This window comes from Zosterops lateralis (assembly GCF_965231275.1).
Source record: "Zosterops lateralis genome assembly, chromosome: 3".
In the NCBI taxonomy this organism is placed as follows: domain Eukaryota; kingdom Metazoa; phylum Chordata; class Aves; order Passeriformes; family Zosteropidae; genus Zosterops; species Zosterops lateralis.
In genome coordinates, this window is record NC_139764.1 from 19356335 (window position 1) to 19500513 (window position 144179).

At 41.3% G+C, this 144179-nt stretch overlaps 2 protein-coding genes across 2 annotated transcripts; both read left to right on the forward strand.

Moving 5' to 3' along the window:
* Nucleotides 1-24456: 24456 nt before the first annotated feature.
* RRP15 (ribosomal RNA processing 15 homolog) lies at nt 24457-47900 on the forward strand. The gene is made up of 5 exons (XM_083858367.1): nt 24457-24545; nt 27719-27993; nt 29807-29904; nt 30726-30927; nt 46163-47900. Exons 1-5 carry the CDS (start codon nt 24479-24481, stop codon nt 46313-46315), a joined length of 795 nt encoding a protein of 264 aa, XP_083714493.1. The 5' UTR covers nt 24457-24478; the 3' UTR covers nt 46316-47900.
* An 11174-nt stretch (nt 47901-59074) lies between these two features.
* Nucleotides 59075-120520, forward strand: TGFB2 (transforming growth factor beta 2). Its single transcript, XM_083858386.1, has 7 exons — nt 59075-60355; nt 96455-96618; nt 110827-110959; nt 111078-111188; nt 112948-113122; nt 113688-113841; nt 115718-120520. Exons 1-7 carry the CDS (start codon nt 60013-60015, stop codon nt 115874-115876), a joined length of 1239 nt encoding a protein of 412 aa, XP_083714512.1. The 5' UTR covers nt 59075-60012; the 3' UTR covers nt 115877-120520.
* Nucleotides 120521-144179: the final 23659 nt, after the last annotated feature.

A 144179-nucleotide genomic window follows, 5' to 3' on the forward strand; every position in this document is an offset into this window, starting at 1 on the left:
TTAGCAGTAAATGTGGTTGAAATCTGCCTGACTGGGAGGGGGACATGGAAATCTGATGGGCAACAAAAAATGTTAGTTTTGGAGACAGGGATCAAAAGGAAATGTGAGTGCCTCCAGCTTCACTGAACATCACATGCAGAATCTGAATAGCACCCACAGAATTCTCTTCTCTCTCTCCAAACAAACTATCAAGACAAGGAAAATATCTTTACTGGAGTCTTAAAAGCCACCCTGCTATAGCTGAAAGCTGTCTGTGGGGCAGAGCAAGGATTTTGCCTTTTGCACTTTACCTGTAATTTCACACACGTGTGCCCATCAAGGCCTTCTCTTGTCATGGAGACAAAGCCCAGTGCTGAAGGGCTCCAACTTGAAGAGACAAGACCATCATGATTTCTGTGGGACTCACTCCTGAACACTCAACATCTTCCCTTGCTGCTCTCCAAGAGGTCAGCCTTCAGGAGAAGTCAACACAACACACAGAAGCGTTTGCACATTTGAGAGGTATTTTTTAGGTAGTAAAATAAACAAGGAAGGTGGGGGAAAGCAGAGGAAAGGCTTCCTCTCTGATCATTAGTGTAAACCTAGTTCTTGGCACACTATGGGAAATTAGTAGCTTTTAAGAAAGGGCTTTTAATTGCTTAATCTAAGTAATGTGGACAATGGCATACGTGTTTTATTTTAGGGTCTATCTAGCCCACTCAGAAAATGTAATGGACCTAATTTTCATTTAATATAGGTCTGTGCAGTTCCTAAAACATCTAAATGGCAATTAATTTAATCAGGTAATTTAACTATAGCTCTAGAAAAGGCCACCAGCTAGTTGTCACGCAATGATTATGAGGATGACATTTCTATCCCATGATGCCAGAGGCAGACTTTGATACATCATTTTCTTTTTGAAGGTTAAACTCAGATAACCTGCCTTTGGCATTTAATTAGCTACATATTAAACACTCTTTTAATAATAAAATGATTAAAAATTTTATTGCTTCTCAAATGAGGCCCTTTTAGATAGATTTAATGACTTGGTTAGAGCACTGTAGTTTGTGAACCAAACCTTAGTTAGACCAGTATATAGTATAATGATATGCTTTACAGCTTGCAAAATCTGTATTTTATTCAAATGACTGCCATAATCATTTTGGGTAAAACTTATAATGCATTCTTCTGTATTTTTAAGTCTAACTGTTAAATGTCATTGAAAAGTAACTGAGAACCAGCTGATTTCAGAATTTAAAGAAATGATCAAATTCAGGTAGTTACATTAAGCTGCAGCAGGATTAATGTACTGTATTTTATACAGAAATTGTTTATGCTTTTAAAAATCATTTTTTCACAGTTCAGTATCTGTAAAAAAATCCCCTCATGTTCACCTAGCAATGATAAAAAGCATAAAGTGGCTGACAGTCTCCACTCTTTATTTGATATAAAAATGTTAGCAATTTAATGAAAACTGACACAAAAAAGGTAATATTTTTCCCATTCCTGCATGGTAATAACAGTGTCATGACTGCAAAATAGCTGTAAAGATAATAATTCCATGGGCTGTGCCCACAGAGCAAATAGTACTATAAGGCAAAGCAAGTACATGGCATTTAAGAATATATATATATATATATATATGTTTTATGTCTGTGTGCATGTAGATTTCTCCCTATACTTAAACCAAAGAAGCACCTTATCTACAGATTAAGATAATTATTAAAGCTCAAATTTTTGTGGCCAGAAGTTTGGCCTGCCAAAATCTCATCACCTTCACAGCCAGAACTAGGTCATCTCCTCACAGGCAGTTAGTTACTGGCAGAGACGCATAATGTAGGAATCAACCTACCATCCAGTCCCCTTAAAAGTGGTCCCTCAGGGAAGAAGAACATTGTCAGGACAGCTGGATAAAGAGGGAAGTTCATCTCCAAGTCTGTCAACCTAGCACTTTTCATGGGCATAAAAATGAAGGAGAAAAAAACAAGAACAAACCCAATGAAGAACTGAAAAGTGATAGCTTTTAAGCTGCACTGCCTTGTTTCCAAGTCTTTGAAAGATTTCTCCTGGCTAAGACTCTGCTGGAAAAAACAGTCTGTCCTCAACATCTACTCAACCCAGTCGTGAGCTGGAGCCTTTTTAAATTCAGAATTAAATGCCCTTCAGAAGCAGGAAGGACAGATTATTTCCTTTGCCAAGACCTATTTGAGAAAGGAAAAGTGGAAGCCCATCAGGATTGTGGTTATGCCCTTTTAATTTTCAAACTGACTTCATCCCTATCCAGATGTAAATTAGGAAGATCTACAAGTTACTCTGCTTACAGACCCAGCTGAGATGCCAACGGGAGTAGAGATCTACTTCTCCCTGCTTTCCTCATGTCTCCTGTGCCAGAGCAGGCATGCACCAGTGTCCTTCTCACCCCTGACATCCACACAATTTAACATCTTGGACTGACACAAGACACCACAAACCTGTAGATCAGGGCAGGTGTTTGTGCCAGGGCCACGAGCACGTCACCAGTGCCTTGAGCAGCCTCTCAGGCAGTGAGTACCTGCCTTTCTGCCTTGGTAGCACATTGGCCTGGTGTGCCCTGGAATTTGTAACCACCAGCCTGCCTGGACTGTTGGTTGACCCTGGTTGATGTTGTGGGACTCAATCTTCTCCTCTTGTTCAGGTAGCGTGGGGCTGAAAATTTTCTGCCTAAGCTTTTCTCTCTCTATTACTGTTGTCATCAGCCCCTGGGAAGCAGCCTGCTCCTGCTGCCTCTGGGCAGACTGCTGGCCAGTATGGAATGTTGGGCTTTGGTTGTGTGGCTTGTTGGGGTTTTTTGGTAGATGTTGGTGATGGGTTTTGTTTTGGTTTATTTTCTTCACACCTGGCCAGTCTGACTCTTGGTAAGTGTTGAGAGTTCCTGTCAATGGTTTCATGACATGTATGATGTATGGACATTTGTATGGCGTATGCACCCTTACAGCTTTTATAGGCCAGACCTCATTTCAGTGTTTAAGATGCCTGCATGCCTAAGCACATGAATTCTGTAAAAGTGTAAGAGGTGCTCTGCACCTCACTTGATGCTTGCTTGCAGCATCTAACCCATGAGATGAGATAAAACTTCAGAAGTGTTGTCCTGATAACCCAAAAGTGGCACCACATGGTGCATTCACATTTTATAACCTAGACAAGTGTTGCCAGAGAGGACCACCACAGAAATGTTTCTGGTAGAAATTGTAGTAGATCAAAGAAAAATGACCAGATTATCTGTTCTTGGGCATCCTTAAAGAGGCAAATGGAGAACATGTAAAATACCACCACTTCACCCACAAGTTAGTAAAATGCTGTTAACCCACTGGGATGCAGAGCCATGTACCAAGAAGTAAAGGTTTTGGAAGCTGTTTCTTCTCATACCTAGCAGACATGTTGCTTCAAGAGACAGTTTATGACTGGGGAGATAACACTCATATTGTTGCCTTTGCACCACCCTTTGTGAAGGGTGGGGGAAAAACATCTTTCAGTTTGTCAAGCAGGTACAGAGTCTTACTTCAGAAGAATGACAGTGGGGAAGAAGACAGGCCAAAGATTTTCTGAAATACTAGATCTACAAGCATGTCAGGACAAAAAAACCCAACCCCCCCCCCCCCCAAAAAAAAAAAAAAACAAAAGAAAGCCAACAAAAAAAGTCTTTCTAGACTTTTTTTTCAGCATAATCCATTTTAATCATGCCTTCCAACACTGCTACTCTTTCCAAGACGACTTTAGTTTTCTTTGGTTTTGGTTGTAGAAGTTGAACCTTCCTTTTCAAACCACCTAACTCTGCAAGCTATTGTTACTTGAAAGCAGAGCAATAAAAAAACCAGCAAATCTACCTTAAAATGCAAATTCTCTCTTCCAGTCATGCATGTGCCTGTTCTGGGATCATGCTCACCTTCTGCAAAAATTCTTAGGCGCATCACCTTCCGCATTCTCATTTTTCTTTGTGAATAATGGCTGTCCCTTTTCTTATGTTACACTTCTGTGCCCAGCTATTCAGTTTCTGCTTTTTCACAGGGGAAAAAGATATAATCTTAACATCATGGGATGACACTCCAGTGTATTATTTTGCTATGCATCTATGCTGCAGGTGAACTAGTGAGTGAAGAAGGTGCAGGCAACACTCCCTCTTTTTACTCCTGTTTTGAAACTATGCAGTCCTCACTCTTTGAGTTCTCAAAAAGGACTTTCTAATGTGGTGGATTACATGGCCAAGGACTAAATCTATGCTAAAAAAAATATTTTAGCCCTTCTGTGCCTCTTGCAGTGCCCACCAACATGAAAACAGGTCAGAAGCTGTCCTCCAGCAATGCCACCAAGCAGGTACTGGGGTAAAAGCCTGAGTGCAGGAACCTGCCTCCCTAGAGTGATGGTCATATTTCACCCAATTTATTCAAATACATAATTTTTAGCTAAGCCAAAGGATTGTATCAGAGTGCCATATTAATGGTTAAGCCAAGGTAGCCACTTGTTGCACTGAAATAAATCTTTATGCTTTCTCCTGGGCGTGTGATCCCACTCTCCCCTGTGCCCTACAGAGTCAGTTCATTACACCAATAAGCATCTAACCTGGCAAGGAGGAAGTTTTCTGATTGTACAATCAGCAGAGCTGGCTCATTCCGGGATCTGACAAACCCCAGAGGTGGCCTAAGGGAACAAAAATGTGGCTGGGAAGAGGATGGTCTCCTTCAACAACAGTGAGCCTTTTGCTGTCATCAAATTATGTCCTAAATATGGAATGAAACATAAAAACACTTCCCCAGCACTCCTTCAATAGAAAGATAAAACACAGCTGTAATTTGTTGAAAAAGGGCAGTGATCCAACTTTGTAAAAATTATAGGGTAATCACATAACAAGACTATAAGCAATCCAGCATCATCACGCAATGTTTGATGACACAAAGAGATTTGTACCTGCACCTTATATTTTAACTCCAAGCTACCTGCAAAGCCATAGCAAATACAAAGTAGATCTGGAAACAAAGTATACTGCCCTCAGAAACTGGAAGAATTTCAAATATTCAAAACCACACTTCTAATTTTTATTTAAAACCACCAACAAAAACAAAATCCAAAGTTCTGCATGTGAAGTTATAAGTTCATCCCATGACTAAGAACTGGCAAATTAACTATTTGTAAGAGAAAGGACATTAATAGCACTGTGTCAGTAATGATCAGAATCACAATGCTGAAAAAAAAGATGATGAGATGCTTCCATACAAAAGCTTGATGCAAAATATTGTGGGGTAAATTAATCTTTCTTTGACTTCAGTGGCCTTTTTGTGAGGAGTAAAGTTCTGAATTTTACAAGTAGGGGTTTTTTTGCTAAGATAATTAAAAACAAAAAATAAAGCTATTACGATTCCAAGTTTACCTTCAAAAACCATACAAATTTTTTTAAAAATGTAGTCTTTGAAATCCTAGCATTGGTACCCCATCATTTGAAGAAGAGTATCTGCTATCTCATTTTCTATGGATAGAAATATCCCCTTCCTACTCTTACAACACTTACCAGATTTATATTTGCTTACGTTTTTTCTTTAGGAATTGAAAGGTGTTGAAAGCCACTATGAACTTGCTATACTTATGAAGAAGTTCAGGGAAAACATATATATAGTTTTATTCTTCATTTGAAAGCTAAATAAATAGAAAACACACAATTATAAAGAAAATTAGACAATTAGAAAAACTTTAATATTCAAAAAGATACATGGTTTGACCAATAAAAGTTTGACATAATTGTTTTTAAAATATTTACTCTCTAAAAAGTTAGTCACACTATTAGTTTAGCATCACTTTTTGTGATTTGAAATACCAGAAGTCAAGAAAATAGGTAGCAGTTTTACATTTCAATATTCTTTAGCTCTGAAACAAACAGTGAAGTTTAGTGGTGTTCAATCTTAGGTAGATTTTGGCAAGCTGTCGTGCAATTTGTATTGCTTTTCTTTTAGAGGATGGTTTTATGGTCAGAGCTAGAAAGCTGTTGACATAGTTCTGAGCTCAGAAGACAAATACTGGTTTGGATTTCCACATATTTATAGCATGTAATGCTTCTGGCAGAATGGAAACAAACCCAAGGAAGCATAAGGTTGTTAAGTTTTTGTCATGTTTTAATCCCAGCCAGCACTCAAGTGCTACACACCTGCTTGCTCACTCCCCCACCAGTGGGATCAGGGAGAAAATCAGGAGGGTAAAAGCTGGAAAATCCATGGGTTGAGATAAAGACAGTTTAAGAGGGAAAGTACACAACCAAAGAAAAAGCAAGGAATGAATTCACTGCTTCCCATGGGCAGGCAGGTGTTCAGCCACATCCAGGAAAGCAAGACACACCCCATCACACTCCAAAGTCACCTGAAAAACAGAGCATCCCTTTTATATGAAATTCTGGTTCAGCCCCTGGTGGCCATAAGAGTTTCTATGAGTTAAAGGATCACCATGAAAATAGGAATCAGGATGTGCTCTCTTGGCATGACTCTATTTAACCCAAAAATCACTTTTTCTCCTTAAACTTGGTGAATAAATTCTACTGAATACTACTTTATTTCCAAATGAAAAATAGTTTATCCATAAGGATTCATACTGAAATTCATACTACTTTTTCTACTATTCTGTATATGAACTCAGAATGACGTGTACAATTTATATCTGAACCCCAAAGCCTCATGACCAGAGACAAAGGAGCAATATACTCTTTCACCATATGTTTTGGCCTGTGCCAAAAAACACCTGACCCTTTTGTTTGATGCCTGGCTTAGTGTTCAAAATAGCAAAGAGTGATCACTTGTGTTTTAAATTATTAGGCACATTTTGGTCAGACATTTGTATCATACAGAATGATGAAAGATCAAAGTTGACTGCCTTTGCTGCAATAATGACTCAGGAGCATCAATGAAGTCATTCACTTTCTGCTGATAACCTCACTGACCAGTGTTAATAGGTCTTTACCTCCAGGAGTAACTCCAAAAAGGAAAGCTTTCCATACGGGTTACACATTCTCAGTAGGAGTCTACTGAGCTCAGCTGCTGTGCTCAGCCACACACACAAGATGCAATACTGCATTTTCTTTACTGAAAATTCTTTGCCTGTAGGAGTCCCTGTTGCAGAAGAAAAGTTTGATGTTCCCAGTGGAAGGTAGCATTTGCTCCATTGAGGAATAAATTACTGGTGCAGAAGGCCAAAACAAAAATTGCTGCATTTACATATATATATATATATATAGGTATAAACTTACCACAGATATGTACAGCTCTTCCTGTATAGAGTAACATCAAAGATTCTTGCTTTTACAAAACTAAGTAATATCCAGCTCTGCCTGACAACTACTACCTGCAAAGCACAGGAGCTTTCCTTTCCTTATGTGAGGCACATGAAATGTTACTCCCTGCCCACACAACCCCAGAACCCAAAGATGTTGTTTCTCTGCACACTTGCTGCTTTGCTGTCTCCCCTCAAGGGCAGAATCTTGGGGCTTTCATGTAATTTGTATGAAAATGTAATGCTTTCTGGCTCTTTCATTTATGTTATGCAAAGTCAGTATTCTCCTCTCCAGAATTTAAAGCATACCCAGTGAAACTTGACAGGTAAGGGAGGGTAGGTGGAGGAAGGTCTTAGAGGTCTGAGAAAGCGAATATAATTTACAACGCCTAAACCCATAAAACCTCATTAAATATGTAAAGGCAGCATACCTACCAGGAGAGGAAACTGGGTAGGGCTGGCCCCAAGCACAGAGGACGTGCTCCACAGAGACTCCCCAGTGACCTTCAGTGGGGAGAGGACTGTGTGTCAGGGAGCTTTCCTGCACCGTGGCTCAAGTCTGGTGGGATGTTCTCCAGCATTCACCCTCCCCCTGCATCAGCAGTGGATGAAGCATGGGGTCTGTGTGTGTATTTGTCCATTGTGCCACTCCTTTGCTGGCAGGGATGGCTGGGGTGAATGAGAAATCATTACCTTGTTGGACTACATTTAAAAACCATTGCTGTGAAATGTCCATGATTTTTTTTTTTTTTTTTGCAGTTTCTGCTATAGATCTGGTTATCTAGTGTTTTGAGCATAGAGGTAGGGTGTAGGAAATGCAGCTGTCCTGTGAACTATGATCCACTACAGACCAGGAAAGCCCATCATTGGGCAGAAGTCACCCTTGTCTCTTGCCAAGAGAGACCTTAAATTTTTCCCCAAGTCTTTTCAAACCAATTATAAGAAGAGCATTATTAGAATGATAAGTCTAGGAAATGCTCAATACTAACAAATAAATTTTTCAGATGAATGCTGGTTTGGGACTTTCCCAAGCATGTCACACTCAGTCTGCAGTTGGGGCCCATTTCTATGGTCTCAGTAGGAACAGAGTGTCCTTTAAGACACAGACAGGCACAGAGCCAGATCCTATAATTCATGTGTTAAATCATATGTCCATTGGTCAAAAAACAAAACCATTTCCAAAGATTTTAAAATACTCAGTGTTCTCTAAAAGGAGGTTAAACACATATATAATTTACAATGACACAAACTGAAATCCCTCCTTTTCTTTCTAGTCCCTTGCCTTTTTTTTCCCCTCTCCTTTCTGTTTCACTGAAAAAAAGAAATATTCCATCTTAAGCATGCCACTCAGCCTCTCAGCTATACTATGAATATGAAAAACAAATGCACAAAAGAAATGAACCTGGCTCTATGCAGGTCTCTAAAACACAAGATGCAGTGAAAGAGCTGTCACAAATCTTACTGCAAGTATAAAAAAAACTCCGGGGTTTTTCCTTTGTATGCTTCACATCTAATCAATTTACAGCCTGACAGTATTCCTAGAAAACCTTCTTTCTCACTGTATAAAGGCCTGGTATTCAAGCATTTTTGAGTGATAATTCAATAGGATTAAATTACACTCATGTGACAGCTCAACCTCACTAATGAGGTACATTTCAGTAAACTGTTGACAGAACTGTCTGGAAGGCTTCTTTAATTTACCAACATGTAACAACATGGGAAAAGCATTAGTCAACTAGATGAAGATGAATAAGCACTGGGGTCTGGGGGCATTTTGCATTAACGCATGACAACTTAAAAGTGTTTTTGTCATTTGCTCTTTTTAGCCCAAGGCAGTCACTGAATAACTGGTACCTGTTAGTGTGATTGACTTACCAAAGCAACAGAAGGGATTATATTTACAAATGTCTGTATGGAAAACAAGCCAGAGAAATGTCTTTCTTTTTTCTTAAAAGATAACAGTTGTTCTGTGGGAAGACGTCTTACAGCTACAGCCAGGCTGAAAGAACATTGAAATCTCCCCAGCCTGCCAGCATGCTGCATCCATTTCATTTCAGAGGTTCTTTTAAGACTAGATTTTTTTTTAAGCTTGTTTAAAATATATAATTCCATAGAGCTGCTGACTAGCAATAGTATATACAACTTTTATTAAGAAAAAGGAAGAGTAAAGGATGCAGAGACAAACTCTATGGCTTTAAGTGACACAAAACTCTTCATGTGCATCAGTTTCTGCACACATACTGCTATTAGCAGCCTTAAATAGAAGCTGGGGAGTACTTAACAAACTGATGACATCATTAAACTAAGTCACCAGGAGAGACTTAGGGAGACTAAAATGCATATGAAAGCAAAGACAAAACAATGCCAGTAATTTTAAATGTGCAGTTTCCTGTAGGTGTACATCAGTGCAGGCGATTTTAAAGGTGTGATGGAAAGTCTCTTGCCTGATGCACTCAACTAAAGTATCTGCTGCATTTTTAAAACTAGGAAGGTTAAATACTTGCAAATAGCATAAGATTTAAGCAAAACAGGTTGCACCATGACTGATGGGAGGTGGTCCACTGAAGGAAAAGTCTGCCTTTCTATTTAATCATATTGCATATTCTCTCTCTCTCTCTATGTATGTCTTTTATTCTGTTCTTCCTTGGCATCACCTGGTACAATGCTCGCAGTTCTGTGAGTTTACGTCCCCAAACAGGGACTGTCTGTTTTAGAAGAATTAAAACTTTTCTTGATGGAGGGAGAAAAAAAGACAACTGAATCAGAACACAAGTTTTCCAGTGTAGTGGAGACAAGATAAGCATCCTAAAATAAGACTGTGTTAGAGGATAGAGGGGCAGCAGGAGATTTTGTAGGCTTACCAAAAGAGAAAAGTTCAAAGCCTAAATTCAATTCACTTGAATGGGAATCAGACCCCAAAACCACATAGCTGTCTGATTATATTGAATTTGAACAATATGAAAAGAAGAGAAACAAAAGAGGCATAAATGAATCTTGCCATGAGTAAAGTTGATGAGGTTAAGTGATAGATAACCACTGGGCCTTTTAAAAGATTCATCTTTTCCCATTTGGATTTGTGCTAGTCTGCAGCGGAGGGCTCCAATTGCCTTAATTTTTTCCATCTGCACTGGCTGTACTACCTGAAGTCACCACTTCTGTCATCTGTTCCTTATTAAAACTAGACTTTATCTCACCAAGGTAACCCTATTGTCTGTGACCACAAAAAGAAAAATCCCAAGTTTTAACACCAGTGAACAGCCCTCCCCAGTCTCTTCAGCATTTCAAACTGGTAAATATGACTGATGAGAACAAAAGGGCTAAGTGGGTAACACCTGGGGAATAGCATAACTGCTGTGTTCCCATGCTGAGTGTCCCTGTCACCTCCCTGTCACTGACACACCGACACCCCAGGCTCTGTACAGCAGCAGCTACACAGAACAACTCAGGCACAATATTAAGGACAACCTTAAAAGTGTAGAGTAACCCACATTTTGGTCCATTCACACAAGTTACTCCCTACAAGAATAAAAATACTGAGGGTCTGGGGTTGGCAGGTGCTTCTGTCCTCCTCTGCCAGCAATCCTCTGCACTCCTTCCCCCTCTCTTTCCAGCTGTGGTGCTGCTGTTTTGTATGGGCTGTGCTCTCCTTCACAGCAAGTAGTGGGGAGCCGAGAACTTTTGACTGCATTTGCAAAACTGTTTTGAAAATATATGCAGAAATGTCTCAAATGACAAATATCCAGAAGAAGGAAGCGGAGAGGGGACTGGCGATTCTCATACATATAAGAACTGGCTTAAAATTGTTTCTGGAGAGCCTTGCACCTTGCAATCCCAGTGATGGCTGATTGAAAGCACTGATGCCACAAAAGAAGAGTAGAAAAACAGATGCATGCTGTGCCCATAATGTATCTTTTTTAACAGTCTGAGTCTCTGGGGCTAAAAAGGGCTGGTGCGTGACTTTATCTCTTCCTTTTTTTTCCTCAACTCAGATGCAAGTGTATTTATTATGCAGCAAGCTGGAACCTTTTTGTCACAAAAAGTTAACTTTTTTCCATTGAGTTTTACTATTTACTGGCAAGGGGAAATACTTACATGGTTTTCATGACTGCAGTGCTATAGTAGCTCACAGTCCTGGTGCATTCATCGTCACAGAATTACTTGAAGGACACTATTTCCTACTCTTTGTGTATGGCAGAGCTTGAGATCAGAACCTGGTGCATTCAAACTCAGTGGCTTCCCCAACATTACATAAACTTCTCTGCCACAATGAGGCCCTGAACTTGAGCCACCAAAGATTGTCTATATGGAAAAATCTGCAATTCAAAGAGCTTTCCTTTAAGACAAACCAGCTTCTGAAAACACCTAATTCTTTTCTTAGTTGCTTCTTAGGTCTACCAAATGTCTACAGCTACCACATGACACCTTGAATAAACCTCAGGACGATATGATCAGGCATATTAATGTCTGCTGATGGCTTTAAGTGTTTTTCCTGTTCTACTATTTTATTATTAATCATTTTTAACTATGGTGTAATCAGTAAGTAAGACTGAAAAGGCTGGTATGTAATGGTGAGCCAGGGAAAGGCTAAGAGCCCTAGCATCCAAAATACCAAGAGAAGTAATTGTCTAACTTGCTGAAAACACAGGGATTCTTTCTTTTTTTAAAGCACAAAACTTTCCTAGCTAGTCACCAGTATCCTTAGAAATAATTTCAACTGGTTTCCAGGGGAAACAGGCAGGAATCTTGTAAATTTGTTCCTGCCCATGAATACCTGACCCCATGAATACCTGACAGAAAGAGAACTACAATTGGAAGGAGAGGTGCTTATTCAGAGACCAGAGGTCATAGGTTTGCTCCCTTTTCCCTTCTAGCAAAAAGCCTTGGAATTAGTAGGACTTAAGAAACTAGTCTGATCCTCTGTAATGAAAAGCAGCTTTTTTCAAGTTGATCTCAAACATTGCCAAAAATACGTAAAAAGGAGGGGAAGTTAAAACACTCACTGCACTCCTATTTACTTCTGGATGAGAGAAGGCAGCTTCAGAGCATACATGAACCTAAACCACTACTCCTTAATGAGGCAGTATTTAGGGACATCCATGGATTATGAACTATGTATGTTGTGCTTTCTCTCACACCCCACGACTTTCTCAAGCACAACAGATGATGCTAGGGAAGTGAGTGTAGCTGAATTAGCACAAAGATCTAAATCCATGTAGGCACAGAGTATTCTGAACTGGAAGAGATCCACAAGAATCATCAAGTCCAACTCACAAGTGAATGGCCCATACTAGGATCAAACCCACAACCTCAGCATTATTAGCTCTAAGCAACCATATCACAGACATCCAGCAGAGAATTCACCACTGGGTCAAACTGACACTCCTCTGGCACATGAACAGAACGACTAAGTTTGTAGTCAATACAGGGGAAAAACCAGTCAGTGCAGAACTTGAAACAGGACACTGGGATGCCAGAAAATCTGTTTTTGAGTGCTTCTTCCCCAACAGCACTGATATGCACACAGCCTGAGCTTGCTGGCACTGCTCAGCCTCTCCAGCACCCTCACCAAACTCCACAGGGCACACAGAGCAGAGCTTGGCAGCCTCCCTTGCTCCATCCCATAAGGGAAAGACAGCAAGGCCATCACATCTCTCTGACAGTTTTATTGTGCAGTTCCAGAGCTGCATCTTGGGGCTATTTTCTCTCTGTGTTGAAACATCCAAGAGTTATTAATTTACTATATGTCCATCACTGTCTTGATTCTTTTGTTCAGTCAAGAGTGCCATAAGTCAGTGTCCTTTTTTCAGGAGTGTAACACAGCATTTGCTGATGGCAATGTCTTTGGGCAGCAATACCTGAAAATCCTGCACTTTCCAGTCCTCAGGCAGTGCAGGCAACTGTCAGAAATGGCAGTCAGCTCCATCCTGTCCTCCTTGGCTCCAGTTCCTGGAACACAAGTCCCATTCCTATCTCTGCTGACTAAGGGTAACCTCTGGGGCAGAGGTGATGGGCTGGGCTGGAGATGCAGCACCTGCACAAGAGTCAGTAGCCCAGTGTGGCTCCTGCCTGCAGGTGTGGGCCTGAACAGCAGTGGAGCAATGACCACAGGTAACTCCCACCTGGAGGCACCTCACAGATAAAAAAACAACTGAGCAAATAGCTCAGATCCCATCTTGTCCCTCAAAACATGTCTTTATTCATGTTTGTGCGGCACTACCCAACACGAGACAGAGAAGATGCACCACCCCCCAAAAATTGTAATTGTTCTAATAAGTATGGTACCTGTCCCAAAAAAAATCCACATTGCTTGTTTGCAATCCATGGCCTTTCATTGCTCCAAGAGAGGAGCTGGGTGGACAGAACGTGGATATCCTGCTCCATCTTTCAGCTCAGGGAGAAAAGCACACCCTAAGCTGCTACTGCTGCTATCACTCTGCTCCTGCAGCTCAGAGCACTGACAATTCCAGGTCTGCTGCCCTTATCTGCTACAAGATCTGCCAGCCAAAAGATGACACACACATCTTCTTATGAAAAATTGCTTAATTACAAGTTTGGCAATATGTAATAATTTGTATTTGCTGCTATCGTTAAAGCTGGAGAAAATGAAAAAAACATCCATTACCCTGAGAAAAAAAGTCTACTCTTACCATAAATTTCTGATAAAGAAATGAAGTAGGTTCAAGTTTAATCACACCAGCAGTAAATCAAATATCAAATTTAAAACAACGAATTACAAAGAGCCTCCTCACAGTCACTTAGCATTGATAAATTAGTAATGTAATATTAAATTATTCATATCTTTTTTTTTTTTCCTTAGGACTATAATGATATACTGTACACAGCACTGATAATTTACTTAGGCTGAGTCCATTCATTTAATTATGCTGCTAAACTTGGTAGGCCAATTGGTCATCATGAGAGTTTCCAGGCAAGCTAATCACAAATATATAGAACATGTCCCTTATTGTCCCCAGCGGCTAAGTGCTAAAATGCTATTTAGTGCTCAGAAGGTTAATGTCCTGCTTATGTAAATTGTCCAATTTAACATTCAGCAGCAGTATCATAAATTCTGGCTCCAGGATTTCATTAAACGTATGTTCAAACTAGTTGACCTTAAAGGTTAACAAGCACAAGTTAAACAGGACAATTATTTAACTCGCTTCTTATCAAGAGACTGAAGCGCTCTAGCCATTTAATAGTCATGCATACTTCACAATTAGAATTCTTAAAAGGTCTCTGATAAAGCGGCAGGTCATGAATTTTCATAAGGATGTCAGATAATAACTATTTATCTGCACTTGTTTTTCTTTCTTATAAACTTAAACTTTGATCTTAACATTCAATTAGAAATGATTCCACAGAGAAAGCCTAGGTGACTCAAGGAGCTTGTCTTCACATTAATTTGAATCTAAATTAAGCTTTCAAAACATTGCATCCATATTGTCTCCTACAGAAATTAATTCAGAAGTTAGTGACCTATTCTTCATGCAAAAACCACTTCAGCCTTTCAGCGTTAGGCGATCGAAAACCACTGAATGCCAAATTATTACATCGGGTTAACAACCGCATTTTAATGCAAATCATAGGAAGAAAACTCTCCCTATACATCATGAAATAATTTGTATCATACACAATCAACTTGCCTCGTATTGTGTTAAGCAAAGATGAAGCAGATTAGCCGAGATCATTCCTTTTTTACGCTGCCCTATTTCTCACACAGCCTCTTTTCTGGAGGCTTTGGTGAAATATGAACAGCAGCAGCTCCTGGAAGTGGCTGCCACAGCCACTGCTACCTATGGCAGTGGTGATGCATTGAGAGCAGCTCCTCTGCTGGCATTTCAAATCCCAAACACAACTTCTAAACGCAACAGGATCAAGTCATAGCTTCAGGGGTACATTAAAACAGTAAACATACACGAGAAATCTCTGGAGCTGACAGTAACTATATTCCAAGGAAGTCATAGGAAACCTTTTTTGTTTTTTTCCAAGCTCAAAGGTACAAAGTGATTTCAGTTTCAGAAAAAATAGTGACTACAGTTTTATATTTATAAATCATGCAATTGCCACAGTATTTTAGAAAGAAAAGAAATGCAAGAGAAATTGAATGGCTATTGGAGAGAGAGGAAGTCTTTTCCTTTTCCAATATGATTATGCTTTCACCCAGCTGATGAGGACTTTTTTAGAACAAAATTTTGTTCCTGAGGGCATCTGCTGAAAATAGGACCATAGGACATGTTAGAGCTAGGGCCTAATTTTTTTCAGTGATACATATTAAAAATGCAGGTCAGTTAGAGTAAGTCCAGGAAGACGGGATGTTGGCTACCCATTTTTCCAGTATTCTATTTTAAAAGTTTTCTATCCTAAATGAGATCAGAAAGCTACACACTTTGGCAGTCAGGAAAAATAGTCAGGAATAAAGTTATATCATTTAAGCCTTGAGGGGAAGGGACTAAGACTCTGAGAGAGTTGCTACCTGCAGTTCATTTAAACAGCCGAGGGAAGTGTGATATATTCTAATTTTGTGAAATTAGCAGATTACTTTGGCTTGCTTCACCAGAGTTTTGTTTCCTAAAAGCACTGTAATTTAATGATGGCAAAGCAGTACATGATGAATACTCATTTGTCTTTCTAAAGGTTATTGAAAACCTTGCAGAAAGAAAAGAATTTTCTAGCATCCTGAAAGTGACAGCTTTTTATGACCTCATATGTCGCTCCTTTTCCAAACTTCATCTTTTGAATTCTGGCTTCAAATTCTTCCTGAAAGAGAACATAAATAAAACTGAATGGCTAATGGACTAAAAACACTTATGATCAGGTTTTCATAACGAACATTATTAATGGCTTCCTTTGCACATGCACTGACATATAGTGCAATACTCATTTCTAAAGTAAGATTTAGAGCCCTATTTGCAATAAAAAGCTAACAGATGCAAATAAAAAATGAGAGATTTCATTACATAGCTACACACAATGGATTTCTATTAAAGATAAACAGAAACATTTTCTTCTAAAGGCAGAAAGAGCTTCATTAGAAACTCACACATGTATGTAGGATTCACATTTATCTTCTATGTTTCTTTTATTGCTATCAACAGTACTAAAACCTTGGGTCTGGTTTTGAGTAGCAATGAACACACACATCCTATTTTGGCTCCTTCTAGAGTTGTGAATCTTCACACCTGAAAAATCAGGTTGACAGAACCCAGAGTATCTCCAAACAATGCATAAAACCCCACCAAACTCAACCAAAACCCACCAAACCAACCCCCCAAAAAACCCACACAAATAACCCCAAATAAATGTATATCCTTCTGCCAGACTTCTAGTCTTTCTCCCACATCACACCACCACCACCATCTTTTCTTTTTAAAGGGAATAACGAGACAGAAATGAAATCCAGAAATGAAGACAGGCAACTTGAATAGTTACTATTATAAAAAATGCTGCAGCCAGTCCGATTATTAGTTAAGATTACCACAAATCCTCTGCTCTGGCTCTTTGCAAATCCAAGACCAAAGTAAATATTTTTGTCCCTATTTAGAAAGGCAAGTAGTTTTTCCTGCTGCCACCATGGGAGCCCAGGCAGCCCCATTCCTGCAGAACAAATGAAGATCCTGCCAGCATGGGGAGGTTCACTCAGGCAAGGAGGCTGAACAGCCCCATGAGCCTGATTTACTCCACAAGATTTACTCTCACAACAAACCCAAGAACATTTACAGAACTAAATACTTTTGAATTCAAAAGTAAAGTTTATTTCTCTGGCTTTAAGTTCTTTCAATAATTTCCATAGATCTATGCCAAACATCCAAACTCACTGCATCAAAAGAAATTAATGGATTTCACTTGCAGTAATTATTTCTGTTGGGGCTGCAGTTTAAAAAAAAAAAAAAAAAAAAAAAAAAAAAAAAAAAGCTATTTGAGTTTAGTTAATGTCAGCATTCAGATGAAGGCTGAAAGAGTACTTCTATAACAGTACTTCTTTTTGTCCATCAGCAATTCCATCATTAAGGTACATCACTAGAAGTGTATAGGCAAGAAAATGAACTTAACAAACAATGAGTAGTAATTATGGTTTTGTACAGGCAACAAAAATATGGTATGTAATTCTATTTTTCCTGAACACAGTGAAGGATCTGCTACTGAATTTGAGGGAGTCAGGAATTTATTCACTTGTCTTTTACTAAAGATGAAAGACTCCTAAGACATTCTGAAAAATAATCCCAATATCAATTGGGAGAGTGCCTGCTGTTAGAACACAGGAAAACTTGATGAAGACAGATTGGATGATGAATCTCTCCAGCAACTTTTATAACAGAATTGGCTTCTGGCTTGATAGAGCCACCTCTTCCTTTAACTTTAATTCAACATATCTGAACATACATTGACTGAAGAGATTAGGTCCCCCTAATATGTCCCAGGCCTGGTAAGACTCTTGATAGATTTCACCTCATTTAATGAGTCTTTACTACTACTGTTGGCCAAGTTCTCATTCAGCTGAAGGAGTATTAACTGAATTCACTGATTCCTAGATGATTTTCACTGTGAGGAGAAGGGAGTGGAGGAGGGGGAGGAATTGATTTTTAGGAGTAAATTACTTTGCAGCAATACATCTGAATGCAAAGTTTAGTTTCGTACATCCAAAGTGTTCCTGTGACCTTACTTCCAGGAAAGTTCAGGTTCCTAAAACCATACCATTACTTGAAAATCTGTGAGTATGACAGGAGACCAGTTGTAAACCAATTCCCATTGTGCTTCAGTTGTCAGGAGGAAAAAAAAAACTTAATGATTTTACAAAATATTTGCTGATGTGAGAATTATGGCTTTTCATCAGCAATTGGGTGCAAGTAACACACCCCAGTAACAGCTCTTGTGCCTGCAACCCCATGTAGTCAGGCTTCATCAAGGTGATTACACACAGGCTTAGTAAGCTTGTTTTAAGAACTCATGGAGAGATGTTACATTCTGAGAGTTCACAGCTATAGAAGTCTTGCTGAAAAGGGGTTTAGAAGTTTTTTTGAAGCTGGATTTTATTTCGTTGTCCAGCTAAAGCCCAGGATTTCCCTGTCTTAGGGTTAAAAAAAATCATGAAAATTTTGAGCTAGTTGAACATGATTTTTCTTTGGATCTTACACCATTTCACAAGGGTATTATCTCATCCTCCTCAATTATCCCATTATGGATTTTGCTTTGTAGTTACAATACTGGTTTTGGCTAACCCTTCTGTATCTCTATTTTATAATGACTTTTATGACTAATGTGAAATCACTACAGTGAGGCTTCAAGTAGTTTTGTGAAGGCTGTTATAATAATGAATAAAGTAGATCTGGAAAATTTTATTATTTGAGGTAATAATTAAGCATAATATAAAAATATTTAGGTGACAAATACATTAATATTTCAACTAAAAAGATATATAAGCTTCCCTGAGATTATTCTGTAGCAGGAAATGATTTCTAATTAGTCACCTTACAGAATTATCTTTCTCTGCATTTTGTTGCTTTATAACTTGTGTCCCTGCACAACCCTCAGTGCATACAAGATAAGTCACTATTCTGGCACCCTTGTCCCACTTTGAAGTTTAATTACAACTTGGGCATCAGACATTTGGGTTTTCTTCTACTACGACAGGCTCAAGCCACAATCTCTTCTGCGATTCCCAGGAAGCAGGACACAACTTTCTGAGCTTACCTAAGCTTTTCTGATTTTTCATACATGCAAGTTGATTCTTCTCTTTACAAATGATTACTGAGAAATCTTAAAAATTATCAGCTGTGATGAACATTGCTGACAATAATTTAAATGTAAGAAATTCCATCCCTAAAGCTTTAAAGACTTGGATATAATATTCATTGATCATCTTGTTCCCCCATCTCCCCTCCTTGACAAGAGCTTAAACATTTAAAATCTACTCAGGATATAAACCTACATTTTTGGGGACATGCTCTTTTTCTCAGTTGCTCATTGTAGCTCCAGCCAACTCCTGTGATGCAGGTATTGATAAAATGGAAAAAATCTGACACTAATTCCTAAAATTCCAGTTGGTTCATGTTCTGAACTTGACTATGTCAGGTAATACATCACTACCATAATTTATTCCTGTGAATTATAGGAATAATAATGACTATTGAGTGTGAATAAATGAATGAATGGAGTTAGGGAAGAAACACAGAAAAATTTAAGATTTAGGTACATATTAGGTAAATTAAGTCCTTTTATCTCTTTTTCATTTTCTCATATTGATGGGGGAGAAAACAGTAATTGCTCCTTAACATGGCACATAAACTTACATGTCTCTTAAACTAGGAAGCTATTTTCAAATGGCACCGTGGTATTGGTTGAAAGCTGATACATAGTAATCAACAACCGAATGCAGAATAAATTATGTCAAATAATAGGGATAGTTTCAAATTCAAGCACTTTAAGTTCAGAAATCACAGATTTAAGATTATCCAGCATCAGATCATGCATACACAGGGTGCAAACCTGTTGCATTCAGTGGGCAAGATGTCACAATTTCTTTTTAGAATCATTTTTCAGTCCATGATTCTGAGCTTGGGGGTTTTTTTATGTACACAAGAGGTCTTGTCTTTTCTATGTTTGTCATTGCTGAGATAGCTAACAGTTGCACAAGCATTCTGCTAAGTCCAGAAACATGTTTATGTTTAAAATTACAGGCATAAAGGTTTGCAAATGTTGTGTTTACCACTCTGTGTCTCCCTCCTAAAAACATTAAAATTTACTGCACTGGTGTTTGTGAAGCTCAGGGATCAAATGAATTCACATGGAAAGAAATAGAAAGTTTCCACCTGACCTTGCTGGGAACTGGACTAGAACTTTCATGACGTAAAACGAGGACCAGGTAGTACTTTATTATGATTTATTAAATGTCAGTTTATATGAGTTTTATTGAATATGAGATTAGACCAGTAGTTATTATATGACAGCACAGTATTCTGTGATTTACTCATGAACTGCTCTTTTTTTTTCTTCATCTGCAAATACCCTGCAGAGCTGAGGGGAAAACATGGCATCAGCTAAACCAAAGAAATGGAAATGAGAATAAACATGTTTCAGTCTTGGAGCACAGGAGAGCTTTATCATGCTCATCTCCTATCTGGTATTATTGATCTCTCTTAGTGCAGGAATCAGGCTATGAATATGACCTACAACAGTGGCAAAGATTTTAAACTTTATTATACTGGCTTGGAATTCAGTCTTCATTGGAACAGAAAGGGCAATTATTCACGGCATATGTGCGACTCAAGGCAATTTGTTCAGAAAGGGAAAAGTAAGAGAGTGGTAGCAGCCATAGGAGAGAGCTGGGAAAGAAAAAACAGCTGGAAAGATCCAAAACACCTAAGTGTTCAGCTGGGATAATATGGGCTCAGATCTTGAGAAGCTGAAGATAATGGCACATGAACATGTGAAGGTTGCTACAATTCTCCATTTTCACAGTAAGAATTTCTAGCACAGAACAAGGGGACATTTGTAATTATCATATTATTTTTTCATTTTTATTCTATTGAAATTTAAGCATGAAGAATTTGATCCAAAGGCTACTGGAGGCAGCAAGTATCTACATTTACTTCCACACCTGCCCAGTTAAGCCAAAACTGGAGTCCTATATTAAAAGCTTTTGGTGGCTGGCACCCACGGTATCGAGAGGCTCCGCTCTGGGATGAAGATCACAGCTGAGAACTACAGCATGACTGAACTTTTTTAGGAAAGGTAATCCTGTCTGCCTAGGCAAGAGTTCCTTTGCACAGTATGAGACAAGCCTGTGGAGACTTTCCCACAAGAACTAAGGGTAGTGCAAAATTTTACTGCCTTGCTTAAGCACAAGGTACGTTACTCTGGCCTTGTTCTGCTTTATATAAACCCACTGCATGTTTCCCTCTGAGTCTGTGCCTTTGTGCTGAAGAACATGCTGCAAACTTCTTTCCTAGAGACAAACTGACAACAGACCAAGAGAGCTGGGGTTACTCAGCCTGGAAAAGAGAAGGCTCTGGGGAGACCTTACAGGACCTCTCAGTACCTAAACAGCTTAGAAAAAAATTGGGGAGAGACTTTTCACATGGGTGTGTAGTGATAGGACGAGGGATAGTGGCTTCAAACTGACACAGGGCAGGTTTAGATGAGATATTAGGAAGATATTTTCTACTGTCAGGGTCATGGGGCAGTGGCACACGTTGCCCAGAGAAGTTGTGGATGCCACATCCCTGGAAGTGTTCAAGGCCAGGTTGGATGGAGCTCTCAGCAACCTGGTCAAGTGGAAGGTGTCCCTGCCCATGGCAGGGATCTGGAACTGGATGACCTGTAAGGTCTCTTCTGAACCACACAATTCTATGAATTTGCTGCTGCTGCTTTTGTAATGAGGAACATAGAGTAACTGCTTCAACTGAGCTTTATCCCTGTAGTGTTGATATTCAAACTTACAGCCAAAAAAATAAATTATCATATTTAAAATGTTTGAAAAAAAAATTAGGATTGCAAATTCCTGTGCCATTCTTTCTGCTTCTGGGTTGGATTTTTTTCCTGTTGTTGGCCTTGGTGCACCCACAGATCAAAGTTTTGTGCACTGTTTCATTAGCCAAGGTTTAACTACAGACCTATGCACACAAAATGCCAGCTTGTGTTTCGGCTGCTCTTCTGCCACAGTTCATTATGATAAATGGGGATGTAACTGCTGCTTTGTCTGGTTTGGAAAGATTCTGTAGTCTGGTTATATCTCCAGCATTCCTCAGACCACAATTTCAACACAGAAAACATTCAGACCAGAGTGATGGGAGACAATGACAGTCATTTGAAATGAGGTTTGGCATCAAATTTTCTGACAAACATTCTGGGATAATGCTCACGGAGAGAATTGTGCTCTCGGAGATGCGACTTGTTAATTCAGTCTGAGGGAAGAAGATTCAGAACCGTCATTTATTGGAACCTATTACAGGACTTAATCTGAAGATTTTGACACACTTCCAAGACAAATAGGCTACCACGAGTGAGACATGTTCAATAAGGTGTGTACTGTAGGAAATGAGGGCTGTAATTGCCATGCTGAGAGAGCTTGTTGTCTATGCAATTTAATGACCTTCTCCTCACAGTGTCCCTTCTGACACAATGTGATTCAGAGATGAATCATGCCAAGCACATGGAAAAGGGTCTTTATCATCACACAGCAGACTTGACCAAATGGTTACTGCTTATTATTGGCAGGCACGGTAGGATTTGAGCCCCACAGAGTAAAACATTAGGAATTACATCTCCTGTAATGCTTGGGCTTACTCATTAAACATCATGGGGGTGTTTATAGTTTCCTTGTTACTCTGCAAATCACAGCAAGTGGCCCAAGTTTTTCAGCACAAGTTTTCTCTTTGCTTGTAACAGTGAGTTAGACTGAAGTTTGTACCAGATAGCTCCACTCAGCAGTTTAGATTATGATAGAAACAAGCCCAATCCTGTTTGTCCTTAGCACTTGACCAAGACATACTTAGTCTTTTAAATCTTTCATTGTGAAACAGTTTTCCCAGTCATGTCAAAATATCTGTCACCATTTTCTGACCTTTCTCCAACTTCTAATTTTCCCACCTGATACTGAGGCAGGAAAAGAAATTTGCTATCCTGGCTGCAATCCACATCATTGAAGAAAAAATGTGACCTATGCCACAGACAGTTGCAGAAGTGCAAAAACAGGTCACTTATTGTGCCGGGTTGCCACAACAAAATAAATACTTATAAAAACACAGGGTGTAGAAATTAAACAACCTTTTTTAAAACCTGAAAAATACTGAAGACTACACCACATGCAAAATTTTTCCTCTGTACTACCTATATTTGAATATGTACTGGGCAATGTCCGTGGCTCTTTCTACTGCACTACTTTGGGGCTCCAAGGAATCCTGGAGCTTTTACAACCCCACCACATTTTATTGCTACAAGAACAGCAGTTCTTGATAACTAATTTTCGTTTGTGTAGTTTAGAGCACTTTTATATAAGAAGTTGCCCAAGATTTCTTATTTTACAGTTCTGGTGGTGCTGTTTTCAGGATGTGCTTCTTACAGATGCATCGAATTGAGTAATTGGATGACCGGCAGTGGTACAATCTGGCCCTAAAATCTGAGTTTAGTGGTTGTGAAGCAACAGAAAATTAATGTCACTAAGATTTCTCTCACCCAACACAGAAGAAATGCTGTTTTCCTACATGTGGTGGATGGTCTGCTCTTCCCACCAGTGCTAACAACAAATACCACCACTGTTACCCCACACCTTTAGAGGGGCAACACGTTGAGACGTGGGAGTGGACCTTGACAGAGGACAGCAGGCAGCAGCTTGGTGAATCATGGAAAGCTCTTTATTATCTGACTCCAATAGGCTTATATACATTTTGTACAGAGGGCCAAGATTGGCCCAAGGAGGTTACAACCTCCTGACTCCATTGGTCAATATGACCATCAGTCAAGTTCTCTCTCAGAGAACAAGAATGCAAAACATACAGATAAATTCTAAGAATACTATATTGTTTACATGAAGCAGCGTGAGAAGCTGCTGCAAAGACTCAAACACTTGAAAGCAAGAAATGCAGGGACGACACCACCACTAATAAGGGAAAGCAATTTCTGTACATCAACTGGAGTTTGGAAGTTTTTCCAGCCCATCCTTTCAGGCCTTAAAACAACGTTTGAAAGCCTGGCTACGTTTTCTGGGGACACCAGCACTGTGGTGGAGCCTCCAAATTCCCCTTCACACCAGGGACCCTGCATATATACAGCATTAATTTTTTTTTTTTTTTTTTTTTTTTTTTAATCGTTGCCACGTCCACCCACAGCGGCTCCCGGGGGTGGAAGCGAACAATCCGCCCGAGCTTTGCGCTGCTGGAGCCTTTCCCAGGGTATTTCCACGCTCCAGGTGGGCGCAGCTCTTCCGGCACAGGGAGGCCACAGGGATCTGGGCCTGGGTGTGGGTGACCCCAGGACGGCGAAGACTCTGCCCAGGGCTGGAGGGAGCAGCAGGGAGGGCCTGGGGGGGCAGAGGGGCCTGGCGGGCAGAGGGGCCCGGGCAGCCGTGGTTACTGTTTACTTTAATTACAGCCCCATTTCTGCCGGCCCCGCTCGCGCCCGGCCCGGAAGCGCCGCTCGCCTGCCCGGAACCTCTGGAGGCGGAACGCAGGTTGGCGGCGCGGGGGCCGGGCCGGAGCGCGGCACCGGGTGGACCGTGGGGAAGATGGCGGCGGCCGTGGCGGGCCCACGTGGGCGCGGGGCCGCGGACACGGACACGGATACGGACAGCGGTAACGGGAGCGGGAACGGGGTGGGCCGCTCACTTATTCTGAAGCATCGCCAGCCGCCGCTCTGGGCCGCCTCTGACCTTGGAGGCCTTTCCTCTCTGCGCCGCCCGAGCCCGCCGGTGGGTCCGTGGCCCTTCATCCCCCCGGCTCCGGTCGGCGTGGGGAACGGGAGCTCAGGCCCTGGCCCGGCACCTGCTGAGGCTGCTTCCCAGCGGCGTGCCCCGTGCCTGGTGCTGTGGCTGCCCCTGCCCGCCCCGCGCTGACCCTTTGGGCTTTCCCCCCTCAGCCCGGGGAGCGCCGCCAGCAGCTCCTCAGTTCCCCAGGCCCACCAAAATAGCTTTCGTTGCCCTCTTTCCTGGGAGAGGGGGAACAGCTGTGCAGAGCTGCACGAGTTCCGTGCCTGGGCGAGACCGGGATCTGCTTCTCTCCGAAGAAAACTTCTCTCTCGTTCCAGTGATTTACCCTTAACGCGGTTCTCCATTCGTTTTCCTCCTTGCGCGCTCTGAGCGTGTACCTGACTAGTTGTGATCACTTCGTAATTCTGTCCTGTAATGGGATTTCTTTTTTTCTTTACTCTGGGAGGAGTCAGGGTTGTGGCTGCGGGTCGCGTTGGTTCGAGCGTCAACATTGACCCCAAAGAGCGGCGTCGTGTGGGGGCTTCTTTCTTTCATTGCTGAATGTTTGCTGGGCTGAATATTTTAACTGTGTGCCTGCGCCTACATCACTGAGCGAGTTTTAAAGAGTTAAGTAGAAAGATGTGTATGTGAATTTCACAACACACAGAGAAACAATTAGAACTTTTTATGTTAAATCTCCACCAGAGCTAAGTCTTTTCAATTTAGAACAGGGCCCCAGGTCCTACTTCTGGTTGAGTTAATCTGGTTTAAATTTTGAAATACCTCTTCTTTATCTCATGCTGCTGACTGATACTCTGATGTATTAAAGAGTAAATTATGGCTGGTAGTAGAAATGCTGATTTTTCTGTAATTGTTCAAAACAAAATGTTGGTATTATTCTCCTGTTCTATTGGCAGAAGATGTTATGTAAAGGAAATGATACATGCTTTTGCAAATTTCCTTTTTGTAAGTCTGATCTGTTTTTTATGGCTAACTTCAAAAGTTGGTCCTAAGCAGTGTGGGGGATTCAGGTTTGGACTTTGGTGATTTTGTGTGTGTGTAAAAAAAGTCACAAGGAGGGGTTGATTCCTTGTTTAAAAGCTAAACAGCAACATCCTGGCATGGACAAGGCTCAGGGATGAAAACTTGATGTTGTTTTACATATAGGAACCAGGATGTGCTGATGCACTTAACTCTTCACAGGCAATAGTTTGAATTTATTATTTTTTTAGTATGCAACTCAGGATGTGGAGACATACTGATATAGAAAAGAATGAAAAGGATGCCTTTAAGTCATTACTGATTGTGTTGAGAAAATTTGCCATATCTAAAGTTATAATTTCTAGTAAGGACTGTTGGAAAACACCCCATAATTTATTTTGAGTGGAGCATGACCTACCACTGTGTTTGCCTTGGTGGCAGTAAAAGTCATACTGGTAGAGATAGTGACCAAGTTTTCAGTAATTATTTCTCTTCCACATTTGTTTTGTACCCACAGACTCTTCCTTCTTTCCATCAGGATAACTAAATGCTCCCCAAGCCTCTAAACATGTCTGGGCAGTAGAAGTTTTGTTTTAAATTGGTCAATGCCACTGTTTTGCTGCTATTTTGTTTGTTAGGTTTTAATCTGGTTTAAATAGGCACATGGAGAAGGCAGAATAATGAATTAGTGTGACAACAGAGTGTGTGTTTATGTTTGCTTAGTAATTAAATAGACAGTTGATTAATGGGGATATCATTAATAGCTGCCTGCATGGTTTTATGGAGAACAGACCTTGTGAAGCACTCCTGGCTTCATTCTCTTAATGGTTTGGTTGATAAAGGTACTTCATGGGATATAGGAGTGCTTACAAAGTAAAGCACTTGGCTCAGCAGTACTGTGATTTAAAATTTAAATTTTCTTTTTTCAGAAGTTTGGGAATGGTAGATGGATCAAAGTAAGTCAGGTGGGGAATTGGTCCCTTGCTGGTGGGACTGGGTGGGGTCAGAAACCAGCCTCCTTCTGTTCAGCGCTTGATTTTGTAGCTTTGAAAGTTGTCTATAAGATAATTAATTTAAAATTTAATGTGGCACAAATATTAGTGGAATAATAGTTAATGGTGGCAGGACCTTTTGTATCTCTGCTCTTGCTTACGTGGTGAAGTGAAATAACCAAGCATATTTTAGCACACCCTAAACCTGCATCCCATTTCATTCTGGTTAATTGTCTGCACTTTTCAAGGCTTCTATTTTTGCAGTTTGACCCACTGAACAGAGTAATGAGGACTGATTCTTCCATGTATTTGTTGTGCCATCAATTTGGCTGTTTTCAACCTGTCTTAATATTGCTGAATTCCAAACTTTGGTACTGCAACTTCAGTTTCTTCTTTTATTTTGAAGGGGGTAAGGAAACTTGACTTTGGGGGTGTTTTGTTTCTGTAACTTGAGCAGTTATTTATCCCAGAAGAGCTCAATGCCTCTGGTTTGTTTTGAGCTGCCTGACTGTCTTCATGCTGTACTTCACAAAGCAGCCTCCCCTGGGTTCATTATACCTAGGTAATTGTATTTTTGCTGGTCGTGTTCTCTCTGAGCAAGTTTTGCTTTCTCGTTAGAAATGCCCCCCAGCTTCAATTTCATTCCTGTGGCTGTTTGCACTCAAACACCAGATGTCACTGTTGCAGTTTCTCTCTGAGTGTGTACATATATACGCACGTATTTGTGTGGAAAGGCATCTATAAGTTACACTTTTTAAACTGGAAAATAGACAGGTTTTCCCCCCAAAATTACCAGCCCTAAACATAAAAATATTCAATAATCTAATAATAAATATCCAAGGCTACCCTTTTGCCTGGCCTCTTTCAATCACTTTAAATCATCACTGAGGTGGGCAAGCACTTACACTGCATAGTTTCTAATAAATTCAGTGTAATGGTGTGTGCCTGCTTGAGGAATTAATTGTAACAGCACATGCACGTTAATTCCTCACTCTGAACTTGAGTAACATTTACATGAGAAGCAGATGGCACTAGTGAATGATTCTTACTAGAAACAATTCCTGACACTTTTTTTTTTTATCCCTAGGTTCTGAGTTAAGCTCAGAACTTCCAGAAGACAGCTACTCTTCAGGAGGTGAAGCTGTGGATGGTGATGATGAAGATGAAGCAGCAGCCCCTGGCGACGTGGCTGAAGAGGCAACAAGCTCCAAAGATGGCCCGAGTTCAGGATGGGCAGATGCCATGGCAAAAGTGCTCAACAAAAAGATTCCACAGAATAAGTCCACCATCTTGGCCAAAAATAAAACCCTGGAGAAGGAGAGAGAGAGGAAAAAACAAGAGAGGCTAGAAAAGAAGATGAGGGTGAGAAAAAGATGGAGTATTCCATGTGCAGTGACTGTCAGATGGGCTACATGCAGGATGGTCTCAGAGCACTGTCCCAAGTCTCTGCTGAGGCTGTGTCAGTTTTGGAGTCTCTCCTTCACAGTGATCTTGAGGAGCTTAATTTTTTTTACTTTCCAGTCATGCTGTGTGAGGTTTTTTCCCTTCCCCACTGCTTCTTCTGGGTCATCAGGCAGGCTGAATTTGGCAGCAGGAGTGTTCCAGTCTGTCAGCTTAAGGTGTTTTCTTTTTTGAGGGGGTGATTTTCTAAATGGCTTTGTTAATTTGGGGTGAAATTCGCTTTGTTGGCATTACAAATTGAAATATTTCTCTACCACAGAAAGTGAGAGGGAGAAAGAGAAGAAAACTTCTTCCATTTAAATTGTGCTGTGACTTCCAAAATTAAGGCCTCTAGGTTGATATTGCAGTAATCATTGATGTGGTTGTGCATTGTTGTTTGCTCCCCTCAATCATTTTCCTGATTGGAATTTTCTATTACCATGCCAGTGCCCTAAATTGCTTCTGGTTCTGAAACTGGCATGAAGAAAACAAAGCCATATTGCCAAGTAAGTAATTTGTTTGTGCCTTCAGTGGAATTTTTAATTCCAGGCTCTGATTGATTTACCTTCAGGCTAGAAATACATTAATAGTTCCAATGTCTCATCCTACCAGTTCTGTTTCAGTGGGATAACCAGGTTATTCACCTGACAGTTTGGGACATGCTGCAGTTGGGTCATGGCTTGCCTTTTAAATACAGAGGGCTTCAGTACAGCATCTGTACAGTCGTGGTTGTCCTAAATACCTGCTCTCATCCAGTAAATATGTGAGAATACTGCAAAACAGAGATGGGCCACCGGTCCCCAGAGTGACTTGTTTACTTTAGAAAAACTTGAAAGCAATTTGCCTTTCATTGATTTCTTGCTGATGAAAGGTAGGATAGGATAGTTCTTTTGATCAAAGGCCAAAACACGGTCATAAACTCAGAAATTCATAGCACTCTGCCTGGAATTATAAAGATAAGGGTTCTGAAATTCCATTAGAGTCTTCTTGCATGAAACAGATTTAATGGAACATCAGCAGGCCTAAAACACTGTTAAATTGTTCAGAGAGGAAGAAAAAATGTCACTACCTTGCTCCTAAGGCAGAGGTCATGAAATACAGTGGTCTCCTATTGCAGCAGAAACAAAGCTGGTGGTATTGTGTCTGTTGGTAATGGAAAAGTGGATCAATTTGGTTTTGAAACAGAGAGCATCCCAAAAAAATAGACAAAAACCAATATTGTACACATGACTTCTTGTCTGGTGGACACTTGGTGCTCTTCCTGTGTTAAAGTTCTGCCTGTTGCACTCTTTGCTGAGTGTCACTTTGGTCACAAAGCCATACCGGGATCAATTCTGAGGAGGGAAGTCAGATTCCCAAGGCCCAAAGTGACACCCTGTCTTGATGGACCCAGGATTTTACTAGTATAAAGTTTTTGATGATCAGCTTGTGAAGTCTGGGATTTGAAGGCTGTCTTTGAACAATTTCCTTGCTCATGGCAGTCAGTATGAAAGCATCTTTCTCCCAGGTTTTTGTTACTGGAAGCAGATGACTCTCTGAGATTTGAGTGTGGCCCCTGTTGTGTCAATGCAAGAGACTTGCTCAGACCTTTGTCCAGCCCTATATTGGAGCTCCTTTTACTTTCAACCAAACTGAACTTCACAGATTCTTTTTTTCCTCCTGCTACATACTCTATCAGATCAGGCTGCATTCTCAGATGTCCATGTTGTTTCACATAACAATATTTATAATGCAGGTTGATAAAAAGCGGGAATGGGAAATGATGTGCCGAGTGAAGCCAGATGTTGTCAAAGACCGAGAGAAGGAAAGAAATCTTCAGAGAATTGCCACAAGGTAAAAGTTTTTCTAAATGCTTTCCTTAAATATATGTATATCAAAAAGAGGAGGAAAAGGCCTGTGCAGGTAATCTGTTTCCAATCAAATTGAACTCTTAAGAAGTGACTAGCAGGAGCCGAGAGATTTATAGACAGGTCTGCATTGTACAGTATCAAGTTCAACAAAAGATTTCAGAAGCTTTATGAAAGAGTAAAAATTTAGATGGGAATCTAATGCTTGCTTAACAGAAGTGCTTTGTTGGATCTCCTCATTTTGTTAATTTAATGCCTTAAAAATGCAGAACAGTTGTTTCTACTGTTCCGGGTTTTTGCTTCTCCGCAGAGGATTCACCAGATCCATGGCTGTGAAGTTCAGCTGCCTGTTCACATTGTGGTAGTTTGGTGTCACAGAGCTAGTTGAACATTTTGATGTGCTGCCTGTATGTGTCTCCTTACTTATTCCTCTGCCTTATCCCCCAGCTTCAGCTGCTATTAAGAAATCTGCCTGAGTAATTTAATAATTGATCTTAGGATAAATAATGTGCTCCTAAGGATGAAACAGATTCGAGATTGAAACTGATCTCAGGGCCATGTTACCAGGCTTACTTCAGAGTCTGAATAGTTATTTGTACATTTGTTTGTTACTGGTTCCTAGCAATAAGTATGAGGGAGGAGTAAAGATTGAAAGTCTTTTATGTTGCAGTAAATGTTACTTCTTGACTGAATTGAGGTTCCAGGTAACCATTTTGGGGAGCTAGAATTAGCTTTAGTAGGGGTTTCATTTCTGTAAAATCAACTTGAGTTAAAAGATTTGCTTTGTTGTCTTTTTCCTTGTCCCAGAGGTGTTGTACAATTGTTCAACGCTGTCAGGACACACCAGAAGAAGATGGAGGAGGAGGTGAAGAGAGCCGGGGGCTCCGAGAGGAAACGCGCAAAACTGATGTCTTCTGTCTCAAAGAGGGATTTCATCGACGTCTTAAGAAACATGGAGGGGGCCAAAGGAGGCAAGAATCCTGCTGGAAAGGCCACAAAAAGTAAACAGGTAAGCTTCACCTGTGAGAAAAAAATGCTTACAAGGTACCTTCTCAATGTAATGACTCTGTTAATGTGCCTGCTCTTCATAAACCTGTGACCCAAATGGCTGGGATGTTTTGACACTTCTGGAAGGGAACAAGTAGCTCTTAGCCTGTTTTCCCTGTCTTTTGGCTGTCACAGTACAAAACACTGGAAGATCTTCTGATAAGACATCAAGCCTTTTATGCAAATGACTTGGTTTAGCTATGTGTTTAAAAAAAAATTACGAAATACTGGATTTTATCTTGGATTTTGCACTAGCCATGGAACAAACTGGTAGATTATGATGGGTTGTGACATTTGGAATTTGGCTATAAATAGTTAAGTCCTTGAAATTATTGAAGACGTAGAGGCTGTTCATCTTACATCTACATCTTATTAGACTACTTGTGTGTCCCCACTGTTTGGTCGTGTTAAATTCTCTTCCTTTGGGCAGTTACGGTGTCTGAAACTGAAGGATTTGTCATACAAAATAAATACCACAACAGAAAGAAACAGAGACATATTAAACCTTTACATATAGCCTTTTCTTTCCCTGATTCTTTGTGTGCATTGGGCTGGTGTGGCTTCCTTGCTCTTGTGATGTTTTGGAAAGAAATGCATTCCACTCTTTCCAGTTGTATTTGAGACACAGTGTAGTTGGACTCATCCAACTCTTCACCAGTTCTTTCAGCTCACCAAGTAGCTCAGGGTTGAAAACAAGTTGCTCAGACTCACTCTTTCTTGTGTTTCAGGAGCTGCACGTTTTTGAAGTGTGTTTGTGCTCAGGTTTGAGCTCTGTGCTTGGTGGTGGGTGGAATACTGCAGTTGGCGCAGACACAGTGGAGTTAACTAAGTGCTTTTCCCTGCCAGGAAGAAACACTTTAATCAGTTGGGAGACAACAGTTTGTCATATGTTTTTTGTTTCTGTGCACTTGGGGAACATGCTGAAACACTGCCTGGCATGGAGTGCTCATACAAGTTTCATGCAAGTGCAATATTAAAGTATTTGTTAAATTCTTTGGATAATGAGAACAATTTAGCTTGGTGCTGACACTTTATTTCTCCTTAAATAATTCCAGCTTGCTTGTTTGGGTGGGGGGGGCATGTGCATGTGTGTGGTTCTCTTTTTTTTGGTTTGTTTGTTTTTCCTTCCTTGGAATAGCAGAATATTGGAACAATGGAAGTGCCAACTAGTGTTTTAGTCAGCATTGAATCAATAGCTGAGCAAGAACTAGGACCTTTTTTTGTGACACATTGTAACAGGGCAGTTTTTAAATGACTAGGTCAGAAAACACTGATTACAAATGTTTCTATACTTTAAAAAAAGGTTTATTTTGGCATCATCAGTAACAGTGTATTCCCATTCAGGATGGAGATGCTTCAGATGCGGGCTAGTTACTGTTGGGTTTGACTGGTAATACAGGTGCTGCTTTCACATTGCTTGTGCACAAAAGCTGGGGTGGGAATCAGGGGTTTTGGTTGGGTTTTTTAATTTCATGTCTGCCTAGACAGACCAACCTCCTTCCTCTCTCTTGTTGCCTTTGCTTCAGTGACTCTCCACTCAATTTAATACTGAACCAAACTCTTCAACAACTCCTTTTCAAGCTGTTCCTAATCTGCCTTATTTTCTCTTGAGAACATATCTTACTCATTTAGCAAGCTCCTCTCCTGGTAGTTGTTGAGGCTTGAGGTTGAGGCCAAAAGCTGCTGTTCATTCTCCTTCTCAGAATTACACAAATATTTAGCCACTGAACAGTTCTGCTGGCCTCCACTGTTGTATCTCTGCTTCTTGGTCTCTGAGGGTGTTTCAGAGGATAGAAACCCTGGATAAGGGCTTTTGGTAGTAAATTCCTTGCAGCAGGATTTCAGCAGATTGTTTGTGCCATCTGAAAGCTTTTGTTTGTTTGCTTTGTGGGTTTGTTTTTAGCAGTCAAAAATATAGAGTGTATTCATTTTTACAAAAAGTGGGGGGGGAGATACATTTATTTATCTCAGCAAAAACAATGGAAGAGATGCCAATCCCAAAATCCAGGCTCTCTGCCATCAATTAAAAGGCAGTCCAGAACAATAAAAACACTACCCCACCCACATAAAACAAGCAGTCAGCAGGAAAAATAGCAGAAAAAAGTTTTACCAGTGAAAGCAAACCTTTTTTGACTCAAGCCTTGTGCTGTGACATGAGACTTGACTTCATTTTGAGAATGGGTGAAAGCATTTTCTTGCTCTGCAGGAGTTTTTGAATGCAAAATTTGCTTTGTATTTTTGAAAGTGTGGCAATTTCTTCCAAGTGTCAGGGGTTGTTGAAGAAACCCCTTATAAAGCTCTGTTGATTGACTATTTAGTCAAGTATATTTATGTGTGAGAAAAAGAAATTAAATGCTCTGTAAAGGCCCATCTGCAGCAGTATGATTTCAAAGTAGCATGACTACTTTTTAAATTTTTTTTCTTTGTTTTCAACAGCTTCATGTGTTCTTGGGAAGGACAGGTAACCTGTGCCCCACTAGAACATTGTTCATAGTCTTGTTTACTTTAAACCATTGGCCTAAATGTTACTTGGCATATCCCTACCAACATAACTATGAAGGAAAGACTGTAAGGCTGTGTATGTTTTCCTGTGCCCTTCTTGTGAAACTGTAGCCCTTCTTGGAGTTCTGTGTGCCCAGCTGGGAGTAATTACTTTTCTGAGCTGGAGCCAAAAGCTTTGCCTTTCATATCATTTGCTGTTTATCAAGGTATTTCTTAATCCTTGCTGAGCCAGCTGACTTGTGTAATATTTTTTCCTATTTTTTTTTCCCAAGTTACTGTGCATGATGCTTGCCTCTGGGTAAGATCATCTAATTTCTCTCTCCTCACCACTTGTCTGAAGCTTTGCAGTGTGGGAGAAAAAATGTAGTGATTTAAAAAAATTAAAATCCCACTCATTTGTGGTCAGATGGGCTTTTTTTTTTAAGTTTTGGGGTGGCTATATCTAGGAATCTTTTACTGTCAGATATGAGAGCATTCAATTTTGTTCAACACAACCCTTACACACCAGCTTTTCATTTCAGGATGTGTTGGTCATATCTTCCTGTAAGGCACTACAAGAAACATTATTAAACTATAGGTTTAGAAAGGCTACTTATCAGAAATGCTGTTTTTTCAGGCCTGGAGGCTGAAGTCATTTTTATGTCTATGGAATGAATACAAAAGTAGGTAGTAGCAGTAAAAGATTCCTTGCAGGAACCTTTTGTTTTCTTTAGGTCCTTAATAAATTTCAGGCTGCTCTTAGGGAGTACCTTTGCTTCCAGGGTTGAGTGAAATTTCTGTTCTCCTAGAGTTGCACAGATATGTTGGCTAATGTAATGAACTGCATGAGGTCTTGAAATGTTAATTGTAAGAAAAGAAAGAAATTCAGAGGAAATTCAGAGTTATTCTCCTTGTTTGCTGTGTGTCAGGGACAATTTCATCTTGACTTTTCTCTTGTTATTTGTGCTGCTCCCTGTAAAGCACTTTACTGTGTGGTTAAACATTTTTTAGTGACACATAAACAACTGGCATGAAAGTTACAGATACTCTTTATGACAAGCATAACCTGCACTCATGGACCTTTCATTTTTAATTAGGATTTTGTAGAATGATTTTGCTTTAACTTGTAAGCTTTATTACACCAGATCTGTTGCAGAGCATTTCAGTGGTGAAAGTAAGAGTAGGATTTCCTGGTCTACTTCAGCAACCATGACCCAAATTCTGCAAGGTAATCTTTCTGTAAGCTAGGCTGACTGCATCACCCAGAGGTACAATTTGCTTCCTGTGTTGTGATGGCATCTGGAAAAAATTGGTGTGTTGGTCTCAAAATAGTACCTATTCTAAAATAATTTATTGATGGGAAGGAAGATGAGTGGAGAAGAACACAAGTGCTATTCCCTAGCAGCTATTGCTCATATGGGACTTAAACTGCTTTTCAGAGAAGTTCCTTCTACCTCAAGGATATTTTATAAATGCTCCAAGTATCTGGTAAGGAATTTGTAAGGACAGTGATTAGAGTGAGGCTGACTATAGATTTTTCTTCTGTTCATGTGACTTTTTTAAGCAGTAGTTTGATGATTGTTCAAGGGCAGGAGGAATACTATGCTTCTGACTTTGACCACTGTTCATGCTGAGATACAAGGAGCGGCATGAGGAGGGCTTTCATTTTTTTAAGCTAAATGGGAATATTTTTTGTGCTTTTCAGCTTAGAAGTCACATCAGTTGAAAAACTGAGAGTGACTGTCATCTTTTCCTTGCAGCTTCTTGAATACTGGCCATGGTCTGGTTCTTTCCTCTGCTTCCACAGTGTAGAAATGGGGAGGGTGGAAAAAAATTGTTTTCATTCATATACCTCTTTGGAGTAACAGTAATCTGAAGAGTTGCTTCAACTTGTGTTAGGAGATTGTTTCTGAAGTGTGGATAAAGGCAAAGATGACTTCCGGAAATTTGGTAAGGTGTATCAACACCTCTTTTAATCTTATCAGGAAACTTCCTTAGGTGATAATGACATTGCAGAGTAGCAGAAAGTTTATTACTACAGCTGTTGTGTGCTGGTTTTACAGACCTAATTGAAGGAGTAACCAGGCATGCATGTATTCCAGCAGATTTGAGGGAGCAGCCAAGTATTAATTTAGTTCAGCTGTAGCCAGAATAGATGTATTCTCCCAGTTTTAATAAATGTCTTCCCATCACATGCACAAAAACTTTTAATTTGGATTCTGCATTTGTATTTGTTTTTCCCAACTGAGTGTACATTCTCTTGAAGGTAGTCCCATATATGTTTGGAGCTGATGCTTTTAATGAAGTTTTTTTGTTTTGTACCAGAAAGTTGCTGACAACTAGTTGTATGCTGTATTCTTAGGAATATCCTTAGGGATAAATGCAGTGCAGCTGCCAAAAAACACCAGCATGGTGTTTACTATATCCTCTATTCCTTATGTTCTTTAAGGTAAAGGGTCGCTGTGCAGTATTAGAGTTTGTTTGATGGTGACATTTTTTTATTTTAAATCTGTTTAGAAGTTGTACTAACTCACAGAGTTTGGGCCATCAGCAGGATTGGGTTTTTAAGATGTGCAAGCTCAGTTCCCTGATTGTTGTGATAACAGGGGATTCACATCTGTGTTAACATGGGAATGCAGGGCTTCGTCAATATTTAAATGCCAATTTAAATTTGTCAGTGTTTCAGTATTTAAATTTGATTGATTACATGTCAAGAACTTAACAATGTAAATTTGACTCCACATAAGACACTTAAGTGTCATGTGGAGGGCAGTATTTTACTAGGTTTACCCTTTTCCCCATGGTTTTTTTTACTCAGATGTTGCTTTCTGTCTTCTTTTTCAGATATTTGATCAGAAATCAGGAAGGGAAAAGGCCGTGATTTTGCATTTTGTTCCCATCTACGTCTTTTTTTACCCTCTTCCTGCTCTATGTTCCTGACAGGTCCTTTCCCCCTGCACCTGAGGGCTGAGCAAGTATCCTGTGCCTAATGCAGGAGCAGCCCTGGCAGCTGTTCCCACAGAAAGGCCAGTTCCCTGTGTGTCATCATGAGTCACTCACAGTTCAGCTGAATGCTGCCTGCTAAGATGCAGATCGTGTGTGATCAGTGAGGACAGATATCTTAAGAGAATTTGGATGCTAAATGCTTATTGCAGCTACTGAGGTGATGACCTGAGGTCTGGGGAGGGTGATCTTCCAGATGTTTAGAGATTGTCCAGATCCAGGCAAATGTTCAGGGAGATAGCAAAAGAAATGTTGCCAGCTCCAAAAGACATCCTTAACTGATTTTTAGGTTTAAAAAGAACAAATGATGCAACTAATGGGTTCCTGTAGAAAATGTCTCTTTCTTACTTAGAGCTGAAGACAAAATATTTTAAGTTTGTCTTTCTGTGAAAAGGAATGAAGTGGTTGTATTTGAAACATTGCAAAATCCTTCAGCATGAAGCAGTTGAAGTTTGGCAAATTTTAAAGTGAATATAAACAGGGACTTGTGATTGAAATGTCAGGCAATGCTGAGACAGCTCCATCTGTCATGTTTGAAAGTAACTTGCCTTGCTATTTGTTTATTAGTGCACAGGATACTATGATGATGTTCTGTTTTCCCAGAAGATGTTGCAAGGCTTTTTTTCAGTAAAACTGTCTAAAACAACCACCTTTGAAAAACTTGTGGCATACATCTTCTTTTGATCTTCCTGTGAGTATACAAAGCACAAAGAGTCAAATCCTATTAGACTTTTATCTGGTAAATCAAGTTGGAAGCCTTATAAAAGCAGCTCTCCACTTTTGGCTTTGTTCATAACTCTTATAGGCAGGGTAGTGTACTTAGAGAAAAACACATCTAAACATTTCATAAAGTTTTATAGAAAAAAAAAATCTCTGGAAGTAAGAAGGTTTAGGTGGAGCTTGTCTATCTGAATAAGTTTGTTTCCCCCATCTGAGCAATTGCTATTGGAAATTATCATGAAAAGTAATTAATTTACTTTGAAGTTTTATTAAGGTATAAAATGTTGTGATTTCCAGAGTGTGTGTGTTATAAATGACCTCTGTGGGTACCTACTCATCTGTTTATCTTGGTAGACAGACTTCAGGAGTGGTGGGTAAAACTGCTTCCAGCTTGCAATGGTTAGAGGACTGCTGAGTTCAGTAAATTTTTTTTCAGTACTGTGGGAAATCCCAGCCAGTTTTTAATGAGTGTTTCTGAAATTTACTGAAAGATTAGAAAATGTACTTTTTATACCTGGTAGTATTACAAATTATACTAAAACTGCATCTTGGAAAGGTCTGACCTCTTTTTGGTTTGCTGCTGAACTTTAGACAGTGTACTGCAGGTGGTCTGTGTCATTTCTTCTCCACCTGCAGCTGTTGGGAAAGCCCATACAGAAACACAGAAGGAGATGGAAAGGTCAGAAATGCAGAGAAAGGCTAGCCAGATGTTAAAGATAAGGGATTGGGATCCTGAGCAGTTTACATCTTCCTCCATCAGATTTAAACTGCTTTTAGAAAGCAGACAGGGAGTATTGAAGAGTATGGCGTATTCCTTAATGACCTTGCCACTCACACATGGCAGCATGAGGGGAAATTACAGGAACATAAAATCAGAGAAATTTGGATTTGGGCACCTCTAGGATATGTCGCAAAAACCATTTAGGTAAAAGCAAGGGCAATGACTGTAGGGAGGTGAAATCAGACAAGCTGCTTAGCAGACATGAAAATGTCATTATTTCATATTTAGTAATAAAATTGCACAAAGGTTAGTTCATTGTAGGCTCTGTTTTGGTTTTTTTTTCCCCTCACCCTTCTACCTTGAAGTTTTTTGGATCCTTATACATCTTCTGGAACTCAAAAGTGGAAATCCTGAGTCAGGAAGAGGAGACTTTTTACTCGCCCCACTTCTTTCTCATCAGCTGTTCTCTGAGATGATTTCTTAAGTGCTGGAAGGGATTGGCATGGTCATTACTGTAGCCTTTATTGTTTGAGACAACCTTTTGAGACTCACTCCATTATGCCTCTTGCTGAATCATAATGAAAAAACAGTGGGTGATTTTAGCATCATTTTTTGGAAATAATTTGAATGATATTCATATTATTCCAAAATTTGCAAGCTGCTAATTTATTGTTAAAAGAAATCAGAAATACTCCATACAGCTGCAGGTCTGCGTGTTTCCTTACTGGGCCAGTAGGAAAGCTTTTATAACACTTGCAGAAAATTTTAGGTACGCAGCTGAGATAGTGCGTAAGTGTCTTTCATAAATGGGTGACATCTGAGAAAAATCTGTTGTGACAGGAAAATGTTTGTCTAAAGTAGACTGTTGAAAGATATGAGGATATGGCTTCTGAGGGATAGCACAGCAAAAGCCTTAATCTTGACTGCATGCTTTTTTACTAGTCACTCTTTTCTATATCTGTGTGTTTTCCAGGTACAGCTTGCTGGTTTAGGAACTGTGCAGCTTGTAACAATCATGTTTTGGATCTGAGGTGATGTTTAGTTCATCTTTGAACTTTGTCATGTCCTCATGACTCTGGGAAATACACAGTAGGAAATGAAGGACCAGCTGATGCAGAATATTTTTATTACTTTTGAGAAATTGTGTGGCATTTATTTCAGGGTTGAAATGCTGCACATCTAGGAAAGTTCTTTATTCCTTCTTTTTGAATCCCATACAAACAGAAGAATTCTCAGTTCATTATCGTCCTTTTAGTAATAACTATGGAAACAGGTAGGGAGTTGTCCATATAAGATTGTTCTTAGTAATTAACCAGTATAATTTTAAAATAAAATGAACAATATTTTGCCTCAGACCTGAAGCTCATGACTAGCTAGCAAAAGTTTTTTGTTTTTTTTTTTTTTCTCATGGACAGCACTGTCTTTTCCAAGTCAGAACTATGGTTGAACTAGTTTGGCTATACAGATTCTTGTGTGATAAGCAATGAAAGTGTAACACATTGCTTTAACTACAAAGGTCTTGATCATGTGTTTTTTTCAACCACAGTACTCAGGGAGTCTTGACATCAAGTATTAATTGATGCTGATGCTGTGCAGTGCCAAGTACATGAAGCAGGAAAGCTGTGTGGAGATTTACAGGTGAATAAAGGGTAGGAGTAACAGGTGAATACAGGCATAGGAATGGTCAGACTGGGAGGCAGGAGTTTCACTGTCAGTAGTATGACTGCTGATAAGCAGGCATTCAGATGTGAAGGTACACATGCAGAGGTGAGGATGATGAAGAGTTTTGTTCTTCCAGGAGACAAAACCCAGCAGGACTGAAAATGAGTAGCAATGGCACATAGAAAGAGTCTATAAACTTTTTGCTCTGATGTGTTGCATGACAGTCTCATACAAGCAATGTATGAATCTATTCTTATCTTTCCAGGTACCTTTTCTGTAATAACAATCTACTGTAATTGCAATCTACTCTGAACTAAGCTTTACTTGGTACCTACTTAAAAATGCTTATTCGTGGACCTTTTCTGTCTTCCTTATGTCAGTGGAGTGTTTTGGCCTGGCACTTGGAAAGACAATATCCTTACTTCATATTTGCAACATTGTCATTTTGTCTTGTATTTTAAAGAATGTGAGTTGCAAATTACAGACTGCATTCCACAAGGGGAGCTGCCAGTATGGGTGAAGGTAACAGTTCATGCCTGTGTTTAACTTAACTATAGGATTGTTTCATTGGGTGAGTCTTGTTTTCAGGTGAGTTTTTATTGTCTGTGGGCAGCTCCTGGTGTAGCATGCCCATGCTGTACATCATGCTCGTTAAAACCTGGGAAGGGAGTCTTGATGCCAGCATGGCCAAACACAACTTGCAGCAACATGTGGTGGAATTCCTTGTGCAACACAGGGGTTTCTGAGATGGCTGCTGTTGATGGCCAGAGTACAGCACAGGCTGAGCAGTTCCAGAGCGTCCTGTGTGCAGAAGGGCCCTGTGTTAAGATTGAATTCTTAAAATATTTTTGCTTTTCCTGACAGAAATAATAATTTATGGGGTTTCTGGTGAACCATGCCTGAGGAAATCTGTTCTCTCATAAGATTTTTCTAAGATTCTTCTTTGCAACTGAGCATTTAATAACAATGCTCATGAATTTTCTGCTTTGCTTAGGCCCAGATTAATGCTTGTTTTTAGAAATTTTGTAATTGAGTTCTGACCCCTCTAAAATTGGGCCACGTTTAAGCCTCTGTGCGCCAACCCAAAGCATTCCTTCTCATTCACACATTTCCAGTTGTAGTAAACCCTAGAGGAGGATGTGAGGATGGGGAGATTCCTCGTGCAGGTCGTTAAGCTCTGGGTGGTCTTCTGGCTGTGCTCAAAAGGAAAATCAACTATTTGTTGTGCTTGTAGTAATAATTCCAGTGTGTTACTTTCAGAGAAGTTTGAGCAGTAACAGCAGGTCTCAAAACACACTATAAAAAAATTTTCATTCTTAGATTTATTTACTAGAATTGCCAGAGCAGATTCTGGTGTGTATGAGAGAGTTTGTGATCTGAGTAAATCCCCTGTGCCACTGTTGGTACCCACAGTGTGGTGTCACTTCAAGTAAACCAGGGCAGTTTAGTTCAGCTGCTTTAATTTCTCATTCAGAGAGAGAATGCAAATGGGTATTGAATAACTCTCACCCTAAGGAATAAATGATTGTGCAGAATTAACTGCAGCAGAATAGATTTCTGTTGTGTAGCTCACATGTTCTGCAAGCTTGAAAATGCTTCCCAGAGTGAGTTGCTGTGAGAATTCAGTTCAGAAGTTCAAGCTAATAGTGGTGCAGGTTATAGTCTCAGTTTACAGATTTGTGGGGTTTTGGCTGTTGGGGATCAGGCTTACATAGAAACCTTTCTTTGAGTCGAGATCTTGCTGTAATTTGAATCAGATAAAGTTGCAGGAAGCACTAATGATCATTCCAGGTGTCATTTTCTTGTTAAAAATCATTACAGTTTGTTTTCTGCTTATATTTCTACTTTAGGTACTTTGGCTGCAGTTTTTTTCATTTCTGCTCAGCCTGAAGGAAATTTATTTTCTTAGCCTGTGAGCTCGCATATTGCTGAAAATGAACTAAGGAGAAATGATTATGCTGGTGTTCTTTGTTTTTCATTCCTTCCCCCTCTTCTGCCAAGTCAGGGTATTATTATTATTATTACTATTATTTTTATTATTATTATTTTAAATTGAGATTTAACACACCTCAGTGTATGCCTGAGCTGTTTATTTGGGGTTTTTTGAGCTCAGTTTACACTTACTTGCTGGGGAATGAGGACCAGAATAGCAGCAGTCATTCAGAGCAAGATGCAGGCTGACAGGGAAGGTAATTGTCAGATGTATGTGAGAATGTGTTCTGGCAGTTACACTTTTTAACTTCTCCCCCATGACAAAAGCTTCACTGTGTCTCAAAGTCTTAAATGTTTGTATTCAGCAAAACAGAGGAACCTGGGGAGGCAGTTCAGATTAATTAGACACGTTAGAATTGTTTTCTCAGTTCTTAAAGTTGTTGCTTGAGAGATATTTATGTTAGAAATTCCTTCCCTGACAGGTACAAATAAACATTTATTGTAGGTGATGGTAAAGAGAGATGCCCCTGCAAGCTCTGGCATTTCATCTTATGCACAGAGCAAAGGCACAGGGGTCCAGTGTGCTGATGGTAATCCCTTGGTCTGAAAAATGTTCCTTTGTTAAAACCCTGGAGTTCCTGTCTTCTGGACAGAGCTCTCAGGGAATCTCCATGGTGCTTAGGTGTGTTTGCTGCTTTGCAGATGCAGAAGCTGGAGTGTGCTCAAGTGACACAAGCTGGACAGTGAAGTGAAATGCTGTCTTTTGTCTGATTTCAAGGCGTATCTTTTAATGCCATTTCTTACCAATAACCACTATGGACTTGGGTTTGCTTGAGCATAAGGTTCTGAAAAGCTCTGGAAGGTATCCTGCTTCAGGAGGGGCAGAGAGGATTGATCCCCCACACCTCAGTGTCAGTGCTGTCTGCCACAGCTCCAGTGTTGAGTTTGGCAGGTCTCAAGTGAAAATACTTTCTTGCCATTTACCAAGAGCAAATTTTGTAGCTCCAGTTTTTTGCGATGGTAAAGAAATAAACAAAACCAGGGAGATTTCTGGCTTGATCATATAGCTGCTGCTGCTACCATGAGGCTTTCATGGACCAATTCCTTTAAAAGCATCCAGGAGGCAGTTCCAGCCTGGATCCCACAAGGGTCAGCTGCTTGTTCTAAGTGACAGAACTAAGCTTTGTTGGAGCTTAGTTTGGAGCTTTGTTTGGTGGTTTTATTAGGACTTGGCCAAGAATTTCAGATCATCTTGTCCTGGTGCAGATTTTAGAGAGTATGTCTTCAAAGCAGAATTACAGGAAGTATGTCCCCACTACAGAGCCTTACTTGTGTGAGACTTTAGCTAATGCTGTGATAACCTAGCAAGTAGGCAAGGTTTTTTGGTTTTTGGTTGTTTTTGTTTGGTTGTTTTTGTTTGGTTGTTGTTTTTTTTTTTTTTTTTTAATTTATATGAACTCTTTTCAACTGGACTATGAGTCCCATCAGAGCAAGTATCAGCACTAGAGTAACCACAGTGTGTGCTTTGTTCTGCCTTATTTTAGCTCATGATAACAAGTTCATCACCAGTAATTAGTAAAACACTAGTGACTCTTGAGGTATTTTACTAATTTCTGAGGCTCAGATCTTTTGAAATAGGTTGCCACACCCTTCTGGCAAAGAAACACAATTCCAGTGTATAAAAGAGAAGAGGAAAAAAAAGCAACACGAGAATTTTTCACTCCTTGCCTTACTGAAGGATACACGTTATGTAGCATTACACTCTGTTGTTTATATAGCCTGCTTTGTTTTCATTTGGGGATGTTCAAAGGGGACTTCAGTGCTGTAGTGAGATGTGCATGAACAACTGACTGGGAGTTCAAAAGCATTTGTGTAGATTGAAAGCTGGTTTATTTTCCACGTGCCAAGAATCAGTTTTGTTTTATTTAGATGAAACTAGATTATGGCATTGAAAACCCAACGGTATTAACATTCTTACATAAAGCAAGTTGGGAAGAGATGTTACAGTTCAACTAATTGTTAATTATACAAATACTCTTGCTGCATATTTTCTTAAGACTTTGGGAATGTTTTGTGATGCAGTAGATTTGGAGAGTTTTTTATTCTGAGGGGAAAATAGAATAGTAAATGAGTTAGGAATGAAGATACTAAACAAGGCGTTTTCTTCACTTGGAAGCATGCTTAAAATTGATTAGATATTTGCTTTCAAGCATTGAATCTCCATCTTTGAGGCATGAACATGCTACCTCTGTCTTTCTCCTTCGGGCTTGTTGTAAAACTCTATTCAGGCCTTTGTGGTGCCTTTCATAATGGGTAATGCTATGGAGGATCAGCATCCCTCTTTTGTTAAAGTCCTGCTTTTGTCCTGTTGTTCACTTGACATAGCCAGAAAGGAGGGCTAATGGTTGCTGAACAGTAGCTTGTGATGAATTTGAGGATTGAGCTTTTCAAACCCTGAGCCTGCAACTGTCATTGCTGATAATAATCTACTCCTTCTGTGCTGTTTAAAAACCAAAACAAAAATAAGAAAAAGATCCCTGTTCTGCACATCTGGGAAAAAACAGAATTCTGTTGGATTTATTATTGAAAACAAAAAATGTAGATTGTTTTGTAAAAAATACGGGATTTTCCATTTAAGTATTTCAGATTCAACTCACTTAAATTTCCCTATTCAAATAGTCCTTATCAAAGATCTGGGATTAAAAAAGAAAGAACTTGGTGATTTTTTTGCTTTTTTAAAAAAAACCTATTCTTTACTCTGCAAAGGCAAACATGTACAACTTCAATGCAGTTAAAAAGGAGGAAAACAGTAGTTACCCTCTGCTTGCATCCCAGAACAGACTGCCCATGTTTATAGTATCATAATAATACAGATGATTCCCATGTGAAAATTTTAAGGTCTGCTTAGGGACCTCCCTTATCTGTAGCTCTTTGATTCCAGGTAATCAATTGCCCTTTCTGAGATGATTTTAGGTTTACCAGGTGTAGCACTTGAAGCAAATTGCTGCAAGAGTGGGAAGTGGTTTGGAGCCTCTACCCTTGGGAAAAGGGGAATTGTTGGATGGGAGTAGCCATTAATGAGAGCATCTGTGAAGGCACAAAAGCAAACCCTAAACCCAGACCCAGTGCAAACATCTTGAGGAACAGCTGTAGAGTTGTTGGTTTGTTTTTTTTTTTTTGAGCCGAGCCCTGGGAAATTCCTTTTGGGATGGCAAGTGTTAAGACTTGTTATCCTATTCTTGTGAGGGCAGTGCTTCATGAAGAACTGCAGAAGTCACATGTAGCATTTTTGCTTTGATTACCTATTAAAAACACATACCTTGTTTGGCAGATTTTTTTGCACTCAGATAACTTCTGATGGTGTAATAGGATGTGTTTTATTTACAGTAACGGACCCACATTCTTCATTTCTCTTTTCTCCTGCTATCAAATTCTGTATGCTGCTCTATCCCAAAGATTGATTCCCACAGGCTTCAGCTTAACTGTGCAGTGGTATCACATTCCTAGATGCATGACAGAGAAGAGGCACAGACAAATGTCTACAATGATCATACAGACAGAGAAGAGGCACAGACAGATATCTACAGTGATCATACATTTACTGCAGCAGGTTTTGCATCCAGTGGCAAATCTTGTCTGCAGAGGATGCTGAAGTCCCTTCTTTGGAGCAGGGAAGTGGGGAAAACCTACCTGGGGTGCCAGTGTGAACTTTATTTTCAAAGACCCTGCAGAACTAAACGAAGTATTTTCAGTGCCCCCAATTCCATTTTGGTAGGACAAGTTTTTGCTTGCCTGCTGGACCCTGAGCCGTGTTGTTCCTCAGAACTGTTTTGCTGCTAAGGCATAAACACTGAAATCCTTCCTCGGTAGGTTGAGCAGCTTTCAGTGTTTTCCTGTGGTAAGGATGGAAGCACAGCTTCCAGCTGTTGTTGGAAGGCGTTGCCACAGGATGGGGCTGTTGCACTGCCCAAACGTGATGTGTCACCTCCAGGAGCCGCGGCCAAGCGCTGTTTGCAGCACTAACCTGAGACTACACTCCCGACCCTTTTCTTCATTGTTTGCCAGTCCATGGAGTGGGCCTCGAGTTTATCCACTTCAGGAGTAGGAAATTTGGAGTAAGGTGTTGTTGGCTTGCTAAGAGTAGATCAACTTTGTTTCTTTTAGAGGCAGCTTTGTACCATATGACAGGCCCAGGTAGTGAGGTAATAATTCACATAAAGGGGATTTGGTTCACGTATCAGCGAATATGTTAAATATTAAATTTAGGGGGGGGGTTAAGCCTTTATTAAATCCATATTTGTGTTTTAGAAATGTGCCAAAAAGTGTTCTAATGAAGCAGCATCTGGGGGTTAATAAATGATATCATGAATCCATTCTGATTGCCAAGAAAGATTTTAATAAAGGAAGCCATGCCCAGGGTTGACTGTTTCATCCATGAGGAATAATTGTTTTGTTTCCATATTTCTTTTACTGGTTGGTTAAAACAAGTTTGCATTTTAGCATCAAGTCATTTTTGGTTGTTCTGCTTGTTTCTGCACCATTTGCACAAAGAACTGGCCCTCAGTCTGCTGATTGTAGGAGGTGTTATTTTGTTTGCGTGGAGACCTTGCATCTTTTACTGCCTTTCACATTTATCTCATGTTCTTCTGTTCTTTCTTCTCTCCCCCTCAACCTTCAGGGTGAAGTGAAGTCTGAAGAGGGGCCAGAATGGAATATACTGCGTGATGACTTTATGATGGGAGCATCTATGAAGGACTGGGACAAGGAAAGCGATGGAGAGGGAAACAGTGGAGAAGGAGGTGCTCTGAAACAAGAAGATGACAGTGACTGAATGAAACTGAAAACCATTCACAATCATGTTTTATCTTCTTAAATTTGTTTGGATAAAAACTCAGCATTCTATGAATGTAAAACACTTGGAGGATACCTCTTTTAAAAAAAAAAAAAGGACTTACTCAACCTTGGAGTGTTTTCTCCTCCATGTCAAACTTTTATTTAATATAGCTCCGTTTGCTATACTGAAATCCTGAAATATTTTCCAAAACAAGTATAATTTTCAACATATTTCCAAAACATTTTGTACAGTCAAAATAGTGGCACTTGCCCAATGAAAGATGGATTTTGCCAAGGTCATTAAAAGTTTATACATTAGTCATGGCAATTGATGTATTAGTGTGCCTGCATTTCCAAATCACTGCTGCACTTTGAAAAGTCATTGCAATTTGCAATAGAAATGGCTTACAATGAACACAGAAATGCCATCACCTTGTAAACTTATCAAACTCCTATAGAGTCTTTACTACTTTGGCCAGAAAAGGTTCTGTAGATAATAAAGGAAAGTAACCATTAATGTGATAGTTCTGGTCTTGGAGCATTAATTTGATTGGAGACAACTCTGAAAACAGAATTGTAAAGAGAGAGACTTGACCCTACTGATAGGTTTTAGTATTTATATATCTATGTATATATGTTTTTTCATTGCAAGTCTGAGATAGTATAAGCTAAGAGTCTAGTAGGAGAGGAAAGGACAGTCATTGGTTTCACTGGGGAAAGAGAGCTTTCCTAGCACAACCACAAAAAATGGTATTCCCTGTTGCTTCATTTGCAGTTGTGGTGTTCTGGCCTTTTTCAGTGAGGAGCCAGAGCTCTGACATTTGTCCTGTGGGTTTAGTCAGCTCTAATGTTAGGTCAGACCTAACTCCTCAAGTCTGCAAAGGGTCAAACCAGAGCCCTTCCTCTTAGGTGTGGGCCATAACAGTAACAAATTTGGAAGCCATCTGTCAGGATAACACAATTGCCTTTGTTTAAGCTACAGCAATTGTAGTTGTTGGTTGCAGAGGTGGGGAAGCTAACACACACAATAAGGATACATTTTATGTAAGCATATGCATACAGGAGGAATTGTGTGGTGGTAAGGGTGTTCTGAATGAGAGGCTGGGGTTGAATTCTGCTGCCTTTGCTGTTCCAGACTGACTGTCTGATGCTGTGTCATTTGTTTAACTTTGCTATCACATTTCCCCATTTGCTATGTGAAGAAAAAGTCTTGAGGCCTATTAATTGATAGTTAAAATACATGGTGCTGTTCTGTCCTTTTCTACAGATGCCTTAGAGACAAACCTTTCTTTGTACCTGCTTATAGGCAAGATATGATTAGAAGCAACTTTGAAATTTTCAGTCTTGAGCATTGGAATGTGCAGTAGGATTTAGATTTTCCTAACAAAGGCATGGTTTGAACTTTGTGTGTACTGCAGGATAAAAACCATGGGTACAAAATGGCAGAGGAACCCATCCCAACAACTGGCATTCATTGTCTTATCCCTAGCCTATTCATCTGGTATATATTGTAGCATAATTCTTCCCGGAGAACTCAAAGCTAACAGGAGAAATGTTTAGATTTTCAAGCTGTTTTGAGTGTTAAACATTACTTTGTGGCCTGATATTTATTATCACAAATGAAGGCATACACCCAAAATACCAAGTGGCAAAACCACAGAAGTTTGACATAGGTTATCCCGGCTTCTGAAGGCTCAACATCTGTACAGCTGTGCAGTGAGAGTCACCATGTCATTAGTGCAGTGTAAAAATGAGCTGCAATGGGGTTTGAGTCCATGAAGCAAGCACAATGTTCTAACCTGACACGGCTTTCTCTCTACAGAGTTCAGCTGCTTTCTGTGGAAAAATTACATCAGCACCCTTAAATCTACAGTTGTTCTCTAGTTTCATATCAGCAGTTGCTTTCCATAATCAAACTTCTGGAAAATAATCTAATTTTTCCTTAGGAACTGCGACATCCTGGGGGGATTATTAAAAATTTCAGAATGCTTTTCAAATACTTTTGGAATACTTGGGTGTTTGTGCATTTTTGGAGTGATGCTTTGAGTAAAGCACTGAAGTGTCTCTTGTGTGTTTAAGAAAAATATAGAATCTATCAATATTGCTAAAGGTATTTTGAGCTTCCATTTCATTTAGAGTGCATAGCCTATATGTGGAGAGCATTTCTTGCCTTTTAAGAAGCATAATACTTACATTTCTATGTATATTGAATAGTTATTTAAATTTTATACTGTACCTTGTCTTTGCCTTGTCCTTTTGTGCAATATGCCAAGAAGCTCTGAGAATTGCTAAAATTGCTAACTACATATTTTGATTTTAGGCTGCTTTATTTCACAAGTTTTGTTTTTGTTGACCAGCAGTTCAAAAGATCTTGTTTGGCCCAGGCATCTTCCAGTCTCTTCTCTGGGCTGCCCTACCCCCTTTTTCAGTAATGTTCTTCCTCCTCAGCAGCTACCAAGAACAACCTTCAGCAGCTTTTCCCAGCAGTCAGAGTGCTCGCTCTGTTTTTCCTGCTCCCATGAATATCTGCTCAAGCAAAGCTGTGCTGCTGCCCTTCATTCCAGAGAGCATGAATCATCTCAACTTTGTATATTTCTGTACCTATCTATATAAAGCCAATAAGGATGGGGTGGTTCCAGTTTTGTTAGGCTTCAAGCCAATTCCAGAGTATGTAAAGTTTAATATTCTATGGATTGCACGCAAAGCAAGGGTTTTGTTTAATAAGAGAAGGCATAGGGTCAGCGCTTCCCCATGTCTCTTGTCCCCTGGTCTAATTTCTCTTCACATTAATTGTGCTAACTTTTTTTCAGCAAGGAAAGCATGAGTTGGCCTATGGAAAAAAATAACTGTCTTGTCCCTGCTTTTCTTCAGCCTCCTGTTAGGGAAACACTTTGGGAGTGGTGATGGAATATCCTTGTTGTGCCTGATGCCACTGTACCACAGCATCTTCTCTGCTAAGACCTGAAAGGAAGAGCTCCCACTTCTGCAGCTGTGAGGCAGTTTCTCCTGGGTTCACAAGATGAGCAGAACAAAAGAGCTGAAAGCTGCTTCCTGGTGAAGATAGGGCTTTTTTTGTCTGATTTGTTTTAAAGAGAGAAATTAATTGTTTGGAGGCCATAAAAGTTTTTTGACTATCTGATGCTTCCAGAAGAAGGTGGTCTGTAGAGCTGCATCTGTTCGGAGCTGGCTCAGTAGCGGTCTCCAGGGAGGAAGGCAGAAGTCATCTGGCACAAAACACTCTGCACAACTGAAAATGACAAACTTCTCATTCTTATGAAATGAGTCCTGGCACAGTTAATATACACACAGAGCAGTCATCAGTGTTGTTCACTTCCAATCCCTGCAAATTGCTCAATGATTTCTTCAAGACTTGCTGAGGTAAGGAGTGAGAGGGCCAGGAGAAGGCTTGAGGTAGTGGAGACTCAGGATCATGTTACACAGATTGGGTCCTTGTGCTAAGTAAGATGTTAAACTCGGGAGTCTAAGACCTCAGACACTGGAGACTGAACAAGTTCTTGATTAACAGATGGTGGAACACTGTACATTTCATTTACTGCTGTTCTAAAGCAGTGGCTCTAACGTCTTGCAGCATGTAACCCTCCAGTGTTTCACCTCTGTAAGTGATCTAGCAGATGAGGGCTTTTTCTTTATCATTCTTCTTCAGACTTTTAGCAACGGCTGATACTTCTTAGGTAAAGCATTGTTTTCAAACGCATCTTTTCAACTGTTTTTCTGTCTTAAGGGACATGTTAAAAATTAAACTCCAGTCAAACTGAATAGAACACGAAAGATCCTTGTATTTGTGTAATGCTCCATCCCTTGAAATGACTTACTTTCGTTTAAATCCATGTGTTTAACCTGTTGGATACAGAATTGTTAAATTAATTGGGGCACTTTGGTCAAGCTTTTGGATGTGAACCCATGAGCATAAGCAGTTTCCAAGAGGCACTTTGGAAGGTTATTTTAGGAATACTCATAAAAACCATTATTTCTTCACAGTGCCACAGTTGGTTCAATAGACCATTTTCTCATGCCAGTGCATGAACTTTTGGAGCATCATTTTACAACATTTTCTTAGTGTTTCTTCACTCTGTTTTCAGTAAATGTGGTGTTAATTGTGAACTGCTAACCAGGATCAGACTTGCATTGAGGGTTTCATACCGCTAGGATTGCTTACATAGTATTCTCAGAAGTAGCTGAATAATTAATAGAAACTGTTCACTTACAAGATAAACTGGTTACATTTCTTATCAGAAACTTCATGCCGTAATTAAGAAATGGTTAAATATAAAACCTGCTGATGATATGTTAATGGTTCTTTAAGCCATGTGTTGTAGGTGTGTGTCATCAAAAGTAGAAGGTAAGAGGGGGTTGTTTGCCATAATTTTAAAATCTGATGTACTTAAAGATTCCACTAGCCATTTATGAGCCCTTTATAAAGTGCATTATGAATATAATTGTGGTGATTGTGACTTAAGGCCAGTGGCTGTTCAGTCTTGGCTCTCTTGCTTTGAACTTTGCTTTTCTATCCTGATAAAGGAGGACATTCTCAGTTGTTCAGAACAGAAAAACTTAAAAGTGTTGCTTCATTCAAGCAACAAGATAGTGAAAAGCTTTCCTGATTATGTGGATTTTGCATTGACTTTCATGTTGAGTACAGTTTATCTGAAGAGGATTTTCTTTGGTTTTTAAGTGATCCATAAATTGCAGGTTTTGTGGGCAGTGAAGCAGCCTTTTTCTTAGGGTACCCTATGTCCAGGGACAAGAACTGGCTTGTGTCCATTTCAGGAAGGGTGCCTGAGGTCAGGCACTGAATGAAAACTGTCACTGGAGAGCTGAGTCCCTGAGCTGTTGGTAATTGAGCCTTTGACATACCTGCCCATAGCACCTTCCCAGTCACACCTCATGGGCTGCTTGGAGGAGAAGGGCAATCAAACACATATTGTCAGTCTTTCCACCACGGGGTACTCTGCATCCTCACTTTTATAAACCCAATGAGCTTCAAAAGAGGTTCACATTGCACAGTAGTGCAATATTGCTGCAGTAGTGGAGTTTTGTACAAAAGGTAACAACAGTATGTGGTAGTTTTTTAAAGTAGTGAAATATTTGACAGTACCTGCTGAAATGTGGTACATCCTCATGAAAGAAATGCTCATTAATTAAGAAAAGACTTCATAAAATTCTGAAGTGTCTCTTCATAATTAACAGAAAAAGATGGAAGATTTTTCTGAACCTTCAGACAAGATCCTCAGTTTAAGGATGCATTACTCAGCCAAAACAATGTATTAGACCCAAGTACAAATATACATCCAGTGTGAACATTGCTCAAATTGGGAGGATGATATATTGATATTCTTTCTTGTAGATTGTGTTAGAAAGGGACTGGTCAGGCCTTGCAAGATGCTGGACATCTTTCTGATGTAGCACTTCAACCAGGAGGTCAGACCAGGATTGCCAGTGCCACTGCTCTTCTCTCCATCTGCTATGTTTTGCCTTTTTTTTTTTTTTTTTTTAACTGCTGGAATGTTCTTTTATTTTAAATTTTTGGTGTCATTGCCTAGAATGAAAGAAGTGGAACACATTTTATGTGAAGAAAATGGTTCAAGTAAGAAGGGAAATGTGTGACTTTCTATGTCAATATTGTGCCTCCCAGACACAGGCTGTTGTCTTCGATTCTCATTCACTTCAGTTCCTTGTGAAGCATATTGCTGGACTATCTGTCCCATGATGAATTAATTGCTTTTCATTTCATAGGACTACAGTGATGAGCTTGTGGACTCAGGTCCCTTATGTGAGACACTACTGATCTGATGCACATTTGCAGCCGATTTGTAGGCATTTTTATTTCTGATTTAATTGTTGATAAAGTGGATGTTCACATGACACTGGAATTTGTGAGAGGAGGCATTTCAGCTATCACTGTATCCATGATGATACAGTACCCATGACCAGTTTAGAGACTGGTCCATAGAGCCCAGCTAAAACCAGAGGAGTAGGTTATTTTAATTGCAATCCCATCTAAAATACCATTGATTTTGGAGAAGCAAATATTGAACATCTTTGCCACTCTGCAGAGGTCACCTGTTCAAAATCCAGCTCTAAAATAATCTCGATATGGATCAAAATTAGCAATACAGCAATGGATCTTTCTGCTCTAATTCTAGATGGAGTCACCAAGTTCAAACCATCATCTGTCTAGGAGGAACTAGTCTAATCAGCCATTCAGGAATATTGCATTCATTGATTTCAGTAGCCAGGCATAGAAAATGTGTTTGAAAATGTGTAAGGCTGAGAAGCAAAGAGCTCTGCACTTATCTGGTGAGTGCAGCACAAAAGCTTGGTACTGCAGGAGGTCTGGTTTGGTTGCAGGTTTGGATGTGTTTCATGAGGTAATACGAAACAATGCATGGCTTTCTGTAAGCTTTCTAGGATGTTCTTGATCACGTCTTCCTTTAAAACCATTAGGAAAAATACATTTCTGAAGCTGTGTTAGCTTATTAGAGCTTTTCATCTGTGCAGACTGCATAGGCAGCTTGTGAAGGAGTCAGGATACCAGACCCAGAGCTATTTGTTTTTTGTAGCAGCAGAATATGATTTAAATACGGCATTACTGGCTGGCCCATTTTTGAAGTTGCTGCCAATTAATCTTGCTACACACGTAATTTTCTTAAAACTTAACAGTGCAATCTGGGTGCACATTCTGACTTGAGTTACATGGTTTTAATTTGTTGAATAAACTCCAGTGGATGCTCTGTTAGGAATCCAATATTTACAGATACCACTTGTGTGTTACTTAATGAGGTATAACCCATATCATCACCATGCAGTTCAGAAAAAGAAGGCAACAGCTGTAATACTGAGAAGGAGATGCAGGTCACGAGTTCAAACCTTGAGATTAAAGGGATGACTTTTACCCTACTGTCTTTACTTTGTCATGCTTGCTATAAGTAGATGTCGAGGCCCTCTGGTTTATAAACCAACGAGCTTATATTTCTCTGTCTTATTTTAATTATTTTTATTTTTAGTTAGTGAATCTGATCATTTTCCTCTGCTGATATTTAAGTCTTACTGACTTAAGTGGAAACAGGATTTCCTGTGGTGATTAAAACCACAGGTGCTAGGATTAAGGAAGGCCTCTTTTTCAGAAGCATATAGACTAAAACTGGAATGATACATAGAAGATTAGTGTGGCATCCTCAAAGCTGACAAGCAGATTTGGGAAAGCACATGAGGGGATCAAACTCCAGGAGGTGTAACCATGGGGAAACTTCTCTGGCAAAGTTTATGAAGACTTGAATCTTAACTGATTCAAAGCTGGAAATCAGCTGTTGGAACCAGAAACCGCTTTGGATGCAGCACTGATGTGTGCAGGCCTTTATGGGAAATGTGTATGTTTTTAAGATATGAGGTTTAGGCTATTGATGCTTCCCTAGACCCCTCATGTCTGGCTGTACTCTGTGGAGACAGGGTGCAACTTTACTGGGGAGAAGCTATTTTAGGAGTTGTAAAATCCCAGCCATGTGAAGAGTAACATAGCACTGAAACACAGACTACGGGTGATGTTCCTTTCTGTTCCCTTTTTCCTTTTATCCATAAGATTTTTTCCCCCTTTCTTTCAGATTTTAGTCATTCTGGCTTAACGTGTTCTGTCTACAGTTCCATTGTTGTTGTTGTTTTGGGGTTTTTTTGGTGGTCTTTGGTAACCAATTTTTTGGAGTTAATTCATTCTAGATGTTTTTCTTTAAGGTGCAGTTTTAAACACAGACTATACACTGCTATGTGGACATTACAGCTTTGTGTTCTTACTTGATGGTGGGAGATGATGCCATTCCATAAGTTCTCAGAGATGACACCTGAATGGCTTTTTGGATCAGATCCTGTTGACTACTCTTGTGACTGTTTCTACTGAAATTATTAAATCTATTTGTAAGAATGAGAACTTTTTTTATGTATATAGGTATGTATGTATGAATACCTATATTTATAAATGCACAAAAGTGTGTGTGTATCTATAAATATATATAAAATAAAAGTTCTTATTCCTGTTATATATTTTATAGTTATTCTATATATATTTAAAAGAAGTTCTAGTTCACACAAATAAATTATCTATATATATTGGAAATGTACCCTTGATTTGCAAGTTGACAAGTAGTTACATATGTATATATGGGTAGCAGTCTTGCGTGTCAAACAGCATGTTCTATAAAATAGCCTTTATCTGCTAGAACATGAGTGCTGCAGGAATGGGCTGTGGTTGTGTGAAATGCAATCCTGGGGCAATGGGGCTGCTTGTGTTAGTAAGGTCAGCAGGGTTTGCTCTCAAATTCATCCAGGCGTTACAGCACACACTAATGAAATGTGCAGCACAGAGGTATGGACTTCTACTTCACTAAGGATAATAAACAGTAAAATCTAAGGTTTTATTATAGTATATATTACAATTTTCCATTATTTGTCATCTCCTCTTTGCCTCACCTTTATTAGGTGCCACCTTGGCTCTCCGAGTTGAACCTTTATACGTGTATTTTTATAAAAAGGAGAATTCAAAAGGTTTTTTTTCCTAGCACCCTGCATCAGAATGACTGAGATTCTACATGACCACAGTTACGGCTGCAGATTTCTGTGCGTGCCACAAAGAATTAATTGTGCAATCATCCTACGCTCGTCATCAGTGTGAGAATTTACAAAAGTCACCTCTTAACTTTTAAAAGTTATTCCTCTTCCAACAATGTTCTTTAGTTTATGAAATGTGACCAGCCACCTTACTTAATGACCTGGTCGTCAGCAGTTTTAGAAAGATTATTGCCTTTGTGTTTTGCACAGTGCATTTGCGTGTAACCAAAACAATCTAAAAAGAAACCACAAATTGTAAAATCCTGACCATGTAATTTTTAACTTAATAGGAAACATGAAACCTTTACATTTAGTGAAGTAACTTTCCAGGTGTCTCTGTTTTTCTAATAAACAGTTAGTGTTTATTAAAAAAAAATTAATATGTAAAAAAGACAGTATTGTATTGAATTAAAAGCACCAAAACAGATAAGTTCTGTTCTTTCCCCATGTGCATGCTAAGGGCCCATTCCCACTTTTTGACTTACAAAGCTTCCACTGACAGCAGCCCCACAGGACAAGGCCATTTCACAGAGGCACAAGGAAGAGATAAATGTAAGCTGAGTTTACCTTCAGTGCCTAATTATCCCAGCAGCTTTTGAAACTAACAGGTAGTCATTGATAAAAGCTATTGTGGAATGAATAAAAACTAAAAAGCTTTGCAACATAAAATACAAAACCATAAGTGGGACAATAGTCATGAAAGTTAACAGTAGAATGTAGAAGCAGAATGACCTGTGTAAAAGGTTATGTTATAGTTGAATTCTGTGATATGAAACTTTGTCTGGCTTTGTTGAGTGCCTGCAGTTTGGTTCTGCCATTTCTGACAATTTTTGTTTACCTCTTCTGTGTGTTCCTCATTTTAACAAGGTAAAAATGACACCTGTTTGAGTTTAGTTTGCAGGGCTTCAGTGGCAAAAAAAGCCTCCTTAAATGTGCAAGGGGGAGAATTTAGAACTAAGACCTGATCTATCATGATGTGTATGTTCCAGGTATTTTCCATTTAGATTACATAATGGAAAGTCAATGTTTATGAATGTGGATAGATATTTGAATGATTTGACTAGCAGGTAGATGTCCCTTCCTGGAGCAAACTGGAGCAGCTCAGGCATGTGTGGTGGGCTTCTGCAGCTGCTGGGGATATAGCCCAAGTGGCCAGGGTTTTTGGAATGGAATGTATGTGCCCGGGAAGTTCTGCAAGGCAAAAACATCACCATGGTGATATCGGGAAGTTTTATTCCAGCTTTGCTGCAGTCATAAGGCAAAATGGAGACATGCACCTGGGTAAGCCTGACAATGCCCTATGTCACACTGACAGGGTCAGAAGAGAAGCAAAGGGTTTTTCTCAGAGGAGAACAAACCCAAGATTTATCTTAATTTTTCTTTTTTCCTAGATGGTCTAAAAGGCACTGAGGAATCATTGCCAAATCCGAAGGAATCTCAGCAACTTTTGAAATCTAGTCGGACTGGTTTGCTGTCAGCCTGGCTGGATCTCTGGCAGCTTACACGGGGGGCTTCCCTGGAGCTTGGACCTCCTGCAGCTCCATGGGCAGCGTGGCCAGCTGGGCACTGAACACATGGGGGCCGATGGCCTCCAGCAGGGCAAACCTAAGGCTTCAGGGTTTGTGAAAGACACTGCAAAGTTTGGGTTGGTTGGGTTTTTGTTTTTTTTCCCCACCAATAATAAACTTTCAAGGACCAAAACACTTTGTATTCTGGTGGGTTGTGTCTGCAGAGGGACCCTGAGAGATGGGGTAAGTTCCCTGCCTGAGGAGGGTGTCCAGCACTGTCCCAATCACTGCTCTGAAGCCCTCGAGGTGAGTGACACGCAGAGCCAAATGTTACAGGGCCGTAGCTGCTGTATAAGGAATTCCTTCATGGTTTCAGCTGTAGCTTTTGGAGGAAATAATTTAATAACCCTTTTCTTTAGAAGTATTTGCGGTCGAGGTACCTCGTGTAACAGAGCTGATTCCTCAGCTGGCTAGCAGTGGAGCTGTGAGATGTAACAGCTCGAGGAACTGTCCCCTTGGTTTTGTACAGGTGTGCTGCAGAAGTGAAACCAGCTGAGTCTACACGTTGAGCTTGCTTGTTTATTTGAGTAATTTTGGAAACGTTGCCATTCCTGACACTGCAGCTGTGTTTTTGAGGTCAGTAAGAGCAGGACATTGACATATACAGCAGTAAAAGAGTGATGTTGTGGCAGAGAGGTTTAATCTGGCCTTGCAGGAGAATTCATGGATTTAAGTGGATTTAACTCTTGCATCATGAGGATGCAATCATGGTTGCATGTAGGGCTGTACATACCCACATGCTGGTAAAGAATGAAGTTTACTTTTAGAGGCTGTGTGTGTACACATACCTGTCAAAAATACATTTTCATAGCTCCTCCATCTCTCAGAGAATGTCACCGTTGCTGGTAACCACAGCAGTCCCAGGTTAGCTGGTCGTGCTGGCACAAGATTCCCCTGCAGCAGAGCCCTGCCAAGGCAAACAGCGTGTGGCAGCTCCGTGCTGCTGGGTGCCTCCAGCACCCCAGCACACAGCCACAGCTGCTCAGAGGAAACACTTTTCCTCCCTGGGATGGGAAAACTTGCATTTACTTTGGGGACTGGTGTTCTCCAGCTTGGGAAAACATTTGAAGGTTTTGCAGAAAGAAGATGGTTCCTGAGGTGTGGTCAGCTGCAGGAAGCCTTCAGTGGTGTTTGGCTGGTTTGTGTCTTACATGATTCTCAGTGTGCTTCCAGGTCCCAGTCATGCTGCCTCCTTTCTCTCATGTGTGTTTACCCCTAGTACCACTGGCAATGGCTGACCTGTTCTTGGGAACACATATGGCCTTTCGAGTACCTCTTCTACATCTTTCTTCATCTCTGAAAATACAGGTTTTTCAAAAACAGCCTTGCCCCACTTAGGATGATGTTATTGGAAAGTTCTGGCGAGTAAAACCTGTGATAACTTAATTCAGAAGGGAATGTAGAGCTAAAATGGGGGAGAGTAAAGAAAAAGGCTACTTGATCACTTTTTAAAGTTAATGTACAGTGGTGATAAATGAACTATAAAGGAAAAGCTTTATGGCATGAAGTTGAGGGCTGCCTAGTAGACTGTGGAGTGATTTCCCTGGGGCAGATTGGGTATAGATGGAGCCTGTGATGTTTGTTGTGGCCAAAAGAGGCAGCGGAAAATTTGAATTACAGGCATAGCCAAAGCATTTGGGGCTTGAGAGTTTCTGTCAAGTGCAGATGAGGATGTATTTGCACGCTTCTGACAGGAGAGAAGACCCCGGCGAAGGAGCAAATTTGTTGTCTGTCCCTCCTTGGCCGGTAGTACCGATTACCAAGGTCTCCGCGGAGCAGCGAGAATTGCCCAAAACACTCTTGGAAGTGAAAGCGGGGCAGTGCCGAGGAGCGTTGTGTGACAGAGCAGCGGGCAGAGCTGCCCCGCAGCCCTGAGCAGGAACGCGTCTGAGCGGTGTCCCAGAGGCGTGTTATTCCTCCTCTATGTTATTCTAAATAGCCGGAGCGCTATTTGGCCCAATTACTTTAATAATAGGTGCGAGAAGCACTAAAGCCTTTATTTTAAAAAAAGAAGTAAAATAAAAGCCCGGCAGGACTCGCTTTTTCCTCCCGTCTCCGGGCAGCCTCGGCTCTCCTCTCGCCGGGATGAGGCACCGGGGCTGCGGCGAGTCCCGGGCGGGCGGCGCGGAGGGGAATAAATAGTCGGGCGGCGGCGCGGAGCCCTCCGCTCCCGCAGCCCCTCCACGTCACTTCGCAGCGAGCCGAGCACGTGGGGCGGGGAGATCCTATAAATCTCCCTCTCCCCGCGCGGCCGTGATGTTATCTGCTGGCACCCGTCCCCTCCGCGCAGGGAGAGCCGAGGGGCCGGGGGCGGCAGGCGGGGGGCGCCGGGCGGAGCGCTAGAGCCGCCGGGGACGGACGGGGCCAGCCCCAGTCCCGGTGCCAGCCCCGCGGGGGAGGCGGGCGGGGGGGCAGAAGAGCGGCCAGCCCCGGGCGGCGGGCTCCGCGCCTGGACCCGCGGGAGGGGAGGCTGCCGGGGCGCGGCGGCGCTGCCTGCCTGCCTGACTGCGGCGCGGGGTTGGCGTTTGGGAGGAAGAGGAGGGAGCAGGGAAGAGCCGTCGCGGCGCGCAGCGGCCCGGGCGGGGGTGGGTCGGTGCATGCGGCGCGGGGCGCTCGGAGCAGCCTGCGGGACGCGGCCGGACGGGCTGCACCGCGGGGCCGGGGCCGCCGCCTGCCGCCGCTGCTGCGCCGTGCCCGGGGCGGGCGCGGGGGCCGGGGCCGGGCGCTGCCGGGCGCACACGTGCGCGGCTCTCGGTGCCCGCTCGGCCGCCGCCGGGACCGGGGCCGGGGACACTGAGCGCCGCCGGGCGCGGGGCGGTGCCGCTGCTCCCCGCCGGGAGCCGTCGGGCGCTGCGGGCGCACGGCCGGGCTCAGCGCCGCGCCGGCACCCTCTCCTCCCTGCCGGCTGCGGCAGCGCCCTGTGATACCCATCACTGCACTACGCCTTCTCGCCCTCCTTCTTTTTTTTCTTTTTTCTTTTTTTTTTTTTTTTTTTTTTTTTTTTTTGGGGTTTTTTTTCCTTCCCCCTTTCCTCCCTCCCTCCTTCAGATTTTTGTTTTACAGCGCGCTGAGAGCAGCTTCTCTGCCGGTTACTTGATTTGCAGGTTTGTTGTATCTATTTGGGGGCTTTTTTCCTCCTCCTTTTTTGCTGTCCGGCTCGCTGCACCCCCGAATTTTATCTAATTGTAGCAACTTGCTTTTTCTTCCTTTTTTTTTTTTTCCTTATTATTATTACTGGTGTTTTTTACTGGCGCCTCCCGTGCGTTTTCCAATTGCGAGCCGCCCTCTCAGCCCCGGTTTTTAAGAGTATTTTATCCGCAGGTCTCCTTTTTTTTTTTTTTTTTTTTTTTTTTTTTTTTTTTTTTTTTTTTTTTTTTTTTGGCACAAATCCCCTTTTTATTTTTTGAAAAAAAAAAAAATTTTTTTTCTTGTTGTCGTCCGTTTCTAAAGTCACTTTTTTTTTTTTTTGGTGTTGTGGGGGGGGGGGGCGCTGTATTTAAAAACCCTTAAAATGCACTGCTATCTGCTGAGCGTGCTCCTCACCGTGGATCTGGCCACCGTGGCTCTCAGCCTGTCTACCTGCAGCACCCTCGACATGGATCAGTTCATGCGCAAGAGGATCGAGGCCATCCGGGGGCAGATCCTGAGCAAACTGAAGCTCACCAGCCCCCCGGACGAGTACCCCGAGCCCGAGGAGGTGCCCCCGGAGGTCATCTCCATCTACAACAGCACCAGGGACCTGCTGCAGGAAAAAGCCAACCACAGAGCCGCCACTTGCGAGAGGGAGAGGAGCGACGAGGAGTATTACGCCAAAGAAGTTTACAAAATAGACATGCAGCCTTTTTACCCCGAAAGTAAGTCCTCTCTGTGTTTGTGCATGTGTGTGTGTGTGCGTAATTTCTCCCCCCGAGGCTCCAGCGGTGCTCGGCACCTTTAAATAGCACCCCCAAGCCTCGGAATCTCGTAAAATCTGCCTCCCTCTGCTCGCTTGTCATCCTCAGCATCGCTTAGGTGGAGGCTGCTAGGGTTTAATTTAGGTGACAGGGCAAACATATGACTGGGTGGGTGGTTTTTTTTTGGGGGGTCACCTGTTGCCCCAGGCTGGCGAGGTGTCCAGAGCCCTTTAAAGCCACCCAGGAACGCCTCGGGGTGTCTCTGGTGCCCCCAGCACGTACCTGGGCAGGGCTCCCCCATCCCGGGGTCCCGCTCCCCCCCCAGCCCCGTGTGCAACCTCCAGAAAGAGCCAAGATCTTTCCACTGCTCTTGTTTCCCTTGGAGTGTCTGGAGCGGGCAGGTTTCCATCTCTCCAGAACTGAAAAGAAAAGGAGGTCTTTAAAAGACAAAAAAAAAAAAAAAAAAAAAAAAAAAGTCGCCAGCTCGTCTTGTCCCTGTAGAAGGCTGTCCCGCAGACTGTTCTGCTGTTCACACTGGTGTTCAGAGAGGGCAGAGACCTCCTCCCTCCTCTTCCCACTTTAACTGGCCTCCCCTCTCGGTTCGTGGGCACCTCTCATTTCAGGTACTGAGAAACTTTTCCCTTCTGGGTAGCCTCGGTTCTTGGAACCTGTCTCAGCCCGTCTGCATTTTGCTGTTTTTAACGACCTTCTGGTGATCCATGCCACGTTTTGCACCAAAAAAAAAAAAAAAAAAAAAAAAAAGGAAAGAAAAAAGAGGGTATAAATGCTCTGTGCTGACCAAATCCACTTAGAGTGATTAATAATCATAACGACGTGCCTTTTTGTTTTGGTAGTGAAGCTTAAGTGCATAGAAAAAAAAAAAAAAGAAAGAAAAGGCACCGCACTGCCTTAAAAGAATCTAGATCATCATCATACTGAGGAAAGCGAAATACCAGAAGCAGAAAATAACTTCACCGTTCACATAACCAAACCCTAGTCCCTAGTCATTTCATTTAGCTCGCTTCCCTCCCCCACCACTTGATGCCCTATATACTTGCTGTCTGTTTCTCAAAAGCACATAGCTCTTGCTTAAATAGATAATTCAGCCATCTTGGTAACTTTATCCTAGAGTTTCTAATTGCATTTTCCCCTTATTTATTTTTAGTTTAGCAAGTTGTAGCTTTGGGGCTTGCTGTGTCTTGCATGGGATAGTCCTAGGATGGCAGCCAAGGTATCTGAACCCCACGCTCCGTGCAGCTGCCTCCCTTTCTTCCTTTAGTCTTAAATGACAACATCAGGTACAGGACATCCTGGCAGTCAGAGCCATTTTATTATTGTAATTATGGCACCATCCTTAATAGCCATGATAAATACACTCCACCCTTATTACCCTTGGGGAAGAAATACTTTCTTTCTTGAAAAAAAAAAAACCCACATATTTGGAGCCAAGTGGGTATGAGCAGGGTGGTTCAGTATAATTCATAGCCGTAGCAAGAACACAGAAGTCATGCTTGTTTTCCACGTTGATGTGCTGTATTGTTTTGCTGGTGGTTTTGGTAGGAGTCAGCACTTCCTTTTGAGACCTATTAGATGACACCCAGGGCAGAGCAGCGCCTATGGGCAGAGGTTGGGAACACCTATAGCAGTGCCTTGGCTTGGGGAGCTGAACCTATAGGAGAGAGTCTCTGAGAGTTGCTAAGTGCATCTGTCCTGAGCACATCTGTCCTCTCTCCTTGCTTCAGCAAATTACAAAGAACCAATGGTTCAAAATGCAGCTGCATACTTCCCAGATAATTAAAATATCTGTGGTGTGTGACTTGGATGGTATTGACAAAAGAGGATCTATTTTTAAAACGCTGTCAGGGGCCAGATTCGGTCTGAAGTATCGATAGAGGCTTTGGAGGAGCAAAGGAGATTGCAGGTATCTACCAACAGAGTGCATCAGACGTTTGGGATCCGAGGGCCAGCAAGCAGCACATCCAGCACTACTGTGCGAGGGCTGTCCTAACATCAGAGTAAGTAGGTTAACTGTTTTTCCACTGCTCTCTAGTTATGCTGGATGGAGCGATCCTTTCCAAAAAAGACAGTAAGGAAGAAATCACTCCACCATATTTTAAGGGAAGAAATTGAAAGTGCAGCTCTGGCGGCCAGAGGCACTTTCTCCTAGGCATTTCAGAGTGGATTTTTTTAACTCTGCAGTGTCTGCTGTGTTGGAGAGAGGCAGGAGGGAGAAGGGGATCAGTGTGAATGCGCTGGAGGTCAAAAGCTGCTGGAAGGCAGGCATGGGAAAGATCAGTGGTTCAGTTTTTACCGCAAGTTGTTAGCGTTCAGTAACTGACTACAACCCAAGTATTACAAATATGCTCTAATTATACTCATAGTCAGCAATATATCACTACAGATCGCTGATAGGTCTTGGTGGGGCATTTTGTAAAGTTCAGACTAAATATTTTTAGCAATGAGGAGATTTAAAAGGAAAACTATAAGAGATATTGTATATACCCTAAGGCATATTTTGTCTTAAATATTATCCTTGGCCAACTGTACTGTATAAATACAGTAAATATGAATAGAACTGGCAAGGTGCCAATCTCCTGGGATGAATTTTAGTCAAGAAGGTATTTATGGGATATAAATAATACTGTGTCAACATTTAAAGAAGGGATCTGATTAGTTTTGAAATTATTCATATTAATCTTTTCACATGCTGTTAATTTAAGGCTCAAACTAAAGTTGTGCTAAGGTTTACTGATAGTTTGTTTACTGAGGAAACAAGGGGGCATCTGGCTTGAGGGTCCACTTGAGGTTAAGGACACATCAGGATATAGGTGGAAACTCAGCGAGTCAGGGGCTGCCTGACCCAAAAGCAGCAGATGCGAAAGAAGTGTCAGAAAAAAATACTACAGAGATGTTTTGGAAAAAAGCAGAAAGCTTTTGTCTGTCAAGCATGCCTTGTGCTCAGGACAGTATGCATCTGTATGGGTCTGAATCTCCCCTAAGTCCAGATGACAGTCAGAATTTGAGGTTTTTCAGAGCAGCCTTAAAGGGGAATATTGGAGGTGGTGTTCTCTGAGCACAACTTAAGAGAGTTCTTGGGAATTTTGTGCCTAGGCAAAGTTATCTGAGTAAATGCTTAAAACTGATTACTGTGAATGCTGGAACACATTAGAAGCTTATTACTTACCCCTTCTTCATTGAATATCTAGGGCCTGATAATTAGGCTATGTGATGATTGCCATTGCACTGAGAGTAAACAGAAATTTAATGCCAACACAGTTAAGGATTGTGAATTGTAACGTTAATGAATAATGGGCATACTTGAGAAAAACAGGCAGCACATGTATCTGGAGGCAAAGGCCTGTTCTATCATCTTCATTCCAACTCAGTGAACTGGTTTGTAGTGATAGCTTAAGGCCAATGCAGGTAAATTTTTAAGTTTTCTGCATTCTTGAAGATAGGTTTATAAGTACTCAGTAGCCTAAGAAAGCAGTTCTTCTTAGTTTGGGCCTGTTTTTTCATGATTTTTAAGCTACCTGGGTGTGAAGGAGCCTCCATGGGTTCCATTCTGCACTGGTGGCCAGGATTAGTCTTCTCAGAAGCTCTGTCCCAGAATGCTGCTTTACATAGGCCATCGTTCTGCTGAATATTTGCCCCATGAAAGACAACATTATAAGCTGGCAGGGCACAATGACATGGTTCTACTTTATCAACAAAGACTCAATTTACCAGCAATTACACATATGTGGATTCCTTGTCTTCGACGTACCGGAGCTGCTCCTGCAGACAGCTCCCAGCACCAACTGCATCATTACCACCATGTTAACTGCTCACCTGTGTTTGCATTTGGCACAACACAGAGTCTGATCTGTTGGATTTTCCTGTGTTATTAATGATATGGAAACAGACTCAGGAGGAACATCTTATTTTAAAACTTTCTAGCCATGCTGGACCTGTGGTTGTGCTCTGGAGCACCTCTTGTAGGAGGAGATGTTTGCCAGGCATACTCTCTGCATTACAGAGAGCACCTGAAGCAATGTGAAGACTTTCCCAAGGAGAGTCATGGGGACAACAGTTCCTTATTCTTTAAAGAATGACACTTAATGCAGTCTTCGTAGGTGGAAAACCCCAGGAAATTGCAAATGGCTTTAGAAAGGCACAGGGTCATTTTCTAGACAGTAGTCCTTTACGTACTGAGAGGGATAATAAAATAACATGCTCTGGTGCACTAATGAAGGGCAGCACCACATGTGCTTCCTGCCTGGCTTCTGAATCACCAGCCACTTTTACTGTAAGCAGGGTGCCAAGCTGGGAAACAGCAGGGAAGGTCCAAGAGCCAGTCCAGAATGACACATAGTCCTTGACTTTCTTCCAGAGGATGAAGCCTACAGAAAAGCTGAATACCCTCCTCTTTAACACTGCATGGTCAGATGAGCTGCAAAACAGGGCTATATTCTCAAGTCCTTTCCATAACCCTCCTGGAATTTCTCTCTTGTGTCTGTTTTAAAGAGGTACTTTTCATTGTAGTTTGGTGGGTGAGAAGGTTTGACAGAATCATGGAATCATTTAGGTTGGAAAAGACTTTTAACATCATCTGAGTACAACTGTTAACCTATCACTCTGAAGTTCACCACTAAGCCATGTCCCTATGTGCCACATCTATACTTTTAAATACCTCCAGGGATGGTGACTCAGTCACTTCCCTGGGCAGCCTGTTCCCGTGCTTAAAATCCAGTGAATACACAGCAGTGCCTCTGCTGCTCCCCACCCTCCAGCCACTGACAGTGTGAATGTTTTATAGTCCCAGAGACCTTTCTGGAAATGTGCCCTTGTCTTCTGCTCCTGGCTGGAGATGTGCAGGGAGTGCCCAGAGCTTGTGCTGCTTTTGCTGGCTCTATGTGCAGGACTAGTGTGGGTAAGTGACTGAGTGAGGAGAGCAGAGCATCAGCTGCATTAGATACTGTTTTCAGCCTTGCTCCTCTTTGGCACTCGGCATGAGAGCTGTGGTGGCCATCGGGATGGCTGTGTTACTTCGAAGTTACTACTTCCAGCATTTTACTGTCAGCTTGAGATTCCTGTCTGCACCAGAGCTGAGCGAAAGGATGAATGAGAGGGCTGGCTGTCATTCTCAGTGAGCTTCTTCAGCACAGCCCTGAGAGATGCACTGAGCTTCACACACATGAGCAGACTCATTAGCATTAAGGCTCTGTGTATGCCTAATTAGCTTCCTGAGTTGGGCCCCAGTTTATGGTGCATTTGCGGGGATGAACAAAGCCAGACAGTTCAAATCCCTCTCACTGTGTTGAAATCTGTCATTTGGGCATGGGCGCCCAGTGAGAAGGAAATGCTTTACAGAATGTTTTAGAGAGGAAAGAAGAAACTCTTCAGTGATCCTGAAGAAGGCTGACCCTGTTGGGCAGCTGACTTCCTTTGCCTTTGCACTGATGTGCTAGACTGCTCCTGTATTACAGATAAAGAGAGGAACCCCAGGGTATGGTGACAAAACGAGTCATGAGTGAAGACACACAAATGTTTTCGTTCCTGTTGTGAAACCACATGCAGCATGTTTTCAAGCAGGCAGTTTTTAGCTTGAGGATGATACGCTCCCCAGGTATTGTTTAATGTAGTAATGTGTTACGGATGTTTCTGCTGGTTTGTTTAGATTAAAAGGATTGGTTTGGATTGTTTAGGGAAAGCTTGCACCCTGCCTTCCACCACAGGCTGTTGCTTGCTTCCCTTCAGTCCATGCTGTGGATAGTTGGTGCCTAGCTCCAGCATCACTGGCACTTGGCTTCCTGAAGTAGTCAGTCTGAAGCAGCAATGTTTCTTCTTAAAACATCTCCCCCATGCTTGTCCTTGCTGTCTGTGCTGTGTTAAGTGATTGCAGCTGGGTACCCAACTGTACAAGACATCCAGCTGCAAGGTGTAGAGGAGAAGCTCAAAGATTTGTCTGTTACAAGACAATAAAATGTTGGGGAAAAAAACCCTAGTGTTTTATCTCCTTCTAGTGTGACCAGTTGTGTTTGGATTTGTGAATTACTCATGAGGCTGTTCTTCACTGCTGTGGTTCTCTTAGCTTGAATGGCACAGGACTGGCTTTGCAGCAATGAAGTGCTAGACCTGGCTTTGTTAGACCTGTCTGGTCTTTATAGTTTTTTATGTGAGTTTGGTGCTCTGCAGGTTGGTCCACAGTAGAAAAGTTGCTTCTTTTGGTAAAATAGCATTCTTTAAAACAGCCAGGTTTTCCAAAGGGAACATAGCAGTTCATGCCACTGGGAAGGCTTCTGGCTCCTTGTGTTGGAGGTTTTGTTGGATGAGTTAAGGCAGCTGTGCAGAGAGACTTCTTGCTCACTGTGAAGAGACAGGCTCTGCTGAAATACATCTTGTGTTGTTGTTTGGGCTCTCTGGCATCCATGCTTGGTTTCCAGGAGATGCTGGACCTCACAGGCATCCCTGCAGCAGATTTGTGGCAGACGGTGTGGAGAGGATCTTCAGAGCATCTTTCTCTTGTTCAGGTTTTAATTTGGACAGTGAATGAGGAGTGCTTCTCGTTTCAAGTGTGATGCTCACTGACATATTCAGGCCCTTTGTTGTGGAGCTGATCTTTCCCCCTCTGAATCCCCCTTAGGGAGGGAGTCTCTTTTTGTTGTTATATAATACTTAGTGCAGTGCTGACTTCAGGTCATTAAAAACAACTGTATAAATTATAAAATATATAGCTCATAGCTGACCCTGCTTTGAGCTGGAGGTTGGACTTCCAACATGAATTAACCTGTAATCCTTGTAATACTACATTTTAATACAAGGAAAACAATGCATTGTATTTCAGCTTCCACAGGGTGGTCCTGATTCGAGTATCACCACGTTTCTAGAGATGTGCTGTTTTCTGCCACTCTTGGATTTGTCTCTCTGCTGTAGCTTTCTTGCACCAAAATGTTCCTGTTCTTCTCTCCCTCTACACACAGTTTTATTTTGCTTTTCTTGCTTGAATGTTGCTTTTCAAATAAGCATTGTAAATTGCATGAAAATAGGCTACTGTATTGGACTTCAGCAGAGGCTGTGGCATAGTTGTAGGCAAACTGAGGAGGGACGGGGAAGGAAAATGTTGTGATACTGACCTTTCACATCGCTTGTTTGGCTTCTTCCCATCGTATCTAACCCACACTGCTCTGACAAATACCGCATCTGTCTTGACAGGCAAGTTCACAAATAACCATTCATTCATAACTTGGAGCTGCTGTAAGACTCCTTATGGATTGCTTAATCTGACAGTTGTGCATTTGAGCAGAGACTTTGAAGCAGAGACTTTGTAGGATGACGGTGAGTTCAGTGTGACTTTGTGAAAGCGAGGAGGGAGGTCCTGCGTGAAAGGGAATACTGTACTGCAGGGTGTGCTGCGTGTGTGCATGCGTGCGCACACGTGCGTGCATACATTTCAGAGTTCTGAAACATCTGTTGTTGCCAAAGCCCAAATTGGAATGTTCTGGGAAAGATAATTTAATTTTTAGCTTCTGGATTCATTTCAGTGATGGTAATTTCGACACTTCCTGGGGAGAGTCTGTCGGTGGTTATGTGCATCAAATGCAGCAGTAAATCTGTCATTCTTTCCATTTCAGTTTTTCAGGCTTACAACTTCGTTATTTTTCCCTGTTTGGCTGGTGTTAGTATCCAGTGTTTTCCCTGGCTTCATCTCTTTTAAACCCCTGCTTTGAATTTTAAAAGGCAAGCTAAGCCTGTTGAAGTTCTTTCTCTTACTTGTTTTTGTTTACTTACAGCATTTGCAATTCAGCAGCTAGCTCAGCTGAAATAGTGATGGTAATATATCTTTACCAGAGTGATGATTGAAAGATAGGAATCAGAACATGTTGGTTTTCATTCCTTGGGGTGGAAAAAAAAAGCAATCCACAAAATCCCCCAACCCTGTGGGTGAACTTTGTACTCACAAGGCTGAAAAATTAATAGGTGTTAGCAGCACTGACTCTTTTGAAGTGGTCAGAGAGCACCTCACAATCACATATTTGATGAAGGCTTCTGCACAATAATACTTACTAATCCTGAGCCCGCAGTTGTGTTCACAGCTGATCTCCAGTACCCCAGATTGAGAGAGTGGTCCTTGCTAATTGGAGTGGGCATTGTCCAGTATGTATAAAATTACTTCTTTTGGGCTTTGAGCAAACAGTCGTTAAGATCTCTAGGACTGCCAAGATGTACACTTGGAAGAACACCTGCAAAACTTGACATCTTCCAAACAGCATGTTAAAAACAATGCTACAAATTTAGTCTCTTCTGATGCAGCAGTGGGTTGAAACAATGGCACAAGTGGTGATCAGGGCCTGGTGTTCACCAGAGCCTGGGACAGGCTGCTGCTCCTTGTCCCATCTCTGCTTGCTCTCATGGGTGGCCCAGACTAGCAAAGCTAAGAGATCTCTGCTCTCCCTGACTACAGAGGGGCAGCTCTGCCCTTTGTATCACAGTTCCTGGCCTTTGTGCTTTGAGGCTTTGGTACAGGGATTGATCCATCTGACTGGAGAATAGTTAAATGGAGCACTTAATGGATACCTAGTAAGCAAGATTTATAGATGCCAAGGTTTGGGTCCACTAGCAGTTCATTTCTGCCTTCAAATATCTGAAGGGGATATAAGGGATATTTCCCTTCAGGGAAGGATAGATGATACATTGTATTCTCTAACATGATAGGACGTTGTAAACCATCAGGAGATGTGTTGGATCTGTGCAGATCACTGATGTTCTCATTCTCGCCCAATCTCCAAGAGATCCAACCCAGCTTTCTTGGCTGTTGCAGTTGGCTCTGGGCCTCCCTGGCAGAGCAAGGGCTTGTATGTCTTGTGCCAATCACTGCTTTATGCTCAGATTTTTCTTGATGCACGCTTTGGAAGTGAAGTAGCCACATTTCAACATTGAGGTTTGCTGAAAGATGTCTGTACGTTTCGCTTGTTGTGCTCGCTGCGTGTTTATCCAGCCTACGATGGCAGGCTATTGCAGCAGAAACACATCTCCAGGTCTGAGTGGGGAACAAGTTCCAGCTTTCTTGAAAATCAATCTGCTGTTCTGATCTGGTGGTGTGATAGGAACTGAGAGGCTCCCTGCCAGGATACACAGTTTGCAAAGCAAGGGAGCTAAGTGAGCAGCTTTGGCCCCGTTTGGATGGACTCGGAACAGATTGTTGGGGGCCTGACCTTTCTCTCCCTCTTTGAATCTGGATTCCTGCCTTCCAGCTTGCATTTCTCTCTGATGCTACAAGCCATGTATTTGGAAGTTTCACATTCCCCTTGCTAATCAGGGAAGAAAAGAGCCCCAGAAGAATCCAGGAAAAGAGGTCTTTATGGAGGTGGCCATAGTCTGAATTACAACAATATCATATGTCTGAAGGAACTTGCCTTCTTCCAAGCTGCAGTCCCATTATTTACCACACTTTATTAGGAAACCTAATTTTCTCTGGCTGGAAGTGTATTTGTTGAGGTAGAGTCTGGAAAGGAATCTGCCTCATGCACACTTGCCACCGCTGGGCCAGCTATACATGTGATACAGTCAAGCCTTTCCATTTCTCTGCCTTTTTGAGAGTATGTTCCCCAGATGAAGTGGGGATCCTGGTCCAAAGCCTGCTGAAAATGCTAGAAGTCTTTCCACTGGCTGCAGAAGTCTTTGGTCAGGTATTGCATCATTCCTTTGTTCCAGGGAGTGGCCACATCTCCAATATATATTGGGGTGTATTACTGTAAGGTGATGCTTTTCCGTGTATTGAGTTTCCACTGGAGACATTCTTCCGCATAAGGCCCTGAAAAACAAAGACCACGTTTGAAAATAAACACCTTAGTTAGCTTTATTGATGGATTCATTTGTTGGCAGATGTCATCTGGGATCAGCATATGGTGGCAATATGGCAAGAACTGTAGAATGCAGAGAGGGAGGAATGAGTTAACGCCCTGTACTTCTTAGGTATTCCACATCTTCCCCGGTCTAAAATAAATGACCATCTGACTGCAAAGGTCTTGGCAAATAAACATGCCATAGTATATCTTTATCATCCTCCCTACAGTGAGGTTTTGTCTAGAAGTTCATCACTCCACATCCAGAGGCGTCTTAGAAACATGTGCAAAATCAGACCTCAGCACCCAGAGCAGAGAAGAATCTAAAGGCTTTGACTAAGAATGTAGCAAATCTCTGTGTAGTGGACTGTAAAGAGGGGTCAGAGCTAAGCCAACAAGGTGTTTTTATGTTATCAATAAAATCTTAAAAGTCAGTTCTGCATAGAGCTGGAGCCAGGAAGACCATTTCTGAAAGTCAGTTTGCTACAATGATATATGCTGAGTTTACAAGCTGGAAAGCCAAGAAGTTTGGGAGCAGGAGCTGTGCTTATAGCATGAAGGTACATGTGGTTTTACATAAAGCCTCTCTGACTTGATGTGTCTCTAAGCTCACAAAATAATGAGTTGAAATACATTTCTTTGCATGAATGAAGAGCTGGACCAATTTAATTTGAGTCAATAAAGTCACTCCAGATTTTTTCCTGTGATGTTGAAACTGGATTCTGTGTAGCGATTGTTAAGGCAGGCAGAACAGTCATTGTGGCCAGGGCTTTAGGCAGCACCTAAAAAGTTGTTTCTTTGAAGCCTTTGAAGACCCCAGCCTTTTGTTCAGATGAGGACTGAGGCAGTTAAATCTGCTTTGCTGATAAGAAATGTCCTGAATGCTGTTCTGTATCATATTTGTACTACTTCTGTATACTTCTCAAAGCCTGAAAGGACTTAACATCCACCACAGGTTGTTGGGGTATTTTTATAAAAAAGCAAAGCAAAAAGCTTGGTTTGTATTCTGTCTGTGTGGTACTTCTTGTGTCCTGGTGGGATGAGATTTCATTTGATTCAGATATGAAAGCAAATGGTTTGGTTCTTGTTTAATATAAGGTACTATTTTAATGTCACAGGATATAAAGTGCCTTAATGTAAGGACAGCCAGACCTGCAGGCAGCTTTCTGATTGAGCCTGTATGTTGCCTGGCAGCTGAAGGAGATGCTCATCTCAGCAAGGGTGAGATGTTCTTCTCAGGGTGTAATGTTTCCAGGTCTTTCACACTCACAGCTAATCAGCAGTTGGTATCATACTTTAAAAAGGATGAGCTCTAGGAAGCTTTATGATAGAATGGGCATGTTAAATAAAGCTGGAAGCCCTCATTGTGGTCTTCTGATCTCTCTACCTGCATGTTCCAGGCCACTGAGCTTTGAATGAATTCCTTTTTGAAACGGAGTTCACAGCACACTTGGTAAATTATTCTCGTGATTAGTTACAGGGATTCAAAAATGAGTATCTTTGTGGTTTAAGTTCTTTAGCTTCAAGTTCTAGCATTTGAATCTGGTTTAAACCTTCACTGGCTATTTTGAAGACCCATTGTCAGATCTGTGGGCTTTCTGTAGGTACTGACAGGAAATGGAAGTTTTGGAGAGGGGATCTGGCTAGGAGTAAGCTGGTGTAGTTGCTGGAAGACCCTGCAGTGAGCAGCCAGGAGCTTGGCACAGGCTGCTTTATCTAGTTTCAAGTGTCTTTCAGATCTATGGACTGTGATCAAGCCACATCTCTTTAGTGTGCTGTAATCCATGAGATACTTCCTAGCCTTTTCAGTTATTCTCATTGTTCCGTCTGAAACTCCTCTGCTTTGTTCACGTTCTGCTGAGACTGTGGACAGCAGTATTGGACACCATATTTCAAGAGTGGCTGTGCCATTACCAAGTTACACACACGTTGCAAACTCCTTTAATTCAATACTAACCAGTTCATGCAGCTAACTTTGGCAGTAACTTTGCCAGGAGCTCTATAAGGAGAAGTTAAAATTCTTGCTTGGGTAATCATCCGTCAGAGTCTCTCCCAAGTTCTTTTCAGAGGTGCTGGCTATCAGATGGAGTCTCCTACTATTTAAGTACAGTCCAGTTTCTCTGTCCTTCAGCTTTATTTCCATATTGAAAAACATGTACATCTTGACAGTTCAAGATTCAAGTCACTCTATTTTTGGTGCATCTTTTTCATTATTTAACACATCCATATCATAATTGAATCTGCAGTTGATTAGTAATGGTTTGGTTTCCTTCCAGATGATGGACAAAAATATTAGATAGTAGAGTACAGTAAAATGTGACCTTTGTAGATGCTTTCCTCTCAGTAATGGTTTGCTGTCTACCATTGTATTTTAAGTCTCATAAAAACTCAAGGCTTTGATTCATTTACTTCCTGGCCCTGTTTGTGTTCCTGTTGCCTAATGAAACCATTATGTAGCACCAGCTTAAATGTCTTGCAGCTACCCAAGTACATTAAAACAGTTGTCTTACCTACCCGTGTCACTCACTAAGGGATCTCTTTTCTTGGAGCTGCTGTGGATTATACTCCCTTAGTTCCTCCAAGTTCATTCTCATTCCCACATTTCACATATTTTTTCTGGGATCAGCATAAGTCTGACTGTGTAGGGACGATATCACGGAGTGCCTGTTTAGGATTGTGTATGAACAATTATGTTCTGCCTCTTATCTTTAAGGTATTTTTCAGTGTTTGGGATTTATTGAAAGCTAGTTTTAATAATTTACATTCTTCCCTGGGCAGCTCTTAAAAAAGTCCTTATGCAAGTTATCTGGTCTTACTTGTTTTACAGTGTTGTTTTAAGACCTTCTGAGTTGCTGCTGGAATTAAAAAAAATCTCTTATACTTGCCTGGCTTTTTTATCTACTGAAATATATTTCATATTTCTGTACTACTACTTCAACAGTTTTTATGCAATGGAGGAAAATCACTGTTAAGCTTCCTTAGTACTTAAGTAAATCTCATCTCTAATTTTCTTGGCTATGGACCTGGTCTGCCCATTTGTTTTTTCTCATGTATTATCTGCAGTTCTTATTTTCTAATGTTGTAGTAGTTCCCAGCAGCTATTAGTTTTAGTGTTAGGGTTTTTTGGTAATATGTAGTTGCATTTTTTTAACTTTATGTCTTTAGGGTGGCATTCTTACAGTTTCATTATGGTTCACAGACAGTTTTCCAATCTGAGTCATCTTATTTGTTGATTGTGTATCATTTCTACTTGTCCAGCCAGCTAAGTGTCAGTCCATTATCCTGTCCAGTTTTCTCTGTAAACACTTCTGTCCAGTTGATTCAGTTCATCATTGTATCATCTTTGTATGACTGTCTCCTTCATAATACTAAACCCATGTGTTCAGTTCTTTGGGACTTGCTGATCTTGTGCAGAACACAAGGTAATATTTTCTACCTGAGCTTTGAATCTTGCCTGTCAAGCGCCTCGCTTCCATCTTAAAAATAAATCAGTACTTACATCCAGCTCTTTGAAGTTGCTTACTTGTTGAAGTGCCAGCAACCTAAAATCGGGGTTCTGTGGAGACCAGCTCATCAGAGAGTCACCATATTTCCCCAGGAGCCAGGTGTAAAGATGTGGCCTGGCAGAGTTTGGTGGCCCTTGTGCTGCCACCGACTGCTCCAGACTGCAGAGAGGTGGTGATGGGTTATCTGGGGCTCGTACCACTGGCAAGCGTACCAGAGAAGCAAGGGGCCAGACACTCCAGCTATGAGGTTAGTTCTCTTGCCAGAAACCGTAATTTTGGAAGGCAAATAATATTTTTTGGTTTCTTTTCCATGTTCAATAGCACAAGACATGGGAGACCTCCAAGTCACTGACTCAGTTGGTGACTCCATGTGCAAAGTAGTTCGTGGATGTGTTCTTCCTACCCCACCCTGAGGTCTGAGCCCTTAACCTATAAAGAAATTTCACTTGTGCTAAAAATATTGTGGAGGGCATAATGGATCAGGAGTAATCCTAGTGATTGCAACTTAGTAAAAGGACCTTGGCATTAGGCTTGTCTGCACTTAAATAATTGGGAGATGATACACTCATTAGCACTAAATTGGAGCTAACTCTAGCAAGTATCTTCATGGAGCAATCTGGGTTTGGTTTTTTTTTTTTTTACAAGTTACTGTGTCAAAGAGAGTGACCAGTTACTCTGCATTAATCCTCTCTGTGTTAGCCATGATTCCATGGTAGCAGGATTTGTGGCCGGCTGAACTTGAAGCTCTGCAGATGAGTTGCTCCACGTTTTGTTGTACTCTTCTGTCCTGTCTGTGCTGCAACTTCTAATCCTTCCCTGTCCATCTCTATAGCCATTCCTGGGCTCAGTGAGCAGACACATTTCCCATGCAGGACATGCAGCATTTTAGGGATCTTCAGAAGTGGTCTGGGAGCTTCTTGGGGCAGCTGCAGTGAAAAAGCAGAGGAAGGGGTTGAAAGCTGAGCACCTTTTGCATGGGCAGACAGGTGTGTGTTCCTTGCATGCAGGCAGGGAACACGCAGTGGCACTAGTGGCACTTCTGGTAGCTGCAGAGATTTCCTGAGAGAGGCTTAAAATCTCTGTGCTTTTCTGTTCCTGATTTGCACTGCACCAGGGTGTAAATCATTTTAATTGTAATTACTATTACAAAGCAGGAAAGATTGAACAATTTTAATGTGGTTTAAAACTTTCACTTCCCTCTGTCTCTAGCATTCATCTGTTGTCTGCTGTCTTTATCTTAATCATTTAAAGATGTGTTGCCTTGCTTTGAGTCTGTGAATCTTGACTTCTCTGCAATGAAAAAACAACACCCCCATGTAGTTTTGCTATTTCTTCTTCATTATACTTTTTACATCTTGTATAATTCCTTTTTTCTTTTTCTTTTCTTTTTTTTCTTTTTTTTTTTCTCCCCAGAGTGAAAGGGTTGAACAATCCAATCTGCTTTTCTTGAAAATAACTTGCTTTCATTTCCTCCTGCAGCCAGGGAATAGTTTGGAAAGGCAGTTCTCTGGACCCTTGGCTGAGCAGGAGGAGGCAGCCAGCTGTGCTGCTTGCCAGGGGAACAGGAGCGCTTCCTGGCAGAGGTGGGGCGGGAGGAACGGAGCCTGTGCCGTGGGACTTGCTTTCATCTCCTCCACTCTCTGCAAGGCACTTCTGAAATTTCCTGACCACTCTTAGATCTTCCAGTTAGAACAGCTAACTAGTGAGGCCCGCTTGTATAGGAGGAAAGATACAGAGGAAGAAAATACAGCTTGCTCTTACAAAGAGCAGTAGATTAAAAACACTAATAAGGGGAGATGGGTGCTTGCACATGTCTGGTCACCATCACTGTTCACCTGTTGTGAATGCCGTTTTGTATAATCATCCACATACATTTTTTCTGTTAAAAATAAGTCTATGGTTTATCCTCTTCCATTTTATTTAGCATATTTGTATTTGGATATGCTGGAATGTTCTGATTCCCCCTTTTGTTTTTTCTTTTCCAAATTTCTTGGTATGTTTGGATTTGTGGGTTTGTTTTTGGGAGCCCTGAGTGTTGCAGAGTATGTGAGCCCTGTTGCTGACGCGAAGTCTTGGGCAGGAGGAGTGCATTGCCTTCTGGCTTTGGACTCCTGCAGACAAGTTGCTGTCAGCAACGCTGCAAATGCTTTACTTCTTGGAGTATTTTCTGAAGTGAAATGTTGCAGGTTTCCTGGTAAAATCTAATTAAACTTTGTTCCTTGGTCTTCATTGCTGGGCCCTTTATCAGAAATACACAAGCAAGAAAGCTTCTCTTTTAAGCCTCTGGGAAAAAGTTTGGAAGTATCTATCCCCTTTTATGGTTTCATCACAGACATGTTTCAGAAGAGGTCCCAGTGTCAAAATGACTCCCATGGAGAAGCTTTTCTTTTATTTGCCTCCAACTCTGACTCGCCTAAATCTGTAACTGTTTGCTTGCCTTCTTCCTGAGGCACTTCAGTGGTACCTGGAAATGCCGTGGATTCTCATGCCACCTTTTTAAGTGATACATTCCTCGATATCTGAACTGGTTCAGCTTTTACCATGAACCTTAAGTGAAGTCAGCAAACGGTGAGAGACTCATGGCTTGGCTTGAGGTCACAATTGAGTTACCACTGGTGACAAAGCTCCTCACCTGAGGGGCTGATTCCTGCACTTGCACCAACAGTGATGTTAAGTCTTTAAGCTGTACAAAACCTCAGTGTCATGGAGCAAACTTTGCTCATGCTCCCATGTGTTTTTAAAGGCGGAAGAAACAACTGGTTTGAGGCTTTGTTTTATCCACTTTTGTGAGAGTCTGGTCATGGTGAGGTCAGCTTTACAAACTTCTAGTTTGGATTGTTGCAGTTCATGGTCCTGCAGTTGGATGCAGAAACTGCTGATGGCTGGCTTGACAAAGAGCAGCCAATGCTATCTAGAGCAAATACATCTTGTGTGCTGTGCAAATGACCTTTGCCAAAATCTCTCTGGTAAAAATTTGTGTCCCTGACTGGAATTTGGAAACCCCATGAGAGCTTGAGATCCTCTGCCTTAGAGATTTTGGTAACCTCAAGTAAATACAAAAATATCTTTCTTAATTTGAGCATTGTGAAGCAGTGGTAGTGTTTTTGGATACTGACAGCTGAGCAGGTGGGCATGAACACCCTTAGTTCGAGGGCATTGGCAGCTATTCTGTGTTGTTTGTAACCTTTTCATTGCTTTTGACAGGGAGTTTTAACTTTTATTGATGCCATCAAAGGAAAAAAAACCTATGTGAAAGCAGTCTTGTTCTTCTATGCCGGAAAAAGTGAAAAATAGAGAAAGAAGTTCACTATGGACATTACATTTTTTTTTCCCTTTGGTGTTATTGAGAGGTGCTAAGTAAAACATCTATGGGTAGGAAAGGTCCAGCTGGGGAGGCTGTAACTGCCCATGTTTAGTGAGTCAGGGCTCTCCACAGCTCCTGTAACAGAGATCCTTTTCTTTGCTCCCATTCTGGTCCTTCTAGTGAATCAGCCAACTTTCACCCCATATTGCAGCTGCTGACAGAGAGGTTTTCTGATGTGTGGAGCCAAGGGCCAACCACAATTTGTCCATGTATTTACAGGGATCATTTCACTCTTTTGGAAGCGCAGCCAAGTATTTCTTGATAGAAACATGCTGCATCCATCTAACAACACTGTCCAATTGAGGCAAAGTGGAGAATGCTGTAATACTTGTATTACAGTAGTTGCTGGAGTCCCAGTGAGAGATCAGGGCCCTGGTGCGTGAGGCACTGTTGATCTCACAGTACTTTTCCCAGCCCTACAGACCTTCCTATTTAAGCTGACAAGTCAGATAATGATGCTCTGCGGTATTATCAGTTACACTGCAAAAGGCACGTGTGCTTGAAACCAGAGATTTTCATGTGATCTTAAATATTTCTTCATGTGAGAGTGTTCATCATCTCATCCAGATTGCTTATCTAAGAAATGATCACACATGAGAAATGGAGGAACTTCATGTGTTCATTCACTGCTACTGGTCGTTTTTTTGTTTTGGTTTGGAGTTGTTTTTTTTTTTTTTTTTTCAGGGCCAGACATTAATCTTGGCCTTACAGCTCCAATAACTATTATTTCTCGTCAGCAGCATGGTGAGTCTGAAAAGAGAAATTAGAGTCAAGAGGATATTTTCCCAGAAGATTACAGCAGTTATAATGGAGGTCAAACTTTTGGCTTCAGCTATTGGACTGTTTCGCTTTAAACTTGAAATGCACATCAATGAAAGGAGCAAGTTCAAAGTTTAGCATGAAATAATGCCAAAGACTAAGGGGAAAAAAAAGCATATCATAATAATTTTACAAAAATTCGCCATCACTCTTCACGCTGAATGTAACTTTTCAAGCAATATAATGAGCAATCCCAAGATAATGAATCACCAGTGGAGTAAAAGTGTCATACAACATAGCGTCCTAGTTTGGGGAATTCACAATCAGGGAATAGAATTATCAGTTATAATTATTTACTGTGGTGTTTCAAGCAAAAACTTGGTTTTAATACCACAGAGAATTTACTCATTATACTTACATTATTATACATGTCAAGTATCCTGGCATAAATTCCTTTAACACAATTCTTATTTCTTTAACTTAAGGAGCTGTTACGATTTATTAGTTAGTTCTAGGATAGTTGCAGCTGGCTTCCAAGTGCACTACCCAGGAAACAGAATGCTTCGAAGAACATTGTTAAATTTTTGAGTTAACTGGTCTTTATGTGTGTAATTGGTATCCTGTAAAAACCATTCCCACAGGAAGGGTTTTAGGAGCCTGCCACTCACTCTGGATGCAGTGGGAGCTTTCCGTGCATGGTGCTTGTTGTCCAAAGGCTTTCATGATGCCTATAACAAATCTTCTGTGCTGCAGCTCAGAGCTACTCAGGATTTATTCCTCATGAACATGGAAAAGGATTATTCCCCCGCTTTCTGTGGCAGCTGTTTAGGTAGCTGGGGGCTGTTTTTATGTAACACCCTCAGTAGTCTTTTTTTCGGCTGAGCAACCCAACTCATTAGTCCATGTTTGATAGCTCAGTAATAATCTCATTCCTTTGCAGCGCCTTGGTGGGTAGAGCTTCTATTTTAACTAGAAACCACTGATAACTTCTGGCTCAGGGCAGTTTTCCAGTCTTGTAGCCTACCTACTGTCTGTTTTTGTCTAGACCCCATTTCCCCCATTTGCTGACAGGCTTGTCAGTGTCCAAACTTACTGAAGTCAAGATAAATGTCATCTGTGGTTTCTCTTCTGTTTGTAAAGTTTGTTACCCAGTCCTGAAGGCACTTCAGGTTGTTTAGACACTAATTGCTTCTGACAAGGCCATGTGAGCAGTTACTCAACTCCTTGCTTTCTTCCAGGTGCTAACAAATTGTTTGTTTGAATATTTTTCCATTCTCGTTCTGTCTTTAATTTCTCACTACCCCTTATTTCCCTCACCTCCCTTTTTATTTTATTTTTTAAATACATAGCATAGATTGCTCCATTCCAATATTCCGGTGCTTAACAATGTATTTAAAATTATCTTCTCTTAAGTCCAAGAGTAGTGTATTAATTTGTGGCAGGTATTTTCAGAAGGTTAGGTAATTGCAGAAAAATGTGCAGGTGTCCATAGTCCCTTGCATGCAAGGCTGTGTGCTAGGGCTGGATTGCTTGTATAAGAAAGGTAGAAAAAAAGAGGGATTGAATGTGTGCATCAGACTGTGCCTGGATCTCTGTCTCTGGTCGTGGTCTGTGTCTGGAGTTTTTTACCTTGTGCTGTGGCCTTGGTTCATCAACTGGTCTTTTAATTGGTTTGTAGCTTGCTATGTGCTTGGAGAAGCAAAACAAAGTTTGGGAATCCTGTTGAAATATATTGTAAACAGCCAGCTGAGTTGCTGTTTGTATGTTCAAGTCACTGAGGAATGATGAGTAGTATCTGTAGTATATACAGTAGTATTCTGTAGTATCTTTTACTCAAGTGCCTACAGGAGGCTGTCAGCTGAGAAGAATAGAGCTCAGCTGTGACTCTCCCCATCCCACGTTATTATTATTTTGATTCCTTTTTTTAGATGGAATTAGGAATTGATGCCCTTTCAAAAGAATGGAAGCTATGAAAAGAATGGAGAAAACAACTTCCAAGCATTTTCTCTCAGGCCTCTCTTTTGAAATAACTGAATGAATTAAGAAGTAACTTTTCCATACTCTTTTCAAGAAATCAAAATAAGGCTGTATCATCTTTCTGACTCAGTGTACAGTGTTGGCTAGGTTTGCTATCCCAGAGCATACAATTGATATTTACAAGAAACATAATTTTCTACATTCCTTGGGCTTTTGTTCTTTGGACAGGGACTACTCAAGTTTCATGCTAGCACAATGCCCTGCCCTGGTCTCCAGGACAGTGGTATTTCATCTCTTCTGATTAATAGAGATTTTCAAGCTTCTTTTTTTTTTTTTCCAGTGGCCTGTATTTGATGCCATGGATCATGGGTTTATTCTTTTTTATATTTCCTCTCTTCTTTTTTTGCTTCAAGTCTCAGTGGCTCCCTTCCTGTATCCAGGTGCCCTTCCCTCCACCCTTGGGGTAGCTGGCAAGGAAGAAGGAGGCATTATGTATTTGCAGTGCTTTAGGCAAGTGGTGCCACAGATTAACTGGAGATGTGTTTTATCATACCTAGGTGCTACTCACCTAATCCTTAGATTAGCACTTTCATAACTTACTTCCAAAATGAACTATTCAGTGTTTGTTTTCTTTCATGACACTCTGGAGCCATTGGATCTCCTTGCTTAGCTCTGACTTCTCTCCATTTTGACACTATCCTGTTGGAAAGAGATGCGTGAAAGGAAATATTTTGTACGTGAGTGTGATCCCAGTTAATTTCTGTAGTAAAAGACCTCACTTTTCCTTGCAGTTTGAGAGCACATTACTTTTGCTGCGGTGGTGCACTGATAACTTGTCTGCAGTACACCATCAATCCTTGTCTTGCCGTGTCCTTGCAGTTGGATAATTTTTTGAACTTTTTTTCACAGTGATTTTAATATTTGTGATTATTTTGTGCATTCTAGTAATACTTTTGTGTATGTAAAATAACCTATTGTTGTGTAAATTTGAAAATGGTAAAAAATTGTTCTTTGTTGGTTGGTATGACTGTAGGGTGGTTAGCTGGTGTCCCATACTTCTCATTTGTATCTGTAATCCTGAGGTGCTGGTAGTACCTGTGTACCAAGAATACAGAGCCAGTACAAAGGTGTCACCTCATTGTTGATGTAATTCATGTGCATTTTGAAGACAAATTCCATCTGAAATTTCACCTTTGAAATGTGGAGCTTTTCCTTTTGATGGAGGGTTAGCCTTGGGTTGAGGAGAGCTAGAATAGTCCTGAAGCATCCTATATTTTGTATAAACAGGAATGATATTTCGCTGTCACCTGTTCTTTTGTATCAGTGTTGAGGAGGACTCTGCCTCCAAGGTCTGCAGCCAGTACTTCAGACAAAACATCCAACTCAACAACAAGCTCTTGGGACAGTTCCCTGTGTCACAGCCCCTGTCCAGTGCTTGTTCCTTCTGAATATGATCCTTAAACTTAAGTATCATGTGTCATTTGTGCCAGTGTTGTATGACTGCAGCATTAAGACATTTCTGGAACCCTGCTTCTGCAGGCACAATGCAGCTGAATACCTGCAGAGCCCCACCAGTAGGAAGTATGACTAATAATGCATGTAGAGCAGAAAATTTAAAACTTGCCATGAAGAGCCACCGTGGTTTTCATGTTGCTTTGAACTAATGTGTTTTCAAATCATTCTTTAGCTTATTCCAAGAAGCTGCTGAGGCATTCCTAGTCTGTTTTGATCCTTAAGAAATGCAGACATTGACCCCATAGTTGCTCTCCGTATTCATTATCGCAGTCATGGTGTTGTATGATGCAATTTGTGGAGCTCTTTCACTGAATGTGATCTCTGTCTGGAGTCTGCGTTAGTTTTGGATTCTTCTGAATCATAAATGGTCAGAACATCTTTTTCTAATATTTAGTTGGATGTCATTTAGTTAGTCTGAAACATATTCTTTTATATTTTTTGTTTCTTCATGTGCATATAAGTGTGTCTGTTTGTATGCACGCCTCTTTCTCTAGAGAATTTTGTCTCAAGCATTTACGCGTGCCCAAAAAAGCAGAAAGTAAGTTGCTTGCCAATGTAAAGCAAATTTTGGGGGTATTACTGTAAAAATTTAAAAGAAAATATGTGAAACTGCAGGTGGAGGCAACGAGTTGAAATTAATTGAGCAAAACCTGTTATTAAACTAGGAGGCAATAAGCACCTGCTGTTGAGCTGGGTTGTAGTTCCATTGTCTTGGTGATACCACAGATCTGCTGGAGGTGTGTGTCCCTGTCCCTGTCACTCAGGTACCTCTGGTGCACAGCTGTCTTGCACCACAGTTCTGTTACCAAGGTGTCTCCTCCAGGGTGTGAGAAAGCTCGCCAAGGAATCAGGAACTCACTGGTGGTGATGCCTGTCCAAAAGCCAGTTCTCTGCAGATGGATCTCAGGCAGGTGGCGGCACTTGGAGTGATCGGTATTTGCAGTATTTCGGGGAAAGACGTTTATCTTGCCCTTTGGAAAATCCAACTGGATCAATCTAGCTGTTTTATTTGGACACAGGAAAGCCAGTCTAGCCTTGTAAACCTGAACACTCAGCTATGAATAGCACAGACAAGAACTGAGCGCCCACTATGATATGAACTTCTGCCATTTCCTTGTGTGTTAACCTGTCACAAGGAGGGGCCATGCTATAAAATGACATTTTCGTGTCTGTAATGCCCCATGTTACCTTGTGCAATGCAAAAAGAGAGCACATACCTGCAGCAGCCCTTGAGTGAACCATACCCTTCCCCATTCTCCTTATTCCCAACTCTGCTAGTTCTCTTCCATCTCAGACGCTAGATGGTTAAAATATAAAAACTGCATATATTGTAACAAAAAAAACCCCCTTAATCCTTTTTCAATCTGTGTATGATTTTACTCCAGACAAGGCAACTTTCCAGATTTACATAAACCAACATTTGAAATGGGATGGTTTTAAAACTCAGAAAACTGTCTAGGACATCTTACTATGTTAACTTGAAATTATTCCGAAAAACAACCTTTTTTTTTTTTTTTTTTTTTTTTTTTTTTTTTTTTTTTTTTTTTTTTCCCTCGCTTTTCTGGCAATAATTTTTTTTTTTTTTTTAATTGTATCACTGTTCAGGAGTGATCTGGAGAGGCTTTCACTTGCTAAGAAAGGCCATTGTTCACTCACTGTGCTTGGACCAGTAGAGACTGGAGGCCACAGTTTAGACCACACACTGGGAAGAGGTGGATTTGCATAAAAAGTAGACTGCTGGAATAAAACATTTTTAGTTGTAAGTATCTAGAACATTTCCAGCATTGTGTAGAAAAAGAAGTTCAAGTTGAAACAAGAGGGTCTGAGAAGCTATGGTCTTCCCACACCTTGCTGCTAGTCAGAGGTTCTTGCATACACATCTGTGATGAATATTGGTGTCTTTTCAGATTCAAAGGCATTTTGTTTGTTTCCATTTCAGATTTTAAGACGCACTTTTGTCCAAGGCTTCTGAGGATTAGGTTAGCAAGGCATAACTTTCTGCCTCAAGGTCGAGCAGACCTATAGCTTGTATGGAAATTAGTCAAATTATACCATTCAGAGCTTGTACCTTTTGGATTGGCCAGCCATTGCATTCCCATAGGAGAGAAGCTCTTTCTAACTGGTGCTGACACAAAGCATCTAATCCATACTGTTAATTAGTAGGAGCAAATATTAAATTCAGAAGAGCTGGAAGCGGCTTTAGGAGGTTCTGCAATTCTGAACAGAGCACTTGGAGGTTAGCATTAGTCAAGACTGAGCCTGTATGGACACAGCCCTAGGTTAGAAGGTGAGAAATGCTTGGAGTATATCCTTGCCAAGCTGTGCTACATGATGCCAATCAATAAGGCTTGATTATAAAGAGAATTTGAACTTAGTTGGTGCTTTATGACTGTTCTTACTCTTCAGTATCAGCTGGCTCTCACTGCTATTCTGTAAACTCAGTTATGAAATGACAGAAGTTTGCCCATGTTTGTCCTCGCTGTTGAGCAGTTCATAGTGTGACAGGCAAGGATCCTGCAGGACAAAGCACCAAGATTCTGTTTGCAAACATGAACGGATTCTTGAAAGGGCACAAGATTGGTTCCAACACTTGTGCTCCTCTGCACCTTCGATCGACTCCCAGATGGTTTTATGAACTCAGAGGACTTCTATAGAGGGGGTCATAGTCCACGGTTCAATTGGTGTTTGAAATCTTGTTTAGAAACAGTAAATAAGGAAAGCTGAAAAACTGGAAGTCATTTTTAGTGGGTGGAAATCATAAAATCCAAAGCCTGAGAATAAGTGAGGAAGCTTTGCAAAATCACCCTGATATTACATGTTTCAGTCCCACAGGAGTGATGCTGGAGAATTACTTCAGATTTTTGTCTACCAAACTAAGTATTGAGGGGAAATTGGAGCTAGTTCAGTTGGACTTTATTGGATTATGTCTTCATGGTATTGTAGCTGAAAAAAAAAAGGCTGTGATTCCAAATACGATGTGTAACAATTGTGCAAATTCCTTAATCCTGTTTTCCATTCATTTATGTAGTAATTAAAACCATAAACCTGGAAACTATTTTCACAGGCAACTTTCATTTACAGAGACCTATTTAATTTCCTATGGTTTGTGGCTGTATATTCAATTTTACTCTCTTCCTCTTACAGAAGATGGTGAAACCTGATGGTGTTACCTTCATTATCAGTCTGTGCCTTGGCTTGGTTTCTTGCAAGTTGTTCAGAACATGACAGTGTAATTTTGGGGGGAAAGAGGTTTATTTCGTTTTATTCTCCTTAGAGAGCACCACAAAATGCACTAATGAAAGTATAATCATAAGCTTAAAGAGGAAGGAAAGTTTTAAAGGACTAATTGAAGAGGGAAAATGCCTGAGTGGTTTAAAGGAATGAAATGGTGGGAGAGCTCCAAGTGAGATGAGGCAGCAAAAGTAAAAGAGCTACCACCAACTGTGATGAATGACAGATGTGCACCTAAAAACTGTGGTCATGGGGCTGCATAAATATGCAGATAGAAGGAGGAAAAGGAGAGTTTACAGTTTCACAGGGACATTGCTCTATGTGGTGTAACCTGCAGCCATAGGTAACAGGCAGGACTTGGTGCTCCAGACCTTTGGCAGTAGGACACTACTCTTTCTAGGTCCATTTTAAAAGGAAAAGTAACTTAGGATGACTTGGTTTATGGTGTACTCTTACTCAGTAGTCATCCATGACTGAGAGAAGACCGCTGCCCTGCTGGGTTCTGTGGGATGCACTGTTTAATTTAATCTCTGTGCAAGGGACCTGCCTTGACCAACTTCTGACAGTTGAAACTGTACTCTCTTCTCATGCTAAAACAAAACAAAACAAAACAAAACAAACAAACAAACAAACAAACAAACAAAACAAAACAAAAAAAAAAAAAAAAAGAAAAAAAAAAAAAAAATCTGGGGAGACTGCATGACTCTATCTAGCCTGGAATGTAATCCAGGCTGGAAGGACCTGGAGAGTGTTCATAGGAGGTGACTGTCCACAGGCCAGTTTGGGAAGAGTGGAATGAGCAATCTCTGCAAAAGGTTGATGCTCATTTTCATCTCTCTCGCCAGGAGTGTGAACTGTAAGGCCACCAACAGCATAGGCAGGAAAGCTATTACCTGCTCCTGCTCCTGGGAGGCATTTCCAAAACACAGGTTGGGTAGGTTGGGAAAGCAGTAACAAAAAGCACATTCCAAGTGTGAGCTGCATGGTGGATTTGTCCTGTAGGCGCTCCTCAGTCTGAGGGGCATCACGAGGGTCTGGTTCAACCTGTGCTCCCTCACTGCCACGGGCTCTGAGGCAGGAAATCCTTTAAGCATGTGGCTGCATAAAAAACAGGATGACTTTGGGAGGACTCTGTTCAAAGGGAAGCTTCTTTCTCTGAAGTAGAGTGTTAGGCTTCTTGCCATGTTACTGTGCTAAATATTCAGACTGGTTTTACCACTTATATCACATACATTGAATTCCAGCTGATTTAATCGCCCTGCAGATGTGTAAGAGGAGAAATAAAATGTTGGACTTGAGAACAAGAGAAGTGATATTTGAATTATTCTGTGCTAAGGTAAAGAGGCACATAAACACAGCAGCTTAAACTGAATTGTGAAATAGCCTGAGAATGTCTTTTTGCTGCCATTTCCTTGATTTCAACACCACTAAGTTTGTCATGTATGACGGCTTTGTGGTTGTTGTGACACTGTTGTAGAAAATTGGATTTGGGGAAAGTTTTCTTAGTTCTTTAAATAATTCAGAATGTTTTCCAGTTCGTGTTTTTTTTTTCTCTCCAGTGAAGCTTTGTTCTGCAGCAGTACATATTTTGTAAAGTAGATTTTTGTATAGTTGCATTGCCCTGGCATAATATAATCCTTAGGACATATCCAAGGGATTTCCAGCCATCCTTGTGGATTTCGTAACAAAGCTTGTGATTAGAAGCCCTTCTGTGCAGAAGATTAAAATGGAGATGGCATTCATGAGCTTAAAAGGCAGCTCAAGTCATCCAGCACTAAAGGCACAGGTTGGAGCCTGTGAGGAGCGTGTTTGCTGTCAGAGTGCAGCAGCCTGATTTACAGACAGACAGACCATGGGTAACCGCAGCTCACCCTAAAGGAAGCACTGAGTCCATCTCCTTGGAAGGTTTGGTCTTGCAAACCCTGGTTTCTAGCACTGAGAGGATAAGCCTGTGCTTCTGTCCAAGGATTGGGCTTAAACACAATCCTCCTCACTGGAGCTGCTTTCAGGGCTCCCCAAAAGAGCACCCTGGTCCCCAGGTCTGAGGACACCTGACTGGGCTGGCCCTGCAGGATGAGTGTCCCATGGTTTTGTGAGCATCCTGACCCTGTGGGCTGGTTGACTTCTCTGCCCTGGGTGCTGCTGAGGGAGTGCAGCTCTCTTACCTTCCCATGGATGGCAGGTCCCCCCCAGGGCAGCAGGGTGCTGCTGCCTTGGCCTCATGCCTGTGGAAACCCTGGAGCTGAGAGTAGGGAGAGATGTGTGCAGAGCTGCATGCAGGCCTGCCAAGCTCCTCTTGTAGACTGACAGAGAAGATAGATTTATAGCAGAAGTAACTTTTGTGTGAAACTGAGGGATTCAATAAAAATATGTCTGAACAAAGCATATTTTTTTAAATATAGTTGATTAGTAAAATGTCACTGTAGTAACACGGTGAAGCCAGTTTGAATCTTGCTGGCTGGGCTGTGAGTGCAAGTGAAATTCATCAGAAAGGTGCCAGGAAGAGGAAGGATTTTAAAAAGAAAATAAACATGTATAGACTTTCTCAAACACACACACATAAATCTAACCTTACACCTAATCTGCTGTTGAGAAGGTTAAATGTTTTTCTTCGGTAAAAATTATTCAAGGTAACTTGGGTTTGGGTCAGGGGAGGTTGGAGCATTGATGGCTGCTTGGGGGGTTCCAGGCACTGTAGCCAGCATCTCAGGGTCTGTGTAAAGCAGTGGGATACACAGCAGTGCAGATGGGCTTGTGATCATGTCTGCCTCTCCAGCCTGACAGTGGAGAGGTCTCCTGTTACAGAAGGTATCACTTCAGTAGCATGCAAGCAGAGGGAGATTGGGAAATGGAAGAGAAAAAAGGTCTTTGTTACAGGGAAGACAGTTGGTCAGCCTTGTGAACGGCAGAAGGTTGGTTTGCTCTGTTTTCACTCACTGAGGTCATTGCAGCCATAAAAACCTCAGCTGAACTGTGCCAGCAAGTCAAGTCTTACTCTGCCTCTGAGAAAGGTTTGTGTTCCTTGGTGAGCTTTTCTTTTTGCCCCACCTTTTTTTTTTTTTTTTTTTTTTTTTTTTTAAAGATGAGATAGGCAATTGTACTTGCAATTCTTCCTTATGATTCCTAGCTGAAAGAGGAGCAGCCTTTTGTGGAGAGAGATGAAAGACACTAGGAGTATTTTTCTTACATTCCAGTGTAAGTAGAATAGCAAAGTACATACCTGAGACATTTCCAAACACAACACACATCTATTTACATATTTGATTTCAGTGGTGATACATGATAACCTGGGATTTCATTCAAAGGATCCTGATGGGGATTTGAAAGGAGTTCTTCTTCTCTGAATGTTCACAAAATAACTGCTGAAAGCTGAAGGGCCTTTTGTTGGCAGATAAATTCAGAGAGGCTTGGAGACAGTTTCCTTGTGCTGAAAATCTTCTCTGTGCTCGCAGTTGAAGGGGTAAATTCCTGGCCCTTTTGGAAGTGTTGGGAATGTTTGGTCAGTGATTTCAGTCGGACCAAAACTTTACTCAGGTTTTGGAGAGACTTTGGCATCTTTATAACTTGTTCTAATGCCTATTGACAGACACAGCAGCTTTCCTGTTAGCTTGTCACGCACCTCCCCTGCAGAAAAGGATCAGCTTCTCTTGGGAGTGAATGTTCATGGGCTTGCTGTACTGGCATCCAATGCAGGAGTGAGGGACACATCTGAAGGTGTGTTTTTCTCTCTCACTATTAAAATTGCTGTGTTGCATACACAGCAGTGAGATTAGAGGGGGTTTATGTGTGAGAGAGTCAGTGGTTGTGCTGTACCTTTACTCCATATGTTTTAACCTGCCACAAGATTAAGACTTCTTTGTTGAGAAACAAAGATAGCAGTAGGGTTTGTGTTTACATTCCCTCTCTGGCTGCTTTACATGACAGGTGATGTGCAAAGAGGACTTTGAGAAGGGGAGAACTGAGGTCAGACCTTTCAGGCTTCCTAAAATGCCTGGAGATTTATATATGTGAAAGGTGGTCTGGAATGGAAAACTCAGCATTTGCTGCTCTCTAAAATAATCCCAAGTAATTAAGTTACCCCAATTAAGCACTGCTCAAATGGCTCAAAACTGAGACCTGAGAACAGCTCTGATGTGATATGTCAGTGTTGTTTGCATTACCCAGCCCCTGTGCTTCAGCATGGATGAGGGAAAACAAGCCAACAGCCTGGAAAGCTTTGATGGCAGGCAGAGAGAAGAGGATCTGGTGAGTTCACATGGTGGGATTTCTCTTCAGGAAATTCACATTCAAGCAGTCATAAAGGCAGGGGCAGAAAGTGCCTGTTGAGCACTGTGCAGGTGTTGTCATATGAGGTTTACTTGTTTCCATCTAATCCAGCTTTTGCAAATAGGGCGATGTGCAGGCATGGGGCAGTAGTATGTGTGCTGCTTTGTCTCCAGGGGGTCTGTGCCCTAGAAGGGATTCCATGCTCCTTTTTAAGAAATGGGAGTATTTGGGAGTGGTCACACCAGGTATGCCTGGGTTGCAGTTCTGGTTTTGTGTTCCTGAAAGGGACCAGAGAGTTTCCCCTTTCATCTTAGCCAGAGGTTTCAGTGATTTCAACAAGCTTTTGATTCTCCTCCAGCTTCAGAAGTTTAGATCCAGGAAGTTGATTTGAGAGGCTCAGTGTTGATTCAGATTCTTCTAGAAGTTAATACTCAGAGAGTTTTGTTGTATAGCAGAAGTAGTCTTCTGGACAGCCTTTGCTTTCCTCAGAGTTGCAGAAGAAAAGTGCACTTTCCTAAAGGAATTCACTCAACACACTCTCAGAACAGGAGACTTTGTAAAGGATTGTGTCTTGTAGTTGCCTCAGGACTGTTCTGTGGTGGTAAAGTAGTTCAAGTTTTTGCAATCTCTGTGCTGGTTTACCTTACCAGACACCTGAAGATGTAAACTCACACATGCAGTCTGCAGTTCTTAGTTTCAGGTGTCTTCCTGTGTGTTCCACAGGTGTCACCTTTTTGCTCCAGACATCCCGCACAAACTACTGATTTCCTCCAAAGTAAATTGTGTAGGTTGTCTGGAAGGACTATGTATGTTTTCCTTAACTATTTTTCTCCCATTGCTGAAACACATTCAGATTTTCTAATCTTATCTGCAGTGAGCAGCGATGGGGGACAGGTTTTTATTCTGTGGCAGGCTTCACCCACCTGAAATCTCTGTCCTCTTGCAGCAGGAGTGTGTGAGGCAGCAGTGCCTCCCTGTCATTCACAGGATCCTGGAGACTTTGTCTGATGCTTTTGGTCCTCTCAGAAAAAGCAGAATGCTCCTGCAGCTTTTCTCTTTGGTATTAAGTTTGACTCTTCCTTTGCCTTTTGGATGATGAAATAGCTGGGAACCTTTTTCAAAAGGGGTCCATTTAGGGCATCTGCTGTAGCCCAGACTCTTGGTGTTGCACCTCATAGGAGGTGAACAAATGTATGTGATTTTGGCCTGGTTTTTTTATTTCTTTAAGAGAGAGAGGAGAGAAGAAGCCATCACTGATTGTTCAGGATAGATATTTTCCTTCTTTCTAGCTGGTGTGAGTAGTGTATGGATTTTTTCACGCTTAATGCTGTTTTGACTGAATGTACGAAGACTAGCTTGAAAATAATTGTGAAAGAGTGGTAGAGAGAGAAGTTCCAGTGGAAAAAAGGGATCTCAATGAGGGCTTTCTGGCTGATAAGATTCACTTAAATCAGACAATTCAGTGGTACAGCAAAATTGCAGCTCTTCTTAAAATGGTCTGCTTACCAAATTAACATCCAAAGCAACCAGTTTCAGCTGCAGCATTTAAACACAGTTGAGGTTAAACTTGCAACATGATTTGACCCAGCCCAGGGAGAACAACTACAAAAACAAACAAACAAAACAACAACGGAATAAAATGTGTTGAATTGTTACAGCTGTAAAACAGCAATGGTAGCTTTTCTAGGCAAGGTTTGTTGCCCATTGTAAGACCCACATCCAGTTCCAAGTGCTAATAGGGATGAAGTGACAGAAATTAAGGGAGCATGTAATAAGATGCCCTTCTCTTTTGTGGTGACCCACAAAGCCAGGACTTAAACCTGTTTTGTACAAGAATCCTGTGCAGCAGCTTTGCTACACCACTAACAATTGCATGAGTTTATTTTGCTACTTGTCTTTGTGAGAACTTTAAACCTAAACTTAACCTAATCCTGTGATACTCCAGGGGATAATTACAATGTCTCAGAATCCTTACTATGCCAGTTGCATTTTGACCCAAAGACCACTGCAAGATGTTTTTCACCATTCCAGAATTTTAAAGTACGAAAGACAATTATGTAAAAGTGTTGTCAGAGTCCATCAAATTCCAGGGCAATAGGAGTACCTTGAGAGAATGAATTATTTGGGTAACTGGAAACCTGACTACCAGATCTGTTTGCTGTTGAAGTCATTGCTTTGGCTAGTCATCTCTTGATTCAAGCTTGGTGAAGCAATGAGGAAGTAGCAGCAGAACCAGAAGGCTCTTGACAGATTTTAAGTAAGGAACACATAATTTCATAAACGTCCTCCAAAAATTCCCTCTTTACCTCATCGTGCCTGTTTTTCGATCTGGACTGTTCTGGGGTTGTTTAATTTTCATATATTGTCATAGATCTTAAATGTGTTTCAGAAGAGTAATAATAAGTGTTTCAACAGTGAAAAATAGGTCACAAAATCTGGTAGTTAGGTAGTTATTCTTTCTCAACCTACTGTGTTCCTAGTGGGTTTTTTCTGACTTTCGGGGCACAGTCCCTCCTTAGGAGCAAATGGTTGATGACAGATAAAGGTAATACCTCAGAGGCAACTTTGTAGATAAAAAGTGGAATATTGGAGTCAGTCTCTTACACTGCTTTTGCACTGTCTGACTTTGAAGCTGTGCTGCAAAAGTCTGGAAGTGATGCCTGAGGAGGAGTGGCACAAGTGTTCTGTCCAAGAGCACTGATCAGGTAATGGATGTGCTCATAGCTTAATGTCATAGTGGGACATGGTGATGTGTCACTGATTTACCCTTGAGGGCCGGTCCCAATTCCTGGATGTGACCTGTGGCTTCCATTATTTGGTCCCCTTGGATTGCAGAGAGGAAGTTTCCAGCAGGATTTTGCAGTCACATCAGGGTCAGGAGGGGTGAGCAGAGTGATTATTATGGGCTTTGGGAGCCCAGATGCATTAAACAAGCTTCTAATTTCTTGGAGAGACTTTCCCTGGAAAAGAGGAGAGGATTCGAGACCCAAGTGAGCCTGAAAGGAAGGATGGGATCCTGCTGGAAAGATGTGCTGTCACAGCTGACAAGATGTTCATCCTTCCAGCGCATGCTGCTTCACTTACCATGTCTGCATGTCTTTGGAGGCAGCCTGACCCAGCTCCTGGCAGGGACCCCAAAGCTGAGCAGGGAGAGAAATTTACACAGAGGGAAGAACGATGTCATGTTATGCTGCTTGTTAGGAAAAAAAAAAAAACCCCATAGAATTTGCTATCAGTGAGCTGAAATCTAAACAGCATAAATGGTCCTAATAGTTAAAGAGGTTAGGGAAGCTTGCCAGAGTGTGGAAAGCATAACAACTGCATTTAATAACAATCAAGCTACTCTTATAAATATTTGCATGTGCTGCTTCAAAGCCTACTACACGGTCATTCATGTACTGCAGTTAGAAAGATGAGGAGGGGAAAAAAAAAGAGAGCGAGAAGAAAAGGGCACTCCGTGTTTTGTAGCTGCCATAATAAAGAATGGGCAAAGCACCAGAAAGAAAAGAAAAAGGAAAAGAAACCCTCCAAAGTTTAATAAACACAAAAGGGAATAAAAATAAATCTTTGGAGCATTTATTACAAGCCCTTGATGGAGGGATTAGATTGAAGCTCTCAGCCTTTCCAGTGTGGGTGTATGTGTGAAGGCGGCCTGTCTGGCCTCTTCCAATGAGAAAAGAAAAGTTGTTTACATTTCCTAACTTGGGCTGTGCATGTAATTGATTTCTTTTTGTTTCAATAGCAGAAATGAAAATTCAGAGGGGAAAAAAAAGCCTCATTTGGATACAATTGAATTTAGGTCTTTTTCCTCGCCAGAATGAAAGCTCAACTCTCAGAAGAGCTGTGTCAAACAGAGTGTTTTGTTTCTCCTGAAATGTCAGTACATGCAGTACTTGTGAGGAAAGCTGTGGAAATGCAGGGCTTAGTTCATCAGGCACAACTGCGCAAGGCAGAAGTGTCATCCTTTTATGCGGGTTATTCCTGATTTGGGGAGTATCTCCAGCACGAAACAAACTTCCTTGCCCTGCTTTCAGTTTCAGAGTGCTTGACTACACCTTGCTCTGCTCTCAGGTGCTCCTGGGGGCCCGTATGCTGTTTTGGATGGTTGGTCAGAAAATGTGTTCAGTCTCTCCCATTGACAGTGTTCCAACCTGGAGCAGTACTGAGGACTAAGTTGGGATGGGTCTCCTGCACCCCTCCCATTGGTGCTTTTCTGCTTCGTCACAGCAGGGCTGCATTCTGGCCAGGTTGCTGGCACAGAAGCCTGGAAGGTGCTGGACATTGAACAAAGTCAGTAGGAGGCACAGAAACCACAGTGTCCTTATGCACTTAATCACTCACACACCAGAGTATATTTTCACCTGGCAGTTTGGACTGTCCAGTATAAAGCAACTGATGAAGTTTCTGCTTGTTCAAGACATGAAAAAAAACCCAAAAACCACCCAGAAAAAGGGTAAACTTGTGATGCTTGGTGTTCAGCAGCTTAAAGGGGGGAGGAGGATGGATGCTGCCTTCACCTTCTCCAACTATGTTGTACAATTCATGTCAAGTGCGATGGTTGTGATTGTGATTATTACAGCTGGAAGTCTTCATGTTTTTTTGAGGGTTGATTTAATGAGTAATTTAAAAATGATAAAAACAGAACCTTTCATTGCGTTTACTATTCTCTCTCCCACCAAAACAAACGAAACCTGTTTTCCTAGCTACGGGAAACATACTGATTTAATTTCACTTATTAATGATAATAGTTCAAAGGATACTTCAGGAGTTCAGTCTGCAGCAGGGGAACTGTGTTTGCAGACTAGCTTGGTCAGAGTCATCCTGGTGTCTACTGGAGTCATGGGGCCAAAAGCAGAGGGGAGTGCAGAGGTATCCAAATTAATCTGAATTGATAAAACTGTCAGGTTAAGGTGTAGTCACAAAGAGAGATAAATTGCAGCATCTGAGACCACTTAAAGGCTGATCCAAAACCTTGTAGACTCCATAGGGTTCTTACCGTTCCTTTAAAGAGAGTTGCAAGTCTTCATGTTGATTAATTTTCCCATAAACCCCAATTGTGCAGTCAGCAGTTCCTTCTTTTTTTTCATCTCTCCATGAATAATGCCTTTTCCTCAATTGGCTTCGTGTGGATACTGTCATGAATGATAAAGAAATCAAATTTCTTATGTGAGGTTTTGCATATAAAGGTGTAAAACTGTCTTACAAGAGAGATGAAACTTCTGTAGGACAAGAGCTCCTGTTTACTCATAGAGGGTGTCCCTTGTCTGCCTTCCAGTGGAAGGTAAATACTTGTTTGCAGTATATAAATGCACATATGCAAACACAAAAACAGGCACACTGAAAGAGTGCTCATTCTCTGTCTTCCTTATATATGAAAGAGAGAAAAAATGTAAATGCAGCTATGGCTCAGGAATATCCACTCAGATACATATTCAGAGATTTGTAGTACATAGTATCTAAAACAAAGAAACTGGAAAGAAGGCCTACAAAGATAGCACAAGAAAGTTCTAGGAATAAGAAGCTAAATATAGACCAAACTGACAGTTAAATAGGGCTTTTCAATCTAAAATAAAGTCAAGATGGACAGGGTTTGTCTGTGCCAGGGCAAGTGAATGGCTGCTAGTTTGACTTGTCCACACTGAACAAAATGGTAGGTTGATGCCTCAAACAAATGACAGGGAAGGACAACTTACAACTCATCCTGGAAGCATCAATCTTATATATACATATTATTATGCCAAATTATATTCCTAGTAGGATTAGGTTTGGCTGAAGGACAAGTAGTAGTCTCGGAGTTTCCTACAGCAGGAAAAATAAACTGAAGATACTGTTTCTCTCTTAAAGGAGGGTGTAATATCCCAACCAAGCAGCTTTTATAAGAATTTGCAAAATGTATCAAGATCATAGTTGCATACAGTTGAGTGTTTCTCAGAAGCCCTTCCCTTGGTATTTTGAGAGACTCTAGCTCTGATGTGTTGCTGATGGGAGAGAGGAGCAGCTTTCTGGTGTAGGAGTAATTTGCATCCGTTTGCCTTTGAGTTCTCACTGTGAGAATGTAGCAGTTTCCTGTCAATAAGCATGATAGCCAAGAACAGTGATTATGATGCCTGGGGGGTTATTTTCAAGCACTGCAGATGTGAAAATCTGAGAACCATTTTTTCTTTTGTTGTTTTTTTTTAATTAAATAGAATCATGAGGAAGTCTGGGGCTTCCTGTTCATAGTTGTACCTGTTTGATCATACCGAGGATATGCTTTGGGAAGTACTCTTTCAGAGGATTTTTTGAAGTGTTTTGAGAACTTGTCATCTCTTACTTATAATGCATCTATAGTTAAGGCTGAGATTACTTCTTTATCATCAAAGATTTTCTCATAGCTACATTCATTAAAGAGTCAGTTTGAACTTACTCAAAGAGCTACAACAAGCAGGTAATTAAATGGGTAACTGTGAGAACACCTGTGCTTCTTCAGCTGAAAATGCCTCCCCAGCCCCCAAATACAATTTTCCTTTTTCTTTTTTTTCTAATTTATCCACTTCAGTTTTCACACTGTAAGAGAGGAAGAAACTGTTTCCTCCATTTGAACAGAGATTTTCATCAAGCCTTAAAGTAATTTCATCTCCTCTCTGAGGAGTGTGAGCTTATCTCTTTCCACTCTCTTCTCCTGTCTCCTCTCCAAGGAGTTTGGGTGTCAGGCAGGAGTGCTGCACGCAAATTTTTCTTGGTGCTGCTGCTCTGGACAGTGTGGAAGGGCCTCAGATGATGACTGAACCCCCTTTAGGGTTACCTGGTTAGTGCAAAACTGCCTTACTGTATACCCCTAGTCAGGCTTTACCACTGGGAAGGAGAAACATTGTTTTGAAACGTGAACTGAGATGTCTAACACTGATGTTGGAGACTTGAGGCCATTTTTCTGGTTTTTTTTTTTTTTTTTTTTTTTTTTTTTCCTGCTTTTCTTCATTATATAGTAAGGGGTTTATGTTTATGGCTTTTACTGCTTCCAAGTGGTCAAAATTCATGTAATCCTGTTCATAGTGTCTCCTGTCTGCTTGCCTTTCCCTTTTGTTTTTCCTTCCTCTTCTCTTCCAGCCCTCATCACTATAATCAGAATGACTATTCTGTTCCAAAAATATCCTTTAATAACTAGGTATGGAATAAAATCTGAAGCTGGCTAATTCATGCTCCATATTCTGAGGGGAAGTGGGTTTCAGAGAACGTATAGATCAGATGAGCTGCTGTTATTTGTTGTCTTAGCAGATCCCTGTGAACTCTCTGTAAGCCTGAAGGCATTTACCATGTACCAACTGCTGTGTTTTTTTCCCAGTTCATAAACATTCAGGATTTTCCACCAGTAGGTTGAAAGAGGGGAAGTTTAAATGCATGACCTGAAATAGAGTTGAAAGTAGTTGTTAATCTCTGCTAATATGGCAGTCTTATAAAAAACACACGGGGTAGGTTTTCTTAATTTCTATTAAATTGTTAATAGTACCTAATTGACCATTAGAAACTGAACCATGCTTGAGCTATTTCTCTGACTAAGGCTGTCTTGTGTTAGAATGCTTGAAGGAACAACACATTTTATCATGAAGAAAGGTAATAAAATCCCACTTCTTTGTTGCAGACGCCATCCCGCCGAACTATTACAGCCTTTACTTCCGGATTGTCCGGTTTGACGTCTCAGCCATGGAGAAGAATGCCTCCAACCTGGTGAAGGCTGAGTTCAGGGTCTTCCGCCTGCAGAACTCCAAGGCTCGCGTCTCCGAGCAGCGGATAGAGCTCTACCAGGTACGGGGGCCCCTCACACCCCTCAGTTCCCCCCCGGCTGCTGCAAACCCATCCAGCAGGCAGAGCAAATCCAGGACACGGAGCTGAGTCCCCTCTCTCCAAAGCAGCCTCTTATTTCAGTGCCTTCCCTAGAAAACACTTCACTCGAAATACTACCAAGCTGAAATGTGAAGATTTTTTTCTAGCAGTTGATCATCAGGACTCCAGAGTTTTGAGGCAGTAGTGTGCCCAGGTGGCCCAGATGGCCAGTGATATCCTGGCTTGTATCAGCAATAGTGTGGCCAGCAGGACCAGGATGGTGATTTTCCCTCTCTATTCAGCCCTGGTGTGGTCGCAGCTCAAATCCTGTGTCCAGTTTTGGGCCTCTCAGTGCAAGAAAGACATTGAGATGCTGGAACATGTCCAGAGAAGGGCAACAAAGCTGGGCAAGGGTTTAGAGAGGGGGTCCTGTGAGGAGTGGCTGAGGGTTCTGGGGATGTTTAACCTGGAGAAAAGGAGACTCAGGAATGACCTTATCACTCTACAACTCCCTGAAAGGAGGGTGTAGCCAGGTGGGGCTTGGCTTCTCCTGTGCAGCCAGCAACAGGACAAGAGGAAATGGTCTCGAGCTGCAGTATGGGAGGTTCAGGTTGGACATCAGGAAGAATTCCTTCACTAGAAGAGCTGTCAAGTGTTGGAACAGGCTGCGCTGGGAGGTGGCGGAGTCACCATCCCTGGAAGAAATGACTGGACATGGCACTTAGTGCCATGGTCCAGTTGACATGGTGGTGTTTGGTCAAGGGTTGGACTCTGGTCTTGGAGGTCTTTTCCAACCTTAGTGACTCTGTGATTCTGTGTTTCACAGCATATAAAAAAGGTGAGAGAACAAGACATCAAAAAAGTCGTTCCTAGGATCTCTGTCTCCCAACACCTGACCTGAGCTGTAGTTTACATAGAGGTCAAATTCCTCTTTCTGGCCCCTGTTCTGGAGAAGCTTTTTAAGCCTTCCTTGTAGAAATGGAATTAAAACTGAGTTGCAAAGCTTAGGACTTTCAAACCTGGCTTCTGTATAGTAGTCCAGGGGTTGAGGCAAGGGAGTGGACAATTCAGGGTTTGTGAAGTAAGAAAATGCCCCATGACCATTTCACTCCTGAGTGTTGACAAGATTTATGTCATTTAATCTTTAAGGACTTTAGAGCCTTTAACCTCATTTAACATAGTCTGTGCATTTGTGCAAATGCTGTGTAGAGCATATTTCACCTAAAGCATAGTTCTCCTAACTGGGAAACACAGCAACTAAAAGGGGCCCAGCTCCCAGAAGTTTTATACTAAGTAGAAGCTGTTCCATGAGTGAACCTGTGACATGTTCTGCTAAAACCCCTGATGGATAGGATACCACCTTGTAGAAGTGAATGGAAACCCTCTTTAGCTCTGTTCTTGCTGCCTGCATTAGCTGTGTTTGGGCACTCTCTTGGGCTTGCAGCACTGTAGGGTCCAGCTTGGACCCAGTGGATACAAATTTGAGTCTTCTCCCTCACTCTGAATGTTCACCTTTTCCTGCCTGGTCTGGTCAAGTGGAAGCCAAACTTGAAGCAGAGAGAGGGGGCAGTTTGGGTTCACAGGCTTGCTGAAGTGACAATAAAAGCCAGTCATGGAGGCTAACAGCAGGAAAAGTGCATTGGTCTGTTTAGATGTTGTTTAAATGTAGAAAAAGCTTAATTCCCATTTGAATGTGGTTCAGGTCCACAGGTGGTCACTGGAGACTGTGACCTGACTGCCATCCTTTCCAAGAATAGGATGGCAGAAAAGTTGAACAAATAATGTGTTAATTGTTAAAAGGGAAAGCTAAGAACATCCATTGAGAGTCACTGGAGTTGGCTGTATAGAACAGCCATCCCAGAGAAATACACTGTGAGTCCCAGTGACGCTGCCACAGCAGCCTGCTGAAACAATTGTATATTCTGGCTTGACCTCACTGTTCAGACATCCTGAAAGGAGTTGATGGTATCTCTGGGGTTTCTGTTGTTCTACTTTTGAGAGCTGTTAGTCAGCCACCTGAAAAGAATACAGCTGTGGTTGCCTGAGCTCAGTTCATTGCCTTTCTGTGTTTGAGGAACATGGGACACAAAGAGTTCAGCAGAGGTATGGAAGAAAGGGCCTTTGCTTGGCTGGGATTTTGCCTTGTGATGAGAAACAGCTGGGGCTTACTTGAAAGAGCCTGACTCCAGCAAGCCTCCTGTGCCCATGGAAATGACTGACACCTGCATCCAGGGCAGGTACTTGGGTCCCTGGATAAATATATGGCTGGTGAGTAAGGCAGTTTCTTTTTTAGGCTGGGTGGAGCAAATAAGTGAAGTGTTAGGTGAGTAATGAGTGCAGGTTATTGTGGGATTAGATCTTTTCTCCACCAAGTAACAGGCAAGCCAAAGGCAGCATGCCCTGTGTGTTTGTGCCAAGCATATTTTAGGCATGTTACTTTGCTCCTTTGCTTGTAGAGAGGCAAGCTGTCTCTGGATAATTTCTCTTTGGTCATGTTTATTTCTTACAATTTTGTGTGCAGCTCTTCCCAAAACCTTGTTATGGGGGTATTACAGTTCTGTGGTGGGCAGTCTGAACTGCATGGGTTCCTTGCCAGGAGTTCTTCTGCCAGGAGCATGAGAGTCCCTAAATGTTGCTGCAACTGATCTCCATCACAGCACATGAGGTTAGGATGCAGTGTTTAACAGTAAAGGCAAAAGCAGGGAGAAATTGGAGACAAGGGACCCAAGATGTTTTTGGGTCCCTTCCAACTTGAGATATTTTATGGTGTATTGTAGAACAGTGCTATAGAAAGCTTCTGAAATTTACTGTATGAATTCTAGATATTAGAAAGAAAAAAAATTTTGCAGATGAAGGTGAAGAAAGAGGGATAGGAGACATTGGTGCCCCAGTGGTGTAGGAGGAACTTTGGGGCTGTGTATTAATGTATTGAGAATGCAGGTAGAGTTTTCTAGGGTGAACACAGTACAAACATGGGGGGGTAAAAGGGGAGAGTGAGGAAGATCCTCATTTCAGTGGAAGTCAGAGAGGCAACTATCTTCTGTAAGGGCAGAAGACTCAGTCAGATATCTGACTCCAGCATGAAAAGCCATGCATGGAGAGTGAGCCTTGCAGAGGAGATTGCTGGTGGAGTTGGCATGAGCAGCTGCCGCTCCTCCTCTGTGCATGAGCTTTGCTTCCTGTCTTGTGACATACATGCTGGGCTTGCCAGGGCTGTTGTGCCCAGAAGGAACAGTGTGGTTTTTCATCTTGCATAAGCAACATTTAATTATTAGGGGTTTTTTTCTCCTCCAACCAAGTTTCAGGTTGCCTAGTGCTTTACTTTGTTGTGGAGTTCTTCTTGATGAGGGTTTTTGAAATTCCTCTCATACCTGCAGTTTCAAGGAATGGTTGTTCCTTTGTCCCCTTGTCTTTCTCAGCCAAGCAGGAAGAGAGGGGCAGAAGCCTTCTGAGGAGAATCAGAGCTCTCTTGAGATTCACTGAGATAGTCCCTGAACATGTGCACATCTTCTAATTGCCCTCCAGGGGCTTTCTGATTTAGTCCAGTGGCAGTTTAGTAGTAGCATATGTAGCTACTAGTATGTATCAGTAGCACTGATGCAGAAGGGTCAACATTATTCTAAAGGACTATTTTAGGAACAGCTAGAGACAGATGTGCAGGGTAAATTGAAAAAATAAGCAAGCAGAATATAAATATTTTGTTTCTCTGCCTGATTCTTTCTTTGTGTGGTCCTCTGACCTTACAGATCTACCCCTTAAAATGAAAGAAGAAATGCAAAACTGCACCTTTTCAGCTAAGCTTTCCTCAGGCTGTACTTGGCTTCCTTTTCCAAACCACATCAGAAGGGGACTTTGTGTTTTCCTACAGCCCTTGTTTGCACTGACTCCAGGAAGGCAGTCTGGGGCTGCTTGGCATGGTGAGCCAGGGCTGTGGCCCCTTGTTCCCAGCCCCTGGCCCAGAAGCAGCAGCAGGACCCTGTTCCCACCTCAGAGGCTGAGCTGGAGCAGAGAGCGCTGTCATATTTGTGCTGGGAGTGAGTGGTTATGAATCTGCTTGCCAGGTTTGTCTGGATTTCTCAGGCAATGAATCCTAGAGATTAATTCTCATGGAGTTGCCCTGGATGCATCCACAAAGCCAGTGGGCAAGTAGTAATCCCTGTGTGCAGAAAATGCCTGTTTTCACCCAGAATACTTCTCTTGGTATTTAAGGATTAGTCAGTCACATCTGTGTGTTCCTGCACAGATGGGAAGTGCAATGCACATACTAAGTAGCCTTAGGATGGAAAATAATAAAACTCACAGAAGTAGGAATTAAGTTACTTTTATAAGGCTGGTATGAAAGCTTCTGTCTCTTCTTGGCTCCGGTTAAGTGAAGCTGCAGAGAATTAAATTCTTCTGAAGGCACTGCCTTTTCTGTCATTTCTTCTGCCCAAAAGAGAGGCTTAATCTGATGGTTATACTGCTGATCATCAGCACGTTGGAGAGTGGGAAGCCAAAGGGAAGGAAGTGGCGTGACCTCAGACAAGGCGCCCTTCTCCCGTCCTTCCACCGCGCCGTGCTCACTCAGGGCGCTTCCCAATGTGCACCAAGACTTCAGAAGATATTAAGAGGATAAAGTGCTTTTGGGGAAAGGAGGAGGAATAATATTAAATAAACAAGTTTTAGCATCCTCCAGTGGCCCTTGCTATGTTTTTAAAGATTTATGCCAAATGCAGGCTTTATTGGAATTTGATCAGATAAAGCTCAGTTGTTATGGGAATGTCTTTGTTCATCAGTTTTCTTGCCTGCTTTGAAGACTTCATCACATCTTTCTTTTATTAAGGTGCTTCTGTATTTATGAATAAAGTCCTCGCACCCTTCAGAAGAAGGCTTGTATTTTATGAATAAGCATTCCAGAAAACAAATAGGCACCACTGCAAAGCAGAACTAGTGGAAACCCTTACAGGGTGAAAAGACATCCTTCAGAGAGTGCTGTGGTATTGGGCTTAAGGTATTTTTATTATGTACAGGCAGTCAAACAATAACAAGTAATAATTACTTCCTGTGGAAGCGGTGCCATGTTTTGTTAGCACATCATCAAGTGTCTCAAAAAGTGCAGCTGAAGCACTGTATTTTATTGTCATCCTTATCTGAGGCTGCTGTGGATGGGAGGGATGTCCCAGAGGATGTATCAGAGCGAGGGTAGTGGCAAATGAACAGTGCCAGGTTAAAGCTGGGGGGGGGACACATCAGATTGCAGTGAAGAATGTGAAGCAGACCTTTGGTCCTTCTGTGTTGTGGAGGGCCCAGTCCATGTCAAGAGCTCCTGTGGAGCTTGCTTGGGGTCTAGGAAGAACTGTTTGTCCTCCAGGCAGTGGTACCCCCCTTCTTCCAGGGCCTCTCTCCCTCCTTGGAGGTATGAGGAGGAAGATGCTGTGGAACATATTACCCCATTATGAGTCAGATTTAAATTTAAGCCACAGTTGGTTGTTCAAATACTTTCAATGCAGACAGTGTTTTGTCTTATTTTTCAGTTGGGGAATACGTTTAGAGTGAGCTACTATAGATTTGGGCCAAATCTCCACAGTGCAAATCTGAGGCAATTTACACTGACTGCAACAGAGATCCTCCAGGCTGATCTCCGTATAATCAGGAGCAGAGAGGCCTTGCTCTCTTTTCTTGCCAAAAAGTGCTGTCTCTAATGCCATGGAAGAAAATACCATGAAGCAGGATTTGTGACTGTGAACTGGTGCAGGATGTCTGTATTACAGATATCACCTGGGGCACTTGGTTATAATTCACTGCCATCGCTGTGACCCACATCTAAAGTAGTGCATTTGGATCTCACAATTTATGTGTTGCTATCCTGAAACCAGACTCCTGCATTCTGAAAGGTCACAAGGTTATGTTGAATGGCAAATATACAGTGTTCTTTTGAAGTGCCAAACTCAGTATAAAGGGTGGATGTGTAATAACTTTCTACTCTACCAAACTCTTTCTCTTTCCCCCAGCAACAGCTCAGGACCAGAGGAAATTAATTTGCAGTACATTTCAGTTGAATTGCTGTTTTCTCCTTGTTCCAGAATTCCCTTTTTCTGGTCCCAAATACTGTATGCCCTACAAAAAGATGTCAGTGCATGGGAGACCATGTCTAGAGTACCTTTGGCAAATACTCTGTGAGTGTGAGGGGAAGTATTTATGGCTGCATCATCTTCAGTGTAATTTGAGAGCGTATCTCGGATGCACCCACCTCTTGCCAGGAATAGAGCAGTTACTGAAGACAACTTGAAGAAATATATAATATTTCCATCAGCTGCTGGCAAGGGCCAGCATGTGCTTCCCATCTGGACACTGCCATGTGTAGAAATGCAGGCCACGGAAGGCTGTGTTGCCATTTGTGGTGCCTGTACATTATTGGAGGCATGGGAATGCAGGTCATGGGTCTGAAAACAACAGCTAGCTTTGGGTTCCTGCTCTTTGGGCTAGGGTTTGTTGGGGGAATAGCCAAGCCTACATTACACTGGGACATGAACAGGTTTGGACCAAGCAGCTCAAAGTGGCAGTCACTGGGCTAAGGAACATCAGGTTGGCTTGATGGCTGTGTGCTAGAGAGCCTGTTGGAGAGGGAAAGGTGGTGTTCCTGTTCTGGGAAGGTGTAGGAGACAATGTGAAGCTTTGTTGGAGAGAAGCCAAGGTGAAGCAGAATAGATGATGGGAGAAAATGGAGGAGGATGGGAATGGTTTAGGTGAAACCTGTAGGTGGTGGGAAGGGAAAACCACAAGGAGAACTGTGAGTTACAGGGAACAAGGCATGCAAAGAGGAGGAACTTGTGGAAGAATACAACGTCTTGGAGGAAGTACTGTCCAAATACTCATTTAGCCAAGAAAGCTGCATGCCAAAATGTTGTAGTAAAATGCACATGAAGATGAGATATGACTGTCAGAGACAGGATCAAGAAAGAGAAAAGGGCTTAAACCTGTGCATTAAGGGGACATGAACACAGGAGTACCCTGCAGGATCTGGGAGATTTGGCTAGAAGACAGGAGAACCCACTCTGTTTCTGTTGACTTTGGCTCCTCTTCGTTGATATTTTAATAAAACATAATGTGCCTTTGGCAAGTTAAAGCTAAGGGCTAGATAAGTTTATGGGATTTTTTTGTTTTGCTTCATTTTATATAAAATCTTTCTTTGGAGCTATCTTAAAATCTCCCAAATGGCAGGAAATTGCCCTCAATATTTCAGAATCTTCCAAGAGAAGGACCCCAGACCCTCCGTTCTGGTTTATTGCTTATACAATGCAGAGTCTTCCTGCCTGCTTAAACATAAATCAGGCTGGAGGGCCTCGGGGCTCTGTCCCCAACTTACACTGCACATGTATCTTCAGTATCAGGAGGAAGGCCCTGCTTGGGGAACAAATGGAGAGGAAATCCCTTCCCAGGATCCTTTCTCTTCCCAGAGCTCGTCCTGTCACCGCAGGGTGATGGAATGAGTCAGTCACAGTGATTCCATTACACACTTGACTTCCTCTCCCTTTCTGACCCGCTTAAGGGCTCATCTCTTTACCCTTCTCACACTTCACCTTCTTTTACCTTTAAGTGAGCATCAGCCAGCACTGTAAGAGAATCCTTCTGCAGCTGTGGCCCATCCAGATATAAAAGAGGTTGGGTTATGTGTGCAATATGTTCTTTTTATTTGCAAGTTTGCATGAAGAACGTGTCTGGCAAGTTCTGAGCAGATGGATCAGAGAGCTATGGGTTTTTTACAAACTTTGGCAAGTACTCCATACCTTTCTTTGTATTTTGGCAGGAACTCTGCATCTCATATACTAGTCTCTAAAGATTCTGCCCTCAGTTTGAGCCTGATTCGGAGACCAGTGCAAGTAATGGAAAGACTTCATTGATAAGCAGGGGGACTTTAAAGCCCTTTTAACTCCACAGCACTGAAGGCAGAGTCTGCATTACTCCTTTGCAGGAGTGGCTACAAGAAGAACTTGAAAACTCACACTGACAATTTTTCAAAAAATACACACCCAGTCTCTTGCACTTAGAAGCAGCTGAAATTTTGATAGCCAGTAGATTCCTGATTATCTGGCAAAAGGTATCATATGGAAGCTTTGCCCTTTACACCATATGTTTTCACATCTAACGAGTAAGAAACTGGAGAGGTTTGCAGCAGAATCAATGATTTGCCTTTCCTTGTGTCCAAAATAGGATCAAAGGCCTCAGATTTAACCAGGGAATGAGAAAGGATTGATAATTAGCATGGCCATTTTTTAACTGTAAGTTTCAGAAAGAGCTGGCTGAAGTCCCTGAGAGCTGTCCGAGGAGACCTTTGAAACCTGGAACCAGGCAGTGAGTGAATCTTTCAGTAAGGTGAATAGAATGTAAGAGTTCGGAAATACCAAGCACCTGCATATGCAGACCTTGGGAATCTGGTCACTCCAGTGTAGAGTTAGGCTGGAGTTCCCTAAAGTTTCTTCTAGTTCAGAAAAGGTCATCCTAAATGGCAACTTTCAGCCATGCTGTGCATAGCTGAACTTATCTCTGCTCTCATGTTAACCAGCACAAGCATATCATTTACCACTGGATCTCATTGTTTGGGCTTATTTACTTTAAGCTTACAAGTACATGTCAGGTTATTTCCATTATTTTTAAAAGGGCCGTGAAGTTCCAATGGAAATCATGGATCATGACTGATAAGTAAGAGAAAGAGTAGTGAGCCTGCCAAGATGTTGTAATACACAAGAACATCACAGGAGTCTGAAATGACAGAGAAGGGAAGGGAAGGAAGGAAGTTATCAGGGGGCCAGCAGCATCTGGAGGGAGGAGATCAGACAGTCCAGAATGAATGGAGAGGAAAGACAGATTAATAGCAGGTTTTCACAAGATAATGCCATATTTACTGCTGTTCAGTGACTGCAGAACCCATGCTGGCTGATAGCAGTGGCCATTTCAAGTTCCAAGCCAATGCAGGAAACAGGATAGATATTTTTAAGTGCCCATATGATCTTACTACTATGTTTGGAAAGTTCATCAACTGGTTTTAAGAAACTGTAAGTCACCAAAAATGTTTCCAAAGAGTTGGTGACCATAATTCTCAAACCCAGCTATAAATGCTCTTGGTTTTCTTGGCTGCAGCATGGATGTCATTGATGCATCAGCCTGTGTATCATCACTGCTGAACCACATTCAGTTTTTTGTTTGTTTGCTTGCTGAGGAGGTGGTGAATTTATTAGCCAAAACTATTCCACTGTAAGCTATACTTAATTGTATTTTCCTATTCTTCTGCATCTGATTGTGGTGACAGTAGAAGACTAGAAGTAGTTATTGGCCAGAATACCAAATCTGAAATGAACTAAACAAGTTGCAGTTCTGGAGCTCTAGTTATTTGAAAGAACCAGTGTGTCTTCATGTCAAATTTTTTCCTTTTAGCTGTGTAATGAGTCACAAAGACTGGCTGTTCTGGCGTCTGCTGTCAGTGGTTATTGTCTAGAATACATACACTAATGTGTTGATTCAGTTGTCCCCTGCTTCAGCTGCCTAAATATATGACTGGGGGAGTAGGCGAAGGAAACTTTGAACAAAATAATTATGTTTCTTTTAACAGAGTCTTGGGCTTAGGAGGGTTTTTTGTGTTTATTTTTGAACCGGTTTAATTACACTGACACCCAGTGCTGCTGCTCTGCTCGTGTCAACTTCTGATATACCCCATTCTTTAAAAAAATCATGCATCTGCTAATTTTGCAAGCATTCTGCTTTGTTTGTTATCATGAATTATGTAGCGTTCTCAGTGTACTTTACAGTTTATAAAATACAGACTAAAATAATCCTTATCCTTACTTTTATACTCAGAACTGTATGATAGTTTCTTGAGGGTATAAACATATGTGCCTATAAATAAACAGTTTCATCCTCCAGTACTTTAATGAAGATTTCAGCTACTTGATACTTAAATTTTTTAAAATATGTTCTGTTAATGCTTTCTAGTTAGTCTGAAAAGTAAGCATAGCAAGTGACAGAAGTAATTTACAAATCGCTATTTTCTGCAAACTCCTCATTCTTCTGAAATCAGTTTGTGACAAAACTAAATTTCTTCACTGCTGGATGCCCTGGTTGTGGTGATTTGGGATAAGCTTTCAAGATAACATCATGGGTCAGTCTGCCTCCTCTGATGGATGAAGAGGAGCATAGACAAGTCCTTGCCAGCCGAGCAGAGGTTCTCCCCCAGAAGACTGAGCAGGATGAAGAGTAGATTTCAACAGGATTTGTAAAATACCAGAAATCTGGCAGGCCTGATGAGGGTGGCATGTGAGTGCTGTCATCGCCAAGATCCCCGGCTGGGCTTCCTAAACATATGGAGCTGTACAAACAAGAGCAATGCTTTGTTTGCATCTGGCTTCTTCATGAGCCATTTCCTGAAATTAACTGCATTATTCATTTATTCACGTGTTTGTTTCACCTTGATCTGCTGGAAGTAGCTGCATGTATGTGAAATCTAGAGACTCCTCATAGGTATTTGTTAGATCATTTTTTTCTCCAGGTGTTTCCAAGAAGCCTCAGAATTGAATAAAAGTGTATTAGAGGTAGGTTAGGAGTGGGCATAGAAGAAGGTAGGTAGAAGGCAGTGTGCAAGACGCTGGTCAAGAGAAAATTAAGAAGTTTTTTAATTAGTGGTTTTCCTGTGAAAAGGAGGAATCGCATACAAAAACAGAGTAGAAAAAATCTGAAATTATTCTTAGAATTTAGAGCATTGCTACTGAATGAAAATTACTCTGTATACTGGTCTAGAGGTCTAGTGGATCACCCTTTGGTAACACTTTTTCCAACACAGCTCATCCCCACAGCGTGATGGTATGCATGTGCTGGCTGTGTAATCATTTATTATAACAGGCAGTGCTACATTATCACTCTGTTGGAAGCAGGGCCAAGGAAGCAAATATCTCTGGACAGACATGCCCATGTCCAGAACCCAGGTTGGTTGGCTCTGAGCCTCCTCTGAGGCATGTGTGGAGGTGTGTGTGCTCGCAGCCATGGTGCATCACCGGCTGCTTGTACCTGTGGGTGTTGGGATGTCCCTCCTCAGCCAGGCAGGTGGGGCTGCCTGTGTGGAAACTCTGTCTCCTGCTCATGCAAATGATGGGATCTGTGTCTCTGCATGCAGTGGGTGATGCACAGGATTCCCCCACCGGAAAACATTAGCCTTCCACGTCATGGCCTGTAGTCAGACCAAACTCTTTCTGCCTCTTCAAGAGGGAGTGTTTGGGTAAAGTGCCAGAAGGAAGCAAGAAAAGATTAAAGGGGAAGTTTAACTCAGTTGACATTCTGTTTTTTGGATTTTCTTTTTTTTCCCCTTGCCTTCTGTTAATATTTTTAGTGCAGTGAAAACTTTTGCACAAAGGCTTTCATTTAGCTCCTGCAGGTACAAGCTGAGCAGCAGCAGTTCTGATAATGGTGTTTGATGTGGTTGTGATGGGCTAAGCATGAAGGTGAGGTAGTGTTTATAGGTAAGGCAAGGCAATGTTTACAGGGGAAGGTAATATCTCTTCTAAGGCCGATCAGTGTGGTTTGAAGAAGTAGACAAGCTTTCAAGCACAAAAGCTGCAAGGCACAGGAAAGGCTTTTATTCTTTTTTGAAACTAAATTAGTTGATTTAGTAGGAAGAAAGGATTAGAAACAATGAAAGAGGAGTTTTTCATTGGGGATATAGGCTTGAGGGTGTATTGAAAAAAAAGGTGTGTTGCTGATGGGGAAGGTTAAAACCAGAAATGTAGGGCAAAGTAAAAAGAAGCAAACCAAAGCAGGGAAATGGCAGAGAGAACCTAAAATGCTTATTTCATATAGTAATTTCTGGAAGATTCATTTGAAGAATATATTGTAGCTGTAAAAATTTCTGAGAGATTCCTAGGAAAAGGCCCCTTTTGTTTACCACCATATAGAGTGCAATTGCTTCAGTGTGGATGGAAATGGAAAGCAGTGTAGGAAAAGAAACTTAATCTGATTTACTTTGTGGAAGAAAATGGACTCTGAGGATCCAGCCTAGGATTTTATCTCCCATTAGCTTTCCACACTTGCAGCAATGTAAGAGAAAAAGAAGGGAAAATGGAAGTGATGAGACTAGAAGATCATTCTTGCTTACAAGTACTCAGGTTTTTAAGGCCATACACCCTAACACTATGAAGATACTTAACCCAAGAGGCAATTGAAGTTAATTTCACTAAGTGTAACACTCTTCTCACTTGAAAGCCTTTTGCTTAAGAACTGCCAGAGCCTGTTTAACCCATGGTGTCAGTTGTGGAAATTATGTCATACTTAGTTTGTGACTTTTTACCTCATTCTTTATATTTATTTTTTTTTCCTGAACATGCTGCATAAACAACATGGAGAGAAACTTCACTTTTAGCTATTGTTGGCAGGTTTCTGAACTATATGGCACTGTGGGACAGGATGGATAATGTCCAGCTCTTTTAATCCACAGTATCCATCCTGTCCCACAGTGCCATATAGTTCAGAAACCTGCCAACACTTTTCTTGTCATTCAGCTCAACAGTGGGGATGGATTTTCCTTGTACCATTGGATATGTGGAGTGATGATTTTTTGTACTTTTACAAATGCCTTTTATTCCAGGTGCACACTGACAGCCCTTGACTCTGTCTTTTGGTAGCAATTAGGATAAAGACTGGGATAAATACATTTATTTTTGATACCAACGCACAGCTGTGTCTTCAGAATATGTCTAAGACCAATTATAGTTAACATCAGAAGATTGCTTTTGGCACATTACTTACTTTTAGTCCTTACATCACTGCCAAAACTGAGGTATGCAGTTTCTGGAGTCTTTGGAAAGATATGACTGTGCAGAAAGGAAGAGAAATGAGCCAAGTTCTTATGTCCCATTTGCCTCACAGCCCACACCCTCCCCCCCAGTCCCAACACATCCTTGCAGAATGACAGCTGCATTACATCCTCAGAAACACTTGACCTGATAAAGACCAAAGGGAAGGCAAAGTTATATTTGTACTTCTCTGGGACTTTCCCAGCATTGATTACTGATTCTCTCATCCCTCTGGCACTTCAGAGCAGTGGTAGTCCCCTTGTTGCTGCCAGACTCTCTGTAAACAGTTGTTCAGACACTTTGTTTGAAGGTTACCTCATAAAAAGGAGTCCCAATGTTCACTGTTTGAGTGCCCTTAGTTTCTACTGGGGAGCTCAGCATCGCCTACCAGGGGCCCTTAGTAATCTTCTGGACTTGAACCAACATCTTCTCATGGCTTTTTGCTAAATGTGTTGATCAGGAAGAAGACAAAGAGCTTGTCATGCTGCTGTTCTTTTCATAAGACAAATGTTGTAGTAGGAGCCACACTGTTGGCCTGTGAGAGATTGAGCACTGCCTTGCAATAAATAGGGAGACTCTACATTCTGACTCCACATGCTGGACAGAATCTGAGCTTTTCAAGCCTGTTTAATTACAAAAAGTCTGATTTTATCATGATGACATAGTTTCACACCTCTTTTGAAATATTTTTCTTTACATGATTTTATTACAGCAGAGCTTGCTAGATGTCAGGTTGTTCTGGGCTGAGAAAATAGGAGGAAACAATGAGACGTTGTCAGTTACTCATTTGGAGATGGACTTGGGTGCTTAAAGAAAGGAAAAACCCGAAACAGCATCTGAAGTCTCACAGTTGGCCTGCCAAAAGTTACAAAGTGATGTTATCGTGGGGTATCTTGATTGGAGTTGGCTTAATGTTGCATGGCATTCCAGCTCCCTGCATCACAAAGCTATCAACAGAGTAATAACCAGAAAACCAGAAACCTGTCAACAGCCAAAAGTCCAATTGTTTCGGTCCTAAAGTTAGGGTAAATAATAGCAGGCTGTGCTTGTATATGGGAAGGCATCCATTGAGCTGTTTGCCTGGGATGTGAAGGACTGTGGGCACTTGAAATTCTGTGGGATTTTTCTCATGAAGGAATATGTGATGGTGTGTTTTGCTTGGGAGCCTAAGCTGATTTCATTAGGGTGTTTTTATATTGTTGTTCTCCTTACACACCCTAAGAAGATTCTTTCTGAAAATGTGCATGAATGTTCATCTACTGCATAGAGGATTCAGCTGTAATAGTTTCTTGTGCTATTTTCTAATGTTACTGGCCCATTTTAAAAGCAACCAAGTAAATGTTAACCTGTAGGCAATCTTATTTGTCGTTTCTTGCAGGTTTTAAAATCTAAAGAATTATCATCACCAGGACAGCGCTATATCGACAGCAAAGTAGTTAAAACAAGAGCTGAAGGAGAATGGTTGTCTTTTGATGTCACTGAGGCTGTACATGAGTGGCTCCATCACAGAGGTGACAAAAAGTGCTCTTTGCCTGCACTCCTGCCCCAGCAGCTCCTCCATTAACTCAGGAGTATTTCAGAGTCATTCCGTGTGTAAAAACCAACTCCACTCACTTTTATGTTTTGCAGACAGGAATCTTGGATTTAAGATAAGCTTACATTGTCCATGTTGTACCTTCGTGCCTTCCAATAATTACATCATCCCAAATAAAAGTGAGGAGCTTGAAGCAAGATTTGCAGGTAATCAAAGAAAAAAAAAAAAACAAACAAAACTTTAGCTTTTTTAAGATGTTGTGGTATGCACTAATTGAGGAAGGAAACAAAAAGCTGTTTCTGCCTCCTAAATGGCATTCAGCTGATTGAAAACTTGCTCATTTGAGAATCATGACTCTCAGCTGGTAGGAAATTGTACTAAGGTCACAAGGGTAAAACTGTATCACCTGAACAATTCTAAAATCAGAAGGCATGAAAAAGCTGTCCCATTCCATGCTTGCAACTTTAATGTCCTTAAGAGTCTATGTTACAGTTTGCAGCATGCTCACAGGATATACATAACATTTTGGATTTAGTGAAGACTTTTGCACAGTTTGCCATCCACTATTGGATAGTAATGAAAAAATTGCTCAATATTTTCCAAATAAACCTTTTGCTCTCCATCCTAGTACTGTAATGAGTCAGACTTAGTTGAAAAGATTGGAAAGAGTGGGCATTAAAAAATAACTGTGTAGTGAGGGTTATGAATATATATGCTCTTTATGGACAGCAGGCAAGGTGATATGGAATAAATATACCAAGGTCATATAAGCTCTCTTGTGTTTTTAAGCCATTGAACTTCAGTTTCACAAAGAGAAATTATATTTAATTGACTGTAGTACAGTTACCATGCACCAGCACATATGAATCTATAGCTGTATTAACCAATTTTAACCTTAATTCTGTTCATGAAATTCTCATTTATTGAAATGTGTCATGATTTGGTTCACTTGTGGTCCAAGTATTTGGCTATTCCTTGTCAAGTCTTAAGTTTTTCTAACCATTGTTTCACTGCATTGGAATTTTCTCCTGTAAGTAAATACATGTACTGTACATATGATTAAAGCCACTGTGTGCCTTTAAAAAGTTGTTAGTATGATGTTTGGTCACTATAATTGCCTATGTTAAGAAAACAGTAGTGTATCTTTTTCCATTTAGATGGTAGTACCTGGTTGGGGAGGTTAATTTTCTAAAGGATCTTGACAAAAGGCATAACGTGGGTCCTATGAAAGGCCAATACCTTGAGTTTCTTGTCTGTGCTATTACCATGATAAGAAGCTAGTAAGGCAGTTAGCGTTAAAAGAAAATACAGAATGTGAGGCCATGGATTGCTGTTTCAAGAAGAAATATTTTGATCAGTGTCTTTGCCATGCCCATATAAAAAAAGACAATAGAATAACTGACTTTCTGGAGAAAATTAGCAGATTTAAATAAATTGGCAATGAAAGACAAGGCATTGACAAGTATCAGAAAAGAGTGAATGTGATGGAGGAAACTAATGGGATAGAAGAGTGGGAAATGAAGGTGAAGTATCCAGAGCAGCTCTAAGTGTATTAAAAGGTATTAAAAGGTTTTAAAAGGTTTTAAAAGGTCCATACCTGTTAAAAGTTGGGAGTATTGCTCTAACTGAAGCAACAAAAGGATCACTGCTTGGGGCATTTGAAGCTAAGACACACAGATGCAGTGACTAAAATTGCCTTCTCTGTTACTCATTTAAACGTTTCCTGGTAAATGTACTGAAATGCCATTAAACAGATGTGAATGTGGGAGGGTTGATACAATAGCTAATGTGAGAACTATGGATATCTTAGACAACTTGGGTTGAAATTTGCCCCCACTTCCCCAGTAAACATGCCCAACTGACACCATCATGGCCCAGTTTCTGAGATTTTTTTTAAGAGATGGTTTATTTAATTTGTGAAGAAAAAGCAACACAATGTTTATCACCAAAATGTATTTTTTGAAGGTATTGATGACTACACATATTCCAGTGGTGATGTGAAAGCTTTAAAGTCCAATAGGAAAAAATACAGTGGGAAGACCCCACATCTCCTGCTAATGTTGTTACCCTCCTACAGACTTGAGTCGCAACAGCCCAGTCGGCGGAAGAAGCGTGCTCTAGATGCTGCCTATTGTTTTAGGTAACTATGCCTGCACACCCAATATTCTTACACAGTCCTACCAGCCTGGGAGGTGTCATGCAGTTGTTTACCATGTTTCTTTACAGTTGACATTTATACAGAATGCACACCCTCATTGTCAGACCCAGGGTCTGTGTGCAGCAAGTCTCTGCCTGGCAGTCTCCAGTCCTACAGAGACAGGGGTAGATTGTTGTGACCATAGACAGCAGAAGTTCAGTTCCATCTGGGGTGATTCCCACATGCATTAGCCCCATAGTTAAGAGCCAAATTACCACTTTGTTCCCCTACTCAGAGTCTCCTCTGCAGGACCTGGAGAAATACACTTGAGTAGTCCTCCAGGGAAGCCATTAGCTTTGTCTGTATGGGCAAGTCCTGCCATGTCTAAGCATCCTGTAATAGCTGTCATTTCAGTTACAGCATAAGTTACTATTGATTTGCTTTTGAGAATTTTTGTGACTCAGACTTGCCTGCCTGTAAAGGATCATTCAGGGAACAAGCAACAGGATTGTTTTTATTCCCGGTGTTGTCTTTGTTATGACCAGTGTGTTTGTATTTTATTTCCCAGGAATGTGCAGGATAATTGCTGTCTGCGTCCACTTTATATTGACTTCAAGAGGGATCTTGGCTGGAAATGGATTCATGAGCCTAAAGGATACCATGCTAATTTCTGTGCAGGAGCCTGCCCGTATTTATGGAGCTCAGATACTCAACACAGCAGAGTAAGTAATGGATTTGCTGATTTTCAGCTTCTGTTTTATAACTGCAAGCTGAGCTATGTTTCTGGGGCTGACATCAGCACCAGTTTCCAGAGTTACTCTAAGTAACTAAGGATGATGAAAAATGGCCCTATAGAGGAACTCACACATGGCCTCAAGCTAGTGTTGAAGCAGGAGAAATGTATTGGCCCAGAGATTTACCTTTTATATATATATATATGTTCATTGATACAAACACATGGTTGGATTGAATACTTTTTGTGAGTATGTCTCCTCTGGAGGTGGCTTGGAAAAAGCATTTCATTATGACATGGGTGGAAGATGGCGCAATGAGTTTGGTCTGCAAAGACACTGAGGGAGGCACTTTCAGAATAACTAAAGGGCTGAGTTGTACCACCTGGTCATCACCTATTTTATGACCTGCCATTTCAAGGTTAGCACCTGCCATGCTGAATTTCATGAAAATACACCGATAGCTGTCTTTCTTTTATTTCAAAAGACACATTCTTTCCTACACTTCAAAAATTTATATGGGGAGGAGGGACTTCATATATGGGATGTTGAAGAACCGAATCATAGCTGTCTGGGATAAGACTTTTTATTTTAGGGATTAGATGTAGTATTTTAGCCAATTGCCTTAGGATGAGTAGTGTTCTGCGGTGAAGTGCTAATTTCCTCTCAACTATCACTAAGGATGTCTAGACAGTAAATGTAAGAGACAGACATTTGCATCATAGTTGTCATAAAGTAAGAATTTCACCCTTGAGTCCATACTAAGAATGATGTCTCCCCTTTTTCAAGCCTCCCTTAAAATGACAGATCAGTGTCAGCCAGCAGGGAGAACTCTCTGTGCCCAAGGGATGGCTTGAGTTCCTTTTGGTTGGGAAAACCATGATACCATGTTCTTCCTGAGCTTACAGAGCCCTTTTTAGCTGTCACTGTCTCTGACATTGTACTGTTACCAATCTCAGCAGGCAGAGGTGTAAATAAGATGAGTATGTTTCCATGCTGGTGTGGAGTAATGGTGTACACATTTTGGAACTGCACTTGTTTATAAAGGAAAGAGGAAGAGTAACTGTCATGGTCACAAATATGTGGTTTGGATAATTGCCCGAGGAGCCAGAAGTTGCCTAATAAAGTAGTTAGTATTGCTGTCCTGAACAGATCTTCTGTCTCTCTAAGCTGCAAATGTTGTGTGGAAGTTCTAGGAAAAGGTCACTTGGTGTTTGGCTAAGGCATTAATGGCATCCTCAGGAGCACCTATGCATCATCAGTGGCTAACCCTACATACTTCCCTTGCAGAGAACCATGCATAGGAATCCAGGGTCACATAGGTGATAACTCCCTGCATCTGGCTTTCTGCAGGAGTAAATGCACCTTGAGTCCTGGTGCTTGCAAGGTGGCATTAGTGGACTTAATTAATTAATTAAATCCATTAAATAATGGACACATAGCCAGAGGGTAAAAGGAGTGCCTATGCTCTGAGGAGGTCTCTTTTCTCTTCTGTCACTTGTAAATCCGAAATCCTGTAAACAGCAAATGGCAACTTGAAGAAACAGATTAAAAAACCCTTTCCATTTCCTCTCTACTCATAAATATAGTGTGCCTGTTGGTTCAAAGGGCAAAACTTTAGAGGCAGACTCCAGGTATGTACCTGCTTTGAGGCTTAAGACTGTATGGACAAAACCTTAGGAAATCCAGACATATTGTGAGCACCAGATTGAAGTGGAAAACATTAAAAAAAACCCTAAAATCCAGGAATCTTCATACCACTTTCAGTGGGCATTCTCTCAGGTGCTGTGGGAGGAAATGATACAGAAAACAGTTCACTCATTAGAGGTAGCTGCCTTAATCTGTCTTTTTTGGTTTCTCTTTCTAGGTACTCAGCTTGTATAACACCATAAATCCAGAAGCGTCAGCCTCTCCATGCTGTGTATCCCAGGATTTGGAACCCCTCACCATCCTCTACTACATTGGAAAAACACCCAAAATTGAACAGCTGTCCAACATGATAGTAAAGTCTTGCAAGTGCAGCTAAAGGATATCCCTGAAACAGCATGATGTGTGTTTATAAGAAAAAAAAAAAAGATAACCAAGGAAAAAAAAGAAAGAGAAAATGAGAAGGAAAGAAAGAAAAATAAAAACCCAGGTCCATCAGTGTTAAAAGAAAAAAAAAGAAGAAAAAAAAAAGCGGTACTAGTCTGAACTGTTTGAAAGTTTGTTTTGTTTTTTTTTTTTTTAAACTGGCATCTGAAGCAAAACATTGAAGGCTTTTTCCTACATTTCACCTACACATAGTGTGAGATAGACAAGAAGCAAAGTTAAAGAAAAAAAGAAACCTTTTAACAAATAAACACTGGAAGAAATTTGTTAGTGTTACTATGTGAAAGGAAAAAAACAGGAAAATCCCATGAAGTGGAGTTGCTGTATCTGTCCCGTGCCTTACTTGATCTCTCTGTATTGTTACGCAATAGGCATCCTACCCATTCCTCTTAGCTATAGAGTTAACAGTGCATTATTTATTTGTGTGTAAAAACTATCAGATGAACATTTCTGTTACCACCATTGGAAAAACGAAAACCAGCCAATGTGGACAAAGTGGAGACCAAATAAGCTGCCAGAAATACGTATAAAGCCTAAAGGAACACAAGCTCAAAAGAATCAGAAAAGTAATGGTTAGTTTAGTTCGATTAAAATAGAAATCAGTTATTACATTACTGACAAACTCTGCCTTTAAAATACCTTATTTTTCATGCCAGCTGCCTAGAGAGACTTCTTGTAAGGTCTCGAACCCTTGTTTTAAATACTGAATAATTTACTAATAAAGGACACTCTGTTTCAGTCTCAAAGACAAGTCTATAAGATTTTTTTTTTTTACTGTAAATGATTTAAAATGTCAGTTTAGTAAACCAGTGAAATATTTAACATGTACTGGTCTAATCTTCAGACCTTAATATGTTGCTGTATAGCTATGCTATGGGAATTTTTTTTGTTCTTTTGGTATATGTAACCATACCTAGAGTATTACAATAGGTGGGTAGTAAAAGCCAGCTTAATTGGAAACATATCTGTAGATCTCTATTTGTAAACTATTAAAAAAATACGTACTTTATGTGTAATGTGTAAATTTTCACCATATTTTTGTACTCTGTAATACTGTCAGCTCTCATGACTTTGAATTTGAATTTGGGGCTCTTTTTGATCACTCAGAATCATGTGTTTCCCTCTAGCTGGCCAGTATGAGTAGAGTCCCTATATTTTGACTTGCACTACAAATACATGTTTTATAATAATTGCTATACATGTGCTTTGTATATTGTTCATCATTATGACATAAGCTACCTGACTCCATTTGTTCTTCTGTTTTATAAAAAAGGATGGATTAAAGCAATCCCCAACCCCCTGCTCCTCCCCTGCTCCTCCAGTTGTCCCTGTTCGTAACTATTGGATCGTGATGCGGTTTGGATTCCTGGGCCTTCCCCTTTTCCTTTTGGCATTCAAACAGATGGGCAGGGAGCGAGATGTCAGGAGCAGAGATGTCCCAGCCTGGCTGAGGGCAGGCAATGACAGAGAATGACAGAGAATGACATTCACCACTGTGCAGAGGCTGTAGGGAGCAGCGATGCCCGCATGGATGCATCAGCCTGGCACGCGGGAACTCCGTCCTCTGTGGGGCTTTGTGGGGCTGCTCCTGCTCCTGCTGCAGCTCACAGAGGTTTGCCTTTGACTTCTGCAGTGGCACAGCAGGGCCCTGTAGGCTGTTGGGGTATGTATAAGGATTGGCAGGATCAGACCCTTGATTTCTTTGCAAGTTCACCAGTTTTTTTCTCAATTGAGTTCACATTAAAGCTTCTTTTAAAAAAAAATGAAAAAGGAACATGTGGGTTCCTAGGGTTTTGTTGTTGTTGCACGTTCTTGTATTGTGGAGGAGTAAAAAGAAAAAAATCACATCACACCCTTCATTTTAAAAAAGCCCCAACTTAAATAAGAATAAAAAGAATTCTGAAGAAGGCACAATCATTTCATTTCACATGGTGAATGCTTCAGAGCAAAGCTGGAAACCTGCAAGGCAAGCATTCTACTTGGATGAGAAGGACATTTTCTGCCATTGTTCTGAGCAGTGCTGGGAGGACACTCCTGAGCTTGGTGTTGCCAGCTCCAGTTTTAAGAAGTGCAGTTTCTTTGGTTTCAGCAGAATACTGGTGTAGAACTGAGGCGCCATGGTGGTTTGCACAGGCAGCTCCTCAGGACTTCTGTGGAGCCTGTGCTTATTGCCCAGATGGGAACATAGCTCCAGAGATGATCTAATCCCACCCATTGGCTCAGGAGGAGAAGGTATGTTAGACTTCTCATTTATTTAGTGAGCTGAGGTGAACAGGTGAAGAATCTGTCCTGCTAACACTTGCTTGAGCCAGACTAACTCCAGTGAGAAGATGCACTGAACTCAGTGAAACTCCTCAGGGTAATACATACTCTGGATTTTGCTGTATAACAACAGCAAAATTAGTTTTATCAGGTTCAGTATGAGAACTGTATTTTTGTTGGACAGGAGAGGAGACAAGGGTGAGCACATTTTACAAAACTTAAAAAAATGTTGCAGTTCTCTGATACAGGAATGCAGCTCAAAACCAATTTTGAAAAAGTCAAATGGGAGATAGCATAGTCGTCCAACTATATTCACTGTGTGCTGGATGCAGCTGAAAATTTGGACTTGGATTTGGAGTTTTTCCCTAAGAATAAACACTATTTCTGTAAGTCATTGCCCCAAGATCAATTTATTTTTCATTTCTAGTGTTCCTCAAAAGTGCACTGATAATATTTGAAATTCTCTATTTTAAAGCTCCTAGAATTTTTTTCCTTGTTCAATAGGCATATATTTCCCTTTAATTACCAAGGTTGTTAGGCCTGATCCTACAATATGCAGAACTCATGGTTGAAATTCCCCTATGCAGAATGGGGTATCGTGAGTCCTTAGCACCTCTCAGGTCTGATGTAAATACCCCTCGAATGATCTTTATATGGGTCTGCAACAGCTCAAGGACTTTGTGCTCTGGGGCCTTATTTTGGCGAGGTGATTGCCACTGTCTGAGCGAAGTCCCTGAGAAGTGATGGGAAATGTTCAGCATCTTGAAAGATCAGACCCAAGGGGCTGACTGGGGCTGAGGGGGAATCATAGCACTTAGCTGGGCGGGGTAGGACAGCACTTCTTATGTGTTTAGCATCAATACAACTGTATGGTTGGCATGGTTTAAAGGAGAAAAAAAAAAAGGAACTTAAAGGACAGCTGTGTTGTACTTTGGTGATTGATTACTCTGTATTTTAACACATTGTATGTCTGTTTTTGTGGTGCTCTAGTGGTAAATAAATTATTTCAATTACATGCTGTTGTTGCTTTCATATGGCAGTGTTCTTCTGGCACAGGCAATTCCTCAGCTCTGGAATGTTAAATCCCTGCAAAACTTGATTCAGTGGGGGATTTTGGCATGTGTGACCTTGATGTGCTCCATTGCAGGCTGAGGTGCAGAACATCCATCCAGGGTGAGGGTGGATCATACCTGCTATGGGGGTTGCTCTCCCCTCAGCCACTGTAGTGGATGTCTTGGTCTTTAGGCAACTGCCTCAGTTATATCAGTTTACCAGGAGCAGCCATGGGGCACATGGAAGTGTTTTTGACAGAAAAAAGGATTCCCTAGTTTGTTGTCTATTTCCATGGACTCCACAATAGGTAATTGTATTATCTAAGCAAATAAGAATTAAGGAGCCTGGAATTGGCAGCGTTTTTTTATCAGGCTCTAGTCACTTAAATAAATAAAACTGATGAGAGGAAGGACTTCAGGATTGAATCATTGCTTTTAAAGTTGATAAAATTATATATGAAAATTCTCCTAGACCAGGGACTGCTCTTCCTGGTGCCTTCTCTGGCATCTAAGGAGTGCATAGCATTTCTTGTCTTGAATGAAAGAGCATGTTTATGCCAGATTGTGTAGGGTTATTGTGATAAATTATAACAAATGGATTCTGTGGTCTGTCAATATGTTTAAGAATGTAACTTGGGATGAGCATTAAAAACAATCTTAAGGGTGAATCCACCATGGTTACACTCCAGCCTTAATTGATTTCAGTGAGTTTACACAGGCATAAAACTGTAGTCCTTCAAAATTTTCCAGATGCCAATTTTTATTCTATTTTTAGCTACCCAACTATGTGCTTTGACATGAACATAATCTGCCAGCTTCATTCTTACCCAAAGAAGCCCTCACACTGCCTTGAGGTGAGAATACTTTGCAGCCCTGTCTGCTATATTCATGTGAAGAGCAGGAGGGTTTGAGGAGGAATGATGATTGGAATTTGGTCATGGTGCCTTGTTCTTAAAGGGGAACAAAATGGAGGGAACACTGTGTCCTAAAAGAGATTTTATAGCATGGGGCTGAAAAGATGGAAGATCTCCCTTAATAATGAGATTTATGCAGAGTATTTTGATGCTGGGCTTGTCTTCCTTTTGTTAACTCCAGACTGTATCAGTGAAGCCCTTACTGTGCTTGAATCAAATTGTGGTTAAAAAATGTGGAATATTCAATAAAGGAAAAAACCCAAACCATGTAAATGTCTTGAAAACTGTTTTTTAGGCCAAAATTTGCCTCTTAGTTCAGACAGAACAGATTCTATGAGGAGCCATGAGTTCTGGAGGAAAATAAACCAAGAGGTTATGTAATTATATGTGGTTATAAAGTAGATGTGAAGTAATGTAGTTGGCTTGTCAGTGGGTATGGGTGTAACAGTAATTTCTTCATCTGTATAAAAATAAAATTAAATGGAACAGAAAACTGATGAGAACTTCCAATCAAATTTGATATGCTCATTTAATGAAGTAACCTGCTGGAAGCTAATACAGAACCCCTGGGGTATAAACCTTTCTTCAACCATATGGTGGTCCAAGAAACAAATATTTCCTATAAATGGGATGTTTTAGTGCCAAACCAAGATGATTGCAGGAAGAAGGGTCAGTGATCATTGATCTTTGGGTCTCAGCACTGTTTGTACATATTGTAGGCAGGTCCTGATTTAACGATTCACAAACTCATTCCAAAAATATTTGCTACAAGAAAGGGAACAAGGAAGATAAAAGTGGCAAAGGGGGCCAGAGTCTCTTGTTCAGTGAAGTACACAATAAGCTCTCACATCCTGTTTGATCCAGCCAATTAGAGATTGATGCAATCAAAACGTTAACATGTCAGTACATATTTGATCAAAAATCCAGTGGCTGGGGCTCTGAGGTAGTGTTCAAACCTGAATCACTTTTATGAAATTCACTTAGGTCCAATCTCTGCAACTGGTTTATAACCAAACCTTGATCAGCAGAGTTGTTGTTGGAGTGTGTAAGGCTTTGAGCTCGGTGTGTCAGAAGTTCTTGCACTGGAGCTTCTCTGAGTGTGCCAGATGCAAGTCTCACAGCCCAGTCTTCTCTTTTTTGTTCCAAGAACAAAGGCACACAAATATAATTGATACTCCTAGGAATGACAGTTGGAAAGAGCCAAAATGCCCCTATGCATCAAGGTGTTTCCCAGAGTGTTACAGGTCACCTCATCCTTCAGTCATTTAAAGATCAGCACTGTGGGACTAGGTGATGGTTTTTTGCCATCTGATGGAACCCACATGAAATGAATTGATGGCTTTATTCCAGTTCCTAGTGTAAACTTGTTGGCAGTCTCCAAGGATATGCAGACTAATTTCATCCATCAAAAGCAGAAAATATCTTTATCCGGAAAAAAAAAAAAAAAAAGTCTTTTTTTCCCCTTTGGAAAAATGTAAATACAAGACAAAATATGCAGCAGTTCATGGGCAAGTTATGCATTCCTCTGCAGTGTGTAACCTGTTCTCAAAGAGGTGATCTGGATCAATTTGTGAAGAGTTGGGAGGGAATGTATCTGTGCATTTGGAGATACTCTGAAATATATTGTTTCCTTTGCTTCTTCTATGAAACCCTCAGTTATCATTAGGAAAAAAAAAATCCAGAAGACTGTAAATAAGTAAATGAACTGACATTTTTGCACCTTGATGCCCAGCTATGATGTATAACACAGAAGGTGAATCACTGCAGATCCTGAGTGTCAGATACAGCCAACTGATGTACACAAGCTTGGGTCACAGAAAGAGGAGCAGGAAAGATGAACAGAACAGAAGGTTTTTGTCAGCATAAGTATAGGCCCTACATAACACCACAGGAAAACTGGACTAGTTTTTGTTGTACTTTTTGCTTTGGACTGCTTCCATAGCACAACGGGCCATTCCCATTTCTCATGCTTTAAGAAAAGGGATATCTTTAGGGAGGTAGGAATTTACCTAGGAATAACTGAAAGTCACTGATACATTTTAAGATCATTAGCAGGCAGGAGACATAATTTAAATGAGCTGTTAACAAAACCTTAATTAACTTTTCCTGTAGCTAAGCACCCCTTGCTGTTCTCCTGGCCTCTATCTCTTATTTTAGTGTTAAAAGTTCCTCCACTGCTTTGCGGTAACAGATGGTGTCTATCAAATAGTCAAAATCTCAGCAAGTATCCCAGGGACTGAGGAGGAGATCTCAAGGATTAAATCCCTGGGTTTCTACAGTTCCTGGTCCCTTAAAGCAGTGCTGTAACACACCAGATGATCTGCAGGCTGTGCACAAAACAGGACCTCAAATGCACTCTCAACAGTGAGCTGTCTATGTAAATACAAAGATACTCTGATTTGATCTCCACAAGATAATCATGAACTCATTGAAACAACTCTCACTGATCACTGATCTCCCACTGTGAGCAGTGTAGGAGGAATCCATGACTCTCCCCCATGCCAGGGGAAATTTATCATCAGAAGCTGATAAATATGTACATGCAAAAATATGTGTCATGTGTTGCAGAGAGGAAAGCCCCTATTGTCCTCGAGTAAATTTAGTTATATTTAGCTTGAGTAATTTTCTTCTCAGTAGCTGTTAAAGGGCTGTGTTTTGGGTTCAGAATGAGAATGGTGCTGATAACTCACTGATGCTTTGAGCTTTTTGCTAAGTCATGTTTATCCTAGGGCAAGGACCATTTTTTTCCACTTGTCTCATGCTCTGCCAGTAAGGAGGTGAGAAAAAAAGAAACTAGGAGGGAGCACATCTGGGACAGGTGACCTGGACTGACCAAAGGGATATTCCACAGCATAGAACATCCTTCCCAGTATATAAAATGGGGAGTTACCTGGAAGGGCAGCCAGTCTGGGTTCAGGAAGAGGGTCTGGCATTGGTCAGCAGGTGGTGAACAATTGTATTGTGCATGACTTCTTTTTTCACTCTTAATCCCATATTATTATTTGCTATTATTGTATTTTATTTTATTTTCAATCACTAAACTATTCTTATCTCAACATACAAGTGTCACTTGGATTCTCCTCCCCATTCCACCAGGGTGAGGGGAGATGAGTGAGTAGTTGTGTGGTGCCTCATCTCCAGCTGGGTTTAAACTCACGACACAATTGCAAGCAAGAATGTACACAGTGAAAAAAGAAAGAATAAATTCATAAATGATCCATTTCTGTGGATACATAGATTAAAATGGTGTATATAAAGACATTTTTAAAACATACATTGGGCTGCAATGTTTATTTTTTTTCCTGTGTTCATAAGCCACTACCTCTCTATTTGCTAAGTAACTTTGCACTTTCTGGGCAATTTCACTACATATACTCTTAGCAGTCTTGCTGTATGGTCCCAGGGAGGAAAAAAGGGAATTTCAGAGACTGATTCTCTTCTGGGTTACACACCACTATAGCAGTTTGGGTTTGCAACTTGCATTGCTGGATCCAGGAAATTACTTTTGGAGGCAACAGAGTTGAACTGACTGGTCTTATTCCCAGCTCTCTTACTTCAGCTTTACTACAGCACAACTATTTCAACAGGGGACAAACCAGGCTTTAAAGTCATTTGTCTAAGAATAGTCAGGCTCAGTTTGCTATTTTACTAGAGCCTTCACACAAAGCATATGGGTGTGTGAAGTGTTTGAACCCTGATTGCCACAGTAGCCTGCAAAAAGGCATTTCTATTGCATGTTTGGGCTTATATTTGAAATCTAGAAAGATGATGAACATGGCAGTCTTCTGGAGAAGGAAATTGATCTTATTATCATTTAAATTGGTAGATTTTGCAAGGTGTTGCTGCCATTTTTATCTCTTCCAGCAGCATTGAAAATAATATTCTCTGATGCTGGAATCAATTCTTGTGCTGTATTTATTGCGTGGGTGTAATATATAACTATAGCCTGGGAAAAACTATCCTTTTCAGTTGCTTATAGTGCTCTCAAATAGTTTTGTCTGACCTTTTGATATTGGAATCCAGCCCAGAGATAAATTTGTCTACACAGTTTTATCAGGCTTTGCTGAGATATCTTTCACTTCTGAGAGTAACAGGTAAGTATATTTGCCTTATACTTTTCGATCACACACATCTCAGCTTGAGAGCAGAATCCAGTCATTTGCACTCTAGTTTGTTGGGGTCACAGCCAGATGTGTATCAGCCTTCATTTCAAACATGAAAGGAGACTTCCAGTGTTCCTGACTGTAAAGAAATACATGAAACCATGAACTGTGTTGAATTAACACAGCAACAACTACCTGAGTCTGCAGAATTACCAAAGCAGACCATGGAGTGAAGTTTTGTTCTTTGAGCTTTTCAATGGAGAATGTGTACATTTCAGAGGAAAAGGCCTTCCCCCCATGCCTCTGGCATACAGCAACAATGTCTCACAAGTGAAACAATTGTCATCTTTTTTCTTTGCAATTTAAGAACAAAAATGTTAGGATTTCAGGTTCTTGTTGAGGAGGAAAAAAAAAAAAGAAACTAGGAAAAAGAAGTAGCTAATCAACTAAAATGCTTTCAGCCTCAACAATATTCTTCTCAGAAAAAAAAAAAAAAATTGCAGCATGAATTGGTCCACCTGTGTAAGTGTCCTAGTGAGAAGCCTCTCCAGAAAGAGCCCTATCCCTTCCTATCTATATTAAGAGGGCAAACACCTCAGTGCCAATACTCTCCACCAGCTAATGGAAAAGGATGACAGATGCCTCTTAAAACTGCTTTTAGCTGCACTTCTCTCTTGCAGTTGGGCCTTTATTCACTGCTGAGCAGTGGCAACTTGACAAGAGAATAAAGCTGTAGTGACCCTTTGAAATAAGGTAGATCCAAAAGGCAAACTGTGTTCAGACACGTCTTGATGTTCAACCACTGTCTGACCTAAGAGAAAATGTAAGCGTGAAGGAATCTCATTCAGCAAAAAATGACCACAAAGAACAGGAATCATACCCTGCATCTCCAGAGACAAAGAGGCAGGAGGAGAAGGCTTTTTACCAAAGACCAGCTTAGGAAAGTGCAAGAGCAGTGACTCTCTCTCTCAAGGCACTACAAAAAATGATGACACATTCCTAGGCTGGCCAGGGACTGTGTGGGAGTAGCTTCATCACAGTCTAGTTTCAGCTTCCTCATGCACTTGGGTTGTTTGGTGGTATGTGTCTGTCTCTTGATTTATTCCTTTGAAATCTTTTCAAGGGTAGTCTGCCACAGAATGTGTTTCTATAAAGGGATGAAAGTAGCAAATGTCCACATGAGAAATAAAGGTCAATCAGACACTCTTTATGTGAATCATCATTACACCCATACTTCCTGCTGGAATAATTAGGAGATTTGTTTAGAACACTGTGCTTCTTTTGATTTATTCCAAATCTGTTGTAAATTACTGACTAGAGATTACATGCTGAGCATCTTTGTACTAAAATAATTTGTAACCCATACCAAATATTTTCAATTTGCTTTAAGGGAACTGCTTCCAGAGGCTAAAGGACAAATCTGTTTCTTTTATCTCTTCATTCTGCAGCCTGTCTCCTGAAGTTTCTCTGTATCAATGCCATGAGTTCGTGGTGTTGATTTTCTTGTATCTTACGTTGACATCTCTTGAAAGAGTGAATGGCATTGAAATTTGTCCATCAGTTTGCCACACAGACCATTAATAGCTGGGAGACACACATGACTTTGAGTAAAATGGGTTGGCTTGAAGCTGTGTTCTCAAAAGTGAAAGAAACCTCCCAAATTCCTAATCCTGGAGCCCATGTTTCAAAGTGTTTTTTGGGTTCCTAGTCACAGTCATCCCTCTTCATGTCTGCTTCCAGAAACTAAACAGAAGGTGCCTTTCATGATGGAAACAGAACAGGAAGGCCAGAAAGCTCTTTAGATCTGTTTATAGACTCGGAAACCTAAATATATTCCTAGCTAAGAAATACCTATTTGAATACAACTAACCATATGCAATGATCAAGTATGCCCAAATTCTTTTTGTCTCAAAAAAGCAAAGGAGACTTCTCTGCAGAACCCATAGCGAAAAGGGTGGTTAAAATGGGGATGTCCTTAGAGGTGTTCAAGGCCAGGCTGGATGTGCCCAGGGCAGCCTGATCTAGTGGGTGGCATCCCTGCCCATGGTGGGGAGGTTGGAACTCCAAGATCTTTAAGGTTCCTTCCTGCCAAGCCAAACCATTTTGTGATTCTATGGTTAGCTCCAGGTAAATCATGAACTTGACACTGTTGAATAGCCATTGGATTTCTAGCACTGAATAAACATTTTATTTGTTTGATTGGTGTACTTTTGGGGGGTTTAAGATAAAATTTGGTGCATTCACTCAGCCTTCAAATCCAGCATTATTTAACTGCTTAAATGAGAAATACAGTGTTTTTGTGTTACTAGTTTAACACAGCAAGAAAACAGAGATCAAAGTATCTTGAGAACTACATTTAATTATAATCACTGCCACAAATGCCAAAGCAAGATGTGGCTCTGTCATAAAAGAAAACACAGTAAAACAATATTATGGAGTTTACAAATTCCATCAAACCACTGTACAAATAAACAATGCTACTGAATCACACAACAAATCATCTTACAATTAGGCCACACAAGACCATCTGGTTTGCAAACCAGCCTACAAGCCAAAGAGGAAAACTTTGAAGATAAATATTGCCATATGTGGAAGCCCAGGAAAAATATTGCTTACTAGCATGGAGCATCATTTTGAAATGTAATTCTCCGTGGGAATTGAAGATTTCTTACTGAGGCTAATATGTTTTGCAAGAAAACTCACAAAATGGAAGCATAAGGTATTACAGATAGGCCCAGAGACTGCAAAGGAATGAAAACCCTTTTAAAGCAGCTGGATTTAGCCTGTCTGCTGCTTGAGTACCTAAGTTAAATTAGAAGTTGTAACATTTTGTCTGTCCAGGACATTTGTCTAGTTGCATAAGGGAAACATCCTGTTCTTTCTCAGTCAAAGTGTACTGATAATGAAAAAAAAGTAGAATTTGGTCTACATGAACTTTAAATGGCTAAAGTAGCATTATTTTACCACTCCTTATTATACTGATAATCAGAGATTCTTAGCATTCTGATGGAACAGTTTTGCAAAACTCAAGGTCTAAGGATAAAGATTTACCAAAGCAAACAGATATTTGGAAAGTCTGTCTTCGAGTCACATAATAGTTGTGCAGTTCAGGAGACTAGAATTCAGCATTCTTTAAAAATCAAGGCACTGTAAGACACCCAAAACCAGACACAAACAATCAATAAAGATATCTAAAATCTTCTCTCAAAGATGATGGCAAAGGAACATGTTTTTTCTTAAGTCAGAGGTAAGTTCCTCCTTAATATTGGTGATTCAGAGTCAGGTCCTGAAGCATAATGGTCAGCAAAGGAGAATATTGAAAAAAGAAGCAAATCATAAAAAAACCAAAATCAACATCAGCCACTTATCCATCTGAAAAAATTTTGGTTAAAATAAAAAATGCAGAAGTGTTTCATTTGTTTGAAATTTACAGTCTCTCTGCTATTCTGTTGGTTTGTACCCAATTTGTTTTGCCTTATACCATGAAAGACCATGAACATTTGAAAAGGGTTTATCTTTCATGCTTTGAAACAAATAAATGAAAAAAAAAAAAGTTGAAGCATTAAAAGGGATAGTTCAGGACATTTATAGAATGATAAAATACACTTTAAACTGCATTGGTTTATATGCATTATATAGGGTATAAAATTGCTTGAAAGCTTATAATTGACATCTCTAGCTCATTAAATGTTTTCTTTCTGCCACAGGTATTTCTCATAAAGTTGATCAAAGGTTTGGATTCTCCAGAAAATGGCTCATATGTTAAGAATAACTCAGAAGTGCTGAAGTCACATTTTTATTCTTGCAGGGTTACTAATGAAATCTGTACTCTTGGTACTGAGGTTTTAGAGATGGGTTTAAGCAAAGTTTTTAAAAACTAAGAAAATACCTTTAAAAAGGCAGCTCCCACTCCTAGTTTTCAGCCTCACAGCAAATGTAACATCCCTACAGTTGTCCTGATTTAAATTTTTTCCCATTTGTGGTGTCCAGTGCATCATCCTTTAAAGAGAGGTTATAAAACTAATTGGGGTGGTAGAGCTTTTTCTTCACTAAGATGTGAAGTTACACACAACTGTGTCACATCTCAGACCGTCCTGATGCACACTGAGCTGGGTTTCCATTTGCTGCATTAGTTCAGTCCAGTGATTTCAGGGGAGGTCTGATTTATGTCAGCACATGCCTTGATAAAAGAGAAAGTGAAGCAAAAGTTTTGCTGGCCTGACTTTGGGTGGTTGTAGGTTTGGGGCACCAAAGTATTTCATCATGTGTTCAATGGATGCTGCATGTCACAGGGAACTCTGCTGTGCTTTATGTATAATACCAGCTCATGAGAGTATGTCACTCTGAAGTTTCTTCTAAAGCTCCTTAGACCACAGGGTGGAAAAAACATGTCCTGCTCTAATCCAGCTGTAACAATTGAGTCTTTTCTCAGGTTTTCTGGCTGATGTCTTAAATGATTAGAGGTATAGTCCCTGCATTTTCAGGTTGTTTGGACTACATGGCCAATGCAGAATGGAAGACCTCTCTTTTCGGCACCACAGAGCAGCAATTTCCATGGAGATTCAGAAGGTGATATGCAAAGATCTGCCAGATTACATCATTTATAGATCCCGATTTTGTCAGAGTTATGCCACTGATTAAAATGGTGAGCAAGCAGGCTGTGCAGGTCTCAGTTATGATCTTTGCATTACTTTCTGCTTTTTTATTTTAGACAGCAGCAGCTGTACTGCCAACATTGACAGCAGGCCCAGACCTACCCAGAGCAAGAGGAAGAACTGATCTTTGCCCTTTTACTGAAGTATAAATAGCAAAATCTAAGTGAAGAAAACCAAGACAAGTGCTACCACTTAAAAGGATTTTCTACCTGAACGACTATGCTCTCAGGCTTTGACAGAGCAGCACCAGAAGCAGAACTTCTCCTGGCTGGAGATGTGCTGGTGGCTAGGCATCAGCACTACCCCAGAGATGGCTTTGAACATGTGTGAGTCACAGAAAGGAGGGTTTTGGTTGGCAAATTTGGAAAGGATGTGCCGGAGTAGGGCAGGGAAGGGCAGGCAAGGGCAAGAAGGGTGTCCATGGCTGGGAAAAAAAGGGCGCTTAAGGTCATTTTATCTCTGTGTTTTTTGCTGTGTTGTCTGCTGTGTCCTGGTGTTTCCACCACAGCACAGGCTGCAGCCCTTAGCGTGCAAATAAACAGTCAAAAAGAAATACCTCCTCCCAAGTGCCTGGATTTTGTCTGAAATGTGAGTAGGAGATGTGGGAGATGAAATCTCCTCATCCTTGCTGAGGCCTGTCTCTGCAGCTGATTTTGAACAGCACTGAGTCACGGCAAAAGACATCAGGAACTCCCTGGAGCCAAAGAAACCCTTGCCAGCATCCCAAAGGGGATTCCCAGCCACCTCACTCATGTGCAGTGCCTCTGGCATACAGTGGCTTGCCCAGATTTATTTATTTGTTTTATTCACCTCTGTTTTGTCTGGAAAAGACTTATCTGTTTCTCCTCCCATGGCTCAGGCCTTTCTTTCAGCTCCTGCCAAATCCAAGGGCCACTGGTTTTGCCAGCCTCTTTAGAGGAGGAGCCATCCCTTGTCCTTTGTCAGGTTGGCCAGCAGCCAGCTCCTGGGAGGTGACCAGAACCTGCCAGGAGAGGGAGAGGTGCCAGGTAGGAGATGTGGTGTTTGGCACCCTGCAAAGGCTGTGGGGCTGAAGCATCATCCAGGGATGTGGCTTTAGCCCTGGGCTGAACTTCCAGTAGGGACACAACCCCCTCTGACACAGGGGTGGTGGAAAAGGCAAACTGGATGGAGAGAGGAGGAAAAGCGATGCTCAGTGGTGCTGGGAAACTCTGCCAGGCTATGAATATGGCCCTCAGCACCTGGCATGTGTAGGCTTAGCACTGCCACAGAAAGCCTCTTTCCCCCTTGCCAGCGGGTGCTCTTCTGGCTGGGACAACACTCTCAGCTGCTGCCACAGCCAGGCCACTGTCATCCATGGAAACACACCAGTTTGATTCATCCCTGTATTTCCATCCGTGCCTCGCTTGGGGAGCTGCCCGACTAGCGTCTCCAAGGAGAGGGGCCCATGGGTGGCACGCCCCTGGCAGGCAGACTGCACCAGGGCGGAGGAGTGGAGCCTTCCTCAGTTTTTGGGGTGTCTCAGACTGGCACGGACCCAGTTGTGCTCCCACCACAGGCTCAGACCCACCAGGTGTGGGGAGAGCATCGTCAGCACCGCCGGGATCCAACGCCCTTCTCTGCGGCTGCACGCACAGCACTGTCCTGACATTAAATAAATAGTAAAAAAAGAGAGATGGAGAGAGAGAGAGTGAAACGTACACCCTCCATTTCACACAGTGTCCAGAAAGCCTGGCTGTCAGCATCCCGCTGGACTCCCTCCAGACAGGTATTCATTACATAGATTTGACTTTTTAAATACGATAGAAATGAGAACTGCAAACTTAATATGTTTTTCTTCTTGGGAGATGAGGGGGCAGGAGGGAGGGGAATAGCATTTACCTCATAATTTCCCTTTCTCTTCCCCCCTCTGTGTAAGCCACATTATTCTTTCTGCAAAGGTACTTGGGGAAACTTGCTAAAATTTTCCCTCATGCTTGAAATTTACTTACCCTGGGTAACAGGAAATGTGGTGTCTTGTGATGTAGATTGTTATACCAGATGGTAATCTTAGCACATGCTATTTGTGTAGATCTGCGGTGCAAGTGAGTCATCATTCGTAGCTGACCTTCACTGCTGTGAAAATACTTCTTTCAATAATAACAACAACAATGACAATAACAATAACAAACAACCTTTCAGCAGGGCTGGGCTCTGCCTGGCGTGGGGATACGGGCCTGCTGTGCAGCCGGTGAAGGTGGGTCCTGGGCTCTCGGCAGAGCACAGTTACAATCCCTCTGGAGCAGGATCCAGGACTCGTTACGAGTCTTTCCATTGGCTCTGCTGAGCTCTGGATCAGGCCCAGGTCGTGTTGCATCACATTTCTTTACAGCCTCCTTACGTTCCCCTCTCTGCACTCCTCTGTTGACAGAAAGCTCTTGCCCTTTTTCTGCCATATAGGAAGAGGCTCAGCCCCATAATCATACCTAAATAATGGGACCGGCTTGCTGCTCTTTGCAAAGGCCCTGCAGCATGCTGAATTCAGCAAAAAGAGAAGACTGTGACACGCATTACCCCTGAATTGAAATTATCCTTGCAATTTCCTCACCTTAAAAAGGAGTATTTTTACCTGAGACAAGTAACAAAACCCATTGATATTTCAATGGTTTTGCTGGAGCCTCCCACAACGCCTGTGGCAGCTTAGCCTTTCTCATCCCTTTTTGTTATCTGCACAGATAATTCTGAACACAGGTTCCTGCTTCAGCAAATCTGCAGATCTAAGCCCAGATCCTGCAAGGACTCTATTGGTGCAGGATTGAGCTCATAAATTGAAATTACAGTTGTTATTAGTAGTGCTGCTGCAGTCCTGTAGAAATCCAGACATAGTATTTGACTCCAGTGTTTCCTGCAGCAATGAATTCCACTCTGGGAAGAAGCATTTCCTTTCATTTTCCTGAAGTTGTCCTTCTACTGTGGGATTTAAGACAAAGATTCATTTTTCTTTCCATTAAAATTAAAATACTGGATGCTAGCAGAGAGTGGTTTCTGGCTCTTCGTAAATATCAAAACCTCAGACCTTACTAGCTGTGATAGCTTTCCAGAGCTATTCTTCCAGGCATTTCAGCATCTACCTCACTGTGTCATAGGAAAGAGGGTGAGAGTTTCAGACCAGGGTACATATTCTGCTTAGAAAGTTGTTTGATAAAATAAATAAAGCATTTAAGTAAAGGAGAGCCCAGAAGCCTATCGTATGTCAAACTTTTCAAAACCAATTACAACTCACATCTGATAGAGTGAAAATCACACTGGCAATTAGATCAAGAATGGCTGATTAAATTCCTCAGGCTCCCCAAATCACAACGCCAGTATTTGTTTCAAAGACCTTATAATTACTGTATTTAAAAGGCTGTTATTCAATACTCTCCTCTAACTCTAAATTGCTCCTGATGTCAGCTCGAGGTACATGAAATCCTGCCTATGGCATATGCTATGGCTGATCAGTGCACACGACCTTCATGGCATTGTGCATATCTTTTGCTTTGTACTAATCTTCTCTAAGATCAGAGGAGATGGATATTGTAGAAGAGGCAGTAGGTCTGACTAAAAGCCTTCTAAATCAGTGGAAAAACTGGATGTTAATGGACTTTAGATCAGGTCCTTTGTGACTGATTTTGCTGGATCACTGTTGCAATAAAAATGCCTCTTTTCTCATGCTGAACTGTACTTATCTCCCAACCAGGGGAGCACAAGTGACACATACATTCATCTTAACCTACTCTACATTTTTCAGCTGCTTTTATGAGTGGATTGACCAAGCAGGAACTAGCTGCAGAAAAAAAAGGAAAAAAATTACTTTGGAGTGATGTGAAATAATGTATTTCTTCTACAACCTGTCTTGTTCAGGAGAATGTCATATTTGTTACACTGTCCTGCTGGTAACATTGATAAAGTGTTTTAAAATTGAAGTCCATTTTCTTGCTCTCACATCCAGTATATGCAGCCCTTGTAAAAGACAGAAAAATTCCTGATGTTTGAAAAAGTTGATCCTGGTGCCAAAGCAGACAGAAAACGTCTATGCTCCTGTAGAAATGTAAGGAGAATAAAGCTGTTTCTAAGGGGATAAATGTCTCTCCTATTTCCTATTCCCTGTTACTTTGGTTACTGTTACTTTTAAACATTCCTAGCATTTTGCACATAATAAAAAAATGGCAAAATCCCTGTTCATTTCTAGACACTATTTTCAAACTGAAGCTGGTTGTGTCAAAGAAAAGTTTAAAGACCAAACTCCATCCCACTCCAGTACAGCAATCCGTCCTAGGTGAAGCTCTTGCTACTCTGCTTTTCGAAGGAAGAAGATACTAAAAAAAAAAAAAAAAAAAGGAATAAAAATTGCGCAAGAAGGAAGACTTGAAAAACATAATCATAAGACCCAGTGACCTGCCTATTATCTTTGGTCTTATGATCATCATCGACTGCATTTCTTCCTTCTATGGGTTGGTCCAGGATGCAAGTCCTATATATGGCCATGTTGTGACATAACATAGATTGCTCAGCTGTGGATAAATGTGACTGCCATACTAGTCATTCCTTGCATCCAGCCATCATCACCTCTTCCTCTCTACTGCTGCTCTTTGCCCCAAACTGTTCTTCAGAGGAAGCAAACCAGCAGGCAGCCCCTGTCCCCATTCCATTACCAGAGCCACAAATCAGTGTGTCCTCATCAGGACAAAGAGCTTGCCACTAGGAACATTTCCTGATGGAAACCTTTCATGGTTGTCCTGCAGCTTGTGTTTCTTTTATTTATTTAGGAATTTATTTTTAGCTTGGTATCTATTCATGCTCTACCTAGGGCAGAGCTTGCTGGCCATATGCAATTTTTTTTTTCACATGCATTGCCCATCAGCGCCCCTAGGTTTGTGTTTTGCAGGATAGACTGCATGGGAATTCATTTGTACTTTAATATCCTATTAAAATGACTGAGAGCTGCCAATACAGGTTTGCTCCTCATGAAAGCATTTTAGCTTTCATTAAACAGTAGAATCTGTATTTGCACTGTGGCATTTTTTTAAATTTTTAATTCCTATATGTGTAAAAACTCATTATTTATTTTCCTCAAGGTGCTACATAGAAAACACCCATGGCTAAACTATCTACAAATATGGCATTCTCTGATGTTCCTCATTTGTCTGTCATTAGTAATACCCTTTAGTAACCTCTGGCTAAGGCATTTTTCAGATATGCAGTTCTTCTGGTAACTTATTTACTCAGGACAGTTTAATTCAGAGGCAACATCTGGATTTCCGTGGAAGCCAGTCTTACAGCTTAGCTGACTGAGGTACCACAGAGGTCAGGAGAACTGCCTGTGGTGATACTTTAGCTGCCATTGAACTTAGGACCTTCCTGCCTCCAAAACACTGTGTTGTAACTGTCAGACTCTCTCATCAAAAATCATATTCCTGAGGATGATCTTCTTTCCTCGGGCCCTGATTACATCCTTCCTTTTTCATGGTCATTTCTAGGCCAATTTTATCTGTTCACTGTATCAGCCCTGCAGTACTGTCTTAAGAAATATTGTTTTGCTCTGCATTTGCTTCCAAATCACATTTCAGTGTTTTCTTCTGATGAAAGACAAGGCTTGAAAGTGTCCTTTTGGCCCTTGAAAAATGATTTCCTATTCCTCGCAAATTTCTGAGATTCACAGGTATTTCTTCATCTGTGATCATGTTGTGAAATCATGTCTTGTTTGGAGTGTTTTGAAGCCATAAAAATCCATACAAAACAAACCTGTATTGTCTTTAGCTATTGTTTGTGTGCTAATTAAACATCTCTTTGAACAAATGGTGTAAACTCTCTAATAAATTTGTAATGAAAGAAATATTCAAAGCCTCAGTGATTAATGAGCAGATGTTAACAGGCAGTGCAAGCTTATGGGAAACCATTTCTAATAGTGATGTCAACAGAGAACAATTCGCAGACATAATTACTAAAAAATTATCAGAGACTTCCTTGTCAAGTATTTTGTATGTTTATAAAGCTGTTGGTGACTCATTTTAAGCAGTCTGGGAGACTTATTTGATTTGGAATCAGGGTTTTATTATAGCTTAGCTGTTATGTAATAGTTTACTCAGACAGAATGGTCAGCTATTCTTCCATCTCAGCATAGTCCTTATGTGTGCACTGAGATTCCTTGTAATTCTTTCAGCAAATCATATCTAAAGACTTTTCCATACGTTGGAAATACGGTTCTCATTAAAGCTGAGTAGTAGAACAGCCCTTTGCTTAATTACCCATTAGATTGTCTGCCATCCACTATAAAGTTCAAATGCTGCACTATTAGCCACCCTGTGCTGCTCAATTCCCTGCTCCATGTGCAACAGCCCTCTCTGACATCCAAGCAACCTCAGTAAATTTTGTCTGTGTTTGTTTTAGAGGCAATTTCATTGCAGGCAGAGTGCTGCCATTTATGAAAGGCAGGTGCAATCACTAATTACTAAGGTTACAGCACAAACTGCAATTAATGTTGCCTGTCTCTCCAGTGTCATTAATGTTGAAGCGAAGTAATCTGGATGTAATTTTCGCACTGGCGCTAGAACGACATTTCAGTGAATCCACGAGTTTCTTTTTCCAAGACATTCCAGTACAATCAGCTATAGAATTACCTATCTTTTTCTTTGATTGCTTACTGTCATTCCTTCAGATGAACTCCAAAACCCAAACTTGGAATGTAGAAAAAGGCAAGCACAGCTGTCCTCCATTCCTGGCTCTTCTCTGGGAGACTTTTAGTATTTTATTTAGCTGAGATGTAGCTGGTATTTGTAGAAAGCACTTAGATTTTTGGATGTTAATACAGAGTTGTTGTTTTGATTTCTGTGTATCATGGTAATGACATGCTGTTGCAGATGAATAACACCCATCAATATCATATTTACACTTGCACTACCAAATTATGCTTGGTGTTGCCAACAAACCAAGATAGTTTTGGGCCACTGCTCTGTGAACTCTCTGTATCAGACTGTTGGTACTTCTTTGCACACTTTCATGTTTTCTGATCTGTAAGTATTATTTTAATGAAATTAAAATTGTCAGCAGTCAAACCTGACACAATTTCCTGGAGAATTATTTTGCTGTAGAAACACAAAAGCTTATCAGTACAAAAATGTTTTGTAAGCAACTCAGACCATAATAGTTTTGGGGCAGAAATAGCCTATATTTTTAATATCCATAGCCAGCCAGCTGCTTTTGGTGCAGATGAGGCCCTAGTGCACATTCTCAGCCTGCAAGGAGCTTCAGAAAGATTTGTCAGAAAAGACACCTTCCTAGAGATGGCACTGGTGGTTTGGTGCTCCAGATGTCAGAGTGCTCATCAGCACTCAGGAAGGGACTATTGCAACAGGGAGCAGAGATGTCAGAGTTTGATTCACTCCTACTCAATACAAAAACTCTTCTGTGTCTTAGAGAAGAAATGCCTCAAGAAATTTGGCTTCCAAGGATCTCTGAAAGCAAGTAGGAGCTGGGTGGCTAAAACCCACTTCACAAATGCTCTGGGAACAAGAGTGAGCAAAGCACTTTTGTGGCTGGAACTTGTAAGGGAGCTGCAGCTTTCTAGGAGATGATGGAAGTATTTTTCATCAGGAAGCCAGTGGGTGAAATGTTGTTCTCAGATGTATAGGTAGATCTGAAATGACTCCTCTGATATTAGGACATCTGATCTTGCATTTTTCTCTTGCTTTTTCTACCTCTACTACAGCCCATATGGCTCTGGTCCTGGGAAGATCCCCTCTCCTGGAGGAATTTTTTGACAGCAGATGCAAAAATAGAGGGTTTCTAATCACCTTGGTGACCTCTTACTGCTGCAGCAGTTATTCTGATTAAGTTTTATGAGGGGTGGTTTGAAAACTGAGACCTGGAAAGAGCCATTTACAGCCCTCTCTTCCAAATTCCTTAGTCAGAACTGACAATGTGACACCCTGGGCCACCTCATCCCAGAGCTTCCCTGGCTCTGGACTGCATACAGTTCTCCTGTGTCAAGGAGAGAGTTTCTGCCAGAACAATGCCATGCAGGCATATCTTTTGCCTGCAGATAATTCATTCCAGTCTGGTAACACACCTACAGCACTTTGGGCTTATGTCTAACACCACGCATTTGCAAATATATTAATGTCAGATAGAGATAGGACAGCAGAGACATACTGCAGCTTTTTCTCTTTGCCACTGTTTCTGTAACATTACTGGGGAGATGTTTATCTGACCAACATCTATCCTGGAAAACAAGATAGTGCCAGGATATTGACTTGGAAAAAACAATTCAGTGCAGAGAAATTTCAGGAAACTTTTTCAGGATTCCTGTCAGCATGGGAGGCTTGTGAAGACCTATGAGGTTTCCAGAAATACGCCTTACTTAAATAAGTACCTTCAAAATTTGGATAAATGATGCAAGAAATAAGACTTACAAGGCTGGGGGACCTTCTGCCTTTCCTGCTGTGTTCAGCTGTGGAGCTCCCTTTCCCAGGCTTCAGACTACATGGAATGGCAAGATGGCCTTTGCAGCAGCTATGGCAAAAAGAGAAGGACTTGGTGGGTCAAACCATCTTTGCAGAGAACCCTCCTTACCAGCCCTGAAACCTCCCAGAGCATAGATGAGATGGAATTTTAGCAGAGTGAAAATCTCACTCATCAGGAGCGAGCCCTGGCCATGTTCCATGGTGGGAAGGGGCACATTGGCCTGTTTGAGGTGAATTACTGCAGGAGCTGAAGTGACCCAACAAGGCAGCCCCAGGGACAGAACATTCTCAACTCTGTGTCCTTCAATGGCAATACCATTGGAGATGGAAAATTTGAAAATGGACAAGAACATTTAAAGAGTAAAATGTTATTTTAAGCACACACTGTTTTCTAAACTATTTACGTATCTAAGCTATACTCATTTATGGCATGATCAAGCAAGGTACCCAAAGCCTGTATTTAAGCATGCAAGAACTCTAATCAACTTCCTATTACATGGTCAGCACTGAGTCTCATCATGAAACAAATTCCCCAATTTCATGATTTTACTGGCTTTGGAAAGCCCATCTCTACACTGCTGAATCAGATGTGAGCCTTTCGATACAGCCCAAGCCTCAAGTCAGCAAGTTTAAGTCTGTAATATTCATATGAATAGTAATTATCACCTTTGATAGATCTTTTAATTATAAAAATATTCTGCTTTTTTATGGAAAGGTATAAACAGTATGCAGTTTGAAGAATGGCAACAGCAGAAATATTTAGGGGTATAAAAGAGATGGAGGGAATGAGTCATGTATGTATAGCTCTGAACACCGTAATTTTTGAAGTGACTTCTGGATAGGAAAGTTAAAATTGTTACCAAAACAATAAAATTCAGGGCTGGTTTTATTTTGAGAACCTTTGAAGTAACTCCCTTTTATATATGTGAATGTTCTTAAATCCTCAGCAAGACCTTTTGTAAAGTTATTTTCAATTGTTTTTTGTCAGAAAGATTGTGGTGAGCTATAAGCATGTGTATGTAAAATGAGCAGTAATAAAATAACATTGTAAAATGCAAAATAACCTGAACAGCAGGTACTTTCCAGAAGTGTTTTTGTTACTTTTTGTAAGATATGCTTGGAGGAAAAAGGAGTGCTGCAGTGTCCAAATGGCTAAAAAAGCAGACCCAGTAAATAAACCCTGTTTTGGACTGTTTGTATCTAGCTGGAGACTACAGAACAGAGAAGGGAGGTGCTCTGCACAGGGACTGCTTGAACTTTGTAAAAGGGAAAAGAAGCTTTGGGGGTATCCTGTGCCATAGAAAGAAATGTGTGTCAGAGCTGTATGTGTCTGTATATTTATGTGGTGTGTGTGGGTGAGAGAGAGGGTCCTGGAAGCAGAAACTAAATGAGGGATGTGGTCCTGGAAAGAGAAAACTAGAGAAAGGCCAAAGAGCATTGCTGAGCTGGATCCAGCCCTGGGACATCACTCCAGCCAAGGAAGCTGTGAGTTAGATTTTTTTTTTTTTTTAACATGTACATTTTTTTATTACATCTGAGTAATTTCCCACAACATTCCACATTTTCAAGCCTTTTCAGAAGGGGAAAGGGAGGGAAGGCTTGAGAAACATCAGAACTTTTTTTTTTTTTTTTTTTTTTTTGAGAAATTCCAGATCTCTTGAGAGCACAAAGCATTTTTAAGGTTCCTTACTCGTATTTAAGAAAAACCTAATGATGACATAACCAAACAGACTCTAAAGGAGCAGCAGCTGCTCGGTGAGAAGAAAACCGTAGGGGGCAGATGCTCTGCTGGCAGCGGCTGGTGAGATGGGAGGCAGCCGGACAGATGTCAGCAGCTGGATGTTCCCTCCAGCCCCCAGCGAGGGCTCCCAGAAAGGTTTTTGTCCACGCCGCAGCCGAGTGGGACTGCAGCGGGCACAGGAGGGAGAGCTGCTCCTCCTCCCCTTTCCAGGGGACAGGAGCCAGCTGACTCACCGGCATCCCACAGGCGGCCTGTGGGGCAGGCGGGGATACAGCACATCCTCCTCCATCCCTCCCTTGGGCCAACCTTCCTGCCACCCCCGGGGCGAGGGGGTCAGCCCCTTTCTCGGGTTGGTTTTCTCACCCGAGATTCAGGTTGTTTAAAGTCCTTGCCCTCTGAAAGCCCCGAGTCACATTGGTACAAAGAAGCGGAGTCTTCAAGGCCTTGTTTTCTGGTTTCTTGAGTTGTTTATTATTTGCTATCAGAGAGTTTTTCTCCCCTCCCAGCCGAGGTCCGGATAGCGGCTGGGACATGAGGCGACTGCCCACCGATGGGACGTCACCTTACATTTATACAGATAATTACGTGTAGGTTATTTACTATTTTGTACCAATGCCTAGTGCTTACACCAAGAGGGTCACTTCTGCTTTGACCCAATCCACTCTAACTACCTTATATCATCACCACCCCAGAAGATGGAGGACGAGGAAGAAGGAGAGGGACACGTGGTACCGCCCAAATTCCACCATCTTGTCCCCCATTTACCTCTATTCTAAGAATCTTAAAACTACTGAATTTTGCATGTTCTACTGTGCTAAACTACTATTTTCACTTCCTGATGATTTGCAATTCCTCTCCTTGTGCTGGAAGTTTCTCCCATGGGCTAATATCAAACTCAGTGTCTTCCTGGGCTCTGTGCCAAGGTCTTCAACCCCACCGGACCGGCTCCACACCCCCCTGTCCAGGGCTCAAATTCCCTTTCTCGGGTCCCAGGTCATCCAAAGGGATGTCCTAGACTCCAACACCCCTTCACCTGGCACACACAACCTCTGCCCATCTCTGGGGTAATTTTTTCTGCCCGTGAGAGTTATTGCTATTGTTTGTCGTCGTTATGGTCTGGTTTTTCAAAGTTTGGTTCTTACCGTTTTCACTTTTTCAGTGAGAGAGCTGGGGAATGGTTACAATCTGGGGGTGATGATGGTAAAACTCACTACATAATTCCTGAGTACTGTGGGAGATACATCCTCCCATCATAACATTTTTATGGCAAGTTTAACGTTTGGCTCATCTGGAATAAGCTGTGAGAGAGCCACACTACAGGAAGCTGTCAGGGTTACTGCCGATTTTTTATTCTCTTTGGAGAAGAAGAAAACACAGGCTTCTCTCCTCAGTGGATTCTGTGATTTGTGAAGCACTGAAAGAGATCAGATTTCTGCAGAAAAGGAATATCCAATGGGTAATTATTTGTGCCAATTCCAGTTCAAACATAAGCCTTTCTTATACAAATAGTTCATGGCAGAGCAAGAGGTATTAAGAGGGATGTGAGCTGTAACCATAGTGGAGGGAATGCTAATATTTTGTCCGGGCTGGGGTTTGAGAGGTGGGTTTATTGCTGTTTAGAATAAGAATCGAGAAATTCTGAAACAGTGCTGTGCTTTATTTTTGTTCTGTTGTGAAACTCCATCCTTACAGCTCTGTCCTTCTGTCCACACAGGAAACCCACTTTCTTTTCCAAATGGGCTAGACTCTGCATTTTATATACTACCCCACATCATGGGCCCTGCAAAATGATACCAACCCGAGAAGGCTGCACTGCCCAACCCTTTGCAAGCAAACTACTGGTGGGGGAAAAAGGTGGGGAGGAATTTATTACTTCTTTTTAAGTGTTGCAGCCACTCTCTTCTGCCACATGGAGCACAGGAGGGGGCAGAGGCATACTTCTGAGCCCCCCCTTTGTCCCCCTCCCTCTTCCCCGCCTCCTCTCTGAAGAGTTGCTCCTGTGTTCCCTGGAGCAAAGAGGCTGTGATTCTTGGCAGACTTCATGTCAGCTACTCAGGTCAGGGGGAAGTCATTACTTCCTCCTCCCACACTGCTCAGTCGTGTTAGGTTAGGACAAGACTTTGCAAGACGTTGCCCAATGTTTGCAGTGTGTCTTTCCCATAAAGGAAGAAACTGAAATGCGTCATAAACCTTCAAATTCCAGAAAATGAAGCTGCTTCATTGATAGGTGAAAATGTACCAAAATATAATAAATTAGGAATTTGAATATAGCTGTGGTTACAGCTCTCATCTGGGAATGGGGAGAACTTGAATTCTCTTCTTGACTACACCTCAGACTTACTTGGGTTTTTGATTAGGTTGAGATGCTCTCTGCCTTTGTTGTTGTTATTGCCCTTATATTTCAATAATTTTGAGGTAGCTAGCTCCCTTTCTTGTTAGATTCAAAAACTTTTGATGATAGTAAGGCCTTTATTTTCCCAGATGAAAAGAGATCATCCACCTGGGAAGAAAAAACGGGAGGCTTTCTTGTGTATTGAGTGCCTTTGTCATAAAGCAACCAGAGACAGTGAATAGACCCTCATTATTGTTGTTAAATACAGTTAGCAGTAGGACTACAATGGCAGCAGTAAAACTATAGTGAGGATCTTTTGTTGCAGAAATGACATTGGGATCTCAGCTGACATATTTAAAGGAAAAGAGAAAAATGGGCAGGCTAGTGGAAACATTGCTGAGCCTTCCATCTGTAACCTATTTCTTTTAGATAATTGCATTCCTCATTAATACAAATAATTATTATCTACTATTTATTAGTAGAACTTAATAATGCAACAGCCTTTTATTTCTTATTGCTGTTATGGGTAATGCAAGCCCCACAAGGAAGGACAACCCCAAGAAGAGCACACAGAACTCAGCTGGGGAAACACAGCCTACTATGGAAAGGGAACTTTGCACTGGCATCATGATCACTGCAGAGTCCTTCCCCTCAAGAAGAGAGCCCCCATCTTATCAGTTAATAAAATTTTATAAACTTAGCAATTTCAACCACCTACTCCTTCTATCCTTAGAAAGCAGTGGAAGCCAAACAGGCTTTGCAGTATGGTGGCCTAAATCCCTTCTCCCCAAAATTCCCCTCTCCCTCCCCACCATCTTACAGGAAAGTTCTCAGTCCTGGAACAATATCAGACAGCAGACAGTTAAGCAAACACCAGAGCATCACTAGTGGCAGGACTTGCTCCAAAGGAATTAACACCAAAATCTGGGGCTCTCGTTTTTTCCACAAGCAGGGTGCTCCAAAGGCAGCTCATGCCTGTTGCTAATACTGCCCTGCCTTTCAAAGCTTTCACACTAGAAGCAATTGCAAGTGGGGATATTTCTGCATGTCACCCACACCTTCCCATTCGGGATACTCTGTCTTTTCCATCTTACAAAGATTGTGTCTGTTGATGTTGTTCTGAGCTGCCTGGCGGAGCTGGCTGCCATATCTGATGGTATGTTCTTGCACTGGCACTGCAGCAGACTGGACTAAGCTTCCAATAATAAGCACTGACACTAACATAAATATTTGTGGTTATGCTTCCCATTTTTTCCTTATAGGAAGCAAGCTAAAATTTTGAAATACTTCAGTGATGTGATCAGTGGACAGTAGTGGGAAAAAATTTTCTCCAAAACTTGATTTGTGATCAAAATAAGGAAGGAAGATCTGAAAGACCAGAAAACATTTTTTGTTAATCAGGATATGGCACTTTACAACATCTGGATGTCAAAGCAAGTGTTTTGAATTCAATACTACTAACATGTGTCACTTAAATGGATTTTTTTCCTTCAGAGATGATTGGGTGGTTACAATTTTTGGCAATGGTTTTACAGTCTGTTGCTTACATTACCTGACCCATGGTCTGTTTGTCTTATGATGTCTGTGGGAAAACAAAACAAAACAAAACAAAAACCAGTTCCCCCCCTCCTTCCCTCTCCCCAGCCCTGAAAATAGCCCAGGACCCAGAAAAAATCTCTAGGACTGAGTCTCATCCTCTCAGTGAACCGTTCTGACCGGAGGGTAACCTCATGGGATTAATGCTGCTTTTGTCTATGACATCATGTAACACCAAACGAAAAAGTATCTGATTCTTCTGAAAATCAAAGAGACATGATTAAACAGAATAAAACAGCCTGGGAATGTAGAAAAGAAAGTTTGAATAAAAGGTCAGAGAAAGATCAGGCATCAGCTCTCGCTCTCTGCAAAATGATAAAACTAACAGGGAGTAGTGACTCAGCTTCCCCTGATCAAAAAGCTCCTTTCTTTGCAGTGTAAACAACTGTAGTCGGTGTTCTTGAAATCCCAGACTGAAACATCAACCAACGCTGGAAAATAAGATTCCCCAGAATGCCTTCCCTATCCTAGGCATAACCTGTGGCTGATGTTTCAGGGGATTTTATTCCCTGTGACTGGGATTCACTGTCTAAAAGTGGCTGCTGCATGAGTAGAAGGGAAAAAAGTTTTTTGTGTGGATTGTGACCTCAAAAGTGTGAAACAAATATTTTGTTTCAAATCATCCCTTAACCCATTTCAGCAGTAAATTGAGTCACCAGTATTATAAACCAAGAAAAAAAGTGGGGAAGTGTGGCTTTGCAGGAATGAATAAAAAATGAAGCTAACAAAGAATAACTCTTCCAAGCTAAAGCTTGGTGTATAATTTTTTTGCTGAATAACTTGTTTTCAAGAATAAGAGACTCCTGCTCTTGCCAGGTCCCTGCAGCTAGATTTTATAGCTACAATGAACAAGTATGCATCTGTGTAAATGCTCTTTAATTTTCTTTTTACATCATATTTACACTGCTCAGACAGTAAAACTGCTGAATGTTTTAATTAGCACTCCCATGGCTATGAAGTTGTTTGAAACTTTCAGGCGATGTGAAAAGGCTGGCACACCAATAAAGGCTGCAGTCGCTCGATGCTGACAAAGGGGGCGAGGTGTTTGAAGTGCACCAATTGTATTTGTTTTGGGCTGGGGACCGGCCGGAGTGTCGGATTCCTCAGCCCTTACACACAGCGAG

Bases quoted from the DNA above. Each gene is read 5' to 3' on its own strand.
- RRP15 (XM_083858367.1), top strand. From the start codon at position 24,479: ATGGCGGCGGCCGTGGCGGGCCCACGTGGGCGCGGGGCCGCGGACACG. The intron at 24,546-27,718 runs GTAACGGGAGCG...TTTTATCCCTAG, and splicing joins GGACACGGATACGGACAGCG to GTTCTGAGTTAAGCTCAGAA. The intron at 29,905-30,725 runs GTAAAAGTTTTT...TCCTTGTCCCAG, and splicing joins CTTCAGAGAATTGCCACAAG to AGGTGTTGTACAATTGTTCA.
- TGFB2 (XM_083858386.1), top strand. From the start codon at position 60,013: ATGCACTGCTATCTGCTGAGCGTGCTCCTCACCGTGGATCTGGCCACC. The intron at 110,960-111,077 runs GTGACAAAAAGT...TATGTTTTGCAG, and splicing joins TGAGTGGCTCCATCACAGAG to ACAGGAATCTTGGATTTAAG. The intron at 113,842-115,717 runs GTAAGTAATGGA...TTCTCTTTCTAG, and splicing joins CAGATACTCAACACAGCAGA to GTACTCAGCTTGTATAACAC.